This window comes from Quercus lobata, chromosome 11 (genome assembly GCF_001633185.2).
Source record: "Quercus lobata isolate SW786 chromosome 11, ValleyOak3.0 Primary Assembly, whole genome shotgun sequence".
In the NCBI taxonomy this organism is placed as follows: Eukaryota; Viridiplantae; Streptophyta; class Magnoliopsida; order Fagales; family Fagaceae; genus Quercus; species Quercus lobata.
This window is the reverse complement of record NC_044914.1, coordinates 50,859,470-51,003,648: the sequence shown is the minus strand read 5'-3', so window position 1 is coordinate 51,003,648 and position 144,179 is coordinate 50,859,470. Positions and strand designations below refer to the sequence as shown.

The following is a 144,179-nucleotide window of genomic DNA, read 5'->3' as shown; positions in this document are numbered from 1 at the left end:
TTTTTCAAGAGGAATTTGGGAAAGCAACACAATATTCGGTGCTTCAAGAAAATGGTATTGAATTTGTGCTACAATATTATAAAGATGAAACTAGTCAAAGGCACAAAGTATTATGGGATGGTAAGATGACATATTATAGTTGCAAGAATTTTGAATTTTGGAGTATACTTTGTCATCATGTACTTAGTGTATTCCTTCATAAAGATTATTACCAAATTCCATCCTTGTATTTACAACCATGTTGGTGTCGTGAAGCATCATTAAGTGAAAAGGAATTAATAGTGGTGGATGATGAAAATTTAGTGAACAGGGAAAATATGGTTGATGCTAATGTTAATGATATGATTGATGGAGATTACTTCATTAATTGTCCTCCACTCTCAAAGACAAAAGGTCGTCTGAAGCAAAAACGAATGAAAGGTGGAAGAGAATTAGGAAAGAAAAAGAAGTCTTGTGGCCTTTGCAAGCATGTTGGCCATAACATCTCAACATGTCCGGAAAAAGATAACTGTACTTCCTCAAATGGTGCCCAAAAAAGAAAAAAATGTACTTCAAGTGAAATTGGATTGAATCCAATATTTTCTTTGAAATGTTAGGCATAAACTCTTGAGCTTGTAAAAGAAAAAAATTATGACAATATTGTGTTTGTTAATTTTGATAATATTATGTCATTGGACTATTAATTTTGACAATATAATGCCTTTGTTAATTTTGATGCTTCTCTTTTTCTTTTTTCTTTTTTTTGGTTTTACATTTCCGTTTTGACAATATTATGCTAGTGAATATTCACATTATCATTTTTAATATTATGTAATTTAAAAAATGTACACCTAATGTAACTCTAAAAAATGTTATACTATCCAATAACTTATTACTGAATTCATATTTTGAAAATCCAACTGTTGTATTACATATTCTAAATGGTCTTAACATGCATGCCAATTTTCATGCCAATCAGATGTAATTTACCATTTGATCTATAAACTCATCTTTTATGCATTATTTTAAACCACTAAAACTTGAATTTAGATAATTGATTGATGACATGACTATTAATCTTTGGTCACTTTGAAATTTTGTAAGCATGAAAAATATACGAAAACAATGTAATCTAAAAGTAGATTTGACAAAATTCACATCGAATTAGGAAATATAGGGTTGGGTTCGAGTTACACCTGACGTAACTCTAAAAAATATTACACTACCCAATAACTTATTACTAAATTTATATTTTGAAAATCCAACCGTTAGATTACATGTTCTATATAGTCTTAACATGTATGCCAATTTTCATGCCAATCGGATGTAATTTACCATTTGATCTATAAATTCATCTTTTATGCATTATTTTAAACCACTAAAACTTGAATATAGACAATTAATTGATTACATAACTATTAATCTTTGATCACCTTGAAATTTTCTAAGCATGAAAAATATACGAAAATAGTGTAATCTAACGGTAAATTTGTCAAAATTCATATCGAATTAAGAAATATAGGGTTTGATTCGAGTTACACTTGACACAACTCTGAACAATATTACACTACCCAGTAACTTATTACTGAATTTATATTTTGAAAATCCAACCGTTGGATTACATGTTCCATATAGTTTTAAAATGCATGCCAATTTAAAATAATGCATAAAAGATTTGACAACTTAACTGTTGTGAAAATTTTGTGGTAATTTGTAGTATTGTAATACAATTTGTAATTTTTGTTTTGTAAAATTCCTTTCATGATAGACTAGTATCCCATCAAGCCACCTTTTACTTTAATTTATTTATTTTTACTTCTCCTTTTTTTTCTCAACCACACGTATCCCATTACCCTTACACTTATATGCTTCCCCTTTCTCATCTTTTAAAATTTTTATGTTCTCCCATATGAAACTCTTGGCTCAACTTTCTTGTCTTCTATTTTTTTTTTTTTTCACAACTTTCTTTTCTAACCCAGTTCGTCTCCTCCTTCATTTCCCCTCCATCAACCCAGTTCGTCTCCCTCAAAAAAAATTTATGTTCTCCCATATGTTCTTATGGGGTTTTTTTTTTTTTTTTTTGGATGTACTGATGTTGTTGTTTTTTTGTGAGATGGTTTTTTTTTTTTTTTTGGGATGTATTGATGTTACTTGTTTCTTGTGAGATGGTTTTGTTTTTTTGGATCTACTGATACTTTGTTGTTTCCTGAGGATTGTGATTTTAGTTTTTTTTTTAAATATTTTTTTATGTTGGTTGTTTCCTGTGAGAGGATTGTGATTTCAGTTTTTTCTTTTCTATAAGATGTTTGGTGTTGTTTTCCTGCAAAAGACACATGAGTTTTCAATTTTTTTTGTATGAGACGCTTTGACTAGGCTTGAGTTGATGAGAGATGTGAAAAAGGGTATTTTGGTCTCTTTGTTCATTTTTCTTTTTTCCTATAAAGCTGACCCACATCTGATAAAAAGACATGTGACTGCAAAAAAGCTGGGTATTAACGGGTAAAGTGCCCATAAACACAACCCTTTTACTATCTCATTTGTGAATAGTGTTATTTTGGTGAAAATTTCGAAAGTAAGTGCCATTAGGCCAACTTGGCCCTATGTACTCAACTATCTCCTCAATTAACATAAAACAAGAAATTTTAGAGGCCGAATTTTAGAATAGTCCACTATGGTTAGTTCACTCGAATAGACCATCGAACCCATTGAGACTTACCAAAGCCCAACATCTAACCCTTGGCCCATTCCCAACATTAAGACCGAATCCAAACCAAAACTTAAGAGACAAAAAGAAAGAGAGCCCATTCACTTTAATATCAACACTGCACTTTTTATTCAAAGCTCCAATAAGCCAAATCCTTCATTTAAAGGTAGGTACTATTTGAACAATATTTATTAAAAGATATAATTTTTGATAATTTTTTATATTAAATATGTTAAAAAAGTTAAAATTATTTTATTTAAAAAAATTAAAAACTAGATTATTTATTAAAAAAAGTTGAAGACAATAAATAAAAAGCTAAAATTTTTTCAACAATTCCCGAATGTAAATTAGCCATTCAATGTTCACCAAGTTAGCAGAAAATCATATATCATTCTTTTTTTTCTTTATTTAATCTCAACATTTCTCTTCTGTTTTATTTTTCAAAAACTATTTCATTTTAAAAAGCAATTGTGTCCAATGTGCAAGTTAGGCACCCCATTCCAATCAAAATTAAATTGACCAAGTGATTTATGAAGAAATCAACTATCTATTATTTTAAAAAACCCCTTAAAAATTAATAATACTTTTATTTTTATAATTTTTTAAAAAAGGTCCCTTGTGAACAAAGGCTACCCTTTCCTTGTCCCTCTTAAACTTCCATCTATCAATCTCCCATCACCCAAGAAAGCATATCCCATTTCTTTTCTTCAGCTTCTTATCTTTATTCTTCAACCAAAACCGAAAAAAACCAATATTATTATTAATCTTCCAACCCATTACTTAACCAAACAATTCAAGTTATCCTCAACTTTCTTTTCTAAACTTTAAACTAAACCCCTATTGACCAAATTGGTCTCCGGTCCTCAAATCAAACGGCGGTGATAAAATCAATCATCATCACCACCACCGTAAACACAAGGGTCATTCTCGTCATTTCACACCCCCACCCCCCGTGCCACCACACTATTTAAACCCAAACATTTCGGACAAACCTGAAAATTACCACTCTGCCCCTCCTCTCACACACAGAGAAGAAGAGCCAAAAAGCTTCGTCTCTCTCTTCGCATTTCTAAAAAACGCAGCGTTTAATCCTTCTTCTTCGATTCTCTCTCTGTGTTTCGAATTCTTCGAATTCCATTTAGGTAAAAAATCAATTTCTATTAATCTTTTTTAATTAAATTATATTTAATTTCTCATCTCGTTAAAGATCTTGAATCCAGCTCAATATTGTAGCTTAATTTTTTGAATTCTTGAATTTTTTTTTTCACGGTTTTATATTGTTAAATATTTGATTAATTTTATGATCGGTGAATTTTTTTTATTTTGAGCTGGGCTAGGGTTCTTGGAGCTGTAATTCAATTTGAAAATTTGTTATTTTCAATTTTTAATTTTTTTTTGGTTGATATTAATTGTTGCTGTATTGTATCTGATTCTGATTGATTGGCTTGGATGAGATTGTGAGTTTGTTATCATGTGATGAGTGAATTATAGTGTCTCTGTGTTTTTGGGTTTTATTGATTTCGACATTTAGCTCTGGTTTTGTTGTGAATTTGAATTTTTTGAGATTAGGGTTTGATTATTAGTTTTTTAAGGTGACTGGGTATATTTAATCAATGCATTGTTGTGATTATGGTAATTTTATTATTAAAAAAAAAAAAATGTAATAGCCCTTTGAATTGACAATCAAAGAAGGTTTATTATTGTTAATTTGAGTTATTGAGATTAGGGTTTGATATAGATAATCAATGCATAGGTGTGCTTATGGTTTTTAAAAATAAAATAAAATAAAAAACTTGTGTGATGGCCCTCTGAATTGAGAATCAAAGAAGGTTTATTGGCTTTGGCAATTAGCTCTAGTTTCTTTTTTCTTTTTTCTTTTTTTTGGTTAATTTGAATTGTGTGAGATTATGGTTTGATAATTAGCTTCAAGATGAATCAGGATAAATAATCAATGTGCATTAGTGTGCTTATGGTTAAAGAAGAAAATTTTGTGATAACCCTTCAAATTGACAATCAAAGAAGGTTTATTGGCTTTGACATTTAGCTCTAGTTTTGTTGTTAACTTGGAATGGGAGAGATTAGGGTTTGAAAATTAGCTTCAAGGTGACCAAGGATAAATAATCAATGTATTGTTGTGCTCATAGTTTTTTTTTTTTTTTTATAACTTTTGTTATAGCCCTCTTATTTGGCAATCAAATAAAGTTTATTGGCTTTAACATTGAGCTCTAGTTTTGTTGTTAATTTGAATTGTATGAGATTGGGGTTTGATAATTAGCTTTAAGTTGACTGAGGATAAATAATCAATGCATTGGTGTGCTTATGGTTCTTTTTTTTTTTATATAAAAAAAACACTTTGTGATAGCCATTTAAATTTACAATTAAATAAGGTTCACTGGCTTTGACATTTAACTCTAGTTTTTTTGTTAATTTGAATTGTGTGAGATTAGGGTTTGATAAATAGCTTTGAGGTGACCAAGGAAAGGATAAATAATTAATGCATTGTTGTGCTGTAATAATTATAATTAATAAGAAAGAAAGAAAAAGAAAATTGTTGTAGCCCTCTCAATTGGCAATCAAAGAAGGATTTTCTCCCCTCTATCCTCTTTGAAATTGCCTACTAAATAATCTGTAAAAACTATATTTGTGCTTAGAGTGTGGAGGTAAGAAATATTAATTGATATCTAGATAATTTCCCAAAATGCGGCAATCAATTTTTTCTGTAGAATGGCTCTGATTTAGGTGGGTGTTTTGTTTCTTAGGGACGAAGCAAAAAGAATTACAATACCTGAAAAATTATAGTCTCTTTATTTTCTCGATTTCTCCCAGAAAACTGTCATAGTTTTAATCTCTTTTAAGAAAGTCTGTAATATTCGAGTGAACTCTAGCTCAAACAACATCTCCTCCCTTATAAAAGTGAGGTGGAAGTTGAGGTTGTGAGTTCAAGATTTATTGGATGTGTGTGTACTTATCACAACAAAAATAATAATAATAATAATTGGATGTGTGTGTGTAACAACCATTAAAAAAAGAAAAAAAAAAAAAGGAAAAATGGAGACAGTAATATGTTGCATCTTGCATGCGGAGGAATTTTTAATTACATGATTTTGGGTTGAATGGCAAGATTGGGAATAGTAGTGTCTTATCTTGTTCTTGTATTTTTTTTTAGATGGCAAATGAACAGGATGACACTGTCCGTAAAGTTGATGAGCCTGCCACTAGTGCTCATGATAATAATAATTCTTCTAACCAAGGTGGTTCTATGCCAAGTGGGCTTGTTTGTGATCCAAATGTAGATAGTGAAAGCAATGAAGTTTGCACACCTAATGATGCTACCAGTTACAAGCATAACATTCCATATATTTATAGGCAAGATGTTGTGTTGAACAATAGCAAAAATAAAATTGGGATAGTAACTGAAGCTTCTGGGGATACGGATTCAGATAGCAGCATTACTGATGAAGAGGATGATGATGACGGGGATGACGACGATGATGGTGATGAAAATGAGGAAGAAGATGGTGATGGAAATAGTATTTCCAATGGCAATGGTGATTGGGACAGAGGTGGTGGAAAAAGTGGTCCTCTTCTAGCTGATCAGGTTCGAGTACTTTGGATTGATGAAACTGAGTCGACTGAAAATATTCATGATGTAAAAGTTGTTGACCGTGGATTCTTACATGGAGATTTTGTTGCTTCTGCTTCAGACCCAACTGGGCAAGTGGGTGTTGTGGTTGATGTTAATATCTCTGTTGATTTGTTAGCTCCTGATGGATCTACTATACAAGGTGTTTCATCCAAAGACTTGAAACGTGTGAGGGATTTCACTGTGGGTGACTATGTGGTCCTTGGTCCCTGGCTAGGTAGAATTGATGATGTTTTAGATAATGTGACTGTGTTGTTTGATGATGGTTCTGTGTGTAAAGTTTCGAAAGCTGAGCCACTCCGTCTAAAACCAATTTCCAAGAATATCCTTGAAGATGGGCATTTTCCATATTATCCAGGCCAACGTGTAAGGGCCAGTTCTTCATCAGTTTTCAAGAATTCTAGGTGGATATCTGGCTTGTGGAAAGCTACTCGGTTGGAAGGTACCGTTACAAAGGTTACAGTTGGATCAGTTTTTATTTATTGGATAGCATCCGCTGGCTATGGACCTGATTCTTCCACTGCCCCCGCTGAAGAGCAGAGTCCAAAGAACTTAAAACTGTTATCCTGTTTTGCTCATGCAAATTGGCAATTGGGTGACTGGTGTCTTTTTCCATCATTGGCACTTTCATCCTCCAATCCCTTAGACAAAGGTTTATCAAAATTAGAACTTCACGATTCTGCCAACGGAGAATTAGATTTCACTCAAATGGGAAGTGGTTGTGATTCAGAAGAGGTTTCATTGGAGGAATCAACTGGAAATACTGAATCCATGGATCTTGATCCAGTTGCTGCAGTGGATGGAAATGATAAAAATGGTGAAAGAAACGAGCCCGAGTCTAGCTCTTGCGGTAGTTCATTGTCAGTTTCGAAGGAGCCTGTCCATGAATCTTGGCCTCTTCATCGCAAGAAGATCCGTAAAGTTGTGGTTAGGAGGGACAAGAAGGCTCGAAAGAAAGAGGAAAGTTATGAAAGAGCCCTTTTGATTGTCAATTCTAGGACAAAAGTTGATGTGGCATGGCAGGATGGAACGACAGGTTGCAGACTGGATTCAACAAGGTTAATTCCTATTGATAGTCCTGGTGATCATGAATTTGTTGCCGAACAGTATGTGGTGGAGAAGGCCTCTGATGATGGTGATGATGTTGGTGAAGCCAGGCGTGTTGGGGTTGTGAAAAGTGTTAACGCGAAGGAGAGAACTGCCTGTGTGAGGTGGTTAAAGCCAGTTGCCCGAGCAGAAGATCCTCGAGAGTTTGACATGGAGGAAGTTGTAAGCGTCTATGAATTGGAAGGGCATCCAGATTATGATTACTGCTATGGGGATGTAGTTGTTCGATTGTCTCCCGTTTCTGTTCCTGCAGAAACAGCTTCTGGTGTGGACTCTGCTGAGGAACCAAAGCATCAAAATGGACCAAATGAGGTTAAACGGGATATGAAAAAGCGCTCAGGAAGTAAGAAAGTTGATGATGCATCTGGAAGTAAAGCTTCTAATAACTTCACAGATCTCTCTTGGGTTGGGAATATAACTGGTCTCAAGAATGGTGATATTGAAGTCACATGGGCAGATGGGATGGTTTCAACGGTAAATACTTTCCTAATAATATTCTGCACTTTTTATTACCTTTATGAACAGAAAACTTACATATTCTGTTTCCTTTAGTCTTGTAACTAAAACTGTTCTTCTGATATAAATTTATAATATATTTCCAACACATTTTACCTCTTTGGTGGAAAAGGATGAAAGCTGTTTTATTCCAAATTTCAATGATATTTCATGTAAATTAGAGGTAAAAAAAATTTGGTAGCTACATGAAGTGGCTAAATTTGAACAAATGGAGAATTAATGTCACCTAAACATCAAGAGAGTATCGGAGATAAGAAAGACACGATACTCTGCATGGTCTCCAGGGTTCCTCGTCATCAAAAAGAAAGTATCAAAGATAAGTGTAGAAACCTCATGGGAGGTGTCTGATGGTTACTCAAATGGTCTGTTTTGTTGCTCAATAGATGGAGAAGAAAATGCAACATGAAATCTCATAATGTGGGTCTGGGATAAAATTGTTGTGATATTTTAACTTTATTTTCTTTCTTTGTTTTATTTGTTTGACTCTAAAAGGCAGCTTAAGGGAGAATCATTTTGTAGTATCTTTTTCTTTTTTTGATAGAGTTTTAATGGTGGTTGATTTGATTATTTCTTCTTTCTTACTCTGTTAGGTTGGACCTCAAGCAATATATGTTGTTGGTCGAGATGATGATGATGAGTCAATGGCTGCTGGGAGTGAAGTTAGTGATGATGCTGCTAGTTGGGAAACGGTAAATGATGATGAGATGGACACCCTTGAGAATGCTCAAGAGGTTTGTTTGGTTTTTTTTTTCAATATTAGGATTTTTCTTTTCTCAATATTAGGATTGGGAAACAAATATATACTTTTTTTTATTTGGTGTTGGGAATGTCCGATGGCCAAATTGTCCTACCACATGTGCTTAATTTATATTCTATTCTTATGGCATGCTTGTAATTTGCTAGTACAAGACCTGTGATTTTCCCAATATTACATGTCTTTTTTTTTTTGAATAAGTGTATGATGCAAGTCAACTATGTTCAGGAAGATGGGCAGCATAATGCCACCGACATTGACATCAACTCTGACCTTGAAGAAAGTGGAGAGAATTCTGGCAAAAATTCAGCATTTTCAGTTCCCTTAGCTGCACTACGATATGTAACAAAACTGGCCACTGGAATTTTCTCACGGGGACAAAAGAATTTAGATCCAAGCTGTTTGGATTCCAAAGTTGAAAGTGAGCTTGAATCCGAGAAGACAATAAAGATTTCTGAGGTAAAAGATCCTAGTGATGAGTCTAGCTCTCAGAAATTAAATGTAATTGATCAATGTGGTATGGAAATTAAAGAAGAGGTCACCCCAGAGGCCCAAGAAGTGTTTGAAGCAGCAGAAGCTTTATGTGGCTTAAGTGCTGATTCTGCTGAAGAATCATATCCTCCAGCATGTTCTGATGATGATAATACTTGCAGTTTCAAACACTTTGATACAGCTAAAGATCCCTTGGACCATTATTTCCTTGGCGCATATGGACAGGTAAATGCCTTTTGTTTTTTTAAGTAATAAAATTTTATTGAAGAAAAAAAAGGGGCTAAGCAACACAACATATTGATATCTAAAATTACAAAGAATAAGCGATTCAAAAAAAAGAAAAAAAGTGGCAAAACTAAAACCCCCAAATTCCTTAGCCAGTCAAACAAAGATCTAAAACTCATGGGTTTCAATTGAAGCAATGAGGCTTCGATCCTGTCAAGTGTCCTAGAATTAAGATCCCTCCAAATGCACCACATCGAACAATGGGATAGCATTCCACACACCAAAATTTGATGACTCTTATAGCCTCCTCTCCAACAAGCTAAAAGATCCTTCACTGAGTTTGGCATTACACAAGAAACTCCAAATAAGGACCAGAGACCAAATCTTCTTATGTTTGTGGATGTATTATTAAAAATAGATAGGAAGGTTACATAAAAATATTGAGAGCAGAAACTAGGAAGCTGTAATCTTATTAGGAGGAATGAAAATTTTGAACTTAGAGAATGAATGTTTATCATAGAGAAGGAAAAAAATTGTGTGGTTATGCTTATTTTTATGTTTGTATTTTCATTTTTTTATTGTATTATTTTGCTTAATTTCTCAATGTTTACCCTTTGACATTTTAAAAAGCATTCAACAACAAAGTTTTTGTTTAAAGTGAATCACTGTATTCTTGCGATATGAATTAATTTAAGCATTTTTATTTTATAATCTGTAATATGTAACATATTATCTCCTAATGCCCCTTCATATTTTTTCAGTTATCACTCTCATGCACACAAGGATTACTTTTTTGTTTTAACATTTTTTCCAATGAATTTCACTTGCAGAATAACAATGGAAGGAGGTGGTTTAAGAAGGTTCAACAAGATTGGAGCATACTACAGAATAACCTCCCTGGTAAGAAATACTTTTGTATATCAAATCATATGCTTGATGAGAGATTTTGACAATCAGGTCCTATTTTAGCAACTTTAGGTTTTAAAGCATCAAAATTCTTAACAGGTACAATCTATGTACGAGTTTATGAAGATCGAATGGATCTCTTAAGGGCAGTTATAGTTGGGGCATATGGGACGCCTTACCAGGATGGCCTCTTCTTCTTTGATTTTCACCTTCCACCAGAGTACCCTGATGTTCCACCGGTAAGATATCCTGATGTTAATCTCTAAATTCTATCTTTGGTCTAGAAGCTTTGCGAACTGATTGTTTGAGCCAATCTCAAGACATTTTTGTTGACTTTAACACAAAATAGGGTTGAATCTATCTGTTTTCTGACTTAGTCTGTGATATGCAGTCAGCATACTATCATTCTGGTGGCTGGCGGATAAATCCAAATTTATATGAGGAAGGCAAGGTGTGCCTTAGCCTTTTAAATACATGGACTGGCAAAGGAAATGAAGTCTGGGATCCAAAGTCTTCTAGTATCTTACAAGTGCTAGTTTCACTCCAAGGGTTAGTGCTAAATTCTAAGCCATATTTTAATGAAGCTGGGTATGATAAGCAGATTGGGACAGCTGAAGGAGAGAAAAATTCATTGTCATACAATGAGAATACTTTCTTGCTGAACTGCAAGACAATGATGTATCTTTTGAGGAAGCCACCCAAGGTAGTACATCACATTTCAATATTCTGTTTTACTTTTCATCGGTTTGAATTGCCTTCTTTCTAGTTAATTATCACGGTTATATGCTATTTGCCCAAAATTTTGTCCAAAGTTTGATCTCCAACTTCCCTTCAAGCCACACTTCACACTTGCACCACTTAGCTTCATTTTTTTCTCCTTTTTGTTTTCTTGCTAACCAAGGTGGGGGTTTCATTTCACTTAGATTGGCTTTCCACCTTTGCACCAAATGGCAGTTTTAGTCTCAGTCTTGCTTACCTCAATGCACAGCAGTCTTTTATGCAAAGTATGCATTAGGAATGATATTCTGTGCATTCATGGTGGTGTTGATCAACATGGGAGTGTGATTGGCAAGCTCCCTTATTTGGGTCAGAATCCATTATTGAGTTTTGTGAACTCTACAATTATATTGCTGACAATCAGCTGTATATTCAATATGTAAACCTTACACATGATAAAGGGATTATATAAAGTTAGGTCACAAGGTATTATATAGTCAAATGGTTATGGGATCTTTAATTCCTTCTTATGAAAGATAGTTTTAAAATGAACATTTAGATGCTTCCCAAACTGTATCAGTAAAGAAGTACTTTATTTGATGACACTCGGCTTTGCAATCAGCTCACCAACTTAATGTCTTGTCTAGGACTTTGAAGAGCTTGTCAGAGACCATTTCAGGAAGCGTGGTTATTACATCCTTAAGGCCTGTGATGCATATATGAAAGGTTATTTAATAGGCTCCCTCACCGAGGATGCCTCTGTAAGCGATAAGAGCAGTGCCAATTCAACTTCAGTTGGTTTCAAGCTGATGTTGGCAAAGATAGGGCCAAGACTTTTCTTGGCACTCAGTGAAGTTGGAGTTGATTGTCATGAGTTTAGGCATCTGCAACAGTCTTAAGTGAATTTGGAGGGTCAACCTCCCAACAAATTTATAAAGCAAACAAGGTCAGTCATTTGATTCATTGCTGCTACTTCAGATTTCCAGATACCATCAATGTAAAGGACTTTCATGCTTTATGAATGTTTCATTTACATGACTCATCATCAGAAACCTTTTCTATCTTGTTTGAAAGCCTTGTCTATTTTTAGGAGCAAGGGATATTTGGAGCAAAATGGCTGGATCTCCTATTGCTTTAAAAAATGAAACTTTTCATCGGCTAACACAGTATACTGGGAATGATTGCATTCGTTTGGATTTGGCTCCTAACTTGTTGTGTGGACACTTATTTTTTTGGGAGAATTCTCCCAGATTGCGAAGGCAGTCGGACTTTCCATAAACCTTTTCATTTTTGGTCTTGTGTTGAAAATCAATGAATTGATTATAATTGAAGAAAGATTTATCCTAGGCCAATCTCCTTGTAAGTTAGTGGTATTGTCTGGTCCTTCTTTATAAGGATAACCATTATCCAAATCCCCCCACCCCCACCCCACCTCCCCAAAACCCCATGTGTTGTAACAATTGCAGCAAAAAAAAAAATCTTCTTTGCCAGAGCTTTTGTTTGTTTATGGGACTCAAAGAATGAAACTAATTGTTTTAACTTTTCAAGTATGTGGTAATCTTTCGTGCAACTTGAGTCACTAGATCACCTGTTCAATCCAACGGGTCATCAGTGAAAGCACATTCTTCAAGTATGAATTGCCATGAAACCATGGATTCCTCCCATTTCAAAGGTAAGCTGTAAGCTACCGTACCATCATACCAGAAGTATTTAGGAATTGTAGGATGGGAGATTGCATGTGTTTTGATCCTAAAAAACACAGCTTTCTGGTGTAAATGCACAAAATTATACACGGCCCTTTCTCTGGCTTTATAGGAGATTTCTTGGTTTTAAATATTGTTGACAACTTGACATATCACCATACTTTGGTCTTTGGTACGATAGTATGGTATCTTAAATATTGTCCCCCCAAAAAAATTGAGAAATCTCATATTTTGAGAGATACTAAGAAAAAATAACATAAAAATAATGTGTGATGGAAATATTTTGTACATATACAAATGGAGGGGGGGGGGGGGGTGGAATCCTGAAATGTATCGGGCGGAATACCAACATCAGAATCATTACAAAAAAAATACAGATGGATATCCAAGATATGATTGATATATTGATTTTGTCACCTCCTTTCGATAATGTTAGAATTTATTATTGCTTATGGGTGACATTAGAGAAGGTAGGTCGAGCATTTCTCCTTAACCTTTCATTCATGGCAAATGCTAGATTTACTTGAGGCCAGGGCCACATGTTTAAAAAAAACTTTCAAGTTTAAACAATTATCCAATTCATAATGTGCTCCCTAAAGTCTGAATTTAAGCAATTAACTCCGAATTCATCCAAAATTACAAATAGTTCCCAACCATTATTTATTTTTTATCAAACCAAAAATATTCAATGACATTGTATGAATTTCTAATTGTGAGCGTCTATGGCTTGTAAGTGCATTTTGAATGTTTTGGATGAGAGTTAGGGGGCAATTTGACTGAACTCATCTGTAATTTGACAAATACTCATAATGGTTAAGGGCTTTTTGCAATAGCAAGTAAAGTTAAGGGGATTAATTTCTCAATTTTAAAGATTATGTGGCATTATAAATCAGATAATTATCTATAATAATTTTTCTTAATTTATTATTTGTTTAAATCCTCGGTCCTCTGATATTGACACAATCGGAACTTTTTCAACAATGGGATCTATGGGACATGGGAGGAGAAATTTATTAGATACTTCAGGAGTATACTCATTCTCTCACATAGGAGTCACTCCTATGTGAGAGGAGAGAAGTATGCTCTCGAAGTACCCAATAATAACTCTATAGGAGGTTAGGTTTGGTTTGATTTTACACCAAATAATGCAATTTGATCTGACTGGCCTAGTTCAATTTAGTTTGTTGCTTTAAGGGGATTAATGCCTTTTGAAGTGCTCAATTTGTGAGATCAAGTCTGCCTGCATTAATGGTAATTGGGCTAACATTTATTGAGGATTTGAGGTTGTCAAACACAAAAACTTTTCCATGGGCTTTGCAAATGGTAATTGGGTTAACAAATGCAAAACATCTGCGAGTATTTGATATGCACAATGCACTATTTATAGGTTCATAGGCTTTGCAAAAAGCCCAAATCCAATTAGCAAAATTTCCCAATAAATGCAAGATAAAAAAAATAATAAAAAATAAATAAATAAATAAATAAATAAAAAACTCTCTTGGAGCATTTGCATCTAGTTTCTTAAATACAATTCTCTCTAATAGCCAATCCTGTAGCTAAAGTTCATGAAAGAATCTCACACCACACTAGGTTATTACCATTGTTCAAATTTTATAACTTGCTACAGTTATTATCTAAATATACAATTTTACAAATAGACTTTATCCATGCCTTCGTGCTTCATTTAATATTTTTTTGAACAAGTATTCTAGAAGGCCCGTGGATAATATAGCACATAGCTCTTTTATAAATATGTAAAATACACATTTTGAACCAAAAACACTCCACATCAGTCCGTTTAAAAATGTGTAAAGTCTTCTAAATTTTTCAACGAGCTACAGTATCCGTGTAAATTTACACGGGCACTGTAGCATGTGTATTTAATTTTTTAATAGTTTTTTCTCTCTCTTGTCTTTGCTCTCACTCTCACTTAGACGCACAGCACAGCTCTCTCTTTCTCTCATCTCATCAATTTTTCTTCCTCTAGCTTCCACTGATTGCCATCGCCGCCGATGAGAACAAGGTCAAGCAAGTCGAGTCGTCGAACGAGTCTGTCGCCTACAACATGAACGGAGTTCTCCGACGGGTCTGTCGCCTAGAATCTCGTGGGTTTTGATCCATTTTTGGTTGAGCTTGAAGCCGGCGGCTATCGCGAGGAGGTGGCGATGCTGTGAGGTGTTGATCTTGCTCAGGCTGGAGGCTTCGATCTCGCTCCGATCTGTTGGTTACCGGTTTTTTTTTTTTTTTCTTCTTCCTGGTTTTTTGGTCGATGGGTTTTGATCTTGATCGGCTTGGCTTTTCTGGTTCATTGGTGGGTTTTGATGATCTTACCGCCGATTGGGTGGGTGATGATTTGGCTTGATTGGGTTTTGGGTTGTGTGGGTGATTAATGGGTTTGGGATTGAGTGGGTTTGGGATTGAGTAGGTTTTCCTTGATGATGGTGGCTGGGTGTGGAGCGATCGTTGGTAGTGACGGACTGTGGGTCTGTGAGAGAGAGGGGCAACGAGGAAGGGAATAATAAAAAATTGTAAAAGAATGAATATTTTATTAAATAAATGTGTAAAATAGATAAACTGATGTGAGTGTTTTGTAAAAATTGGTGTGTAAAATAGAAAAAGTAGGTTTTTTCGTGTAAAATAAACGAGAATTTTGCATCTACTGATGTGGATGCTCTAAGAGTCCCAACAACAACCATAATGAAGCAAAAATGGTTCGTGCTCCAACACTAGAGCATTTAACTAAATATTTGAACTATTTGTTAGAAATGTGAATTCCAATTAACTTAATTAATAAAGTTTTTAATCATCAAATAAGAGATGTAGCATTTGAATCCTGCCTTCTTGGTGTCTTAATGTCTTAGCTTGATGATAAGAAAAATCATCATGGAGTGAACACTTAAATTGGAATCCTATCATCCTATCAAAATATAGATATATCTACTAGAAAGTAAAAACTGGTGTTTTGTTCCAAACATTTCTGGTGTCAGCCATTTAACAAAGGTACTGAGGTAGGTAACTTTTTTTTTTTTTGATAAGTAATAAGATATATCAATAAAAAAGGAACACCCTAGTGCACAAGGAGTGAACAAGGGAAAAGAAATCAAATACAAAAATTGCAAGAGTCTAGGAAATCAATAAAAGAAGGGAATGATTGATTTTGCAAAGCAAACAACCAATCCCTTAAAGTTATAAAAAAGAGAAGCTTGAGGTCCGAAATAGATCTCTCAATGTCTTCAAAACATCTACTATTCCTCTCCCTCCAAAGACACCACAATAAGCAATGAGGAATGATGGACCAAATATAACCATTTCAATGACGACTAAAGCTGCCTTGCCAACACCGTAACAACCCCAAAACAGTGTGCAGCATAACTCAAGTTACTCCAAAAAGACCCAAAACCATAGACCATAGATCCATAGCAAAAGGACAATGAATGAATAGATGGTCAACCGATTCACCATTTCTCTTACACATGTAGCACCAATCCAAAATCCACACCTTCCTTTTTCGTAAATTATCAATCGTCAAGTATTTCCCTAAGGTAGCAGTCCAAACAAAGAAAGCTACCTTAGAGGGAATCTTCTGCTTCCAAATACTTTTCCAAGGAAAACCATAGAAAGTTGAGCCAACTAAAATTCTATAATAATCACTAACCAAGAAACCCTTATTTTTGCTAAGAATCCAACACATTTTATCCTCACCTAGCCCCCTTATAGGAGAACCATATATGGTTTCCATGAAGTCTGACACAGCCTCTAGATCCCGAGCATGCACACCCCTAAAGAATCTCACATCCCAAAAGATGACACCATTGGTGGACATCATAAGCTCAACCACGCTGGCATCCTTATTCATGCAAAATCTGAACAAGTTTGAATATCTAACAGCAAGAGATATCTCTCCACACCACCGGTCTTGCCAAAACTTCACTCTAGACCTATCACCAATATCATACAGAATATGGCAAGAGAAAGAAGGCCATCCCTGACTGATATTTTTCTATAAACCAACACCATAAGGGCCAATCACAGATCTAGTACACCAGCAACAGCCCCCCCCAACACACACATCCATATTTCATCTCTATCACTTGTCTCCAAAGGGCATCTTCCTCAATCCCAAATCTCCAAGGCCACACACACACATCCATATTTCATCTCTATCACTTGTCTCCAAAGGGCATCTTCCTCAATCCCAAATCTCCAAAGCCACTTCCTAAGTAAAGTTTCATTGAAAAGTCTTATCTTCCTTATCCCTAAGCCACCCGAAGAAATAGGAGCACAACAATAGCCCATTTAACCAAATGAATTTTAGGATCATCTCCAAAACTGCCCCATAAGAAATTTCGCTGGAGCCTCTCAATTCGGTTAGCTACACTAGCAAGTATAGGAAATAAAGATAGAAAATAAGTGGGTAAATTAGATAGGGTGATTTTGATTAGGGTGACTCTACCTCCCTTGGATAAATATAAGCGTTTCCAACCTACCAATCTCCTCTCCATTTTCTCCAAAATTGGATTCCATATGGTCTTATCCTTGAATTTAACACCCAAAGGAAGACCTAGATATTTTATTGGGAGAGAGCCCTGCTTGCAACCAAGAACAACCAGGAAAGGTCAATATTATGGACTACCCCAACCAGAACCAATTCTGACTTGCCCAATTTAATTTCAACTAATTTATTCTTCCTCAGCGTTGTGTTTTGCCTACTTTCAATGTATATGTAGATCAATTTTACGATTACATGATACTATTAGCATCAAAGGTATCCCGATTTCCATTAAACAATTCAAGCTTACTTTATGCCAGAATGTCCAAAAATGCATTAATTCCTTTCCATTCCCAGTAAGCTAACATTGAGTTCTTTGAGTTTCAAAAAGGATGTAATAGATTCTCTCTTCCGGTTGCTAAGAGTTTCAAAAAGGATGCAATTGATTCTCTCTTCTTGTCATAGCAATGGGGCAAAACATGAGAGAAACAGACATGCTTGCTAATTGGACTTGACTTATTTTCATTTTTGCACAAAATGTATAGCTTTATAAAGCATCCAACTTTTTTCAAGCTATGGCAATACTTTTGCACAATAAATAAAATAGAATGATGAAATAAGTTCATTAAAACACACTACAAAAACAAACCACCAAAGCAAAGGTAGAATGGCATTCATAATGCTGGTGTCTAAGTTTATGAAATTTCTTTGACTTTTATTTTCATATTTCCATCTTGTCTTTAAGGATGACCAGGTTAACAACACAACAGGATGAAGCATACATCCTAAAAGTATCAAATATATCTAAAGTGATGAAGTTTTGGCTATACTAATGCATAAGATATTTATCGCAAATACAGAGAAATAACTCAGCAAATGTTAGGCTACTCTACCAGTTATCCAGAAAGACCAAAACAACATACTAAAAACAGCAAATGGTGAAAAAAATAAAAACCACCAAGTCTAAAATATCCCTATTCACTATCAAACCCAACAGCTGAAGAAAAAAAGCAACAAGGATATTGCACCAATAGCAATAATCCAATGTCTTGGAGTAATTATTTAAAATTTAAATCCTTTGTGCCATTAACATCAACATGCAAGTATTCAGTTTATCTTCTAATGCTTTCAACTTAAGCAATAGAAGATTTATCACTGGTATGATGGCATCAAATTTGATTTTGTTTTCTACGTAGACACTTGAACCAATTTGAAGTAGTCCATTCACTATAGTACTCTTTTTAATATGCCAGTACATACACCCATTAGATCTTCAACCCATGACCTCATCCTCCATGTTGTACTTACAGAGAAATGAAAGGTAATTTGAGCTAGAGATAATTGACACCTTTCTTTATAGCACCTATAGTTTCAAATGCTTGTTTCTTCTTTTTCAAAAGGTCACAAAGCTATCCTATTCTTCCCTTGTTTCAAGTGCACTCAATTTAAATACTTCCAAAAACTAAAGTCTCCAAATCTAAAAGAGATAAGTAAAACAGATTGATGTCATCTATAAATTATACACCTTGATAATCTTTTACGTTTTACCTCAACAACCAAACCAAATTTATTTCTGTATTACAAGGACCGACTTAAAAGTAAACATCCTACAAAATAGAAACCACAGTGTAGTTGGACATAAAAAACTACCAAGCTCATTAATTCTTTGAAGGATAAACAACTTTTTGATACTAAGCTTTTTGTTGGTTTGCTGAAAGTGGGTAAAAGTACAGTTATAAAGGAAAAAAACAAGGTTTCAAAAAGTTGCGCATAAGCAATGAAGCTAAATAGCTAATCCAAATGCATGCTTAAGTATTTACTAAAGAAACAGAAAATAACCAACATTTACTCAACTCTATCTCTATCAAGACTAAACCACTCTACATAATAGAAATTTGAGTACTCTGCAAGTTCTTTTTGTTTCTCAAGAAGTGAAAGTGAGGTCAACTAAGTCAAATGAAACAGCAATATTTGATATTACTCCAACTTGATTTCTTCCCATATTCGCAATGAAATTTGATTGATCCATATCTCTAATTCCAATTCCTACCCAATAGTCCCAACCCACAGAAAATTTCAATCAAATGCTTAAAAGTTAGAACCAATACCAAATTTAAAAACAAAACCAAAAACATCCATAGTAAAGTAAGCATCTTACAAACTCGAAACTACAGTGTAATTAACTCAGCAAACTACAAAGCTGCTTGATACTTTAATGGAGAAACAAGTAGTGAAATTCAACTCAATAATCAACTTTATTCTTTGCCGTATTCTCACCCTTTTATTTCCTCAGCAACAACACCCACATTTCTAATTCCAATCTCCACCCAATAGTCCCATCCCACATAAAATCCCAACCAAATCCTTAAAATTTGAAACCAATACCACATCTTGAAAAAAACCCATGTATAGTATTATCCATTTCTCATTTCTCTAATCAACATAGAAACATAAACAACAACAACAAAGAAATAAACTTTATTGAATATCATGACATGCCCACAAAAAAAAGTTCCTTTTTTTTTCTAAAATTTTTAAAAAGGACAAGAAAAAATTCATACACTGGTCTTGGTAATTTTCCTCCGAGCCAAGAACCTCGCAATCGGAGGGGTAAGAGCGATGGTGATCGGAACTCTAATAGGGAACAGAGCTTTGTTACAAAGCACAGCGAGTGCCAAAGCTCCACCGGTCGATGCAGCGAGCTCAGCCGTCCGATTCAGCTTCTTCTCTTCAACCACCACCGTCGGTTGATTCGGTGACCCATTTGTCTCTTCCATCACAAACCCATCTGGAGAAGAAGAGGAAGACGAAGAGGTTTGGGCTTGTGGGTTTGGTTCTGACGGTGGTTGTGGCGGCGATGGGTTTATGTGAAAGTTTTGGAGGAAGGACTCGACGTCGAGGTTGTTCTTGATGGCGATGTAGAGGCCGGAGACGGAGGCGGCGGAAACGGTGAAGTGGACACCTAGAGCTACCTTGCCGTACTTCTTTATGAGCTCACGGAACGCCATTGTTGTGGGTGAGAGTTGTCGCTAATGGAGGCTAGGGTTTTGGTTAGGGGTTTTGACCTTTTGGGCTTTACGACTTTACTGACTCTCTGAGCATTTTTTGATAAAACTTTTTTTTTTTTTTCTTGAAATAGTTTAGAGTTTAGAACAAAATAAAGGGTGGGTTTTATATTTTGGAGAAAAAGAAAATGGGGGGTTTTCTCCTTGTTTTTTAAAATATCTAGCATAATATTTTTGTTTTGAAATTATTAAGCAGTGTTATTGTTTTGAAACTCGACATTAGTAATTTGAAATTTTATACATATATTTTTGCCATTTAATTTTTTTCAAAAATTTAAGTAAAACTTGACATTATTAATGTCGAGTTTCACTTAAAAATATATATATAACTTGATTTTGAGAATATCGAGTTTTATACAGAACTCAATTTTGTTAAATCGAGTTTTAAAAACAGAAACATTCTGCTAGATATTTTAAAACATGGACATTGTGCTAGATATTTTAAAAATAATGACAAAAGCTCATTTTCCCCTTAGATTTTACTCGGGAAAGTTTTATATTATCTTAGTATTTATTTATTATTCAAGAAAAAAATTGATATATTATTATTATTATTATTTTGGTATTATTATTATTATTATATTATATGCACTCAAAAAAATCAAGAGACTTAAGTCAAGTTCAGTTTATTTTTTCGATTCAGAACTCTTAGTTAAATTAAGTTGGGTCATGTGAAAGTGCCAGTTAAGGTGCTGAGGCAAGAAGGCAAAAGGCATGAGCGCAATGGGCACCAGAGCTTTATAATGATTAATAAGTGGATTCAGGTCAACAAATTAGAAAAGATATGCGGTATATATTTCATGCGTAAAAAATAGTTATTAATGGTGCGTGCTTTCTTGTGTAGGTTTAATTATAATAATATTTGAATTGTAATGATATTAGGCTCTGGCTAACACAAAACAAAACATAGCCAATATGTGTTACCACCAACCAAAAAAGAAAGGAAATCATATTTTGGTGCCACTATAGAGAGGGATGGTATCAAACTTTGTTAAGTAAATTACAAAAAAGGGGGAAATGATTTCGGTTGAGATAGATGGGTTGGGGGAGGCGGTATCTTTTGTTCTTGCTACATAACAAAAATAGGAAAAAAAAAATTTGAGTTAATAGGGGGAGGAGGGAGAAGGTTTGGGATTATAGAAAGCAGAGAAACGAAATATACAATATATATATATATATTTATGGAAATAATGAAGTGAACTTCAAAACTCATTCCAAACAAAGAGAGTATCCGTATTATATCTTGCACTTGGATACCAAACAAAAAGCTACCTTGTGATTTAATTGTTGTAAAATTAGTACTATTTTTAAGATTTGATTACAATGGCTTTTGAGTAACATTTGCGGTGTATATTTGTATTAAAACAACATTTCCTGATTCTCAAAAAAAAAAAAAAAAAAAAAAAAAAAAAAAAAAACACCATTTCCTTTCCATTGTGTGCATGTGTGATTCATTTCTCAAAAAAAAAATCTGACTTTTTTTTTCATTAAAAAAAAGAGATTGGGTCAACTCAGAAGCTTATTTTTGGGCCTACATTCTGGGCCATCACTTACAACTAGTACTAGGAATGGACTTGAAGCTTGTTTCTTGGTGTTATAAATGGGCCATAAGCCATAGGTGACCTGTAATTGGGCCGAAGACTAACACAGAAGATCCTCTATTCACAGCCTTTGAAAACTATGAATGGGAACTTCGATGTTAGTCCCTTCTTGGGGTTCCCTGTTCACAATGTCAAAGTGAAAAGTCCTAATTCAACTCTAAATTTCGCCTGTCAGTTTTTGAATATTATGCCTTTTGCTCATTGTCCATAGAAGAATTATGATGGATCGATGACCAATGTTAAACTTTTCAATTAAAGGATGCACTAAAGTCTATATAACACCCAATTTTGTCTTATGATAAAAAGTAATCCTCATCATGAATGGGAAATTAAAAAACAAATCAAAAATCAATTTCTCTGTTGCCAGTATGGGTATACCATGTATCTTTCATGTGAAGTTTCTTCTATCATCATTATTGGGACAGTGTGTCCTTCCGTCAATTGTTGCGATGGGGCTAGCTGGGAGGAAAGTCCAATTTTCCATTGCCAAAAATGTAACATGAATCCCATCACTTGATTGGTGGGCCACCTCCTTTCATATGCCCTTCAGAGCTATGTTTATTTTTTACATGCTGATCAATTTGCTGCTTCTACTCTAGGAGACTTCTAGGCAAAATGGGCGGATTTATTAGCTTGTGTGATGATTTAGTATGGATAATGAGGCAAGGACTTTGCACCCAGCAAGTACTTCTTAGTGCTTCTAAAGTCTTAACCCTTTCTAAATTTAAGGTCTGAACTAGGAGAAAGTATATTTTGTACCCATTTAATATAGCAGGTCTTTTACAACATGCGAGTTCCACTAATGTGTAAGATCCACATGTTTTGAGAGGACTCATTGTATACAACATGTACAAGATATCTTTTCGCATAAACTAGGTGATATTCAAATCTCACTTGATGTCTTATATTAATTTATTTTACTTGTTAGTAGAATTAGTTTCATAAATAATGTTGGAAATACAAATTTTTTGCAATTTTTTAAAGTAACAGGTAGTGATCAGAAAAAATCATTTATGCACAAATTACCACCTATCATGTCAACAATTATATATATATATATATATATATAAAATATTGAAAATTGAGTTTTTGGTTTTATTGTTCAAATAATAAGTGTCCAAGAACTGGCCAGGCTCCACTGCACCAGCCTAGCTCCTTTACTTCCCTAATAATTAAGATGCAAAATTTGGGTCCACCTTGCGCATGCATAATGTTCTATTATCTAATTCTACATATATGATTTGTATCTAGTTGGATACACGTTACTATGATTATGAAATAAGCATCAAAACCTCAAGAAAATGGTCCAAAGCAAAAGAGCATTCATTACACCCATCATGACCGAATGTCTTTGTTGCATTCGTGCTTCATAGAGAACCCTCTAAAAAGTAAAAAACCATTCATTCTTCAACCATTCCATTATTACTTCCATACATTTTAAAGCTATGAAAGAAACCAAGTTCTTCAAATATTGTAGACTCTTAATAATCCTTATGATCAATTTTTTGTTTTTGAATGGCGCTAGATCTGAGGTTTATACGGTTGGTGATGAGGAAGAGTGGAATGCTGATGCAGACTTCGTCTCTTGGTCACAGAAATACAAATTTAGCGTTGGTGATGTTCTTCGTATGTACTTTTCCTTTAATATTATTATGCATGGTAATATCTGTTCTTTTCTCTCTTTTTTCTTGTCAAGGACTGTATAATTTATTCAATTGGATTTGTTGTTTAATTTGGTTGTTTCATGTTTGAATGAACAAATGTCCAATTGAGATTCACCAACCTATTACTAGAAATATTTCTTCTTTACCTAATATAACTCAATTTTACCTAATATATACACTATTAATGTAAGATTCAATATATAGACTCACATGTCACACACTCATACAATATAATCCAATTCATACTTCGGGATACTACAATCCCAATATGGTGAAATATATAAATATGACTCAACACACGTCCGCATAAATACACTTATATTCAATCATATTCTAATAGGGTATCACAAATTCTATACAACATACATGACCAACCAGTATAAATACATGATTTGTAAAATTGAATTTTTAACATATGGATGTTATGGTGCAGGTTTTACATATGTGAAGGGGCAACATAATACTTATGAAGTAACAGAAGACACATATAGATCATGTAATGTGAGCTCTGGAGTGTTAGCAAAATATGAGAGTGGAAATGATCAAATTAAACTCAAACAAGCAAAGAAGTATTGGTTCATTTGCAATGTCCCTGGACATTGCCTTGGGGGAATGAGGTTTAGCATAGATGTTAATGGCACGAGTGCAACAATAACTCCACCAATGGAATCATCTTCACCACTCAATTCTTGTAAAAGTTATGCCCCTATTAGGTGGAGCATGGGGATTAACCTAATGGCATTTGGAATCTTAGTAAGATTGTATTTTTGAGGGAAACCTTGTTACATGAGAATGTCTATTACTATTTTCCTCCATTTTTTCTCTTAGTTATTTCATTGTTTGTAATAGGTGGGCTTTTATTGGATCAAATATGGTTTTTTATTATTATTTTTTTTTAAATTAAGATTTCTTTCTTTGTTGGCTAAGGCACATGCATTTATTAATTATAGGGAAAGAGTTAAGTACATGTTGGGATTGCCATTTTAAGCTAAGTGATATGTGATTTGATTAAACATAAAAAAGGTTGGATGTCTTTTATAAAGAGCGCATACTAATTAGGTATGCCGAAACTTATAGTTCTTACTTCTCAATCATCTAATAGACTCCATGCTAATTAATTGATTCTAAGTGAGAAAGGGATGGAAGGTTTATAGGTGAAAGTCACAAGTCTACCTTAAAGAGAATACTATGACTTTCAAGCTAGTTTAGGTGCTTTAAAGCCAACATCATTTTCATTCCTTTAGCAACTTGTCTAAAAGATTCCATCGGACCATAACTAAAGGGGTTGGAAGTAGCCAAGTAGGACACAATTCTCATATCCAATGGGCCTTCCTTTATTAATTTAAACCAAGTCTAAATTGTTTAATTATATGGACCACACAACTTGGCAAATGTTGAAATGACACAGTGAAGTAGATTTATTAAGGTAAAACACAACGTTAAAGCATATATCTATTACAGAGCTTGTAGAAAAAAAAAAAAGTTGAAGTGCTTCTCATTTCTCATTTGAAACTCAGAAATATATGCTCAGTTATTAAGATGGTGTAGGTGGTGGTGGTAGGAACTAGCATGGTGGTTGTGCAGGTGGTGATGGTTATGATGATAATCTGTGCCGCCGCCATTCTCTGATGCTTTAGCCATCTCGGGCCACCCTCTTGATGGGTTTCTCGTCAGCTCAAGCAAGGAGTCCCTCACATGATCAGCTTGAACTATTTCACTGTCCCTTTTCTACGTACCATCCAGAAAATACATAAGAAACCCAATTACATTTTTTTGGCTAGTTTATGACCAATAGACAGTTAGATACAACCTTTTGCATAACTTATTAAGAAGATAAGTTATAATTAGAGCAACAATCACTTTCACAGTTTGACACCACTTTCATTATGCACCTTTTAAGGTTTTATGTTGTTGATAAATTAGAAGTAAAAGCCAAAGTGTTAGAAGCAACTTACTTGTACTTTGAAAACATTGGAAACAAGACCTCTGAAGCTAGTTACATTTGCATTTGTTACTTCCAGTCCCAGAGAATTCAATGCCTCCATCAATCTCACAAAACCCCCAGGCTTGTGCTCACAGAATACCTTCACAAAAAACTCATTCCCATCTATCTGAGCCACTTCCACTTGTACCTGTAATTTGTCCCAATTCTTTTCTCATGAAGAAATCAAAGAAAATAGTATCCAAAATTAAAAGAATAGAAGAACATAATTAATTAGTCTACCTCCATCTGTTGTGCCTTATCACTAATACTATCTGATTCCTGGTTTTGTTTCAAGGCATTGCCATTGCCTGATCCCCCTTCATGAATGCCATTTGAAGGTTTTTCATGTTCAGTTTTAGGCCCATGGATCATTCCATTTGTTGTTAGAACTTCGGGTTGAACATTTTGGTGGTTGCCATTATTAGGAACTGTGTTTCTACCTACTTCATCATCTGAATGTTCTTCAAGCTCATCTTGGAGTTCTTTTGCTTGCTTCTGCAACTCCTTTACAAATTCAATTGCATCCCCCAAGATAGAAGCCCTATCCAACTGAACAAGAAGTAGCATTAGACTTTTCAGTATCTTTAATGGGAAGTTTTCATAAGAGTGGGCATGAATAAAAACTTCAGTGTTGCAAAAACTACTACAATCTGTAATACATGAACCATACAAACTAACATGTCAACATTTGAACATAAAGGAAAAAAGTACATAAGGTTAACAAATTATGTGTAAGCAATCACATACAGGTAATTTAGATATTTATTTATTAGTTGTTGAAGTGACACTAATTATATTTATAACCTTTGTAGTAAAATTTGTATTAGATTTGGCATTTTTCATTCTTTGGAATGTTGTTGATATAATATCAATCACATTCATTATCACCATGTAAATTTGTAAGTTTCTTTTAGTAAAATTGAGAACTTTAGTATTTTTCAAAACTTCATGATATACTAGATTATGATTACCTTTGAAATCTTAGGAACCAAAGACCTGAGGGCATAGAGCCTATCATTCAGCTTCTTTCTTCTCCTCCTTTCAGCAACAAGGTTTTTTGATTGAGGTCCTTTTCCAGTCCTTCGCCTATACTTTGCATCATCCTCGTCATCAAACTGATCACTGCAATCCGATATTGAATCTGTTCGTCCTGTCTCAGGCTTGATCGAATCCTTGTCATTCCCTTGCTGCTCCTTGTTGGACAATGGCTCCATAAACTGCACATGCATGTTTGAAGAATTGTTCATCATGGACTGCTGTAATACATCAATCTCTTGGTGTCCATTCTCAGCAGAAGACTTAATTGGGTTCGTTGGTTTGTCAGAAATGAATGAGTTGTGAACAGCTCCTTCATAGTAGACATCACTCTTTGTTCTGTCTTCTGGTGTGTAATTAAATTGCTGGAGGAAGTTCATTGAAGAATCACATTGGCGAATTCTGTCAACAGAGATGTCATATTGTACACTAATATTTTCTAATGGTGTTGCTGGTGAAACTGATGGCTGGAAATGACTGTTTGGATCCTTTTGATATTGATCATCAACTAAAATATGCTTTGAATGGAATTCAGTTCTCATGGCATTTACATTACTGCTGAAGCTGTTGCTCATGTTGCTCGAATTGATGAGGTCCTCCTGCTGCTGCAGTGATATGTTGCATTGGGCTGTGATAAGATCAATGACATTCTGATCTTCAGCAACCTGTAATAGAAAAGAGTTATATACATATACTTTCTAAATATAATAGTCATCATGAAAAGATCATTTTCTTTATATAAATAAAGAAAAAGCTACACCATATTGCTCATGCCAAATGTGGGGATGACAAATATTAATTTTCTCTTTGTTATGTTCATATTGGAAGAAACATAAGGAAAGTATTAATTAATCATACTTGCTTTGAAGCAAAGAGCTCAATAACTCCTCCTGGCAATGGAATCAAAACCCTAGTACCAACAGTTTCCTGCAAAAATATGAGTATTAATAACTCATTTAGAACCTGGGTTTTCTTTAAGAAAAGGCAGGGGAGAAGAGGGTTGAAATTATTCAGTATACTCAGTATACTATACTTTCTTAAATAAAAGTGGACCCTACATATGGATCCTAATATGGGACCCAAATTTATGTAAGGTGAAAGTGTAGTACTCACTTCTATAGCACCAGCTGATTCTGTGTTATTTGAGAAATTTAACCAACTGGGTTGGTTTGATATCAAGGCCTGTGCATAAATTCTGTCCAAAGTTCACACTATCAGTCAGATTAAACATTCATACATAAAAGAAAAGAGGTTGAAATAAATAATTGACTACATATATACCCAGAGTCTAGGGGCATGGAAGAAGGCAGTTGAGCTAGAAGGTCACAAGCTTTGGTTCTTGGATGCTGAAACATGGTATCCCTGCATGGAAGGACTGTAGAAACAGGAAAAAGAAGTTCTTCTCCAGCATTTTGTGTGTTGTCAGTCCCAGCACAACAGCAATCCATCCACTCAATGAACCTGAAACAAATCGTAGCAGTCACTCACACACGCACACACTGACACACACATGCATACACATACTGACATACAGAATAGGTATAGTTTCTCTTTTACCTTTGGTCTTCACTCAATTTCCACAGAACACAATAGTCCCAACCTTTCAAACTGACAAGGGGTCTTAGCCTCTCCATTAGGTTTTGCATGATTATGTTCATATTTCCTGCAATCATCAAAAAAAGCTCAAGTGGGGAAAAATGGACTTGTAAAAATGTAATTTAGAATCCCCAGTATCTGTTACAGTATGTCAGCAAATAAAAAAGGTAACACAAAGTTTTATCATAAAGCTTTTTCTGGTGTTTGTTTGTGTGTGTGTTGCGTTTGCCTGTGTATGCAGAATACAATTGAATCAAACACTTTGAGAGAGACAGAAAGAGACCTGGCAGATAACAGTACTTCCTCTTACTTCCAAGACCTCTTTTGACTGAACAAAGTAAGGAAAACAAAAGAAAAATGGAACAAGCAACAAAAGAGAAGAAAAGACAAAAGCAAAGATCCATACAAACTTCAGTTGATAGCAATAGTTAACTGCAGCATCATCCAAGCTTAAACAACATTCACCTCATCCCAAAACACCCATCTCAGCAAATTGAAAAGCCAAAAAAAATCTTATCTTTTGAATGAAGAAGAAACAAGGTATACAACAATAAATACCCCCACATTCCACAAATGTTTCTTTTTTATCTTTGGAGCTGTTACATTGGTAGGTGAACTATAATCCATGCATGAGAGGAGAAAATATCTTTTGTGACAGGCATAAAAAATTACTCGAGTAACAAGCCAATGAGTAAATGCCACGTAATTCAAATTCTATTTTTTTTTTATATCATATTTAGTTATATTATTAGCTTATTACATGGATGAAATCTTTTTTATTATTATTTAATTTTGTTAAGAAAGAGAGAAGCAAATTAAAAGGAAAGAAGGGATTATAGAAAAAGATAAAATATATACGTGAGTTTGTAATGATGGGAGGAGCATTTTGCATGACCTAAGATTGCGTACAAAACCCTAACTACCTTTCTAAGTTTTTCATTCGTTTTGGTTTGGTATCTTCTTTCATGTTTCAACTACTCTACAAGTTTGAGCCAAATATGAAAGGTCTACATCAGCAATTCCACAACTTTAAGCCAAATATATGGAATATCAGGCTAGGTTGTCCCCCATTGTGATGAAAATTAAGTTAACATTTTTCAAAGTGTAAGAATATAAAGTGGTCACATTTCATTGTTATCTCCCACACTTAATTGTGGATGATATTTGTTTTACCCTCCTACTAGCTTTGGTGGCTTACCCTAATTTAGACAACTAGTGTATACTCTCAAATGTACTTGATAGGATCTTTTCGTGGCTCAAAGAAGTTACTATTGCGTATTACGTATCTGCTATGGATGTGTTGTGTTTGCCATGATATCACCTTATAAACTAGTGATATGTCTTGATCAAATCTTTATAATATATTAAAATGTGAAAAATTCAATCAATAATTCAATTTAGATTTAATTTTATGTCAAGTATTTTTTGTAATTGCATTCTAATTTGATCCCAAGTGTTTATAGATTTTAAATGCATTCATATTGTGTGCCAAGTGTCATTTCAATTATATTTTGCCAAGACTTTTAGAATAATTATTGAGTACTCTCAAAGTATCATAAATATGTACTCTCCTTCTCACATAACTGTAGATCACACTAATTAAATTTATAGTGGAACCCACAATACATGTGAGAAGGGGGAAGTATGCATTTATGGTACTCTCAAAGTATTCAATAATTTTTCAAACTTTTATAACACAACTAATTAGCACCTCTAGGTGTTTCCAAAGAAGATCTCCAAATTTCAAATCCTCCCACGTAGTCCCGACTATCAAATTATTAAAAAAGAATTACATTCTAATTTTATGTCAAGCTTCTTTACATTTAAATTCATGCATCTAGATTTAGAAAATATAAAAATGACTTAATCAGAAAATATTTCATATATATTATGTATGTAATTGTGATTATTATTAAATATTGCACCTATGCATATACAAGAAATTACAATAATTAATATATATATATATATATATGTGTGTGTGTGTGTATGCGCACAGGGATTATAAGCTAGTTTATCAAAAGTTAGAAACACCCATTGATTGATGCAGGGGAATAAAAAGTGACATTTTGATTACAAACATGAGCTATTAGAGTCCAATTAAGCCTAAACATGCTTCCATCAATTCTTGCTACTGATGGGTCTGACTGATTTCCTAATTAGCGTAAGCTAGCTCTCCCTTTCCGGAATTGCTTGTTATTTACTTTATCTTCCTTTCACATTTCACTTTTCCACTTATAAGTTATAACAAATTATATATACAAAATAGAATTATCATTTCAAATTATCATAGATAATAATCAAAGCATTATAATAATATTGCCATGAGATCTCTCTTGATTGAAAAATAATATATGATACAGCTTGAAATTCAATATACCCACAATTAAATATATCCATTTCATCATGTACAGCTACAGAATAATCCTTTTACAATCCAAATTAATTAGTTTTATCATACAATGAATCTCACTACTGTTACTCAATCCTAATTTACTCACCTATCCAAAATAATAATAATAATAATAATAATTTATTCAGTTGAACACTTCACATTAGACCAATTCTTTTTTTCTTTTCTTTTTTTGTAATCAAACAACAAAATAACAGTTAATACGATAAAAAATTTACTACAAATTAATTGACAAAATTTACTACAAATTAATTGACAAAATTTACCCAATTAGTAATCGTCCTTCACATTGGGTACATTTTCAAATCACTATATTATTTTTATTAGTAATTACACCTCTATCTAATGAATTTGAATCCATAATCTCACTTTGTATCTTGTTATCATATTATGACATGAATTGACTTAATTTTGTACAAACAATGATTCTAGCTCCTCAACTATGTGTTAAGAGTTCATTTTCATTCCATAAACTATATAGTTCAAATGTTATCCCTCTCTCACTTTGTTTTTAGGGATGACAATGGGGAGGAGCGGGGTCAGATCAAGGGTGCCATGTTCTAGTCTTTGTCTCCTTTTTAGGCGGTGTAGGAGTAGGGCAGATCATGTTAGGGACAATTCTAGAGGTATTTTTTATTACCTATAAGGTGGGTTCAACATTAATAAGGTAGAGATAAAATATAAAATGAAGAAGTAGTCATTAGGGTGATAAGAGAAAGAAAAGGCAAGTGTTTTTTAATGATGGTAATAAAAATGTACAAAAAAAAAATAATTAATATGTTATGTGTAATATATGTGTGTGTGTGAGAGAGAGAGATGAGTTCGAATTACACCTAGGGTACGTTTGGTAGACTGTAATAAGTACTGTAATGTAATAATTATTCATATGGTTTAATTATTAGTAGTTTGGATATGTTTTTATTACAGAAAATAGTCATTCTTTATGAATAAATATTCTTTAAATTGAGGAATAATTATTCATCTCTAAAAGGGTTGTAATAGCTATCCTTAGTAGGTGTATTAATTTCTAAAATTAATATAATTCCAAATAAACAAACTTCCCATATCTATATAACAGTTATTAAAATAAAAAATCACAAAAAAATAACTAATTTCTCTTTCAAATTTAAAAAATATTATTTTTTAGGAAGTATAATTATATGAGTAAGATATTTCCTAAAATATATCTTAAGTTTGATATAAAATGTTTTCATTCCATTGTCTTCACTCTTCAGGGTTTCATTATTGTGTTGTCACCAAACAAATGAATAGTAATAAGTATTATATTACAACATCTTGTGTTCTCTGTAATACCTATTTTTATTTCTATGTAATTACCATTATAGTCTACTAAACATGCCAGTGAAACTTGATAAGAGTTACACATTTTTTTAAAAAATAGATTTAGATCTAATAGTTACCATCGCGCACCTTTAATGTGATGGCCACTCCACAAGTATAAGTGCTTGTAGGGTGTGGTGGGTAAGTACCGGGGTTCAAGTTTCTAGGAGGGAGTTTCACACACATACACTTAGATTATGCTAGAGTAGAATTCTATCTTGTAAAAAAAAAAAAAAAAAAAATTTAGATCTAATAGTTTTAAAAGGCATTAAATGCTAACTACTTTATACTTTTTTCACCTAATTAATAACACTTTTATTTCTCTCTCCTTGTTTATTATTTATTTAAAACTTCATCTATATCATATACTATATAATAAAAGTTGAGTTTAGAAATCGTGATTGCACCAAGTGACTTCACCAAATTATAGAAATTTTCTTTGATTTTTAAATTTTAAGAAAAAATATATATAATTTTTCTTCTCTTATAATTTCTAAGTAGATATTGGACACTCAAGTAAACCCTGCAATATTGGACACATAGTGCTAAAAAGAAGGAAAGATTTTGATGAACACAAAAATTTAATAATTTAATAATATATCAATCTCTTCTTTGAATAGAAATAGACTTCTCTTAAGGGAAAAAAACAATTTGGATAGACACACAGCTACTTCAACTTTCTTTTAATATATATAAACTTTAAACTCTACCTTTGTATCTTCGCATCAACTCTTTCTCTCCACCATTAATTATCATTCTCTTAAAATTCCGAGATAAAAGATTTTATACATTCTCTGTTTTTTTATGTAAAAATTTTTATCGGAACACCATTACGATATGATATGCTTTAATTGATATCCAGAATTTTATCCAAATGGCAGAAAATTCATTAAATTTCTTTTTAAAAAAATTAATTTAGTTGGTTGGTGTCACACAACCACTATACTTAAGGGAGACCTAATCATTGTAAATTATCTTAATCGGTATCAAACTTTTTTTTTCTCCAAAAAACCGTATATATCCCCCCCCCCCCCCCCAAAAAAAAAAAAAAAATGTTGGCGAAGATACAAATTTGACATGTAGAAGAAAAGTTTGATACATATGATATAAAATTAAGTTTTTTTTTTCTTATAAAAATTTTAAATGTCCCATAAAAAAAAAAAAGTTTAAACAATAGAATTAGAGTCCCATATAAATGAATGATTTTTTTTTTTTTTTTGATACCACGTAATTAAATTAATGAGTTTGAATAGCATGCATAATGGTATGTAGCATATGGAGATATCTATCGAGTGTAATATTTAATTTTTTGTTGTTATCTCCAATTTTTTGCAAATTGGTTTCTTAAAAACTCTATATTAACATAGACTTCAAGAGGTTTTAGGGTATTTGATTTTTACTTGGTTTCCTTTTAGGTGGAGTGTATATATATACACACACGATTATTAGGTGGTTTTTTCATTCTCCAACTTATTGTATGGTTTTTTGGTTTAGTCTTCCATTCTTCTATCTACAACACCTACAAAGGTATGTATTTGTATACTATGATTTTTTTTTTTTTATTATAATCAAATTGAATAGTGTGGGGGCCTGTCAATCAACAGGCCCATTAAGGTCAGGATCGTTGGGCCTGTGGCCCATTCGAGGATGCATATCCGTCCGAGGAGGCCATGTCAGGTCACAAGGCAATTGCCGAAGGGGGGTGGTAGTCAATATCACGAAGGTAGAGTTCTGTATTCGTCCGAGGATGCCATACTCCTCGACAGTATGCGTCTGAGGACGATTAGGACGCGGTCTTGTTGCAATCGGACCTCAGAATTATGTCACCACTGAAGATAGGATAACAGACTAAGGGTAAAAGAGAAAAGACAAACAAATATCTATAACTACAGCTGCCTCCGCATTAATTACCTCTCAACCAACTCTCTGACCGCATTAATGTGGAGGTGATACCTGAACAGTAAGGAGGCAGCCTTACAGCTGCCCATAGGAAGTTTCAGGAGGTGCTAGATGGGACAGAAAGAAATCCTCCGAACCCAACCTACACGTGTGCGGTAAGGATGGAACACAAAGGGTGGTATATAAACTGAAAGAAGAACATGCAAAAATGGGGGGGATCGGAACAAAAAAGAGAGAAAAGAAAAGATAGACTAAAAAAGAAGAACGTAAAGAGAAAAAGAGGGAGATCAATTACCAAAACAAAAACGATTGTTGTGCCATCTCTGGAACTTCGAGACACGTGAAGGTGAATCTTTTCATTACGAGAAAGTTAACCTAGTTCTTAACACCCACGCTCTACAAATTATATTGTTTGGACCTATTTACGTGCGAACCCAGTATCGTTTTGGATCGTTACAAATCGAGTCCTTACAATTGGCGCCGTCTGTGGGAAGAGCTTGTGTTAGCTTAAAGGACTTCCGGTGCAACGTTTCTGATGGAGGAAGTGGGTCCACATCACCCCACGGGGGGACCGCATTAGGAGGATGTCAACCTGCACCAGGCAGAGTCAAGGGGCTCCCAACATGGTGATCCTCGAAGGAGTCCCGAACGGAGAGAAGGCCATGAGGGGAGTGTACGTACAACTCATACCACCAGGAGCCACTCTTGGGGGAAGAGTCTCGTCTCCCACGCGAAGCATGATGGGAATCTGCAACGTGAGATTGCAGATTTGAAGAGAGAGTTGCGCCATGCACGGCGGGAACGTTTCCCACCTTGCTCCAAACCATCATCTGAGGAGTCGGATAGAACTAGTTATAGGCGGAGATCGAGAACTCCGCCAAGCGAGACTTTCTCCTATGAAGAGGAGCACCGCCATCGATGTAAGCATAGAAGTCCAACTAGCAGGGGTTTGGGAAACAACGCCATGAACAAAGCCTTGAGTTAAATTTCCAAGTCACCCTTTACGAGAAACATAGACGATGCGATTCATCCTCGGCGATTCCATCAACCTACGTTCTCTCTGTATGATGGCCATTCAGATCCGGTGGAACATGTAAGCTATTACAGCCAGAAGATGGCTATTTACTCCAGGGACGAGGCTTTGATGTGCAAAGTTTTTCCATCGAGCTTGGGTCCGACGGTGATAAGGTGGTTCAACGGCTTAAGGGCCAATTCTGTTGGGTCTTTCAAAACACTGACTCGGGCTTTTGGTACTCGCTTTATTACATGCAGCAGGACTCCTCGGCATTTGGGATCTTTGTTGACTCTATCTATGCGAGAGGGTGAGACTCTCAAGAATTACTCAGATAGGTATTGGGAAATGTTTAACGAAATAGAGGGAAAGAACGATGTTGTGGCTATAACCACTTTCAAAGCTGGTTTCCCAGCTGATCATGATTTGAGGAAATCCCTGACGGGTAAACCTGTCACCAGTGTGCACCAACTGATAGACAGAATAGATAAATACAGAAGGGTAGAGGAAGATCAAATTCAGGGAAAAGGAAAAGTCAAGGTGATCCCTCAAGAGATGAGGGATTTCAGGTCGGACCGTTATAATAACAGCCGACCACGGAGGGATTTTGTTGGGCAGTCGGGTTCGGCGGACGCCCAGGTTGTTAATGCAATATTTCGGGAGCCCGTGCAGCAGGTTTTGGAGAAGATAAAGAACAAGCCATTCTTCAAATGGCCGAACAAGATGGCGGGAGAGCCTAGAAAACGCAACCCGAGTTTGTACTGCCATTATCATCAGGATCACGGGCACACGACGGATAACTGCAGGAATTTATGGGACCACTTGGAACAGTTGGTCCGTGAAGGGAAATTAAAGCAACTCTTTCATCACTCCAATGGAAGGGCGAGCCAAGCAGGTTCAGAGGTGTGTGGGGACGCTTCATCAAGGCTCCCCCTGGGTACGATTAACGTTATCTTTGCGGCCCCGGGAAGGACTGGATCTTGCCCCTCCAGAGTATTGTCGGTGTCCCGATCCCCGGCCGAGGATCATTCCCAAGCATTGAAGAGGGCCAAGGTGTGTGTCCCCCTGATTCTAGGCTTTTCGGATGAGGATATGGTTGGGACCATACAGCCCCATGAGGATGCTTTGGTGGTAACGTTGAGAATTGGCGAGTACAATGTCAGAAGGGTGATGGTTGATCAGGGTAGCACTGTGGATGTAATGTATCCAGACTTGTACAAGGGGCTAGGTTTGAAGCCAGAGGACTTAACAACCTACAACTCTCCTCTGGTAAGTTTTGAGGGAAGGATGGTCACTCCTAAAGGACTGATTAGGCTACCTGTGCAAGCAGGTACGGATGTGGTGGAGGTGGATTTTATCGTTGTGGATGTTTTTTCTCCATACACGGCTATTATGGGCAGACCTTGGCTTCACACCCTTAAAGCGGTCTCGTCTACTCTGCATCAGAAGGTGAAGTACCCATCCGGAGACCAAGTGTTGGAAATAGTAGGGAATCAGGCGGCTGCTCGGCAATGCCTAGTCGCGACTATACAGCATCGGCCAGAAGCAGAAATCTCAGGTACGACCGACAATGAGTTATAGCAATTAAAGTCCCCAGTACGAGGCTTGAACGTGCCAGCCAATGGGGTAAAGTGTCAAGATCTGGAGAAGGTAGTTGTTGCTGATGATCCAGAAAAATTCTTCCAGGTTGGGGCTAAATTGCCTTTGCAGGAGAAAGCGAGTTTGCTGGAATTCCTCCGAACCAATGTGGACGTTTTTGCATGGGACCCGTATGAAGCCCCAGGGGTGGACCCGAATTTCATTTGTCATCGACTCAACGTGAACCCCGCTGTTATGCCCAGGAGGCAACCTCCTCGGCGACCATCGAAGGAACATGCCGAGGCGGTTAAAAGCGAAGTTGCCAAGCTCAAACAGGCTGGGGCTATCAAGGAAGTTTTTTACCCTCAGTGGTTGGCCAATACGGTGGTAGTAAAAAAGAATACTGGAAAATGGCGAGTGTGCGTGGACTTCACGGATCTTAATAAGGCCTGCCCCAAAGATCCATTTCCTATGCCGAAGATCGACCAGTTGGTGGATGCGACCGTGGGTCACCCCAGGATGAGTTTCTTGGATGCCTTCCAAGGGTATCACCAAATACCGCTGGCCGCCGACGATCAGGAAAAGACTACTTTTGTGACCCCGATTGGGAACTACCATTACAAGGTGATGCCCTTCGGCTTGAAAAACGCTGGATCTACCTACCAACGCACGATGATGAAAATGTTTGAACCGCAACTAGGTAGAAGTATTGAAGTTTATATCGATGATATGGTTGTGAAAAGTAAAGTGGTGTCCGAACACGTGGAGGACCTCACGAGTATCTTCGGGATACTGAGAAAACATAAGTTGCGCTTGAATGCTTCAAAGTGCTCCTTTGGTGTAGGTTCCGGGAAGTTCTTGGGGTACATGGTGACCCATAGAGGAATTGAGGTGAACCCAGACCAGATTAGGGCCATTAATGATTTGCAAGTACCTCGGAATCCAAAAGAAGTGCAGAAACTGACTGGGATGACTGCTGCGCTGAATCGGTTCATCTCCAGGTCGGTTGAGAGGTGTCGTCCTTTTTTCCGCCTATTACATAAGTGGCAAGGATTTGAATGGACCGCGGAGTGTGCTGAAGCATTCCGGCAGTTGAAAGAATACCTGTCCAGGCCACCTATCATGTCTAGTCCTGAGGTGGATGAGGTGTTGTTTGCTTATTTGGCAGTAGCCCCTCATGCAGTTAGTTTCATCTTGATACGAGAAGACAATGGTGTCCAAAGGCCAGTTTATTATGTGAGTAAATCCCTCCATGAGGCCGAATCTGAGATATTTGTCATTAGAAAAGGCCATATTGGCGGTGGTCCACGCAACACGCAAACTTCCGCACTACTTTCAGGCCCATACCGTGGTTATCTTGACCCAACTGCCACTTAAGTCCATACTCCGAAGTGCTGACTACACCAGGAGAATTGTTAAGTGGGGCACGATTCTGGGTGCTTTCGATATTAAATACATGTCTCACACCTCTGTGAAAGGCCAAGTCCTTGCTGATCTGGTGGCTGAGTTCGCCGAATGCCCAGAAGAAGTTAATGTGAATCAAGGTCACATGGATGAAAAATCGGTTGGCCTAATATCCGCACACGGGGGGTCATTTTGGAAGGTGTACGTGGATGGGGCCGCAAACCAACGGGGAGCAGGATTGGGATTGGTGTTGATATCCCCCGAGGACGTCATCATCGAGAAGTCGTTAAGATTGGGGTTCTCGGCAACTAAAAACGAATCAGAATACGAAACTTTGATAATGGGAATGAGTATGGTCCAAAAAATGGGTGGAAAGGCAATGAAGTTATTCTCAGACTCGAGATTGGTAGTCGGCCAGGTGAGAGGAGAGCTGGAAGCCCGAGACCCAAGGATGCAAGGGTATTTGGACCGGGTTAAGCGTATGCAAACAAAGTTTGAGTCTTTCGACTTATTGCATATTCCTCGAGGTGAAAATACACACGCTGATTCCTTGGCGACCCTTGCCACCTCCTCAGTACGAAATTTTCCTCGGGTGATTATCGTTGAAGACTTGTGTACCCCCACCTCACCAGAAAAGGAGGTTTGCCAAATCAATCAAACTAGTTTGTCGCCAAACTGGATGGATCCCATATTAAAATTTCTTGAAAGTGACATATTGCCCGAAGATAAGGTGGAAGCTGAGAAAATACGAAGGAGAGCTCCTCGGTACTGGTTATCTGAGGATAAAAAGTTATACAAACGGTCCGTCTCTGGGCCATACCTGCTCTGTGTGCCTCCTGAGACAGCAGAGTCAATCCTGGAAGAATTGCATGAGGGCATTTGTGGAAGCCATACAGGAGGAAGGTCTCTATCATGTCGAGCCCTCACACAAGGATATTGGTGGCCAAATATGTGGAAAGAAGCGTAGGAGTACGTTAAGAAATGCGATCAATGTCAGAGATATGCTCCAAATATCCACCAACCGGGAGGAGTTCTTAACCCTCTCTCTAGCCCTTGGCCTTTTGCCCAATGGGGGCTGGATATTGTCGGCCATTTTCCTAAAGCCATAGGAAACAGGAAGTACCTGCTAGTCGGCACAGACTACTTCACTAAATGGGTTGAAGCTGAGCCCTTGGCGAACATCAGGGACGTAGATGTGAAGAAGTTTGTTTGGAGGAATATTGTTACGCGATTTGGAATTCCCCGCACTCTTGTCTTAGATAATGGACTCCAATTCGATAGCAATGCCTTTAGGGAATATTGTTCAGAACTGGGTATAAGAAACAGATATTCCACTCCGGCTTATCCACAAGGCAATGGGCAGGCTGAAGCCGTTAACAAAGTAATAGTTAATGGGTTTAAGAAGAGACTGGATGACGCGAAAGGAAAGTGGGTGGAAGAATTGCCACATGTGCTTTGGACGTATCGGACAACTCCCCGACATTCAACGGGGGAAACTCCCTTTTCCATGACCTATGGGGCTGAGGCCGTCATTCCCCTGGAAACTGGATTCCCAACGTTAAGGACCAGTGCATTCTCTTCGGATAGTAATGATGCGATGTTGGAGAAAAGTTTGGACCTGATTGAAGAACGAAGGGAGAGCGCGATGGTTCAACTAGCTTACTACCAACATAAACTCAAGCAGGGCTATGATAGCAATGTGAGGATGAGGCCGTTAGCCATAGGAGATCTGGTGCTGAGGAAAGTTCTGGGGGCCACTAAGAATCCAAATTGGAGAAAACTGGGACCTAATTGGGAAGGGCCATATCGGATCACTTCTGTAGCAGGAATAGGAGCCTATTATTTGGAAGACCTAGATGAAATAGCTGTAATTTATCCTTGGAATGTAAATAACCTCAAGAGGTATTATTATTAATAAAAGTATTTCAATTCAAATATTTCTTTTAATTTATGTCAACCATACACCCTGTGCTTGTATATTGAAATGTTAAATAGAAACTAAGTTATGTCAGGTCCTCGGACCACAAATTTGGTGGAAATTAACGTCCTATGATGTATATTGAAATGTTAAACAGAAACTAAGTTATGTCAGGTCCTCGGACCACAAACTTGGTGGAAATTAACGTCCTATGATGTATATTGAAATGTTAAACAGAAACTAAGTTATGTCAGGTTCTCGAACCACAAACTAAGGAGCTGATCAATGATTTAAATAAAAGACTGATCACGGCAGAGAATGACAAAGGTGAGGCGGAGTATGCCCGTGACGAAGCCAGGAGGGCCAAGTAGGAGGCCGAGTTTGCCAGAAACGAGGCTGAGGCTGCCAAGGAAACGGCCGAGGATGATGGTTATAACGCAGGGGTAGCTGAAACCCAAGCCATCCTTAAAGCCCAAATTCCCGAAGTATGCAGGCTTTACTGCTCCCAGGTTTGGGAAGAGGCTTTGAAGCGAGCTAGGGTGGATGCTTCGTCCAATTTGTGGAAAGCGGAGAACATCTTCTACCCTACAGCCATCCGTGAGGACACCTCCACCAGCTCCAAGGCTGTGAGCGACCAACATGAGGGAGGGGTCACTCAGTCGAATTCTGTATAGGTCGGCACCTCTCCTGGTGAGCCACTTAAAGGGGGAGAGCTTCAAGATGTGGTAGTAGCATCTTAGCGTACGGATCCCGAGGTACCCACAGAGGTTGCTGAGCCTGTGGTTGGCACTCAGATGCCTAATGCCGAAGAGCCAACCATACTTGCCCAGCCCCTACAAGCAATTCCCCTTGCTGTGGTCCCAAAGAGTACTAACACCGATCCTGCTCAGTCTACCCCAGAAGGGACTGTCCTCCAGGGCGTCGAAGCTGATCCCATTCCGCCTTCCTAGGATGTGGCCGATGCAAAATTAAAGAAGTAGAAACCCCGGCCAGGCTTCGTATTTGTTTTTAGTTTAGTGATTAACTATTTTTTTTTTTATTGACAAAACTTTGTAGTCTGTTGGTAATTTGAACCTGTTGAACGCGTCTATGAAATTCTTTTCTTCGTCTTTCCTTTTGGTTACTTGTTAGTTGCCCTTGTCAATACTTACTATTGTTTATGAGTTTTCACTAATTATCCTAACACGTATAAATAGCTGTGCATGCAATATATTTAGAATCACGCTTCAGAACGTTAGCTTACCCGCACCTGTAGAGCCTTGAACTCATGTCTAACCCTCATTCAATGGAGATATAGGCATCATCCGAGATGTCACGTGTAGTGTTAGGTCTTGCTTAGTATCCAGATTTCTTTGAAGTAGTTGGCTTCCCCATAGGTTTGAGTCCGAGGACTATGTAATACCTTGGTTCTTTCCAAAATTCAGTTTTTAAGTAGTTGGTCCAAAACTTGATTTCTAAGTAGTTGGTTTCCCCACAGGTTTGAGTCCGAGGACCATGCAATACCTTGGTTCTGTCCAAAACTTGATTTTTAAGTAGTCGGTTTCCCCATAGGTTTGAGTCCGAGGACCATGCAATACCTTAGTTCTGTCCAAAACTTGATATTTAAGTAATTGGTTTCCCCATAGGTTTGAGTCTGAGGACCATGCAATACCTTGGTTCTGTCCAAAACTTGATATTTAAGTATTTGGTTTCTCCATAGATTTGAGTTTGAGGACCATGCAATACCTTGGTTCTGTCCAAAACTTGATATTTAAGTAGTTGGTTTCCCCATAGGTTTGAGTCCGAGGACCATGCGATAAGTTGGGGGAATTAACCCCTCAATTATGGCGTGGGACCTTGGTTTAGGGGGATTAGCTCCTCGGCCAAGCCCCTAGAACTATCAGTGCTGCTGACGCTACGAAGTGCAGCCCCTAGCGAAGAAACGTAGCCCCTAGTGGAACTTTACGCTAGAACACTACAACCGGCTGTTGGAAATGACAAGGGGACTGTCTCGACCTACCGCCTATGCCAACACACAAGCCTTTCCCACAGACGGCGCCAATTGTAAGGACACGATTTGTAATGACCTGTAATAATGTTGGGTTCGCACGTAAAAAGGCCCAAACAATATCATTTATAGAGCGTGGGTTTGAAAGGCTAGGCCTTGGTCACAAGGCAATGGTTTTTCATGGTGTTCATACATATTTAAATCGTGTTCGCCCTAGGAGTTTTTCTCCTGGAGGCGGGCTGGGAGGCTCTAGTTTTTGGCCATTTTTCCCAGCCCTTTTCTTGGTGCATTAACCTTCACATTATATAGCCCTTCTTGGTTGATCTTAGCCCTTCACTTGTTGGTCAGGCAGGTGCCTACTTCTGTACCCGTCCCATCAGCTGTCCCTCCTTACTTTCTGTTAGTTGCGATGATCGAAATCACCCTGTCCAGGCGTCTTTTCTCATTAATGCGGAGGGGACGTATTTACCCTGAACCAGTTTTGCACCGTACCCCCACGTGGGTCTCATTCTACTCGCATCTCCTTCAGGGGGCTTTTTGGGGGCGGCCTTCATCGAGACGTTGCTCATTCCTTTGAAGTCCTGGAGTGCCGAGGACAGGGTCGTCCTCGGCTGTTTCCCTCGACACTTCGGCCTTTTCCCATTCGTCCTCGGCACACACCCTCCTCGGCATGGACCCCGAGCCCTAATAGAGCGTGGACCGGATCATAAGTTCCCTGGCCTCACAATTATTATAACATGTTGTACTTCTCAATTCTCATCATATCTCAATGCTAACGAAGTTATTTATTTCTCAATTCTCATCATATCTTAAAAGTTATTTTCAATTATCAATGCAAACTTATTGCCAAGGTTTTAACTTTTAGTTTTTTTTTATTAAAAAAAAATATTGAAGTTTTTGTGTATATATAAACCCTCTTTTTTCTTTTTTAGGGTGAAACTCACCCAAGTTTTGGTGTCTCCTCCCCATCTTTCAAAGACAAAAATTAAATTATTATGAGAGTTTCTCCATTTTCATTTTTTAAAGTTTAGTAATTCGGATTGTTCTTGACTATTGAATTAAGGTTACCACCTAAATATGCTTTCAATTATTATTTTTGGATTGTTTATAATTATTGAATTCAAGGTTTTTGCATTTATATATGCAATGGTGAGTACTTTAGCTTTAAAGCTTAATATACATTATGCAAACTCCCTGAATACTTTTTTTTCTCAGAAAAAAATAAAGAAAAGAAAAGAAAAAGAGTTATATAGTTATCTATCATCTTCCATTACTAGACTTATATTTGATTTTTTTTTATTATTATATAAAATCCTTTTTTTTTTAGAATGTATCATATAAAATCCTTTGTCATACACAATATGCATTCATTATATAACCCAACGTAAAAGATTACTTTATTTTTATTATTTAATTTTAATTAAATTAATAAAAAATCTCTTTAGTTTACACATTATTCTTGATTAAGCTATGCATCGTACGGGCATAATTCTAGTATACTATAAAACCGAACTCTCTTACTAATATTTGACTTTTGTTTGACTTTTTTAGAGCTTGCCACATAGGATTTGTAGCTCTCATATTTTTCCACATCAATCATGTTAAAATAAAAAATTTTAAAAAAACTATTTCCCCCAAAACAAAACCCAATACTTCTCCTTCCCAAAAAAACTCCTCTCTCGTCTTCTCATATCTCTCAAACGCACGCTAACTCATCTGAGCCTGCCCCCTCTCCAACCCTTTAACCAAACCTTACATCCTTACCCTAAAGCTACCTCTATTGCAGGACTTCCACTCTCTTTTCTATTAAACCCAAGGTGAGTTTTTTATTTCTCGATTTTTTTCATTGTTTTTAGTGGATTTGTGTCAAAATTGCTTTGTGAATTCTTTTTTCCCCCTTTTCTATTGATATCACACTCAAAAAATTGTATTATGCTACAATTACTTCATTCTTTGAGGTACCCTTGATTTTCCTCTCTCTTTTCTTTGAAAGAAGTTTTTTGTTTCCAATGCGGTGTTTTGGGTTTTGTTTTTGATTTTGCTATTCCTCTCACTCTGCTTTGCTTTGTTGTTTATTTATTTAGTTTCTTGTTTTTGCTTTTGTTTGATTTGCTTGGCATTGTTTTGTATAGGAAGGGACTTTTCATTATTTCTTTCATTGTATATTGTTCTTTATTATCTTAAGAATTCTATCTTTTTTTATTGTTTGATTGGAGGAACATGAAAGAGTTTGAATGTTAACGTTGATTATAATTTCTCTGTACTGATTCTGATGTTGGGTTTCTCCCCATTATAAATATTCATTGGTTAGAAAAGTACGTGAACGTGATCGGAAACGCTTTTGGCATATATCACTAAATTAGTTATATTTCTAAACAATGTTATACCACCTAATATTTTTTTAATTAAATGTGAATTTTGATAAATCCATTGTCAGATTACATTATCTTCATATGTTCTCCATGCTTGCAAAGTTTCAAGGTGATCAAAGATCAATAGTTATGTCATCAATCAATTTTTTAAATGCAAGTTTTTGTAGTTTAAAATAATGTATAAAAGATGAGCTTATGAATCAAATGGTAAATTACATCCAATTGGCATAAAAATTGGAATGCATGTTAAGAATATATAGAACATGTAATTCAATGGTGTGATTTTCAAAATATGAATCCAATAACAAGTTATTGGATGATATGACATTACTTAGAGTTACAGTAGTTACACCAGCTGTAACTTGCATCAGGAAACGCCATGAAGAGACAAGGACCACAGAGACAGTCACCTCTGCATTAATGAGATGTTCTCTACCTAATTTCTTCCACATTAAACGCTTACTAACTAGCCTAAATAGTAACGAGGCCCCAAAAGTCTTATTTCATGATGAAATGACAGCAAAGCAGAGGGGTGATGGGACAAGTATCCCCTAAATCTAGCTGGAAGCAAACCAGCTGAGGAGAGAAGGAAGGGAAAGGTGCCTATAAAAGGAGGGGAGGTGCAGCAGGAAAAGGGGTTCAGAAAAATTGAGAGAGAAGACTTAGAGAAGAACAAGAGAGAGAAAATTGTAATAGCAGAATAAGACTTAAAGTTTTTAGTCTTCAATCCTACCCTTGGTACCTCGGGAAATCAATGCCTTATTTCAATAATAGCCCATTTGTTCTTTATCATTCTTTCAATTAGTTGTTTAGATATCCAATTATGGAATTCTCGCCCTATTGTTTTTCACAAATTAATTGTGTTAGTCATATATATAATGAGAAACCATTACATATTTTAGAAATTCATAACTTAAAAAATGTGTAAGTTATAATTCTTACACCAAGTTTAATTTGAACTCATATATCTATATATATAATAATAAGTAAAACTGAGAGAAAATTCAATTAGATTTCAAATTAGAATTCAACTAGAGTATAATTTTGTGCCACGTGTCCCATCTAATTTAAGTTTTTAAATTTTTGTGGCAAGTGAGTTAATTCAATGTAAAAATTGGATTTCAATTAGAGTTTAATTTTGCGACATGTGTCCCATCTAATCTAAGTTTTTTAATTTTTGTACCAAATGAGTTAATTTGGTGTAAAAAGCGAGGAGTCCAATATAAGTAAACTATAAAAAACATAATTTTTGAATGATTTTATATTTATGAGCCTTTTTTTTTGTAGAACTAAAAACAATTCAAGTTTATAAGTCATATAAATATATATATATATATATATATATTAATAGGTAAAACTGAGATAAAATCCAATTAGATTTTAAACTGGAATTCAATTAGAGTATAATTTTGCTCCATATGTCCCATCTAATAAAAAAATTTAAAATTTTGAACCAAGTTAGTTAGTTTAGTGTAAAAATTGGATTTCAAATAGAGTTTAATTTTACAACATGTGTTCCATCCAATCGAAGTTTTTTTAAATTTTTGTGCTAAATGAGTTAATTTAGAGTAGAAAACGAGGAGTCTAATATAAATAAATCATAAAAAACATAATCATATATCTAACACTATATATAAAATTAGAGGAAGAGAAAGTTTGAATGATTTTATATTTATGAGTCTTTTTTTTTTTTTTTTTATATATAACTAAAAACAATTCAAATTTATAAGTCATCTATGTATATTAATAGGTAAAACTTAAAGAAAATCCAATTAGATTCTACAATTCAAGTCCAATTTTGTGCCGTTTGTCCTAAATTATTTATTTTTAGAGAGAGTTTTATTTTTTAATTTTGGAATCAAATGTGGGACCATATTATAAATATCCATTCAAGTGAGTTATTGTGTACGAAAAACAAAGAGTCTAGAATTAATGAACATAAAAATATTTAAAAAATGAACAATTTACATTTTCTACCTAATAACATTCTTACAAGACTTTTTAAAGAGTTAAAAAAAAAATATAAGAATAACTATCAATAATATTTAAATTATATATGTAAGATTATTATACTATACATTTTAATGTATATCTTTTAAGTATATTCATACATATGCATGAGGTTACAAGTTAGTATATATATATATATATATATATAGATATATATATATATAGGTAAAGTTTAGAGAAAACTCAATTAGATTCTACAATTGAAGTCCAATTTTGCACCATGTGTCCTAAATTATTTATTTTTAGAGAAAATTTTATTTCTTAATTTTGGAGTCTAATATGAGACCACATCATAAATATCCATCCAACTGAGTTATTGCGTACAAAAAACTAAAGAGTCTAGAATTAATGAATATATAAAAAAAAATAGACAATTTACATTTTCTATCTAATAATATTCTTACAAGATTTTTTATAGAGTTAAAAAAAAAATATATATATAAGAATGACTATCAATAATATTTAAATTATATATGTAAGAATTATAATTTATACTATGCATCTTAATGTATATATTTTAAGTATATTTATGTATATGCATGATTTTACAAGCTAGTCTATATATATAATAATAGGTGAATCTGATAGAAAATCAAATTAGAATTCCAAATTAGAATTCCAAATTAAAGTTCCAATTTTGCACCATGTGTCCTAAATTATTTATTTTTAAAGAGTTTTTTTTTTTTTTAAAATTCTAGAATCAAATGTGGGACCATGTCATAAATATTCATTTAAGTGAATTATTAAGTACAAAAACCAAAGAGTCTAGAATAAATGAATCATTAAAAAAAAAAAGTGTTTCATATTATTATTTTTTTTTAAATAGACAATTTACATTTTATACCTAATAATATCCTTACAAATTTTTTTAGAGAGTTAACAAAATATAAAAATGATTGTCAATAGTATTTAAATTATATATATATATATATATAAATTATATTATGCATCTTATTGTATATTTTTAAATGTATCTGTAAGGACACGATTTGTAACGATCCGTAATAATGTTGGGTTCGCACGTAAAGAGGCCCAAACAATATCATTTATAGAACGTGGGTTTGAAAGGCTAGGCCTTGGTCACAAGACAGTGGTTTTTCGTGGTGTTCATACATATTTAAATCGTGTTTGCCCTAGGAGTTTTTCTCCTGGAGGCGGGCTGGGAGGCTCTGGTTTTTGGCCATTTTTCCCAGCCCTTTTCTTGGTGCATTAACCTTCACATTCTATAGCCTTTCTTGGTTGATCTTAGCCCTCCACTTGTTGGTCAAGCAGGTGCCTACTTCTGTTCCCGTCCCATCAGCTGTCCCTCCTTACTTTCTGTTAGTTGCGATGATCGAAGTCACCCTGTCCAGGCGTCTTTTCTCATTAACATGGTCAGGACGCTGGCGGGTGCATTTAATGCGGAGGGGACGTATTTACCCTGAACCAGTTTTGCACCGTATCCCCACGTGGGTCCCATTTTACTCGCATCTCCTTTAGGGGGCTTTTTGGGGGCGGCCTTTATCGAGACGTTGCTCTTTCCCTTGAAGTCCTAGAGTGCCGAGGACAGGGTCGTCCTCTGCTGCTTCCCTCGACACTTCGGCCTTTCCCCATTCGTCCTCGGCACACACCCTCCTCGGCATGGGCCCCGAGCCCTAATAGAGCGTGGGCCGAATCATAAGTTCCCTGGCCCCACAGTATACATGCATATGCATGAGGTTGCAAGCTAGTATATACTAATAGAAAATTTATGTGAAGACCACAACATAATTAGAATTTAAAATTAGAATCAAATTTTGTGACATGTATCTAAATTTATGTGGAGATCACTCCATAATTATCCACTTAAGTTTGTGTCATATGTCCACTTAAGTTTTTTAATTTTTGTTCCAAGTAAGTTAATGAGTGCAAAATATACTAAGAATCTAATATTAATAAACTATAAAATTTAAATTAAAAAAAAAACCAATCACATATACCCAATAAAAATCACCACACATTCTATCTTATTAAGAATTAGAAGAAGAAAAAAAAATGATCATTAATAGTATTAAATTTAGGTATGAATTTTAATATGTGACTAATTATGTTTACTTTAAAAAAAATAATTTGACTAATAATTTAAATTTTTATGATAAAAATTATGTTTAATTTTAAATGTATCTATATGTATGCATGTGTCATATGCTATTTTTTTTTAATAATTTGAGTAATTATATATATTTTTATATTAAAAAAATTGTGTTTAATTATAAATGCATCTATGCGTTTGCATGGGTTACGTGCTAGTATATATTAATAACCAAAACTCAGAGAAAATCTAATTAGATTTTAATTGGATTATCAATTTTGAGCCATATGTCCTATTTAATTTTTAATTTTGTGCAAAGTAAATTATTGAATGTAAAAATCGAAGAGTCCAAATCTAATTAGATTTTAAATTGGATTTCAATTAGAGTCTAATTTTCTAGCACGTGTCCATATTTTTTTATGGCAAGTAAATTATTGGGTGAAAATAACCAAATTTTATAAATCCAATTAAATTCTAAATTATATATATATATATATATATATACAAAGTTAAGAGAAAGTCCACTTAAATTCTAAATTGGAGTCTAATTTTACGCCACATGTCTCATCTAATTTTTAAATTTGTATGTCAAGTGAATTAATTAGATGCAAAAATCAAAGAGTCTAAATTCAATTAGATTCTAAATTAAATTTTAATTGGGGTTCAATTTTGCACCATGTGTCCCATCTAGTTTTTTAATTTTTGAGACAATAAAATTATTGGATGTAGAAACCGAAAATTCTAGATCCAATTAGATTCTAAACCATATATAAATAAATAAATAAATAAATATATATATATATATATATATATATTTATATATATTGTAAGGACACAATTCTCTAGCGGCCTAATAAGGATGTTGGGCTCGCGCATGAAAGATCCCTCACAATATGATTTGTAGAAAGTGGGCTTGAAAAGCTAGTCGTTGGTCACGGGGCGGTGCCCGGTCCTGGTTTTAGAGGAATTCATGTAGAAAAAAGGGGGTTGGGCTTGAACATTTAAGCCCTAAGACGTCGCACCCTATGGGATGGGACTCCTCGGAGCTGATCCGAGGACCATTGAGGCCTTATCCCGGTTATCCAACGACGGACTTTCTTCAGTGAAGTCCGGTGTTCTTGAGAGGTTCTCCCCCATGTGATCTTTCTTTTTCGGAGGTCAGATCCCCTTCAGATTCACTTACTTTCTTATTTTATACTAACTTGCATTCGCTGTCCTTCGTCCACGTGTAGGGTCAATCTTTACAAAAACTGACATTTGTCCCATCAGTCCAATCCCGGAATTGTTGGGGATGGTTTGATAAAGTTACAAGGTACGGCTCTGTCAGGCGCTGGGTCTTATCTGGAAGGGTAGTAAGGATAACTTCTCCAAGATATTTTGGATCTCCTTACAAATTCGTCCCTATACCAGTTCTACCCCTTTATTCTGGTGGGGTTCTGGATCTGCCGAGGACTAAACTGTCCTCGGCTGCCTTCCAAAAACTGTTTTGTGCTCTGTATTGTAGAGCTTGGGCCACAGCTCTCCTCAGATTGGGCCTTCGGATTTCCCAGGAGCAATTGGGCTTGGCCCCTAAATTATTGGGCCCCACAATAGCCCCTCAAAACCCTTCTATCCGACTTCCGGGTTGGAAAGGAGGGTTTTGGCAAACCCGGGCCCTTAATATGGCCTGTTTAGTTCAACCCCGCATTTATGTGAGCGGTTTTCCACCTATCCAGGAAGTTAGCCGGTTTTCAAGGGATTCCGTTTAATCTGCTCGTGATCTACTCCTGCCGCTTGGCTGTCCCAGACGCGCCCTTAATGAATCCTCTTTACGAGGCTCATTTATGTCCGGCGGCTCATCTGATAAGGTGGGGAAATGGAGCGGACGCCTCTTTTTTCTTCAGATTCCTTTGGAAAACTTGAATGCATTTAATACCCTCCGTTTTGCCCTTCCTATAAGAAGGCAAGCAGGAGGCCATCACTTTCGTGCAGACTCCTCTCCTTCCCTCTAAGATCTGAAACCCGTAGCCTCCTTTAGCGCCTGCTTAGCCCGTTTGTTATACACCATATCAGTACACGCCTACCATAACGAACGATGAAGGAACCATGCCCCTCCTCAAAACACCATGTTCCGATAAAGCTTGAAATGGCTCGATCGGGGCAAGGATGGCACAGACTTAAGATCTGTCTCGCCTCTCTTTCAGCCAAAATCCGAAGCAGGGGCTCGTCATGTCGAATTCTCGGCGTGACTGAGTCGAGAACACCCAATATCAGCACCACTCGGCTCCTCACGAGCGTACCTAACATGGCACCAGTGTGTTAGGAGTCAAGGCTGAGGCAGGGGCGAAGTGCTTCTGCTTCTCCCTCTCTTTGCTCACTGGTGCCCTCCTCCGTCTTCCTCTTATAGTCTTCCCAGCACCAGTTCCGCCCTGGTGCTGTCCTTCTCCCTCTTTTACTCCTCTCTTTGTCTTTTCATTTCTCCCACTCTTCTTCTCCTCCTTCTCTTACTCATGTCCTCCATCTTCTTCATTCATCTCCTCAATCTTCTTCATTGATTTCTTCCTTACTATTTCCTTCTTCTTCGTTCTTTTTTTCTTTGAAGTGAGTTCTTCTCTTAGTATGAGCAACAATGAGGCAGAGATTGGAGAGACTTTGAAGACAAGTTTAAAAGGCGCTTGACCGTTTGCTTATCTGTACTGTGGATGTTAGTACTGCTTCGGCAGCCCCTCTTTTGTATAGGCTTGTTGAAGCCTCTTTTTGTACATTGTAATAATTTTTCATATTAATAAAAGTTGTTTCTATTTCACTTTGCATGTTCTGTCTCTTTGTTTTTATAAATTTGCAAGTGCTGCTCGGCTCAATAATACCGCATCTAAATCAATGACGACTAAGACCAAAATACTTAATAATAAAAAGATGTTGCCATAATTTTAATAGAAGTGCTTGGCACAATAAGGCAGACCAGTAAAAAGTAATACTTACCCCCTGCTAGCCGAGGAGAGAAACGAAGGCTTGATGCCGTGTGAGGGATAACCATTTGAAAAACATACCGCCCACTAAATGAACAGCCCTCTTAGGCCATTGAATACTGGGGCGTTCCACCACCTTCCTTGCAATTTGTTGTCCTTAACCTTTTATGGTGTTTAAGTCGTGGGTCAAGTGATCTGACATTTTTATCAAGTAGCCCACCCTATGAAATCCAAACCTTTTCTTATCCAAGCAGTTGATTTCCCCAGGCTTGAGTCCGAGGACCATACAAGGCCTTGGTTCTGTCCAAAACTTCGTAATAATAATAATTTTTGTACTTGGTTTCCCCATAGGCTTGAGTCCGAGGACCATGCAAGGCCTTGGTTCTGTCCAAAACTTGCAATAATAATAATTTTTGTACTTGGTTTCCCCATAGGCTTGAGTCCGAGGACCATGCAAGGCCTTGGTTCTGTCCAAAACTCGTAATAATAATAATTTTTGTACTTGGTTTCCCCATAGGCTTGAGTCCGAGGACCATGCAAAGCCTTGGTTCTGTCCAAAACTTTATGCTCTTTCCTCAGGTGTCTCATAATCTGCCGAGCAGGTAGTTGTCCTTGGCAAAGGTTATTCCTTGGTGTGGGCCATAGTCCGTGGGCTTCCATGCAGAACGGGCCTGAGCCGCGAATTTATTAGGCCCACAGATTTAGAGGCATTTCCGTAGTCTTTGGTCACGCGGTACTTTTTGGCGTCCCAGTATTCGAGGTGCGCCTTCACGAGGCTCCTTTAATCTCAGGGTTGCAGACGGCATTGGAAATCGAGCCGGAGACATTTTGTCTGTAGCGTTCCTTGGGATGCTGCGTGAATTAAATGCCATCACCTCATCTTTTAAATAAATAGGAGAGAAAGTTGCTTTACCTTCGCACGAATTCTTCAATCTCCTCTCTTAGTACATCATGTTTGAGGCGAGGATTGGGGCAAAGGAGCTCTCTCCGCCACAAAAGCGTCGTGTCTTCCTGAGACTCCAGATAGTGAGGTACGGGCCAAGGAGGCGTAGACTTAAGAGAATATTTCAGTTCGAGAGAGGGGAAAGGATGTTTCTCCCTCTTTTAGTCAAAATCCGAAGCAGGTTCTGGTCATGCCAGATTTTTGGTATGCCCGAAGAAGGAATTTCCGCCATCAGCGCCGTCTGCCTTGTAGCAGGCAAATTTCTGCGGGGGCTTCCCAACTTCCGGCTCCCTGCATCTTTTCTGTAGATGGTGTTAGCCTGAGGTCAGGTTCTTTGGCTGCCTGAGTTATGGGCATGTAGAAGCGTCGAGGAATAGTTTCCTTAGACGACATCTTGGAACAGTAGCCAACCTCTCCTCTGAGATATCTCCTCGGCATCATCTTTACTCTTTTGTACTTTTCTTTTGCTTACGCAGTTAATTCTAATGTAAGCTGGTTTCAGCTTTTATTGTACACTGTACTGTTCTTTTGTCTTAATAAAAGATGTGTTTATTTCTTTATACATACTTTTTTTTTTTTTTTTTTTTGGCAACAACCACTTTGGGTCTGAATATTAAGTCTAAGCCTGCCTTTAACAATATTCTGGACGGAAAGAACACTTTAATACAAACCCTTATTAGTTTAAACTCGCAAATATTATCAAGTATAACAATGGTAATCCTCAATAGATTGAATTCATGGAACTAACCGAGATAGCTGCTGAGCGCTGCGTGATGCACGCTAGACGAATATCCGAGAGAGCAGCCGAGCAGCGATGGACTTGGATCGTGCCCTTGGGGTAACATACTGTGCCGTATCGTATCAGCCCCTTTGGCACTGGGGATCTGAGGGTAGACCGGGGAACTCGTGCAATTAAAGGATTGACCCAACTGTTAACGAGAAGTTCTCTTCGGATGGATTTTGAGGTTTATATGCCATAGTAGTTTCTTTCTTTTTTTTTTATAGTTGGTTTCCCCATAGGCTTGAGTCCGTGGACCATGTAAGGCCTTGGTTCTGTCCAAAACTTGTGATCTTTTTTATGTACTTGGTTTCCCCATAGGCTTGAGTCCAAGGACCATGCAAGGCCTTGGTTCTGTCCAAAACTTGTGATCTTTTTTATGTACTTGGTTTCCCCATAGGCTTGAGTCCGAGGACCATGCAAGGCCTTGGTTCTGTCCAAAACTTGTGATCTTTTTTATGTACTTGGTTTCCCCATAGGCTTGAGTCCGAGGACCATGCAAGGCCTTGGTTCTGTCCAAAACTTGTGATCTTTTTTATGTACTTGGTTTCCCCATAGGCTTGAGTCAGAGGACCATGCAAGGCCTTGGTTCTGTCCAAAACTTGTGATCTTTTTATGTACTTGGTTTCCCCATAGGCTTGAGTCCGAGGACCATGCAAGGCCTTGGTTCTGTCCAAAACTTGTGATCTTTTTATGTACTTGGTTTCCCCATAGGCTTGAGTCCGAGGACCATGCAAGGCCTTAGTTCTGTCCAAAACTTGTGATCTTTTTTATGTACTTGGTTTCCCCATAGGCTTGAGTCCGAGGACCATGCAAGGCCTTGGTTCTGTCCAAAACTTGTGATCTCTTTACTTGTTTTATTTTTCAACCACCAGCCCCTACACCAAGGCGGGGACAGTTGGCCTGAGGCTGGAAGCCCCTAGAGACGCCCGCGCCCTTAGCACTGCGAGGCGTAGCCCCTAGCAGAAGCTTACGTCGGAGCAACAACTATATGTCGCCGGAGACGGAGGAGATCCCAGAAATTTCTGCTGGGCGCGTGAGTTGATTCCACCGCCACCTGCACCAGCGCGCAAGCTTTCCCACAGACGGCGCCAATTGTAAGGACACAATTCTCTGGCGGCCCAATAAGGATGTTGGGCTCGCGCATGAAAGATCCCTCACAATATGATTTGTAGAGAGTGGGCTTGAAAAGCTAGTCGCTGGTCACGGGGCGGTGCCCGGTCCTGGTTTTAGAGGAATTCATGTAGAAAAAAGGGGGTTGGGCTTGAACATTTAAGCCCTAAGACGTCGCACCCTATGGGATGGGACTCCTCGGAGCTGATCCGAGGACCATTGAGGCCTTATCCCGGTTATCCAACGACGGACTTTCTTCAGTGAAGTCCGGTGTTCTTGAGAGGTTCTCCCCCATGTGATCTTTCTTTTTCGGAGGTCAGATCCCCTTCAGATTCACTTACTTTCTTATTTTATACTAACTTGCATTCGCTGTCCTTCGTCCACGTGTAGGGTCAATCTTTACAAAAACTGACATTTGTCCCATCAGTCCAATCCCGGAATTGTTGGGGATGGTTTGATAAAGCTGCAAGGTACAGCTCTGTCAGGCGCTGGGTCTTATCTGGAAGGGTAGTAAGGATAACTTCTCCAAGATATTTTGGATCTCCTTACAAATTCGTCCCTATACCAATTCTACCCCTTTATTCCGGTGGGGTTCTGGATCTGCCGAGGACCAAACTGTCCTCGGCTGCCTTCCAAAAACTGTTTTGTGCTCTGTATTGTAGAGCTTGGGCCACAGCTCTCCTCGGATTGGGCCTTCGGATTTCCCAGGAGCAATTGGGCTTGGCCCCTAAATTATTGGGCCCCACATATATATATATATATATATATAAATATATATATATATATATATAAATATATATATATATAAATATATATATATATATATATATATATATTTTCATAGGTAAAGTTTAGAGAAAATCCAATTATTTTTTTGAGAAACAAACACACACACATAAGGGAGAGGGAAATGGATTCTAACACAAAGGCACACTACAACTCCACTCAAAAGCCATGGTGACTTTTAGGGGAGGGTGGGGCAAGTTATACTACACACAACACACTCTCTTAAGCAATGTGGGACAATTACCTATTCTTTTAGATTCTACAATTGAAGTCTAATTTTGCTCCATGTGTCTTAAATTATTTATTTTTAGAGAGAGTTTTATTTCTTAATTTTGGAGTCAAATGTGGGACTACATCATAAATATCCATTTAAGTGAGTTATTGCGTACAAAAACCAAAGAGCCTAAAATTAATGAACATAAAAAAAATGAACAATTTACATTTTCTACCTAATAATATTCTTACAAGACTTTTTAATATTAAAAAAAATGACTATCAATAATATTTAAATTATATATATATATATATATATATAAGAATTATACTATGCATCTTAATGTATATCTTTTAAGTATATTCATGCATATGCATGGGGTTACAAGTTAGTACATATTAATAGGCAAATCTCAGAGAAAATTCAATTAAAATCTAATTTTTTATGCCATAATGTGTCTAAATTTATGTAGGGACCACATCATAATTATCCACTTAAGTTTGTGCTATGTGTCCATTTAAGTTTTTTAATCTTTGTGCTAAGTGAGTTAATGAGTGCAAAATATTAAGAATCTAATATTAATGAACTATAAAATTATTTAAAAATAAAAATTAATCACATATACTCAATAAAAATCACCACAAATTCTATCTTTTCAAAATTTAGAAAAAAAAAATGGTAATTTAGTAGTTTTAAATTTGGATAAGAATTTATGTGTGTAACTAATTACATTTACTTTAAAAAAATAATTGACTAATTATTTATATTTTTATGATAGAAATTGTGTTTAATTTTAATTTTATTCATATGTATGCATATGTTACATACTATTTTTTTATTTTTATAAATTGACTAATTATTTATGTTTTTATAATAAAAATTATGTTTAATTTTAAATGCATCTATGCATTTGCATGGATTATATGCTAGTATATAATAATGGGTCATGTTAATGGATGCCCTTAAGGCAATTGTTAATAAAGCATAATAGAAAAGTTTTGACACTACTTTTATGGGAAATATAAAAAGCTGTCAACAACATTTATTGTTTTATCATTTTTCCAAAAAAATGTTTCTAAAAAAGTTCAATTAGAATTTCAAATTAGAGTCTAAATTTGTGTCATATGTCTAAATTTATGAGATGATCACACAATAATTATCCTTTCTAAATTAGATGTCTAGTTTTATGCCACCTATCCAATTTAACTTTTATTAATTTGTGCAAAAAACGAATAGACTTTTCCCATAGCCTAGAAAACCTCCAACCAATTACTATACGAAGAAATGAAAAAACCGTGTGCTTTGTTTTAAGGGCATGGTCCTAGCTAGAAGGGTCACAATATTCATAATTAAGTAATGTTATGCTTTTAATGGTGCGATTAACATTGAAGGAGGTAGTGAGATGGGTTTATAGTATAAGTTTGAAGTACAAAGGAGTGCTACTTCTAGTTGAGGTACATAAAGTCATAAAGTTTTGCACAATTTCATGGAAGTAGCATTATTTAATCTCTCAAGCTCACCAAGAAATGATAATTCACACTATGATATATGTTTTTTTTTTTAACGTTTCTAACATCAACAAATATAAGTTTTTTGATAGTGTAAATATATACCTACACAACCAATTCGGATTCACATACCTAAAAAAAGAAGCAAAAAAAAGAAAGAAAGAAAAAAAAAAAGGAGTTGAAGGATCCACCAGAGACAAGCCTTGTTGGAGAGTTCTCAATGCCTAAAAGTCGCATGAGAGAGAGAGAGAGAGAGTATTTATGTGTACCTATTGTGTTTGGTGTACAACTCTCTTAGAGAGAGCATTTATGTGTACCTTTTGTTTGGTGTACAACTCTCTTTATGTAGGGCTTACACGAGGTCTCTAATGTTGAGGGCATTGTAGTTCAATTGTCACCTCTTGATATTTCTAATGTGGGTTCAAATTTCTTCCTCGCCAACAGTAGAAAAGAGAAAGTGACCCTAATTAAATCCCCATTAGTAGTCTTTCGCTAATTTAGAATATCCTCTATCATGTCAATTTAACTTGGTGGGGATTCCATAAAATTCACTGTTTCCTTGTAAGTCAAAAGGTGATTAATCTTATCTATATCAATTTTAATTTTTCAAAAGTGAAAATATATAAAATAAATTACAATTATAGTCCCTAACCTTTAAGTTGTGCATCAAATGTTGATTTTTTTTTTTCCAAATGTAGTTGCATCTCATAATATTGTCAACCAACCAAAACGATGCATAATTATGTGGAGAAAGCCAAATTTATCAGCTTCCATTTTTCTTTTCGATGAAAATGGATTATACGTATAGTTTCTCAAAGTTAATTATTATCCTTAAATAGCCAAACAAATTTACAATTAATTTTTTTATTCGTATATAATGACACATAAATCTGCTGATGTCATTCATCATGGTTCTACTATATTAACTGCAGGAAATTTGAAAGATTTAAGAATTGAGATTGTCACAGAAGTATTCATTTATTCCTAAAAAATATAGATAAATTATAAACTCACTCAAGCATCTTACCTGGTTTTCAAAAGTTTAATAGTTTTACTAAATATTTTAATGATTACCATTGCATTCTTTTATAATGTTTAATCCTCAAAACCTTTTTAATAATTAATCTGTTAAATAAGCTACATATTAACCTATGAGCGCCTTTCTTTAGTCGTTCAAATCTATATGTTCAACCTCTTAACAATGGTATTATGGCGAGTTTAGATGGGTTGAAATTCTACACTAGCATATTTTAAATTATGTTTTTTGTTAACATGTGTTAAAAAGGTATAAGTTAAGGTGTATTTAATAATTGAGTTTTTATAAATTATTTGAAAAAAAAAAAATCAAATTACCCACAAATATTAAGAAAAACACACATAGCTACAATGAATTATAGATGCAATCCAATAAAAATTATTGACAAAAAAACTTTATAATGCTTATGTGTCAAAAAAATATTTGAATTGCTAAAATAATACTATATCAAATTTATTAATTTGTAAAAAGCACAATATTAACCAACTACATATGTGACCAGTAACATGGCTTGCGCATTCCATGTGATAAAATGAGAAAAGGAATATGGCTACAGAGGGAAATATGTATAATAATGAGAATCTTGACATAAACAATATCATGAAAATTGTCATGAAAATAAAATTGTTTAATAACCCAAGATTAACATTAATAGCATCATTATAATTGACCATTCCTATGCGTAAGCACGAGTTACATACTAGCTAGATTTAATCTCTATATATTAAGAGAATTCAGAAAGTTAGTTATGGTTTCGAAAAATGTCAACAATACCTATAATCTAATAAGATAATCCTTATTCCTAACAAAAAAAAGGGTTAAATTGTAATTTAACAAATTAAAAAAAAAATACTATATAAACTTTTTCTTAAAAACTAGTACACACTAAACCCTACAATTTACTCTTTTTCAAAATCTTAAATTTTATCTTTTTTAAAATCCTTTCACGTGTAACCTCACTAACAATAGAAAATTTTAAATTAAAAAATTACATAAAAAAAAAAAGAGCATCTTCACACATGCGAAGCACGCGTTACAATTGACAATTCCCATGCGTAAGCACGAGTTACATACTAGTTAAATTTAATAAGAATTAATGGTTTAAAAAGAGTGTAACTCTTGGTGTAATACACACACAAACACACATTCGGCGCAAGATTGGGTGGGGTGAGCAAACCTATTCCCGTCCCATCACTCCTTCAGGGCAAGGAAAACCGATATGGGGCGACGTGAGCAAAACCTATTCCTGTCCCATCACTCCTTTAGGGCAATGAAAACCAACATAAAGACAAAACGGAGTAGGACGGGAAAAACGGGGTAAGGAATTTTTGTCATCCCTATTTAACAATCAAGTGATTTTTATGAAATTACTTTTACAGATTAAGTGTTTCAACTTGTAACTCAACTTAAAATCTTTAGTGTTTTTAACAGAGATGTCTAAGGTTCAAATCTCTCTCCCTCAACTATTGAAGTATAAAAAAAAGTGCAATTAATATTAATTAATTCATTACAAAATAGTTTGATAAATATATGATTTCAGCAATTACTTCAATTGCAAATGGGGATTGGATATACCACTTTTCCTCTAATTTTTCAGTGTTAAGCATGTAACCCTTTCCCCCCTAGACCCTTAAGTACTTTGTGCATGGAAATGTACCAATTTAACTACAAGGCATTTGGCCCGTTACTTATAAGTTTATTAGACTAAACATTTAATCATTTCAAAGCAAAAACCAATATAATAATTTATAATTTATTAGGAAGATATTTTTTTGGTTGTTCAATTTTTAATTTGGTCCCTCGACTATTACTTGCATCAATTTAGTCAATGTCATCCTTTGGTTTTCTCTCCATTTAAATTTGAAACGTACGTGATTTGAAATAATTGACATTTCATAAACTAAACTGACGCAATTAAATAGCCGAAAACCAAATGGAAGCACGATCATTTTCACATAAAAATACCGGTAACGCTGCAGATGTACTCATTCATAACATGTGACGTAGATGATGATGAAAGCATGGTGTGTCCTCTACTTCGATTGGAGATCTAGTTGTGATAGACTTAGAGATCCCCAACAACCTCCACAAATTCTAGGCCCAACCCAAACAATGAGAAAGGAATACCTCAAAGTCTTGAGGAAATTTATTGCACAAAGTCTGGTCCCATTAACGCAAATTTTCTGCCATAAACTTCATCATCAACCGCAAAGCTGCCACTCTTAAAACCAAAGCTGGCTTCTTTAATTTTGTTTTCAAAGCTTTGGAAAATCAAACCGTTTGACAAATGCTGTCAGGTGTCAAGGACCAAAACTTCAAACCGCTTTTATTGCTTTCTGTTAGAATAGTCATAAACTCACACCTTAAAGTGGTCAATAAGAATTTTCTCAAAAAAATAAAAATAAAAGTGGTCAATAAGAAACAGCAACGTGAACAATTTCGAAGCTCACTTTATGTTTTTTTTTTTTCTTTTTCTTTTTGTTTGTAAGAAGCAAACAAAAATATAGCATAAAAAGAAATGGAAAAAATTTGACTTCTGCACGTGTATGTACAGGAAATTTCCCACAAACAAACAGGAGTTTAACAACAAAGCTTTGAACTCGAAAGGTTTGTCTTTCTTTGTTTCACACTATAAAGCTTTTGTTGGGTTTGGGTTTGGGCTTTTGATTTCATGTAGTACTCTTTCTTTTTTTATCTTTTCTGGGCTTTTGAGGTTCAGTTTTAGCTATAATTTGATGGGTACATAAACTCTCTCTCTCTCTCTCTCTCTCTCTCTCTCTCTTTTCTCTTTCTATGTTGTTAGGCTGAAGGTATGCTCTACAGTTTGTTTGCTTTACATGGTGATCTTTACCTAATTTTTTTGTCCTTTTGGCTTTTTGAGCTTGACTAATGCTGGGTGGATTTTACTCTGAAAAAAAGTTTGGTTCTTGATATGTGGGTGTGTATTATTTGTGTCTTCTGTTACTCTTGTATGGTTGGTCTGAAAAGGTGGGAAGAGAAATGAAAATTTATTTTTCCTGAAATATTTTGTTTTAAATCCTTTTTTGTGTTTTTCTTTTTACTATTAAATTAAGAACTCAACCTCAACCATGCCAAGTGGTTGAGTTATGTTTAGTCTAGATGAAAACTAGAGTTTGCCTACAAGTTCTCAGCAACAAAACAGATATTTAAGGGGGTGTTAATTTTTTTTATTTTTAATGATTGTTTTTATAATCAAACTGCTTAAATATCTGAAACAGTTTTTAATTCAATTGTGGGAGTTTTGCCGATTGGTTTTGGAGAGTCTTTTACGAAAATCAAGTACCTTGACTTGTGCTGGGGTGTGCTTGAGTTTGTTTGAAAATTTTATTTAATTGAGACTGAAAAATTGCCCCCTCATGTTTTTGTAATTAGTTACTGTTTCGTTTTGAATAATTGTATCAACCTATGTATAGTAATATATTTCAAAGTATAATTATATTGGCTTCTTAAGGTAAAATTTTGTTTCACAATCTAAAAGGAATTGAAATCGAAAGGGAAAATTGAATCCTTGGTTTCTTGTATCTGTTTTCAGTTGCAAATGGAAGAAAACAAGAAAGCTAAGTTAAGAGCTTACTGTTTCATTGAGCAGGAAAATTTATTGAATTTTAACATGTTATTTTCATTGGATTTTCAGGGGTACAGCCAGAGCTAAACAAAGAGATGGCTGAGCAAGTAAAAGTACTCCCGAATTGCGTTCATGCAGATAATCCCTTCCACGAATGTAGTCAATCTTGCCTCAAAAAGATTGCCGAAGGCCAGACACGCAAGGAGAAAAAGAAATCAAGTAATTGTTTATACTAAATATGCTTTGAGCTATGCAAATTTAGCAACTGTAATTTTGCACCTGCAGCTTTAGCAAGCTTTCCTGATGCTACACTTTGGGTTTTAATTGCCCTTGATAATTTATTAAATTTGAATTTGGCAGAGTAATTTTGTTTGTGAAGTACTTAACAAATTGAAATATATACAGTTGTCATTTTTTTATCTTTTGAGCAATTGCAATCATTTTATAATGTTAAATTCATGAATTGTGTTGTGATATGAGGTTAATATTAATATAAGTAAACTTAGTAAGGGAGTGTTCTAATTTTATAAGGGTTTCCTTGATAACTTTTTGAACATAGGTGGAAATTTTGGATTTGTTTTTCTTTTTCTTTTTTTTTTTTAAGATGATGGCAATGGAGTAATAAGAACACACCCAGCTTGCCCTAAGGCATCCAATCCTTACCATGAATGTGGTGAATTATGCCCCAAAAGAGTTGCCGGAGCTGAGGTGCGGAGGGATAAGAACGAATCAGGTTGTTCCCCTTTTCTTGTATGGTATTTTCTGATGAAACTCTACAGTAAATTAATAAGAACGAATTACAAAAGTCAATCAAATCTAATAAATTAGAACAGGGGAGAGAAAAGAAAGTACTTTTGCCTTTAATTAGAGAGAATGTTTGCTGGTTGGAGGATAAAAATTGCGTGGTCATTGGAAAATACAGTTGAGATGGGAATACACACGCACCACACACCCAAAATGCAAGTATCTCAACCTGTGGATAAAGGGAGAGATTGCTCTCTGAACTTGTCACAGAGCTCACTGGACTGCCACTCACCACCATTCAGCCATCAGCAGTTCTCTCTCTCTTTCCTCTCCCTCACTTTTTCTTCTTTGGTCTTGCTTTCTTTGCTCTCTTAGGTTCGTTAAATTACAGATGAAACACCATTTATTTTTCTAAAGTTTTCTTCTTCCTCTGGTATGTCTTGGATCTAAGAGAAACGCTAATAATTGCCTCTAAAGATCTTAAAAATTCAATTGAACTAGTATATCTAATTTAGTTGGCACCAAATTACCCCCCCTTTCAACTTTGATGTATTAGGAATTCAATGCTGTATGTTTGGAAGCATGATGAGGCATGATACTGAACTCTTTTGATATACCTAGTGATCAAGTCAATTAAACATTTCCTTCTTCACTTAAACTCTACTAAACTGTAGAATTGCAATTAGGAATCTGCCTTGCTATTGCCTATTTCATTATTCCATTGGCCTGAGAATGTATGTTATTAACTGATTCATTCATCCCATCTTGCACATGGCGCATCCACATCCACATGTGATGATGATGATAGGTTCCTAATTATATTTATTTTTAATTGCAGACTCCCTCATCCTTGATGTGTCCAAAAGTTTTGGCAGGAAAAAGAAGGAAGTTTCCCGGCCAAATTCCCCTCAGGTGCCTGACAATTTAATTCTTCGAAACACAGTCGACCCTTATAAATACGCTTCTAAGAAAAAGGTGGAAGCAGAAAATGGAAAGGATGTTCCTCATTCTCAGCGACATGCTAAAGCAACTCATGCCCAAGATCCTTCTTTCAACAAGGAGCAAGTCCAATCCATTCAGTCAGTGCCTGCATCTGGATATCTCTCAGTGGTGCAGACTCATCTCTCTTTCTCTCTCTCACATATATACATATATATGCACACACGTATACACTAATGTTTCTTATTTCTTGTAGCGCACGTATTATCAATTTTCAGTTCTTATAGCTATTTGTCTACTCTCTTGCATTGATAGCCGGACCTTTTCAAATTCAAAGACCCTTCAAAGGAAAATGGTACCCGCATTTCAAAAGAAACACCAAATGATGAAGATGATGATGAAAAGCTCCATGCTCCACCTCACAGTGTTCCTAATCCTATTATCAGTAACATGGGAGATGAAGATGATGATGAAAAGCTCCATGCTCCATCTTACAGTGTTCCTAATCCTATTATCAGTAACGTGGGAGAATGTGGTGCTGCTTCAGCTACCGGTCCTGCTTCTCTGTCCGTAAGCTTTAGTTTCTCTGGTATTGCTGATGCTTTAGAAGGCAGCGACGATGAAGAGGCCCACTCTGTAATTTCTGATTCTTGCGTGTCTGTTGGAAAGTATCATGTAAAAGAAAGCCTTGCTTCCATTCTGCAGTCTATCTTTGACAAGTATGGAGACATAGCAGCAAGTTGTCACTTAGAATCAAATGCCATACGCTCTTATTATCTAGAGTGTGTGTGCACTGTGGTTAAGGAGTTACAATCCATTTCAGTTATGCAGCTGACAAAGTCCAAAGTGAAAGAACTATCAGCTATTCTTAAGGATGTAGAAACTTCTCAAATTGATATCAGTTGGCTGCAAGGCATAATCAATGATATTACAGTAGATGTTGAGCTCATTAATCATCATCGATCCATTGAGGTGGCAAAGGCCGACTGTGATCATGATATAAAATCAACAAGAGAAGAACTAGAATCGCTACTGGAACAAGTAGCTGATACCAGAGCTCGATTGAGTGAGCTTGAGCTCAAATCTTCACAATTAAATGAGACTATGTTGTCTATCAAGTCCAAGACTGAAAATTTTCAGGGCAGATCCTTGTTAAGTGAATTGTAGCAGTCTATAGTCATTTTATTTTCTCATGGTGTACAAGTGAAGCAATAGAACACCAAAAAATAGGTGATTATATTTTAGCTTGTTGAACAAGCAATGTGAAATAATAGGATTTGAGGCTGTACTTTATTTGCTCAATAAGATTTAGTCTCATAATGCAGTCCATCCTTATTTATTTTTCAACAATCCATCTTTATTTATTTTTAAGATTCAAGTTACACCTGTTAAAACTTCATAAGAGTCACACTTCTTTTGAACCATTGATTTATATTAAGATTTAAGGGTGAAAAAAACATTCAATAGAGTGTCATAATTGTTCCTTAAAAATTAATAATTAACTCTTCTTATTAAAAATAGAAAAATAAAAAAATAGCGTTAACTTTCTACTCTCCATCATCATCTTTCATCCTCTATCCCCCTTTCACATGGTCTCATGTTCTATGTACTTTCTCCCTCAACAATGGAAATTAGGGGCGAGTTCAAGAACAAATGAATTTTTTTTCTTTTTTTTAATTGTGGGAGTGTTTGATTGCTTTGCTCATTTGCTGCCAACAGTGAAGCTGTTCTTTCATGGGGCCCTGGCTTCCATGTTGCACTACCAATGACGGAGTGGGACAAATTTTTTTGCTAATCAGTATATTATATATGTTCTTCCCTTCCTCCTCCCCTTTCTTATTGATACAAGACTCTTGTTCGGTTTCAGTTCTTATAAAATATTTAATATAACATATCTCGACCTTGAATCACAAATCTGAAATTTGATTTTAATTAGATAAAAGCTCTCAAAGGTAGCATATATAGTCTAGCTTTATCGTTGGCATGATGATTGATTTACTAAATAAAACAAATCCATTGAACTTTGGGGTTAGCCTGACAACTGTGTGTTTCTTGTTGTACAACTAGCGATTTGCCCTTAGATCTTAGTTGGATATACAATTTAACAATTTTATAATTAGAAGTTGCTTTCTTTCATGTGGTAATGCCTTCCATGGCCAGTGCTTTCCATCTGTCATTGGTGGTGCCACAGTTTCACTAGAGGCCGCGGGTGTAAAATTTTTTCAAGTTACATCAATATAAACTTGAACTCATCTCTCTCTGAAAACAAATTCATTAATTAGAGAGAGAGAGAAAATAGAAAAAATAATATAATATTCTCTAAAATTAATTTAGTTAACTAGTGTGGCAAACAATAAATGTTTAATGATAACATAAATAGTTGACATTTTTTAACCGTTAGAATCTTATAGAAATCTATTGTCTAAAAAGGGTGGAACTCTTGGCAAATTACACAAAATGAAACTTGAACTCATCTCTTATTTTTCTCTCTATTATATTATTTGAGTAATGTTCGGAACACACTCAACTATTAGCATGGGTTAGATCTACCATTAATACCATTTTTATTATGCACCAATCACAACGGATGCTTCCATGAAAATATTATGCCCCCCTTATTTATTTATGGTACTTTCTTCCTTTCTCACTTGGACAGTTTGAGAGCATTGTTATCTATTTATTTATTTATAGGTATTTTGTACATTGGAGGATTTTTCAGGGCCTTTATGAGTAAGAGTTCCTTCTAAAATGCTACTCTTTTACCACTCAAGGGTCGTTGTTAAGTAGTTATAGGGTTCTTGGTATGTGATAAGTGTTATGTTCGAATATTTTAAGGATAATGGCGTGACACTACCATTGCCTGAAATCACTAATGTCTTGGGTGGGGTTGAAGTTATAGTTTATAACATACATCTTAATTCACTTAGAGAAACATATGCACCTATTTACGCTCCTCAAGTATTGGGTTTTTAGTGGATAACTCTATGATAATGTCTAGGTAAGATCGTCACAATGAATTAGGTCTCTCAAACTTTTACTTTAATAATAATAATCCTACCCTTTTAATCCATTGTGGAGTAAATTATATTGAATTAGCAGAAACTTTGATTCTTAAAGGATGATTGATATATTTCATCAAAAAAAAAAAAAAGGATGATTGATATATATGTTTGAAAATATGTATAAAAATATATGTTGGTAAAAAAGTGTATAAAAATATATATAATATTATTTAAAAACTAAAAATGTATGGATGAGTGGATGTATCAAACACCCTGAACAAAAAACTAAAAAAAGAGTTTTTATTTAAAACTTTCCTCTTTGAATTACAAGACTTTGACTAATAGAAAGCATTTGACTAATAGAAAGCCTTGTTTGGGCTCCGACGCGTGACACAAATACTAGACTCAAATTACACCACACGGCAAGGCTTTTGACAATCCCAACAGGACACGCACAACTTTATGACACTACTGACACTAGCACACTTATTTTGACTTTGATTTACTTCACACTCTACAACGGTCCGAGCTTTATGGCACACGCTTCACTTCACATGGCTTCACCTCACTTCACAGTTCACACTCACTGACACTTCACCTTATTTCACACGTCTCTCACACACCTCATTCCATCTATTTATACTGGATGTATGTTGGTAAAGAAACCGACTTGAAGCTTCTAGCTTCTTCTTTTTTATTGGCATTAAATTAATGCATTTCTCTACCTTTTAGACATCTTGTAAATTAGTGGCTGAAATTAACTTATGCAAAGGAAACTTTGTATTTGTTTGGAGGTAAAATAAAATAGATGAAAAATTTTGGAAAGAAAATGAGAATGAAATTTTTTTTAGAGTGTATTTGATTAGGTGGGAAGGAAGGAAAATAAATGGTGGAACCCAAGTGTTTTTTCTTCAAATTCATCAAAAAGTTTTCTCTCCAAAATAGAGAGAAAATTGAGCGAAAAAAACTCATGAAATGAGCTTCCAAAAATATCATTGAAATTCACCTCCAAGTCTCTGATGTGTTAGTTTATTTATTTATTTTTTTTTGCTTGCTTGCTTTTGTTTGGACATATTGGCTTCTTTTCTTCTTCTTTTCTTTTCTTTGATTTTTCTTCTGGACGTGTAGCTTTCTTTTTCTTTTTCTTTTTTTGGTGCTCATATGTTTATTTTCTTATTAATTTTGGTTGGGTTTTGTTTTTGTTCTTTTTTTTAGAAAACAGTTTTGGGTTAATTTCTTATATTTTTATTTTTATTTTTATTTTTTCCCTAAAGTGTCCATCTATACACAATTTTTTAAAAATATAATGTGTTACTTTTTGTTTTATTTAATAGGGATATGATGATAAATTTATACAAACTTTATTTTCAATCAAGCAAAAAAGTTTTCCATCTCTCCACTTTTTCCCCTCTCAACCAAACACAAATGAGAGAAACTAAAATCTTTTCTATTCTCTCACTTTTCCATCCTCCCATCCAAACGGACCCTTGGAGAATTCCAGAGAGAAAGATTGCATGAGAAAGTCTAAAAATTTCTAGAGAAAGAGAGAGAGGCGGTGCTTGATGTTTAACAAAACTCCCAATGTCATATTGTCACAATTTGAAATGCCTTCAACAAGTCACTGTTAGCAATTGTTTGGCTACTTGGTAATATTCAAGAATCTTGAATATTCAAAGATCTTGCGAGTAATGCCAAATTATTATCAAGTAAAAAAATCCTTTTTACTCACTTACCATTATTACAAAATAATTACTACTTCATCAAAATTTTGAACCACAAGATAATAAGTTAGAGAGAAACATAAGAAATCCAGTGGTTATTCTTCATAATTGCTATCTGTAGAACCTAACAGCTTGGTTGTATCTTGAGGAAAAATTTGCGATAACCTTTTAACAACAAAAATGTGGGGGCAAATATTGTCTAAGGATAATAATTTTGTGCCTCCAAGTTATCTATTTTTGTTTATCTTCTGTATTGTCCTTGTTCTTTCTTTATTATTTCCAACAATATGCTGATTACTTCTGCATCTATAGGGATCACATTTTGTGCATAGGCTAACCATCAGTTAACAGCTTATCAACTAACGAGTTACTTATTAAGTAGTTAATCATGCACTTCTTCATTCTCCTTTGCAAAATAGTTTTAGGCATGGGCCAAATTTCATCATCCTTTTCCACCAGAGGCAGAGTAGATAGGGGAACAACATGACTGCCTAGCTTAGGTTTTAAGGAAGATACCGGATGAGTTTTGGAGTGAAATGGCAAGAACAGCTTATAAGCCACTTCTCCTTCCAGTTGCTAGTGATTTTTGCTTATAGGGCACTAATCTAAGGAACACCCAATCACCAGCAACACACTCTATGCTGCTATAATATTATGCTTAAGATATTCTGAGTGGCCGCCAATTTAATAAGTTGGTGTACAATCATGGTTTTATTGATTACATTACCTAGTGAATTTTTTTTTATCTCATTCATAAATATTCTCATATCATTATAGCTTGTTGAGTGAAGTGCTAATTTGGATACTTCAACAGGTGCAAAATCAATTCGAAGAACTGAGCTTGTAAAGTGAAGATTATTTTCTTGGTTTTGTGGCCATATAAGGTAAATTTCCAAATAGCTTGATACTTCTTAGGATCTGAAGCCATGAATGCTTCTTAAATCATGACTATTTTGGGCTCTAATATCTTCTTGTACTTGTTTTGCCTTTGACATTATGGAGTTTGGTCAGTGCATGATTTTTTCCTCAATTGATTACTAAACTTGTTATTACTTAAGACTCCCAAGTTATTATAATATACTGAGCCAGTCAACTTGGTCAAAAACATGTTCTATACTTGTGTTCTTGTCTAGCAAGGACCTTTATTGGTGACTTTTGAAATGCTTGATCATTTCAGAGAACCACAATGCATATAGTAAATGTTTGTTATTGAGTGCATTCTACTGTAATTTCTAATTCATGCATCTGTTGGAAAGTATCATGTAAAAGAAAGCCTTGGTTGCATTATCTTTGACAAGTATGGAGACATCACGGACCCAGAAGGGGCCCGGGCCCCCTAGCCCAAAATTTTTTTTGAGAAGAAGGCCCAATTTGTTTTTATTAAGTATATTTTAAATTTTTTAGGATTGGGTCCTCTCTTCCAAAACTTTAGCGCCCTCCATAACAGCCCAACCCAAAAAATTTAAAACCCAATTAACCCACCCCACGGTTACAACCTAAACCAAATTGGAGAGAGAGAGTTCACACGCGCCTTTGACACCGGCCGCTGTTGCCTCCAGCCTCCATCACGTATTTTTTCTCTCCTTCAACTTTAAAACCTAACATTTATTTGATATGATTTTTCTCTCTCCACTCCATATGTTTTATAATGTTTGTGATTTGTGAATCTATAATACGTTTGTTTGGGACAGTGGATAAGTGATAGAGATAAAGAGACAAAAACAAATACATAATATAATAAAAATGTCACACAAATTTAACAAAATAAAATTGGAGACTTGCCCACTTTGCTAACTCATAATACTATAACTAATATTTTTAGATTAGATAAATTTAGAATCGAATACTAGAGAAAGTGAGAGAGGCGGTGCTTGATGTTTAACAAGCTCATATTGTCACAATTTGAAATGCCTTCAACAAGTCACTGTTAGCAATTGTTTGGCTACTTGGTAATTGCATATATATATATATATATATATGTGTGTGTGTGTGTGTGTATGTATGTATGTATGTATGTATGTGTTCAATTCAACTTCATAATAGTCAAGAATCTTGCGAGTAATGCCAAATTATTAACAAGTACAAAAATCCTTTTTACTCACTTACCATTAATTATTACAAAATAATTTCTACTCCATCAAAATTTTGAACCTAGGAAGTTAGAGAAACACAAAAAATCTTATGATTATTCTCTACAATTACTATCTATAGAACCCAACAACTTGGTTGTATCTTAAAGACAAATTTACGATAACCCTTTAGCAACAAGAGTGTTGGGACAAATATTGTCTAAAAATTCTATTTTGTTTGTCTTTTGTTCTTCTTTTATTGCTGTGTATTATTCCCAACAGTACGCTGATTACTTCTGCATTTGCTGGGATCACATTTTGTGCATAGGCTAACCATCAGTTAACAGCTTATCAACTAACGAGTTACTTATTAATTAGTTAATCATGCACTTCTTCAATCTCCTTTGTAAAATAGTTTTAGGCTTGGGCCAAATTTCATCATCCTTTTCCACCAGAGGCAGAGTAGGTAGTGGAACAACATGACTACCTAGCTTAGGTTTTAAGGAAGATACCGGATGAGTTTTGGAGTGAAATGGCAAGAACAGCTTATAAGCCACTTCTCCTTCTAGTTGCTAGTGATTTTTGCTTATAGGGCACTAATCTAAGGAACACCCAATCACCAGCAACACACTCTCTATGCTGCTATAATATTATGATTGAGATTAGCCTCCCTGGTTTTCAAGTGAGCATCTACAACCGCAAGCTTTGAAGTTTGAATTGAAAGGAACATATTGTGTCAACTTAGGTGGAGGATACCCATATTAAGCTTCAAAGGGACTGGTCTTAGTTGAAGCGTGGAAGTTGGTGTTGTACCAAAACTCTGTAAAAGGCAGCCATGTTCATTGTTCACCATTGCTAGGAATGTTCACCACCATAGCATCTTGGATAATGCACCACTCCCTTGTTAATTATTTCAGTTTGCCCATCTGTTTGTGGATGATAGGCAGTAGACATTGCAAGAACAGTACCTGCAGCTTGAACAACTCCAGTGAAGGTAGAATCCCTTGTCACTCACTATGTATCTTCGTAATTCATGCAATTTGAAGACATTTTGCATGGATAATAGAGGACACTTTGTGACTGTTGTCTCCAGCCATGAGGGCTGTGATAGTGCCCTTGAGACTTTCGTCTCTTCTGTAATCATCTTTCAGTTCATTAATCCATGTACCTTAGGGAAATGATATAAGGAACAGCGCTGTTGCTTCTTGAGTCGCTTCTTCTTCTTTTGAGTAATAGGTCTCTTTGCAGTGGAATTGTTGGTTCTAAGTAGACATGGCAAAACGGGCGGGTCGGGTCGGGTTCGGATCGCGGGTCAAACGGGTCGCGGGTCATTTTAAGCGGGTTGAAATCGGGTTCTGGTCAATCGGGTTGCGAGTCGGGTTGGGTTGGGTCGGGTTGACCCGTATTTTTCACTTGAAATTTTTTATTTTTTATTTTTTTTTATAAAGAAAACAATATGTATTTGCCATTTGGATAGTTATACAACATATTACTTGATGTAAAATGCATTATTTTGAATTCACTACTTATATCAAGAATAAACTCAGTTAAACTTATTAATATTTATTCAATAATTTTAAAATTATACAAATCCTAACATTGCTATCTAAAACAAAACAACACAAAGATAAGTAAAACAAATATACAAGTTTTATTTTTACACAATATCAACATTCCAAAAAAAAAAAATTACAAATGATTTATTGGATAACTCATTTGATAAAGAATAAAAACATATATGAAAGTTACAATTTTAAAAATTAATTTTATAATCTATTATCAATTGTGGTTGACACTCTATTTCAATTTGAGATATACATTAAAGTTTGATTGCTTACTTATTTATACCTAGTCTCTTTTATGAAGATCATATCATTGTTAAGCAGCACACACTCTAGGAAATATCATAATTTATTTTGAAAAGCTGTTTATTTTGAACATAAATTGTTAAAAAATAGATCTAAGCATTCATAATTTATGCTAATTTGATATTTTGGCTTTACTATTTTCACACTTGTGAATGTGTCTCATACATATCTACAATTTTAAATCTGTTTTTAACTTTACTATAACCAGATTATCTTAGCATGTACTTTGCTATTTGATATCTAAAAATCTTTACTCATTACAGAATGCTCAACCATTTATTTTTCAATTAATTTGCATGCAGTTATGTAAATGTATCAATTGTTTCCTTAAAACTCATAATAAACAATTAAACTAATATTGTCTTAATTTCACTATTTTCTTTATCCAAAAAAAAAAGTTTTAAAAAAATGGTTCAGGTTCGGGTCGGGTCGCGGGTCGGGTCGGGTTGATCCGCACAAAACACGGGTCGGGTCACGGGTCAACCCGTTTTTGCTTCGGGTCAAAAAAATCGGGTTCGGGTCGGGTATTTTTCGGGTCGGGTCAAAAAATTCTAATCCGTTTTGCCATGTCTAGTTCTAAGCTATGAATGTGCTATACAGGTTAAACTTTCTTTGTTATTATTTCAAGATAATGATTCTGCCCAAATAATTGTCGTTTTGAGAATTGTCTTTATGTGAGAATTTTGACATGTAATCAGGGTCAATTAGAGATACTCATTAAAGTCTAGTGTAATAAGGTTTTTTTTTTTTTTTTTTTTTTTAAGTAAAACTTTTTTAGAAAAAAGATGGAAAGACATAAAGTGTGTGTACTAGCCCTGCTAAAAGAATACAACTCAAAAGGGTAGAGGATCAACAAAATCAACAAGACATGAAGGGGCCCGGGCCCCCTAGCCCAAAATTTTTTTTGAGAAGAAGGCCCAATTTGTTTTTATTAAGTATAGTTTAAATTTTTTAGGATTGGGCCCTCTCTTCCAAAACTTTAGCCCCCTCCATAACAGCCCAACCCAAAAAAATTTAAAACCCAATTAACCCACCCCACGGTTACAACCTAAACCAAATTGGAGAGAGAGAGAGAGAGAGAGAGAGAGAGAGAGTTCACAAACACCTTTGACACCGGCCACTGCTGCCTCCAGCCTCCATCACGTATTTTTTCTCTCCTTTAACTTTAAAACCTAACATTTATTTGATATGATTTTTCTCTCTCCACTCCATATGTTTTATAATGTTTGTGATTTGTGAATTTATAATACATTTGTTTGGGGCAGTGGATAAGTGACAGAGATAAAGAGACAAAAACAAATACATAATATAATAAAAATGTCACACAAATTTAACAAAATAAAATTGGAGACTTGCCCACATTGCTAACTCATAATACTATAACTAATATTTTTAAATTAGATAAATTTATAATCGAATACTAGAGAAAGTGAGAGAGGCGGTGCTTGATGTTTAACAAGCTCATATTGTCACAATTTGAAATGCCTTCAACAAGTCACTGTTAGCAATTGTTTGGCTACTTGGTAATTGCATACACACACACACACACACACACATATATATATATGTATGTATGTATGTGTTCAATTCAACTTCATAATAGTCAAGAATCTTGCAAGTAATGCCAAATTATTAACAAGTACAAAAATCCTTTTTACTCACTTACCATTATTACAAAATAATTTCTACTCCATCAAAATTTTGAACCTAGGAAGTTAGAGAAACACAAAAAATCCTGTGGTTATTCTCTACAATTGTTATCTATAGAACCCAACAACTTGGTTGTATCTTAGGGACAAATTTACGATAACCCTTTAGCAACAAGAGTGTGGGGACAAATATTGTCTAAAAATTCTATTTTGTTTGTCTTTTGTTCTTCTTTTATTGCTGTGTATTATTCCCAACAATACGCTGATTACTTCTGCATTTGCTGGGATCACATTTTGTGCATAGGCTAACAATCAGTTAACAGCTTATCAACTAACCATCACTAATCTAAGGAACACCCATTCACCAGCAACACACTCTCTATGCTGCTATAATATTATGATTGAGATTAGCCTCCCTGGTTTTCAAGTGAGCATCTACAACCTCAAGCTTTGAAGTTTGAATTGAAAGGAACATATTTTGTCAACTTAGGTCTCTTTGCAGTGGAATTGTAGGTTCTAAGCTATGAATGTGCTATACAGGTTAAACTTTCTTTGTTATTATTTCAAGATAATGATTCTGCCCAAATAATTGTCGTTTTGAGAATTGTCTTTATGTGAGAATTTAGACATGTAATCAGGGTCAATTAGAGATACTCATCAAAGTCTAGAGTAATAAGGTTTTTTTTTTTTTTAAGTAAAACTTTATTAGAAAAAAGATGGAAAGACAAAGTGTGTGTACTAGCCCTGCTAAAAGAATACAACTCAAAAGGGTAGAGGATCAACAAAATCAACAAAAGACATGGAGGGGATGCCACCTAGAGCCTGCATCCAATCGAACAAAGTCTGCAAAATTTGATTACATAGGCAGAAATTTCTACTCAATCAAAAATCTGTCTATTCCTCTCATACCATAGATTCTATGATGCTTAAACTGGCCCTTTTGATTTAACAATCTGCCATTCAAAGGATCTGCAAGGCCTTGTTGACTATTATCTAGTGGATTAGGAGCCTCCAAGCACAAGTGTCATGAGTACCTATTCTTGAGGCAACAGATATCCTTAGCCCCTTTTGATGCTAAAAAATAAGCTTGCCATCAGGTAGAGCATTGAGTGAGGTCTATGACATGTAAGCTGTGATTTATAGTTAGAACAATTGTAGTCGTAGTCGTTTCAAATCATTGAAAGGATATTTCTATGCCCATTAGTTTTTAACCTGAATAGCTCTAGTTAATTGTTCATTAAGATCTTAGGTGCAATTTAAATCCGGTGAATTTCCTGTTTTGCATGGCCACCAATTTAATAAGTTGGTGTACAATCATAGTTTTATTGATTACAATTCCCAGTGATTTTTTTTTGTTTTGTTTTTGAGAATCATGTCCAGTGAAATTTAAACAGTATATATGTGAATTTTTTTTATCTCATTCATAAATATTCTCTTATCATCATAGCTTCTTGTGTGAAGCGCTAATTTGGATACTGCAACAGGTACAAAATCAATTCGAAGAACTGTGCTTGTAAAGTGAAGGTTATTTTCTTGGTTTTGTCCCCCTATAAGGTAAATTTCCAAAAAACTTGAAACTAATTCGGACCTTTATTGGTGACTTCTGAAATGCTTGATCATTTCAGAGAACCACAAAGAACCTCCAAGAAATAATTTACTGAAAATGAAATCTAATAAATAGTAAGCAATTATACAAAATACCATTTAAATTAAAAGACAAATATTAGTGAATGTCATTATTCTTAGCTGTTTGTGTTTCATCTAGAGTTTCATATCTAAGTTACTATAATACTACTTGTAGCAACTGAAGCTCACAATATAAATATACCATATGAGGCCAAAACTTATATTATCTTCGAACTACCCATAGCCTTACAAAGTCCCTAACAATTTTTTTTTTTTTTTTTTTTTTGTATTGAATTTGATTTCAGAGGACTTATTCAAAATTATTTGAATCAAACCTCACAAATTAAAAAGAAAAAATCAATAACATTTCAACATTGTAGCTGATTAATATACAAATGAACTACCAATTTAACATGATAAAAAACTATTAGTAATTTAGAAAGCAAAAATTAAGAAAATTAAAGTTGTTACCCATTTAACCTAAAACTTTTCATATTCTAAAGTTGTCAAACACCTATTAACAAATAACTATTGATATAAAATATTCAGTAATTCCTTCAATACCGCAAGTTGTTCACACCAGGGACGAACCCAGGTGGGGGCCTAAGGGGACCCGGGCCCCCCCCGGGTCCAAAACTTTTTTTTTTTAATAGTTATTATATATTTTTTATTTTTTTAGTTGGGATTCTTTTAATTTTCTCAGTAAGCCTAGCTAGCCTCACTCAAATAGCAACTATCTAACCCAAAAACTTAACAAAAACATTCACAATGGTAATTGTATTTTAAATTTAAAAAAAAAAAAAAAAACTATTTTACCACCAAAGATTTAAAAAACCATGTATTATTGGAGAAGTTAAAGCTAAATTTTTTGCAACTACAGTAAACTGTAATAAATACAAATTGACTGTAGCAAGTTGTTTAAAATAAAATAAAATATTTTATTAAGATTATATTTCTTCCTTCAATTAAAAAACTAAAATTCTCTCTCTTCCTTCATTATTTTAATGAGTTGTGTATATTATTTTAAGTGAAGTGATAAAAAAAAAAAAAAGAATATTTGACATCGGGTATTGTAAAGTGAGGTGGTAAAATATATAAAGTAGTTTTTTGAGGTGCTAAAAGCTAAAATTTTTAGTACCATCACTGTGATTGCTCTAAGTTCAACCAAAAGAAAAAGAAAATTAGCCAGCCTAGTATTAAAAAAAAAAATTGTTTTTGTTTTTGTTTTTGTCTTTGTTGGTAAATGATTGCATCTTAATGTATTTAGAAACAATGAATTTGTGTATTTATAATTTTTTAGTATTATATGGATGTCTATTTGGAGTTTTTTTTTTTTTTTTTTTTTTTTTTTTTTTTTTTTTTTTTTTTTTTTTTTTATGCTCCGGCCCCCGCTAGCTTAAAATCCTAGGTCTGTCCCTGGTTCACACTATAAAAAATTTGAGAGAATAACACAGCAAACATCTTAAACTCTTTCTTGTTTGGATCCTACAAAACAAGAGAGAGAGAGAGAGAGAGAGAGAGAGAGAGAGAGAGAGAGCAATGGATACAGGACATGCCATTAAAGAGACAACCAATTACAATAATGTTGGAGGCAAAGTAAAAGATTAAAAAAAAAAATTGAAGAAGCAAGCAGTTTGGCTAGCATACCAACTAGTTAATTTATATCAAAAGACATAAAAATCTTACCATCAAATAGAATCCATCTTAAAAGTAAATAAATACATGTGGTACAATTAGATAAATAAAAGGTTTGTCAAGATGATCAGGTTTGGCAATGAAGAAGACGCAACAACTATTGAAAAGAGTAATCTCTATCTTAAACTTGTGATAATGATGAAAATGCAACAACTACTAATTATGCAGATCTAGCATAATCTTATTTTGATTCAACAACAACAAAAATGACAATAATTACCATAAAAAAATTATATAAAAAAACAGCCTTTTTATGATATAGCCAAGAGTACAATCACATACAATCAAAGCTAATAGAAGGAATTTTAAATCGATTCCAATGATAAAAGAGGGATTCACTTAAATGAGGAGAGCAAGAAAAAAGGACAAGTATATGTTCTAAGTATAGTATTGAATTTTAAACTCTATAATTCAATTTGCTAACTACTAAAATACCTTAGCAAATTGAATTTCTACAACACTGATTACACCATTCAAATGAATTTCTGCAAGCACGGATACTACTAAAACTCTATCATTCAATTTTCCAACTACTAAAACTCTATCACATGGATAACACAATATAAACCAATAATGTTATTGCTGTCTCAAACATTTAAAAAAAAAAAAAAAATTAAACTTAGAAACAAACAATCATATATCAATACAAATACCCACAACACAAAAGAGGTAGTAACAAAATTAAAAAAGAAAAAAAAAACAGCAATAAAAAAGAACAATACTATTAATCTAATCCTTACATTGAACTATTATGCAGGGCAATCACAAGAATAGAGGTTAAGAGCAATTGGGATTTAGAGATACCTGAATTGAATCATCTAGCTTTTTAGTATTAATATAGTGTAAGGAGAGGAAGAGATGGAGTTAGAAAGCCAAAGTTTGGCGTTAGGAAGCAGAAGGGTTGCCATTTGAGATTGTAACCATGGAACACAAAGGGTTTTTGTTTGAAATTGTAACTGTGGAACACAAAAGGTTGCCGTCTAAAATTATAACCGTAGAACACAAAGGGTTCACCAGTTAGAGAGGCCCTCTTCAATACATTAAGAAAAGATGTTCACAAGGGCCAAAAAGACTCGGTCATAGGAACTTAGACCACTTACACATTGGTAAATGAAAACCACCTCGACCGGATCAGAGTAAACAACAATTTTGAATCAAGCCGCCCCTTGCCTTGAAAGAATTCACACACGATCACTAGCTTCCCCAAAAAAATGAGATTTTTAGTATTGTTGTTTAAGTGTTGTGGAAATACGTGTTGTAGTATTTAAACATTGAAAACGGTTGTTTAAACACCCCTACCAAACACCCCATAGTAATCCTAAATTATAATATACTAACTCTCTGAGCATGTGCGTGCTTAAAGGCTTTTCTATATTTTGGGGAAAAAGTTAATAATTTGCATCAATTATAATTTGAAATTACCACATTTTCTAATCACAAAAAACCTAGAGTTGTGATGAGTATTTTGCGTTTGCAGGTGAATACATAAAATAACCAAAATAAGTTAATGTGATCTTTTGGGTAATAGTAAAAAAAGTTAATGAGAAGAGGTTAAAGAGGCTAAATGCAAGATTAGAGCACCATATGGCAAGACCTCATGCTGTCCCACATGAAATTTCTACTTTTATATATATACTAGTCGCTAACCTGTGCAGTACAGGGGAAAATTCTTAGAAATGCAAGACCTCAATGGTTTTCCTATTGTTGCCTTAACTTTGAAAGTTTCTGACAAAAATAATTGATGTCTTCTCAAAATCGTGAAAACTAAAACTTGATTGAAAAATATGGAGAACAATTAGTGTTGTGCTAATTTTTGTTGTTGAAGATGAGGGATGATTGTATCTAGAATATGCATTGGTATATATAACATTGTAAAACTTAAATAAATAATCAATATATGAGTGAGAGAGAGATAAGGTTGTGAAAAACTGAAATTTTGGAAGAGAAAATACTATAACGGTAGATAAATGAAGAGACACTTAATGCTTGATGTCTTCTCAAAATGGTGAAATCTAAAACTTGATTGAAAAATATGGAAAACAATTAGTATTTTGCTAAATTTTTTGTCGTAGATGATGGGTGATTGTATCTAAAATGTGCATTGGTATATATATCATTGTAAAACTTAAATAAATAATCAATGTATGAGTGAGACACATTTGAAATGGTAGATAAACGAAGAGACACATTTGAAATGTTAATTTTATCTACTAAAAAAATAATGAATTATTTAATTTTAACAATTACTTGAAATTAGAAAGATGAAAACAAAAAGTTGAAATCAATTAGGGTAGCTAAATAGTCAAATATTTGTATCTAATGAATAATAATGTTTGTCCATGATCTGTATATAATTATTTTATATATATATTAAAAAAAAATCATAAAGAGAAAAATGATTTAAAGAGAGAGAGAAAAAAAAAAGAAAAAAAAAAAAGAGTATACTAATCAAAAATAGTTCGTTGACATAATGCTTATATTTAGTTTTTTTTTGGAAATAGGTCAGGGGTTTTATGGAAGTTGAAGTGAAAATTGTGGAATCGTTAGAAGACTAATAGAAAAATAATGGAAAAAAAATTATTTGGTTTATTAATGAAAAGAAAATAATGATATAGATGCTAATGTGGCTCAACAGGAGCATAACAACAATAAATGATACGTTTCAATAGCACAATTGTTGTAGAGACTTAATGACTAATAATTAAAAAGGAATAGGTATAATATAAGTCTAATACCTTAATTATGGACCGGTTATTATCTAATACCATAATTATATCACTCAAAGAAATAAAAATAAGTGTAATTTCCCCTGAAATTGCTCCTAACAAAATGTCATTTTGGTATGGATTCCATGGTGCAGGAAATGTTCAATAATGTGCTCCAATCAAAATGTGTAATTACTTTTAGGGTGTGATACATTAAGGTTTGTTGCCATTTCAAATTCCCATCGTAACCCCTAAAACCTCCAATTACACATTCCATTCTTCACTTAAATGTAATTTAATTTATTATTTGGTTCTTCACCTATAGAGTTGAAACCACATCCGTCTGGAATTGGAAAAGACTCAAGTATCATCTTTGCATCACAATATTTGCTTAAATTTTTATATGATTATCCCTTGAATTTTAGAGTCATTCGGATTGTTTACAATATTTGAATGGAATAATCTCTATCTCCAATTGTATTGTATCATTACTCTCACTCAAATTGTTGGATGAATTAATGAAATACCTGATTCATGCTCTACACCACCAAAACCCATTAAATTAAATAGGCTTAGACTTTAACTGAGATTAAGCAAGGTAATATCCAGACAGAATATGAGTTTTGGGGCTTCAAGGAAGGTAAGCTGTAATTTTTTTCTCTTTGTTTAACGTTTTAATTAGATAATATTACTATATTATTACAATTTATATTTTTAATTTAATGGGGTCTTCAGTCTTCTGTTTGTCTGCAAGAAGTATTGCACTAATTCTCTTTATTTTGGTAGAATTTTATAAACAATGCAAAAAAGATAAAGATGCAAAATAAATTCAAAAGCAACAAATTGCCAGCCACATTCTCCAATATATGCATGTCCAACCACAATGTCAATTTAAGCAAATAAGAAAGCAGAGAAGATATAGCAGGTCCTTTTTTCTTTTCATTATGAATAAATATAAAATTGTATTGTCCCATAGTGTCTGAAATTAACTTGCTTTATTCATTTTAAACTGAAAAGTGACTACAATTTAGAAGAGAAGATCTCAACAATGTTTGAAATACAACTGCTGGCATAAGAACATTTCTGTTTCTACTTTTTTTTAATAAACATTTATGTTTCTAATTATTTTGCAATAAATACAACATATATTGTGTTACAGTAGCCTTTCTTTTGAGAAAAAGTTACATAATCATGTTTATGTAGATAATATACCAAACAATTCAGCTATAATTTCCTATAATTTCCAGCAACCAACAAAAACAAAGGCTTCATCTTAGTAATAAACAAATTTTTACATTAAATCTATTTTTTGTTAATTATTTAGACATCGTGTGTCAATCTGAAACTCTACATTAATTATAATACAGGAAAATATTATGAACCATGCAACTTTGGGCTTTGGCCAACCATCATGCAAATGCCAATATTGTGGTGCATTATTGTGGTATGAAGAACGTGTATGAAAAGCAATGCATCATAGAAATCCACATATTCAAGAAGATAATGTGTTATTTGAGCTAAATGTAAGTCACATCAGTTTCTATTCTAAGTGGTATAAAACCATGACCACTTACTACCTGCTGCCTATAGTCAATGTTTTCAAATAGGCATGAACTGCTCAAGTATGCGATCTAACCAAAATTTAAATTTTAGCATGTATAAGTTTTGACATCTGTCTATTTATTTCAGCCTAAGATAGTAAGATATGAATTTTAAATGGTTTACATACAAATATAATTTTAAAGTAAAGTGAAATTTTATTTGTTTTTAAACAGTTTTGTCAAAAAAAAAGTGTTTTTTGTAAAAGTAAAAAATATTATTTTTGTTAAACTATACCGTGCATCACACGGGTCAAGTATTTAAAATTAAAAAAAAAAAAACCATCACCCTTAATCAAAGTTATTAGAAAGAACAAAAATCCATTGTGTGTGAGAGAGAGATAGTACTCATAGTTTTTTTGTTGGAAAAATATGGATTGAATGTGAAAAGTGATATTGAATTTATTTAAAATAAAATAGGGAGAAGAAGAATCAAAATATAAGAAAGAGAAAATGATGGAGTAATGGCAAAATAGAGAGTAGTGGGGAGATATAAAGGCAAAGAATGAGGTAAAAGACTGGAAGATATGTAATACCAAATGTGGACTAATAGGGAGAGTAAGAGTTTTTTTTTTTTTTAATAGGAAGAATAAAAGTGAGTAAAGAAGATGCAAAAAATAAGTGGATGATATGGCAGCTAATGTGACTTAATAAGAACGTAGCAACAATAAATATTATACTTCAGTTTTTAAATATATATAGATGTATATCAAATAGTATAGATGCAGCTACACCACCTAGCCTATGGTGGCCTTATACAAACATGAGTTCAAATTGGATTTAAAATAGGGAAATAATTGTTTCACACATACCATTTTACACAATTTTACATAGTCCAAAAAACAACTGAAAATATAGAATGGGCAAATGTAATATACTTTTTTACCCTTTTTTTTTCTAGCATTCTGATCAAACACACCTAATTTTTTGGTCATCCCAGTCAAAACGTCAATTTTTCTAACCCAATTTTCTGCCGTGTATTTCTATCTCAAAAAATTCATAATGTATGTGAGAGACTATTGCTGAAAAAATCTAAGTTGATGACAGATGGTGAATATTAAAATTTAAACTAATAAAAAGTAGAAAAAAAAATTTTTGAGGGAATAAAATGTAAAATTTTAATCATTTCTATTATTTTAAAATTTTAATACATAAATGAATGTAAACGAAGAAGGTGGTGTCCAATACAGAACTTTACTTCAAATGAGAGTTATACAATTGTGATATTAAGATAAACTATCAAAACATATTAACACTTGCACTCGGATACCCCAGATATGATAAATTTGTGTTTATTCAAATATCAAGTTTTATGAAATTACTACGCTGATGCACCAGCATCAAGCAACAATTTCATTCTAGCCATATAAGGCAAGTTTATTAATGTATATTAACCAGTTATTATTTACAGAATTGCTCATCTTTGAGATGAGTCACATTATGCTTCCAAAGTCTCAACTCTTGTGTACAACATATATAGTACTCTACAAGAAATTGAATGTTATTGCTTGTCAGTTGCCAAAAGACAATACAGCTTACTTTGATATCCTAAAATGACTAATTTGGACGCTTTCTGTGAGTTATAAATTTGCCCCAGCTGTGTGCCCTATATTTAGCAGGGTTTTGCTCACTTGTCAGCTCCTCCAAGGGCTCAACCATGGTGTAGGATGATGCGTGTCAGAAAAATGCAATGAAGAACCTTTCCCTCTCTGAGTTCACCACCATCCTATGCTCCACACTCTCATACTCGTCATTGGTCCAAACCTGCATACTTTTCCTTCTCTGAGTGAAACTGGTCAACAATAAAAGCCCCCAAATACATACCAATTCCAATATAGGGATAGTATTAATTTAATTGGACTACAGGACTAGTACTTTTATCAATATGTTTTGTATATAAGCATACATAGAAACATAGACACAAAACGATTATACATATACTCTGCTTTAGACATTGTAGACAGTGTAGACGACATACTTCTGTCAAATCCTATTATATAATATCTTTCAATTTTCCAATGAAGAACTTTGCCTGTAAATAGTTCCTTTGGTTTTTAAGTAAATCATGCACCTAGTAATTGTTATGTGACAGCAAGCATGTTGTACTTAGAAAACTTAATTTGATTAATGGAAAATTGTACCTGAGTAGTGTCACCAATGTTGATGATATAAGCATCTGGGGTGGATTTGACTCGAACCCACTTTCCATCTGTTTTCCGCTTCACTTCCAATCCTCCAACATCATCTTCGTTAAGGATGGTCAAGACACCACTATCCTGGTGTCTACCGAGACCAAGAGCTAAATGAGGGGAAGGGCAAGGGTTATAATGATTGAGTCGGATGTAGCTGGTTTGATCTTTGAAGAAGCCATGGAACCTATCTGCTGGCAAGCCTAGGCTCAGAGCAACAAGTTCCATCAACTTGTAAGCTAGCTTTACCATCTCTTGAGTATATTCTTGGCATACCTCCCTGGTTAGTGGTCAAGGGAATCCATCAGTTCACATAGATTGAATCCCTAATTTGTCCTCAAACCAGACTTCAAATTTGTTTTTCACTCTAAAGGAAGAAACAATTTTTTTGCATAGACTTCTCCTATTTGTTAGTAGTATTTATTGCATGACTTGAAACAATAATCCATACTCAATCAGCACTCATATGGAAGAAAGAGATTAGTTTTAGAGCGAAGCCAAATTTGATATAGTACCTTGTCAAATGATCTAGTATACATCTTAAAATACAGATTATTATTATTATAATTATAATTTTAAATCTCTCTCCTTTAACTGTCTATTTAAGTCATTTTCCATCTGTTGCTAAAGGGTCATTTAGATGAAAGCTTTCTTTGCATGTCCTACTTAGTGCTTACTATTGGTCATTTCTAGGATTGAGAATTTGTTTCCAATTATTTTGAAAGTCTTTATGCTTTGTAAGCAAGAATCAGACCAGCATTTCCTTTCAAAAGGAAGGAAAATATTGTAGGAATGCTACAGCATAAAGAATCTCCTGAAAGAGTTCCATTGACTTCTCATATTGTTGTTGCATACCCCAAGTCAAAAAACATGAAAGACTGAAAGAACTTTTTGTGCACATCTTTCAAATTCTAAAATGGCCTTTTAGCTTATCATGGGTATAATGTGTTTTTAAATTTTTGTAACCAAAACCTGCTTCACTCTGTTGGTGGAATGATGCTCTAAGGCTTCAGCACCAAGAAATTTTTTTAGTGAACTTTGGTGACTGTAACACTGGTTTAAGACCCTGAACAGACTTCATTTATGTAAATGATTTTTGGTCATGTTATGTGATTAACAGGGGCAAGGATGAGAGTGCTGGGAACAAAAATCAAGGTTTCACTCATGTCTTGGAATCCACCTTTGAGAGTATGGAGGGTGTTGCAGAGTATATTGCTCATCCTGCTCATGTTGATACGCAAAGGTGCTCCTGCCTCATGTGGAGAAGTGCCTGGTGATTGACTACAAAGCCACAACGGTTCATTTTGGATTGGAAGTGTGATAGAAGTCATCTTAAATCCTGTCACCATATCTGAATTAAAATGCAAAACTGATGGTGATGAATTTATTTGAATTTATGTATTTTTCAATGGATATTGTAACTGTTACTCATGCTGAGGTAAATGTCTTTGTTTATTATAATTGCATATCAGAAGAGTCGAAGACTATTTGCTTCTCTATAACTCTTATTGCTTTTTTTTTTCTTTTTTTTAAGTAATATGAACCTATTGGGTTTTTTAGTAATTAGGATAAGGTAATCTACAATGTCATAAAAACAACTGCATGGTCATCAATCCTTATCAAATGCACCACTTGTTTCCTATTTTTCTTGGCTAGAAATCTGAAGTTGTCATTAAGAGATCTTGTCACTTAGTGGCAGTGCTAATTTTGTCTTGGGAAAGGATATTCACGCTCTTCCTTCATCCTCCAAGACCATAAATAGGAAATGGCAGCAGACTAATAGTGAATTTCTTTTCCCTTGATTTGCATTAGGCAATGTGTGTTAAGGGGGTTATACTAAACCGTGACATAAATGGAAATCTAAACAGCAGAGAGCAAATGTTGAACTGGAAGAAATTTATTTTTTATTTTTTATTTTTTATTTATTTTTATTTTTTTATGGTTTGTGAAGGGGGATGTTGAAGAAATAGAGCTTTTTATAAGCTTAATGGCACTGAGCATCTGATGCGGATTGGTTAAGGAACAATAAAATATTTTATGCAGATTGATTAAGGAAGAATAAAATATTTTAATATTTTATGTTTTTCCTTAACCAATCAGCATCTTAACTTTCTAACATCACATTGGTTCTTGAGCGCATACAATTTGTTCTTTTAAAAAAAATTGTGTTAGAAAGTAATTTCTTTTAAAGATTGGTAAATCATATAAGTGGAGTGGAGGTGGCAGGTTTCAACTCACTTTTCTCTTTTTTTTTTGAAGAAACAACTCACTTTCATCTTTTAAGCATGGTTTTAAAAACCGGTATGGTCTAAGAACCATTTTTGCTCCTGGTTCCCAATTTTATGGGTTTCTATCGGACCGGATTGATGCCCGTTCCCTATTGAACCGATTCAACTGCCTGTTTCGGTCTGGTTTTTTAAAACTACTCACCAATCCAGTCCAATAAAAACTCCTAAAACTAGTCAATACCGGAACCAAGAGCAAAAACAATTCTTTGAATGTACTAGTTTTTAAAACCATGATTATTAATTTTCCTTATTTTCTTTGTATAATAGTAAATCATCAAGAGTCTAGTTATTGAGCCTTTTATTTTATAAGTCTTAAATGAAAGCAAAGATAATTTCAAGAATCTAAATACAAAGCTTTCAGTTTCTGAGAAAAAAAAAAAAAAAAAAAAATACAAGGCTTTTGTATTTTATAAGCCATATCCAAATAACCAAACCAAAGGAGAAATCTAGCAAGATATGGCCACTAAGTTCAAAATATGGAAGCTATATTTTTATTCCCCCAACTTGCATCAAAAGCATACGATACAATATGTGAATGTAAACATATAGAACCCCTTTGCACTGAAAGAAAACCATGACAGCTTCTACAGTTCTGCATCATGGAACCTTAAGCCATGGCCCTTGTTATTACATAATAAGTGCATGTATCAAATTTACAACTGAGCCCCTTGGCTCAGGTTGTGCCTCACAGGTTTGAATCCCTAGGGGTGCTTGTCCCCTCACTGTAGCAACAAAAAGTGTATATATCAAACTTATAGTCTTTAACCACTCAGATTTTTGAACAAACACAAACATTTTTTCCCTTAACTAGAGCTGGAAATTGGGTGAGTCAAACGTGCTACACTTCGATACATGGAAGATCATGCATAACAATTGGAGAGTAGCTGTTATTTTCTATGCTGCAGTGGTCTCTGAATGAAATCAGAGAGTTCTTTGTGATCCGTTCAATACAAACAAACTACATGCTGGTTTCATTTAGGTCAAGCCCCCATGGTGTATATACATGATGATAATAGTAGTTACACTATCTATAAATCATAAGTAATTGACAGATATGCTTTTCTCATTTCAGTAGTGCAAAGTATAGAATTGTGCTTCCCAAATATATGCATACCCACTATAGCAAAAAAATTTGAGTAAAACATTTGTTGATAAGGAGACACTGAAACTTCGAAGACAAGTAGGAAATTGGTTCAACAATATTTTAAAAATCTGCTATCTCAAGAAAAATCTCTTGCAGGAAACTTGAATCACAAAATTCCATCCATGTATGGAGAGTTTCCTAAATTTCCTCACCATAATTCAAGTACAATGACGTACTTATAGATGGATTCACCAAAATACACCAATGCCTAAAATTATGAATGACTAAGAAAGATACAAGCAACCTATGAAATACTCATGATCGACCTTACAGCAATAACATAGATTTGCCATAGCCAACCAAAAAAGAAACCTTGATTGCAAGTTCAGTTTATCATGAAATTGCTAAAACCAGGGGTAAGCAATTGTTGTTGGTGACACTTCCAGTAGGAAAAGATCAGCAGCATGAATCATTTTGTAATCTTAATTACCCCGTCACTCGTACATGGATTCCAAACTAACTCCAAAAGTTCCAACCTTATCTTAGTGCTATACTTTCTCTCTTTGGTAATCTGCAGTTCTTGTAAACCAGGGCTAGGCAATTGTTATTGGTGACGCTCTCAGTAGGAAAAAGATCAGCAGCATGATCACTTTGTGAACTTAATTACCCCTTGTCACTAGTGCATGGATTTCAAACTAACTTCAGAAGTTCCAACCTTATCTTAGTGACATAATTTCTCTCTTGGGTAATATGCACTTCTTGTAAAGCAAACAATTGCAAGACCATTGATAGCTAATGAGAATTCCAGCAGGCCAGTAATGCAGAACTCAGCCATTGGTTGCATCATCTGCTCCAACATGTGACCTATATATGTCTAATGCATCCTGGACAATAAAGCAGTCATGGGAAAACTTGCATAACATATTATGCCAAAGCAATCATCTTAAAAAAAAAAAAAAAAAAAAAAAAAAAAGTGGACATGGTTATTTAATCAGCACCTACAATTACCTTTTTTGGCCACTCTAATGCACAAAAGCTCAAGCCTGCTCGTATTTTTGATGCAGAAAATGCATAGTTTTAAAAGACGATATTGGTGGCTTTTATCATGTAACCTACAAAATGTGACTCACCTGGCTTAGTTAAGACAAAACTCCACATTATAATCTATGCTCCTCACCAGTATGTCAAATGAAATCATTTGATTAACTCCATATGCAAGTCGTCTGACCAATAGAATATCCTTTGGATGGAAAAGAATTAGGATTTACTCTAATCTATTTGTTAACCAATTGAGACTGATTTCATAATTTGAAAGGAAAGATAATGTTATGTCACTTACTTCTAATTAAACCTGCAGATGCACTTTCTCTTGGTATCTGAAAACTGCTTCTAGACAGTACTGTTGGAAGAAAGCTTTTATGTTTACTTGCACAGAAATTTTTTTTCCTATAGGAAATTTCCACATATTTCTAAGATGAACAAGTATTGACGTAAGAGTTCAGGTAGAAACAAAAGAACTTTGTTCAGTAGAATTGTGCAAGGGTCTCACCTTCACCTTAAAAGCAGATTCTTGCATGGGCGTACAAAGAATAAGTTGTTAAACGGAATATATCTTCTGTGGACTTGTGCTCAAATCCATTATCATCAAGACAACAAGCTCCCCTACCAAGAAATGTGAACATAATTGGAAAATATATTTAGAAAAGAAACCATGCATGAAAGGTCTTTTTTTTTTTTTTTTTTTTTTTTGGTAACATGAAAAAGGTCTAATTAGTATCTGGGCATGGTTGATAAATTAATTTTTGGTTCCCAAATTTTAGAAAAATGATAATTTTTTTTTTCTCTCCATTTAATAGATATTGTTATATAGGATTCACTCGAAAGATTTTTGACAACCCATGAATTTCTATGCTTGATTCATATGATATTTCATAGATTTCATATAGTTAAATTGTCCATGGCTAGATTATAACTTTATGGTATGCCAAGTATATCCAAGAAAGTAAAGATACTTAAAAGACGAGTATTGCATGCTTACAGAGTAGAAGCACCGAAGAAACAAACCTTTATCAAGGAAGTCCTAAAGGCCATCTGATTGAGAAGATCACATGTTTTTTTTGCCCTGTACCAACAGTGAGTCAGTCTAATATGAATAATAAAATTGACAATCACTTAATTCTTTTTTAGTAAGTTGTACCAATCACTCAGGCACTATGAACTGATTGCTTTGACACTAAGTTAAGCACATACACATCTGGACTTTAGAAGAAGAGAAACTAACAAACATTAGGACTCACAACACTGTTGTAATTGACAAGTTTGTCCCTTTCTCATGATAGTTCTTTTAAGTAAGTAATTTTCAAATTGATGCTTTCAAGTACTGTTATGTATATAGGAAAAAGAATTAGAATAGGAAAAGCATTAAAAAAAAATTCACCACAAACTTTTTTAACCAGTAAACCAACTACACTAAGATAAATATTTGCAATCTTTTGAAATGAACATAAAGCTTATGTTTCACAGGGTTGTTGAGAAGTCTAAGAATCAGTTACCCTGAAATTAAGCTCTAATTGAGGCTAGGTAGTAATCTTGTTGCTGACACCAAGCTGAAGAGTTCATCTCCAACCTATCAAAACTAAGTTTGAGAATTAAATTAAAAAAGGAAAAGAGAGGAAAATAATACTAGTTCTACAATCTTGCATTCACATTTCCAAAATTAAAAAAAAAAATATATATATATATATATATATGTAGCCTGCAGCAAATTCCCATTACCCACAAGGTTAAAAGAGACATGCTAGTATACTCATATTTTCCAAATTCAAGATCCTGCATACAGAATCCAATAACTGATCACTAAATCTAAAACAAAAAGGAAGAATGAAGAGAGCCACACTGGTAGTTGATAAATTCAAAGTGAATTTAGAAAACAGATACATGAATGTAAGAAACAGTGGAGTTAAATCCCTCTGACTAACTGACACTAGATCTCAAGTTTTTTTTTTCTTCTTTACCTTATTTTTTCTGTTCTTTTTTTCAGTAAATTCAAAATATTGGTATTGTGAAGCATATACCAAAGTGAATGATAAAGTGAGATTTATTACATTTTAAATGAGATGTAGAATAAAACTAGGGATTGAACTTAGGATCTCGTGTTCTGAGACCATGATAAATTACTAATTCTCCTAAAAGCTTAAGCTATTAGGAAATGGTGAATTTAATCACATAGCCGTAATTCTAACAGTAAAAAACAATTCTTTCCTTCCCCAAAAACAATAATGAGATAAAAAGTAAATAATTGATTATAGTTATATTGTAAGAGATTAGCATAATTACTAATTCTATGATTCATATAGTTACAGAGCGAAGCACGTTACAGAGTAGAAAGCATAAAACTGAGAATCATGGCCAATCTGTTTTGCTTAAAAAATAATTATAGTGAGTTAATAATTTATACCTGATTAGCTTTGCAATATTTCAATATGAACAAAAGACTGATGTGCACATGATAAAGACATCCTTGAAAAGGAATAGCTCATACTATTAATGTCAGGCTGTGATCTTTATCCATGCCAAACTAATAGATATAAGATTCACCGCACTTACTTTTATTTGTGTCTACATAATCACAGTACATATTTGCTATGGAGAATCACCAACTCTTGTCTATTTTTATATGCCAAGTTTTTCAATATTCTGCACACAGAATCAAACGGTGAATAAATTGCTTCTACTTTTAATTGAGGGAAACAGATTTTAATTGAGGGAAACAATAATAAGTTCAATACTTGATTAATATAGAGGATTGAATTTTAAAGGAAAAAGGACCTATAGAAACATTCTGGACCACATCATCCTTCTGCAATACATTTAAATCTCTGTATTTGCGCTATCTTGGACCATTTCCCACCAATTTCTGCCTGGCATCATTCCAATAAGTGAGGAACAGAACAAATAACAAAGTTTCTAATATTATGTTTATGTCAGTTTAGTGTATAGAGAAGAACTCTGCATTTGATGAGAGAATCCATTAGAGTAAACAAACAAATGAGGATTAACGCATCTTTCCTCTTGGGTGTGTGAATCATATCTAGTATTTAAATTTTATGTGAGGGAAAAAAATAATAAACACTAAACAAGATAATCACCTAAGCTGTTAACTTGTTGCACCTATCCATTATCCATAAGGTTCCAGATATGCTCAGATATTTACACCTCATTTTTTTTATAAACTTCCAATTTATTCCACATCTAAGATTGAATAAAGTGAGAAGTCATCACAACACACAAACAAAGAAGGAATTAACATCATTAGCATTTGAGCTTCTAAGAAGGATTAGGATTGGTAATTAATGTGTGTGAAAACACTGAAGAAGAACCCAATCATCCCCTCCCAACTCTTGGAAGTGAGCAATGTTATATTGACCCTATCTGTTCCCTATTGCTGACTTCGTAATACTACTGCTTAGATTCTTTGATTTGGAAGGAAATCGATTAACTCAGCCACCATAGTGTTGAATGTCACAAATCAGAGAAATCAAAAATGAATAACAATTGATAAAGATGAGTCTAACCAAGTACCTTAGCTACATTAGCTTCCCAAATCCTGAAAGTATCCAACCAATGCATCCCATCACCATATTTCCACATAATATAAATATTTTTAATTCTTCTGCTTGGCCAGAAAACTCTGTTAACAGAACACAGCATGTACTTTAGCGTAATTAAAATAACAATAATAATAATAACCCATCAAAGTAGAGCTCAGGAACAAAATTCAACAATTTGGTTGCTGACAAATTAAAAATTTATGATTTTTAAACCTCAAAAAACCAAAAGCTTCACTAAACCAAACCCAATTCAATTATATACCATGGTTGAATATATTGGAAATCCAAAAAAAAACTTTTTAAAAAAATTAAAAAAAAAAAAAAAAAAAAAAAAACTAAAATTTTATTAGTTTGGAAATCAACAAAACCTAAAAACTAGGATTCCAAAAATTTTATTTTCTTTCCTTAGATTGCACCAGAGGATTGAGATTAGAGAATGTACCTTAGAAAAACTAATGTATTCGCATGTATGGTTGATATTGGGGATGTGAGCAATCTTGGACCAATCCTCACCAATTCCTTTTTCATACCTTTTTTCTAAGCGAGGACAATTTGCAATTTTTAGCCTTTGTAAAGACCTAAGACATTGCAATTCATCAGGAAGTGATATCAAATTAGGGCATCCAACAATTCAAAGTGTTTCAAGTGATGTGAGCTTGCTAATCCACTCTGGCAAAATCATGAAATTGGGATAGTCTATAATATAGAGGTCTTGCAGGTTGGTAAGATGTTGAAGACTTGCAGGGAGAGACTCCAATTTCGGAAGTTCTTGGAAAGCCAAAGAACGGAGGGAAGGGAGATATCGCACAGCTTCAGAGAGAGATGTTAGTCCAAGGCAACGCCAGATGTTTAATTTCTTGAGAGACATTAGATTTGACGGCCACTCATCTAGCAAAGGTACTTCATCCTCATCAAAAGCCAGAGTCATAATCTTTAATTTAGAAAGAGGGGGTGAGGGGGGCTGCAACGAAGCCATTGCTATTGTCTCTTGCAAAGGCATGAAGCTAACATTATTCAGATATAAATTTTCTTCAAGATATGGAAATAGAGGCATGGAAGTCAGATTAGGACAATGCTCAATGTCTAAATAAGAAAGACGAAGAAATGAAGGCAATGAGTGGTGATGATGATCTTGCATTGATGCACTCCTCCACCATCCCTTTAGCTTAAGGCAACTTTCAATTGTGAGTGACTTCAACAACAGGAAGAATGGTGCTGACGACACTATGGATGAAGCAAGTACCTCCTCGCTTATCTCACCATCTGATATGTACTCCAAATCCTTCATAAGATAAAGCTGTAGAGATTGTAGAGAGCGGAGTTGAGATAACCGTGGCAAATGTTGGCATCTTGATCTATTTAATTCTATTTCAACCAGATTGGCGAGTCAAGAAAGCCAACTAGAAAACCTCACTCATTTGTAATATTAATAATGACAATGAGAAGTCATTAGATGGCCTCCAACCACATCAAAATCTCAAATATTTGTCGGTGCGAGGGTACGGGGGAGTGAGGTTTTCTAGTTGGCTTTCTTTGCTCCCCAATTTGGTTGAAATAAGAATATCAAATGGTAAAATATGCCAACATTTGCCAAGGTTATCTCAACTCCCCTCTCTACAATCTCTACAGCTTTATCTTATGAAGGATTTGGAGTACATATCAGATGGTGATATAAGTGAGGAGGTACCTGCTTCATCCACAATGTCGTCAACACCATTCTTCCCATTGTTGAAGTCACTCTCAATCCTATATTGCCCTAAGCTGAAGGGATGGTGGAGGAGTGCATCAATGCAAGATCATCATCACCACTCATTGCCTTCATTTCCTTGTCTTTCTTATTTAGAAATTGAGCATTGTCCTAATCTGACTTCCATGCCTCTATTTCCATATCTTGGAGAAAATTTATATCTGAATAATGTTAGCTTCATGCCTTTGCAAGAGACAATGGCAATGGCTTCGTTACTGCCCCCCTCATCCCCTCTTTCTAAATTAAAGATTATGACTCTGGCTTTTAGAGAAGATGAAGTACCTCTACTAGATGACTGGCTGTCAAATCTAATATCTCCCAAGAAATTAAAGATCTGGAGTTGCCCTGGACTAATATCTCTCTCTGATGCTGTGCGATATCTCACCTCCCTCCGTTCTTTGGCTTTCCAAGAACTTCCGAAACTGGAGTCTCTCCCTGCAAGTCTTCAACATCTTACCAACCTGCAAGACCTCTACATTATAGACTGTCCCAATTTCATGATTTTGCCATAGTGGATTAGCAAGCTCACATCACTTGAAACACTTCGAATTGTTGGATGCCCTAATTTGACATCACTTCCTGATGAATTGCAATGTATTAGGTCTTGAATCCGGCACACTTGAATCCACATAATTCTTGGCGTGGGATACCCTTGTCGTTAGAGCATCCACAACAGTGTAACCGCCACCGCTACCGCCGCCGCCGACTTTTCTACTGCCACCGCCATCAATGTGACTCCATAAAATTAGGAAAAAAAAAAAGTAAACTTCCCTGCACACAGAAAATTCCCAAACATTTAGAACATGATTATGCATAAATACTTAATTTGACATATAGCTTAATCTCACTGATAAATAAAACACCAAATTCATTTTTGAGAATCTCAAAACCAAACTAACAATTTCCCATTAAAATGACCACAAGAAATGTGTGCTCTATTTCTAGTTTTGTGCAACAGAACATATCCAACAAAATCCACCCAAATCAGATGTGAAACATAAAGAGCCCAACAAAATCCATATCACAAACCATCTTAATATCTCTACTCAGTACTCACACTCACACTTACCAAACCATAATCATCATCAATCTACCAAAATCAGATATGGAACATTAAGAATCCTAAAAAAACTACCGTATTCATCCATTTCTACCAACTCAAAATACTTATCAAAAAAAAAAAAAATTCTACCAACTCAAAACAGCTAATACAAAGCAAAATGAAATCTCATAACATAAAATCACCAAGCCAATAATCCAGAACAACAATCAAAAATCATATATCAAAAATCAAAAACAGAGACATCCACATGAAGTGGATCCAAATCAAAAACCCAAAGTGGATCGGCGGAAGAGGATGTTATACCCAAATCAAAAACCCAAAGCATCACATGAAGAAGACAGAGACAACTGACCTGAAGTGGATCGGCGGAAGAGAAGTGCGTCTGAGGCAGATCGGTGGCGTGGGTCTGAACTTGACGATGGCGGCGACGTCGAGAGAGTGAGCTTGAGAGGCTTGAGATGAGAGATGACAGTGAACGAGAGAGAGAGAATGAGACCGGATTTGATAAAATGAAAAAAAAAAAAGAAGCAAGTTGTACCGTACCGGAGTGAGCTTGACGATGGCGGCGACGTTGAGATGGAGCTTCAGAGGAATGAAAGTGAATGAATAACCGGATTTGATAAAATGAATAAAAAATAGAAACAATGAGGTCCGGCTGATTTTTTTTTTTTTTTTTTTTTTTGCTCGCTTGAAGTACAGTGCACATCTATTTATAGATGTGCACTGTAACAATTCATCTAAAATATAGATATACACTGTAACAATTTATCTAAAATATTTTGCTATTGCTCCTGGAGCATCAGTTTAGAGATATTGGAGTTAAAATATAGCATTATAATATTATATCTTAACCGTTGCAAATGCTCTTATAAGCTTTAATGGTACCGAGCATCTAATGCAGATTGATTAAAGAACAATAAAATATTTTATGCAGTTTAGTTAAAGAAGTATAAAATATTTTTATATTTTATATTTTTCCTTAAACAATCTACGTCAACATCTTAACTTTCTTACATCAAATTGGTTCTTGAGTGCATATAATTAGTTCTTTTAAAAAAAAAAATTTGTGTTAGAAAGTAATTTCTTTTAAAGATTGGTAAATTATATAAGTGGGAGTGGAGGTGGCAATTTTCAACTCATTTTTATCTTCTTCTTTTCTTTTTTTCTTTTTCTTTTTTGAGAAACAATTCACTTTTATCTTCTAAACATGGTTATAAAAAACGGTATGGTTTAAGAACCATTTTTGCTCCTGTTTCCCAGTTTTATGGGCTTTTATCGAACCGAATTGATGTCGATTCCCTATTGAACCGATTCAACTGCTTATTTCAGTCTGGTTTTTTAAAACTATGCACCAATCCAGTCAGATAAAAACTCCTAAAACTGGTCAATAACGAAACCGAGAGCAAAAAAATTTCTTTGAATGTACCGGTTTTCAAAACCATGATTATTAGTTTTCCTCATTTTCTTTGTATAATAGTAAATCATCAAGAATCTAGTTATTGAGCCTTTTATTTTATAAGTCTTAGATGAAAGCAAAGATAATTTCAAGAATCTAAATACAAGGCTTTCGGTTTCTCAAAATAAAAAAAAAAAAAATACAAGGCTTTTGTATTTTATAAGCCATATCCAAATAACCAAACCAAAGGAGAAATCTAGCAAATTATAGCCACTAAGTTCAAAATATGGAAGCTATACTTGCATCAAAAGCATACGATACAATGTGTGAATGTAAAGCTTTAGAACCCCTTTGCACTGAAAGAAAACCATGACAGCTTCAAGAGTTCTGCATCATGGAACCTTAAGCCATGGCCCTTGTTATTACATAATAAGTGCATGTATCAAATTTACAACTGAGCCCCTTGGCTCGGGTTATGCCTCACAGGTTTGAATCCTTAGGGGTGCTTGTCCCCTCACTGTAGCAACAAAAAGTGTATATATCAAACTTATAGTCTTTAACCACTCAGATTTCTTTCTTTTTGAACAAACGCAAACATTTTTTTCCCTTAACTAGAGCTGGAAATTGGGTGAGTCAGATGTGCTACACTTCGATACATGGAAGATCATGCATAATAATTGGAGAGTAGCTGTTATTTTCTATGCTGCAGTGGTCTCTGAATGAGATCAAAGAGTTCTTTGTGATCCATTCAATACAAACAAACTACATGCTGGTTTCATTTAGGTCAAGCCCCCGTGGTGTATATATACATGATGATAATAGTAGTTACACTATCTATAAATCATAAGTAATTGATAGATTTGCTTTTCTCATTTCAATATTGCAAAGTATAGAATTGTGTTTCCCAAATATATGCATACCCACTATAGCAAAAAAATTTGAGTAAAACATTTGTTGATAAGGAGACACTGAAACTTCTGAGACAAGTAGGAAATTGGTTCAATAATATTTTAAAAATCTGGTATCTCAAGAAAAATCTCTTGCAGGAAACTTGAATCACAAAATTCCATCCATGTATGGAGAGTTTCCTAAATTTCCTCACCATAATTCAAGTATAAAGACTTACTTATAGATGGATTCACCAAAATACACCGATGTCTAAAATTATGAATTACTAAGAAAGATACAAGCAACCTATGAAATATTCATGATCTACCTTACAGCAATAACATAGATTTGCCATAGCCAACCAAAAAAAAAAACCAAGATTGCAAGTTCAGTTTATCATGAAATGGCTAAAACCAGGGGTAAGCAATTGTTGTTGGTGACAGGAAAAGATCAGCAGCATGAATCATATTATAATCTTAATTACCCCGTCACCCGCACATGGATTCCAAACTAACTTCAGAAGTTCCAACCTTATCTTAGTGCTATACTTTCTCTCCTTGGTAATCCGCAGTTCTTCAAAACCAGGGCTAGGCAATTGTTATTGGTGACGCTCTCAGTAGGAAAAAGATCAGCAGTATGATCACTTTGTGATCTTAGTTACCCCTTGTCACTAGTGCATGGATTTCAAACTAACTTCAGAAGTTCCAACCATATCTTAGTGACATATTTCTCTCTTTGGTAAGATGCACTTCTTGTAAAGCAAACAATTGCAAGACCATTGATAGCTAATGAGACTTCCTGCAGGCCAGTAATGCAGAACTCAGCAATTGGTTGCATTATTTGCTCCAACATGTGACCTATATATGTCTAATGTATCCTGGACAATAAAGCAGTCATGGGAAAAGTTGCATAACATATTATGCCAAAGCGGTCATCTTTAAAATAAATTAAAAAATAAAATAAATTAAATTAAAAAAAAAAAAAACCAAAAGTAGACATGGTTATTTAATCAGCATCTACAATTACCTTTTTTTGCCACTCTACTACACAAAAGCACAAGCCTACTCGTATTGTTGATGCAGAAAATGCATAGTTTTAAAAGACGATATTGGTGGCCCTTATCATGTAACCTACAAAATGTGAGTCACCTGGCTTAGTTAAGACAAAACTCCACATTATAATCTATGCTCCTCACCAGTACGACAAATGAAATCATTTGATTAACTCTATATGCAAGTTGTCTGATCAATAGAATATCCTTTGGATGGAAAAGAATTAGGATTTACTCTAATCTATTTGTTAACCAATTGAGACTGATTTCATAATTTGAAAGGAAATATATAGTTATGTCACTTACTTCTAATAAACCCGAAGATGCATTCTCTCTTGGTATCTGAAAACTGCTTCTAGACAGTACTGTTGGAAGAAAGCTTTTATGTTTGCTTGCACAGAAATTTTTTTTCTCATATAGGAAATTTCCACATATTTCTAAGATGAACAAGTATCAACATAAGAGTTCAGGTAGAAACAAAAGAACTTTGTTCAGTAGAACTGTGAAAGGGTCTCACCTTGACCTTAAAAGCAGATTCTTGCATGGGTGTTCAAAGAATAAGTTGTTAAACGGAATATATCTTCTGTGGACTTGTGCTCAAATCCATTATCATCAAGACAACAAGCTCCACTACCAGAAAATGTGAACATAATTGGAAAATATATTTAGAAAAGAAACCATGAATGAAATTTCTTTTTCTTTTTTTTTTTTTGGTAACATGAAAAAGGTCTAATTAGTATCTGGGCATTGTTGATAAATCTCTCTGTGGTTCCCAAATTTTAGAAAAATGATAATTTTTTTTTCTCTCCATTCAATATAAATTGTTATATAGGATTCACTTTGAAAGATTTTTGACAACCCATGAATTTCTATGCTTGATTCATATGATATTTCATAGATTTCATATAGTTAAATTGTCCATGGCTAGATTATAACTTTATGGTATGTCAAGTATATCCAAGAATGTATGGATACTTAAAAGACGAGTATTGCATGCTTACAGAGTAGAAGCACTGAAGAAACAAACCTTTATCAAGGAAGTCCTAAAAGCCATCTGATTGAGAAGATCACATTTTTTTTGCCCTGTACCAACAGCAAGTCAGTCTGATATGAATAATAAAATTGACAATCACTTAATTCTTTTTTAGTAAGTTGTACCAATCACTCAGGCACTATGAACTGATTGCTTTGACACTAAGTTAAGCACATACACATCTGGACTTTAGAAGAAGAGAAACTAACAAACATTAGGACTCAACACTGTTGTAATTGACAAGTTTGTCCCAGGTAAAATATTTCTCATGATAGTTCTTTTAAGTAAGTAATTTTCAAACTGATGCTTTTAAGTACTGTTATGTATATAGGAAAAAGAATTAGAATAGGAAAAGCATTAAAAAAAAATTCACCACAAACTTTTTTAACCAGTAAAACAACTACACTAAGATAAATATTTGCAATCTTTTGAAATGAACATAAAGCTTATATTTCACAGGGGCGGTTGAGAAGCCCAAGAATCAGTCACCCTAAAATTAAGCTCTAATTGAGGCTAGGTAGTAATCTTGTTGCTGACACCAAGCTGTAGTGTTCATCTCCAACCTTCAAAAATAAGTTTGAGAATTAAATTAAAAAAGGAAAAGAGAGGAAAATAATACTAGTTCTACAATCTTGCATTCACATTTCCAAAATTTATAAAATAAAATTTTAAAAAAAAAAAAATTATGTAGCCTGCAGCAAATTCCCATTACCCGCAAGGTTAAAAGAGACATGCTAGTATGCTCATATTTTCGAAATTCAAGCTCTTGCATACGGAATCCAATAACTGATCACTAAATCTAAAACAAAAGGAAGAATGAAGAGAGCCAGACTGGTATTTGATAAATTCAAAGTGAATTTAGAAAACAGATACATGAATGTAAGAAACAGTGGAGTTAAATCCCTCTGACCAACTGACACCAGCCAGGCCGACCCAAGATTATTTGAGGCCTAAGGCGAGAATTTTATAGGGGCCTTGTTACATCTAAATATTACTTAAATAATATTTATTTATTTATATTTAATTTCAAATCCATTATTAATTCTTACTTATTAATATGACTAATTCACCCAAAGTGAGCTAATGATAATTACTATATAGGTTTTACAAATTTGCATATCACCAATAAAAGAAAAGTTATTCAAACATTCATTTTATTATATTATTTAAGTAATACCGATTATATTCCTGTCACATCATTTTGTAAATTTTTTTTCCTAAAATTTGTATTATTAGCTTTAGCATTTTTCATACACATTTTTTTTTTTTGGGTGGAGAAAATGCTAAACTTATTACAAATTTTACTACAAAAAGTTTACAAACTGATGTGACAATGAGGTGACACTTCAACAAAATAATAAATGAGTATTGAATTACTTCATTGGTGAAGTATCAATTTGTAGGACCTATGCAATAAAACTTGTAATATACTAGTATAACTCTAATATTTTAGGCTTTCTTAAGATTGGGATAAAATATACACCCAACTCACGCTTTTTCTTTAATTAATTAAAAAAAAAAAAAAAATCTTACCGCCCAATATTTGGGGGCCTTTTAATGTCGGGGGCCTTAGGCCATGGCCTAAGGCCGGCCCTGGACAACCAATCTCAAGTTTTTTTTTCTTCTTTACCTTATTTTTTCTTTTCTTTTTTTCAATAAATTCAAAATATTGGTATTGTGAAGCATATGCCAAAGTGAATGATAAAATGAAACTTTTTACATTTTAAATGAGATGTAAAATAAAGTTAGGGATTGAACTCTGGATCCGTGCTCTGAGACCATGATAGCTTACTAATTCTCCCAAAAGCTTAAGCTATTAGGAAATGGTGAATTTAATCACTTAGCCATAATTCTAACAGTGAAAAACAATTCTTTCCTTCCCCAAAAACAATAATGAGATAAAAAGAAAATAAAAGATTATAGTTATATTGTAAGAGAATAGCATAATTACTAATTCTATGATTCATATGGTTACAGAGCGAACCACGTTACAGAGTAGAAAGCACCAAACTGAGAATCATGGCCAATCTGTTTTGCTTAAAAAATAATTATAGTGAGTTAATAATTTATATCTGATTAGCTTTGCAATATTTCAATATGAACAAAAGATTGATGCACACATGATGAAGACATCCTTGAAAAGGAACAGCTCATACTATTAATGTCAGGCTGTGATCTTTATCCATGCCAAACTAATAGATATAAGATTCACCGCACTTACTTTTATTTGTGGCTACATAATCACAGTACGTATTTGCTATGGAGAATCACCAACTCTTGTCTGTTTTTATATGCCAAGTTTTTCAATATTCTGCACACAGAATCAAATGGTGAAAAATTGCTTCTACTTTTAATTGAGGTAAATAGATTTTAATTGAGGGAAACAAGAATAAGTTCAATACTTGATTAATATAGAGGATTGAATTTTAAAGGAAAAAGGACCTATAGAAACATTCTGGACTACATCATCCTTATGCAATACTTTTAAATCTCTGTACTAGTGCTGTCTTGGACCATTTCCCACCAATTTCTGCTTGGCATCATTCCAATAAGTGAGGAACAGAACAAATAACAAAGTTTCTAATGTTATGTTTATGTCAGTTTAGTGTATAGAGAAATACTCTGCATTTGATGAGAGAATTCATTAGAGTAAAGAAACAAATGAGGATTAATGCATCTTTCCTCTTGGGTGTGTGAATCATATCTAGTATTTAAATTTTGTGTGGGAAAAAAAATAATAAACACTAAACAAGATAATCACCTAAGCTGTTAACTTGTTGCACTTGTCCATTATCCATAAGGTTCCGGATATGCTCAGATATTTATACCTCATTTTTTTATAAGCTTCCAATTTGTTCCACATCCAGGATTGAATAAAGTGAGAAGTCATCACAACACACAAACAAAGAAGGAATTAACATCATTAGCATTTGAGCTTCTAAGAAGGATTAGGATTGGTAATTAATGTGTGTGAAAACACTGAAGAAGAACCTAGTCATCCCCTCCCAACTCTGGGAAGTGAGAAATGTTATATTGACCCTATCTATTCCCTACTGCTGACTTCGTAATACTACTGCTTAGATTCTTTGATTTGGAAGGAAATCGATTAACTCAACCACCACAGTGTTGAATGTCACAAATCAAAGAAATCAGAAATGAATAACAATTGATAAAGATGAGTCAACCAAGTACCTTAGCTACATTAGCTTCCCAAATCCTGAAAGTATCCAAGCAATGCATCCCATCACCATATTTCCATAGAATATATATATTTTTAATTCTTCTGCTCGGCCAGAAAACTCTGTTAACAAAACACAACATGTACTTTAACGTAATTAAAATAATAATAATAATAATAACCCATCAAAGTAGAGTTCAGGAAAAAAATTCAACAGTTTGGTTGCTGACAAATTAAAAATTTATGATTTTTAAACCTCAAAAAACCCAAAGCTTCACCAAACCGAACCCAATTCAATTATATACCATGGTTGAATATATTGGAAATCCAATTAAAAAAATAACAATAAAAATAAAAATTTTAAAAATTCAAAAAAAAAAAAAAAAAAAACCAAACTAAAATTTTATTAGTTTGGAAATCAACAAAACCTAAAAAATAGGATTCCAAAAATTTTATTTTCTTTCCTTTGATTGCACTAGAGGATTGAGATTAGAGAATGTACCGAAAAACTAATGTACATTGTATGGTTAATATTTGGGATGTGAGCAATCTTGGACCAATCCTCACCAATTCCTTTTTCACACCTTTTTGCTAAGAGAGGACAATCTGGAATTTTTAGCCTTTGTAAAGACCTAAGACATTACCATTCATCAGGAAGTGATGCTAAATTAGGGCATCCATCAATGTCAAGTGTTTCAAGTGATGTGAGCTTGCTAATCCACTCCGGCAAAATCATCAAATTGGGACAGTCTATAATGTAGAGGTCTTGCAGGTTGGTAAGATGTTGAAGACTTGCAGAGAGAGACTCCAGTTTCGAAAGTTCTTGGAAAGCCAAAGAACGGAGGGAGGTGAGATATCGCACAGCTTCAGAGAGAGATGTTAGTCCAGGGCAACGCCAGAATTGTAATTTCTTGAGAGACATTAGATTTTACGGCCAGTCATCTAGCAGAGGTACTTCATCCTCTCTAAAAGCCAGAGTCATAATCTTTAATTTAGAAAGAGGGGATGAGGGGGGCAGCAACGAAGCCATTGCCATTGTCTCTTGCAAAGGCATGAAGCTAACATTATTCAAATATAAATCTTCTTCAAGATATGGAAATAGAGGCATGGAAGTCAGATTAGGACAATGCTCAATTTCTAAATAAGAAAGACAAGGAAATGAAGGCAATGAGTGGTGATGATGATCTTGCATTGATGCACTCCTCCCCCATCCCTTCAGCTTAGGGCAATTTCGGATTGAGAGTAACTTCAACAATGGGAAGAATGGTGTTGACGACACTGTGGATGAAGTAGGTACCTCCTCGCTTATATCACCATCTGATATGTACTCCAAATCGTCCATAACATTAAGCCATAGAGATTGTAAAAAGGGGAGTTGAGATAACCGTGGCAAATGTTGGCATCTTTTACCATCTAATATTATTATTTCAACCAGATTGGGGAGCAAAGAAAGCCAACTAGAAAACCTCACTCCCCCGTACCCTTCCACCAACAAATATTTGAGATTTTGATATGGTTGGAGGCTATCTAATGACTTCTCATCGTCATTATTAATATTACCTTCTTGATCCCATCTTAACATCATCTCTTCAAGATGCTGTTTTCCACTTATATTTGCAGCCTTGCATATGGAGTTAGCACCTTCTAGTCGCTCCAAATGTGTGATCTTTAGTGTTCCTCTGATGTTGTTTAGCTGGTTTAATTCGCCTAGGCCACCAACGTGCTTGGAGATGGAAGAAGAGTCCTTGCTCACAATGAATAATGGTAATGTTTGAAGACAAGTCAGTTGCCCTAATCCACGAGGCATATTACTCAAAGATTCACATTCATTGTCATCAAGGTGCTTGAGATTGACTAATTCTTTAATGTCTTTAGGTAATTCTTCAAGCCTACTGCAGTAAAAGACTTTCAATGTTTGCAAATTCCATAGTCTAGTAATAGATTCAGGGAGAGTGACAATACAATGGCTTCTAGAAAGATCAAGGTATTTGAGATGTATTAAGTTCCCTATAGAATTTGGTACCCTTGTGATCGTCATTCCACCTAATGCACGCAAGCTTCTGAAATTCAAAGTAATTGTATTCAACATTGGCTCATCTAACCAATACTTATTTGATCTTAGAAGAAGCGTACGCATCTTTTTTGCTTTAACCAATAAGCTTAAAGTCTCATTACAAGAGAAGGCGATAAAAAATGGACAACATATATGACGAATTTTTTCATCAACATTTTTGCTGTCCATATCAACGAGCTTGCAGTCTACCATTGCAACCGATTCTGCAAGATCATGAATTAGATCATGCATTTTGTATTTTAAATTTCCAAACATGTCCCCTACTTCTTCAAAGAAGGATCTCCAAAGCAGATCCTTGAAGTACTCATTAGCAACCTCCTCTAATGGTTGTTTTGTGTTTGAGAATTGGATAAACCCGTGCACTATCCATAGTTGCACCACCATTTCCTTTTCTATTTCATAATCTTTTGGAAACACAGAGCAATAAGCAAAGCAACTCTTTAAATGTGAGAGCAAATGATCATAACTCAACTTTAGGATTGGAAATATGTCATCCCCGGGTTGAAGTATATTTGTAAGCACATTATCCTTGACACGTGACTATTTAGACTCAGTTTTCTCTAAGCATAATACACTTCCAATGGACTTTATGGCAAGGGGTACCCCCTGACATCTGACTAAAATTTCCTTTCCAATTTCTTTTAGTCTAGGATTGTTGGTCTCTTATCCTTTTCTAAATGCTATTTGTTCAAATAAAGACCAAGATTCGTCTTCAGAGAGACCTTTAAGGGTGTATATTGAAACTGGACTTGTAATCTCAGCAACCAATTGGACACGTGTTGTTATTACAATCTTACTTCCCTTTGCACCACCCATTAAAAGATGCTTCAATTCATCCCATTTGTTATGACTTTCATTCCACACATCATCCAACACAAGTAAGTTTTTTTTTTTTTTTATCAATATTTTCACGAAGAAGCTTTTGCAGTTGATCTATATGAAGGTCTTCTGGCTTCTTACCAGTAGCAGAAGCAATTATTTTTTCAACAATAATTTTCAACTCAAACGAATCAGAGACACACACCCACATTTTTAGCTCAAAATGTTTATTGACGTTCTCGTCATTGTATACAAATTGAGCAAGTGTGGTCTTTCCTAACCCACCAATTCCCACTATGGGAACAACTGAAAGATTCTCTTCATTATTAGGCTCCAATAATAGTTTTATGATGGCCTCTTTATCACCTTCTCTCCCAATAACTTTTTCATTAGGTACAAATGAGTGAGTCTCTTCCCTCTGCATATTCAAGCTATATTTCTCTGGCGGGCTTACTTTCAAGTTGAAGTCTCTGTTTTCTTTTGCTACGGCATCTAGCTTCTTCCTCATCGCCTTTATTTTACCACTCATCTCAATACGAAAAGCAACTTGATTTGAACTTGAAAAAAAAGTGCGAACCTCTTTTTTGATTTTATTCCCACTCTTTGCTCTTCGCCGCGAAGCTTCAGTGAAGACTTCACCCAGCAAGTCATCAGCATCATAAACAACATCCTTGAGCTTTTCGAGCCAGTCCCTGACTTGATGGTTGTGGTTTTGCTGCTCTGCTGCATCCTGAAGTACAGCTTGGATTCTGGAAACAGCGCTCTTGATGCTTTGAAGCCCATCTTTAAGGCCCCAAAGCGATCCAATCTCCTGGAAAATCTGAGATCCCAAATTCTCAATCATTTTCTGTGCAACTCCAAAGAGGATTGCTTTGGCCATTTCTTCTTAGTTGGCAAAAAGGAACACTGAAAGTAAGAGAGCGAGGAAGGCTATAGGGTGGGTGAGAAATGCTCCAATGTTGATGAAGTAAGGATAAGAGGATACTGAAAGAACACACCAGAATACCTTGTGGCCCAAAGTGGTTCCATTTTTTTTAATTTTTTTTTTTTTTAATGATCAAAAAGGGTCTTACTTGATAAGTGACCCGGCCCACTTAAACCGCATAACTCTTAGCGTAGGATACTCTTGGATGCGTGAGGGCTATCCATGTTGTGGTTTAGTATTTTTACGAAGCGCACAATTTGAACCAAATAACTCCTAGACTTGTAAATATGACCCAATCCAAAACTCCTGTCAATGCACCACACTCCATAGTACCTCTTGTCATCGAAGCTAAAGCCTAGGTAATTGATTAACTGTTAAGTAATAATAAAATCAGGAAAATGAATGCATGCCAAGAGTCACAGTGGAACAAGTAGATGAATAAAAGGAAATAGGTTTAATCATTGTAGGCATTCGTTAGCGGGATCCTATTTGTTATTGATTTTTTTAAAATATATATTAAAAAAAAAAAAAAAAAGAAGCAACAATTAGAGTCTTATTAATGGGTGACATAATATAATATCGTAATAACGTGAAGATGTTTGTGTTAGATTGAAGTAATATAAAATAAACAGGAGACAATAATATTTGAGAGTATATTACAGTTGTTATATGAAATAGAAAATAGTTGAAGTAATACATTCATCATCATAAAAGTTTATAATGGCACAAACATTTCCATCACAATTGTTCACTTAAAGTAACAATTACAAGGTAAAAGAACACCAATAATAAAGGAATATTAGTAAATAACTAAATATAGCAAATGATGTAGAATTTTTATTTTAAATACTGATAAAAGAATTTTCATCCCAACATATTATAAATGTTTATCATGTGGTGTAATTAGTTTATTCTTTTCTTACTCATAGCTTTGGTTTGTTCTATGAATTGTGTTTAGTGGTCTGGAGACACATGCCATGCTAGTGAGGAATATATCATCATTTTATGTTTTTACATCTTCAACACTTGAAGTTTGCTTTATTCCTATTTCTTGATGTTTCATAATTTTTTTTCCCGGAATTGCATCATCAATGTTGATTAATAACGAACACACACTAGAAAATTCTTGATTGGATCATGCAATATATGGACTTGAGGATGTGCTGTGGCTTAGGTTTTATGGAGGTGCTTGTATCATCCCTATGAAGTTGGCTTTCTTGGATGTTAGAGAATCAAATTGAAACAATTTCATAAATTTGACTTTTTAATTGACAAAACTATTTTTTTTTTTCCTTTATCTAAAACATGGTATAATACTGCTTATTATAACCTCTTCATTTAAAAAATAAAAAATAAAAAATAAAAAATAAAAATAAAAATAAAAAACTATAACCTTTTCTAAATGCTACAAAAAGGGATTTTCTTTTTTAGAATAAAAAAGGAGTTTTGTGCACTGAATATTGATTTTATTTATTAAAAAAAAAATTAAACATGGTTTAAACTCTTGTCATTTTTATATAATTTTTACCCTATGGTCAGAAATAGTGTTAAAAAATCTTGGGCCATCTGGAGCCGAATGCCCATGAACCTCTTGGACTTCATTAGTCTCTCGGGCCCAATACTCAAATAAGGACTTGCTACTAAGGACTTGGACCAAATCCATTTGAAAATGATCTGACTTTCGTAACACTACAGCGTAAAACATCCCCAGCTATCAAAATCTACTCCACAAATAAAAATATACTCCATCTTTGTTTATACTATTATTTAATGGGCTTCTCCTGTTTGGATTTCATATTTTTTTATACCTAAGATACTCTCATCATACTCACTTACAAGTTTTCAACTACCGGGAATAGATATATAAATTAAAACTCCTACATTTTAAAACCACAAACTCATGTATGTTTTGCAGTTTCTGTCTCACTTTCTCTCTCTCATTCTTCTTCAAATTGAAGACATTTAGTTTAGCTCTATATCCTCCTTTCTTTTTCTTCAGATTAAAGACATTTACTGTCAGAGTTTCAACAAATTTTCAGGTTCTATCTTTTGCAAATTCCTCTTTGTTTTCTTTTCTTTTGTTTATGATAGACTTTCTTTAAGTTCTACTTTTTTTTTTTCCTTATATGTATCACATTAACTCTTTTTTTTTTTTTTTCCTTCTTCTTTATTTTAAAATGTAATTTTGAAATAAATGGTTCCTTTATATACTCTACCATTGTACTTCTTAATGAATTGTCATTTCATGTTGTAGGTATTGTGATCCAAAGACAGGACTGTCTTATGCTACAAAAGAAGCATTCAAAATTATTCGTAAACAGTTAAACAGTATGACTTTCCTTACCTCTTTTAATAGCCTTTGTTTACATTTTATTTAAAAAAATTGAATTGAAATAAAAATAGTTACATATAAATGATCAATTACTATTTCCTTCTCCTTCCTCACTTCACTTCTTTTTTTTTTCCCTTCTTCATATTTTCTTTTTCTTTTTAAGAAAGTTTTTTTTTTTTTTTTTTTTTTTACCATCATTGTATATGTTTTTGGCATTAAATTTTTTTATTTTTTTATTTAGGTATGTAGCAACCTTGAGTTCTACATTTTTTTTTTTTGGTTAATGTATCACTTTAACTATCCTTTTTTTTTTCCTTTTTTTTTAAAAATGTAATTTTGAAATGTTGGTTGTGACTGAATGTATATGTTTTTGGCGTTAAATTTTTTTATTTAGGTATGTAGCAACCTTGAGTTCTACTTTTTTTTTTTTTAAATGTATCACATTAACTCTCTTTTTTTTCTTTTTTTTCTTTTTTCTTTTTAAATTAATTTTGAAATGTTGGTGGTGATTGAATAATTTTAAACGTGAGTAAGGAAAGTGAAGTTTGAAAAAATAAAAAAAATAAATCTTGATAAAAGAAAAAAAGGAAAAAAGAAAAAAGAAAAGAGAGAGAGAGAGAGAGAGAGAGAACGTGAGGTGAGTTTGCTTTGTTAACTAACAGAAAGTTGTCCTATTTTGTAGGGAGTTAGATATGTATCTTTATTCTGAACAATTTTAATAGGATTTTCAGGAAAAATTATCTCATCAAAATTTCAATCAAACACAAACTCTAACAAACTTAAGCTATTATCTTTAACAACATGTATGCTAATGTTGGTTTGTTAATTATTATTATTTTTTTAAATACTTGGTTTAACCCTAATTCTTTTATCTCTCTCAGGTTCACGTATACACAAACTTTTTGGATTGCATTGAGGAGTCATTGGAATGGAATATTAGATAAGTTCGGGTGAGAGACTTTACAAGAATTATTATATGTACTAGCCTCTGAGCACGCGTGAGCGCGTGTTCAGAGACTCTTCTATTTTTTTTGTAAGAGTTAATTTAGAGCATTTATTATAATTTGGGATTATTACATTTTCCAATCACAAAAAAAAACCTAAGGATGTGATGAGTGTCATGTGTGGAGAAATAATTTTCCAATCACAAAAATTTTTCATCACAAAAAAATCTAGGGGTGTGATGGGAAAATTATTTCTTCATACATGACACTCATCGCACCCCTAGGTTTTTTTTGTGATTGGAAAATGTAATAATCTCAAATTATAATAAATACTCTAAATTAACCCTTACCCAAAAAATAGAAAAGCCTCTGAGTACGAGCGTAAGCGCGTGCTCAAAGGCTAGTCTATTTTATTAAATACTAATTTTATGTCTTTTATTAATTCAGTTACCTAAAATAAATATTAAATACTAATTTGCGCGTGCTCAAAGGCTAGTCTATTTTATTAAATACTAATTTTATGTCTTTTATTAATTCAGTTACCTAAAATAAATATTAAATACTAATTTGCGCGTGCTCAAAGGCTAGTCTATTTTATTAAATACTAATTTTATGTCTTTTATTAATTCAGTTACCTAAAATAAATATTAAATACTAATTTTATGTCTTTTATTAATTCAGTTACCTAAAATAAATAAATAAATAAATAAACCATCATATTCCTACTGCCCCACCACCACTTTCGCCGGAAGCCACTATTGTCACGGCCAACCATTGACACCAAGCCTAACATCTCTGACGAAACTCACCACTCTTCTACTTTCGTTCCTCCCAAACCCATGAAGAAGATGGCAACTAGAGCAAAACAAGTTTTCCAGCGAAAAATATGTCCCTAATATGGTGGCAACCCATGGTGTTGTTTGGTTGCACCGATTTGGGTCAAGGTTATCGCAGATGGTTGCAATGAATGGTTCGTGGAGATTACATGATGATCTTTGCAAGTGAGTTATAGAGATCATGGTTGGACCGTTTTGAACCAAGGGACTGGTTTGGATCGTTTTAGGCCAAGGAAGAAGCAAATGGATTCAAAATAGATCGGAAATAAAAGAATTACTTCGGCACATTACTATCTTTATGTGTAATCCTTTAGAAGAGATTAAACTTATCTCTTATCACTTGGCTTCCGGCAAAGGGAATATGATAGGTTTTTATTTTTATTTAATTTAGGTAATTGAAATAATAGAAGACATAAATTTAGTATTTAATAAAATGGATAAACATCTGACATGTTTTTATTTATGAAGTATAGAGTGGAACCAAAAGAATAGGACAGAAGATTTGAACTCACCATTGCACCATGCATTAACACCCAAGGCAGCATCTTGGATTTGTTTCAGCAATTGGGTTTTGGCACAATTGAGATTTAAAGCAAATTACAATTTTGAAGTCATGTTACATATGATCAAACAAATACAATCCTATTCCCATCTCATCCAACCACACCGTTATTTTTAGCTCATTTTTTGAAATTCAAAAACAAACTTTGGCTATGCTACTAAATGGTAAAATGTAATTAGTAGACAGTACATGACTACAAAATCAAATATTTGAATATGTAATCATCTAATAAAGTATCTCTCTAAAAAATTCAATTGCATTGAAAGTCGAATTACAAAATTTGGCACCCATGTATAGAGACTCACCTATTTTTCCTTATCATTAATTCAAGTACTAAGATGTGCCTTGTTTCACCAAAATTCTTCATCATCTACGGTATTAGTAGCTACAAAGAACATGTAATTGCAAAAGTCAACAAATATAAGAAAGTAGAATTGTATGTTCAATTCATTATAAAAACTAGAATGTAACCCATGCTTATGTATGAGAATTTGTCAATTGTGGTGGTGCTATGGGTTATTTTATATTTTATTTTTGTCAAAATATGTAAAATTCCTTAAGTCATAGGATTAGCTAAAAATCATGATAAAATCCTATTAGTAAGATATAACAAAATTTGTCAATTTTGGTGATGCTATGTGTTATTTTATATTTTACTTTTGTCAAAATATGTAAAATTTCTTAAGTCATAGGATTAGCTAAAAATCATGATAAAATTTTATTAGTAAGATATAACAACACTTATTTATTATTTTTGTTTGTGTTAATTCTTCAATTTTTTTTTTTTTTTTTTTTGTAAGAATTTTGGCAGTGCCTAAACTTCTTTGCATTTTTTTAAGAAGTCTTTTAGTTATAAGATAATGAAATTCCTTCTAGAGAAATACATTATTTTAAAAAGTATTTTAGTAGTATGACAATAATTTTACAAAATTGGCTATGCCACCTGCTAAACGTATACCAAATTAGCTACGTCACTTTATATAATCTATATAAACCATATGGTTGTCACCAATTCTAGCCAAACAAAGATACGTATATAGGGTTTTTTTTTTTTTTTTTTGGAGAAAGAAGACATCTATTATCTATACTACTATTTAAGGGGCTTCCCCTGTTTGGATTCCATATTTTTTATACCTAAGATACCCTCATCATATCCACTTACAAGTTTTCAACTACCGGTGATAGATATATAAATTAAAACTCCTACATTTTAAAACCACAAACTCACGTATGCTTTGCAGTTTCTGTCTCACTTTCTCTCTCTCATTCTTCTTCAAATTGAAGACATTTAGTTTAGCTCTATATCCTCCTTTCTTTTTCTTCAGATTAAAGACATTTACTGTCAGAGCTTCAACAAATTTTCAGGTTCTATCTTTTGCAAGTTCCTCTTTGTTTTCTTTTCTTTTGTTTATGATAGACTTTCTTTAAGTTCTACTTTTTTTTTTCCTTATATGTATCACATTAACTCTTTTTTTTTTTTTTTCTTCTTCTTTATTTTAAAATGTAATTTTGAAATAAATGGTTCCTTCATATACTCTACCATTGTACTTCTTAATGAATTGTCATTTCATGTTGTAGGTATTGTGATCCAAAGACAAGACTGTCTTATGCTACAAAAGAAGCATTCAAAATTATTCGTAAGCAGTTAAACAGTATGACTTCCCTTACCTCTTTTAATAGCCTTTGTTTACATTTTATTTAAAAATTTTGAATTGAAATAAAAATAGTTACATATAAATGATCAATTACTATTTCCTTCTCCTTCCTTACTTCACTTCTTTTTTTTTCCCTTCTTCATATTTTTTTTTTTCTTTTTAAGAAAGTTTTTTTTTTTTTTTACCATCATTGTATATGTTTTTGGCATTAAATTTTTTATTTTTTTTTATTTTTTTATTTAGGTATGTAGCAACCTTCAGTTTTACATTTTTTTTTGGTTAATGTATCACTTTAACTATCCTTTTTTTTTTTTAAAATGTAATTTTGAAATGTTGGTTGTGATTGAATGTATATGTTTTTGGCGTTAAATTTTTTTATTTAGGTATGTAGCAACCTTGAGTTCTACTTTTTTTTTGGTGGACGCCAATAATCCATCCAAAACCACAATGACTGAATCTGAGACTTTGAATTAGTCCAAAATCCTGGTTTTTGACGAAACATCATTATATCATAAATTTTAAAAAATTACAAGGTGTTGGGCGGCTGACTCGGATATCCTCCTCACGTACGTTACCATACAGAATAATTGTAAGAGCTCTTACAATTAAGTAGTCAGCAATCAGCAGTCAAGTGGGAGAGCTCTTACAATTAAGCAGTCAGCAATCAGCAGTCAAGTGGGAGAATAAGTTAATAATAATCCAAACCATATGATGATGCCATACAATTTTATCCTTATCACCATATATAATGTCTAAATCTGGGGAAAGTACTAAATGGATCGACTCAATTCTTGGATTGTCTCATCCGTGGGATTCACAGAGGGAATCCACTATTCACATGAGACAATATGGTGGACTAATCTAGACCTAGCCAACCTTATAATCCTTTCAAAATAATTAAAATTTAAATCCAATAGGGGAATATTAATGATTTTTTACAACTTAACTAAAAAAAAAAAAGAAAAATGGATATTTTAATAAATTTAGAATAAACTAGTCGTTAACCCGTGCGATGCACGGAAAAGTTATTTATATAATAAAATCTAATAAATTTAGAAATAGAAAATTGGGTCAATAATATGCATATTATAGACATTTTGCTAGTTAGCATTAAAAAAAATATAGATCTGTCATAATTAAATAAAATACAATGGGAAGAAATATTTAACTTCTATATTTTTCTATAGTTTAGATTTAGAAGTGTTGTCTAACATAGAATGTTATTGGGTTATAAGAGAGATTTTTATAAAATGTTAATACCATATATATATATATATATATATATATATGCTTATATTGTCAACATCTCACTGCAGGTGCATAGTTATTGAAACTTACAAAATAATTTACATTTCTTAAATTAATAAAGAAAAATTCCCAAAAGTTATATATATATATATATATATATATACACACACTCAAAACTAATATAAACTACGAAGATATAAACAAATCTTACTTAGTCATAGTAATAACAATATAAAAAATTCAAAACATGGAACATTATCAAAATTATAACACCTAATTTCATTATCTTTTACATTGAATCCAAACAAATAATTAATTGAAATTAATCCAAACAAATAACTAATCAACCAAAAATCATAGCTTTAATTGAGAAAACAAAAAATCACATGAACCCAAATAAAAATTCTCAATAAAGCAAAAACATATAAGGTAAAGAATTAAGATCAACCTAACAAATAATTAATCAACCAAAAATCATAGCTTTAATTAAGAAAACAAAAAATCACATGAACCCAAATAAAAATTCTCAATAAAGCAAAAACATATAAGGCAAAGAATTAAGATCAACCTAACAAATAATTAATTGAAATTAATCCAAACAAATAATTAATCAACCAAAAATCATAGCTTTAATTAAGAAAACAAAAAATCACATGAACCCAAATAAAAATTCTCAATAAAGCAAAATCATATAAGGTAAAGAATTAAGATCAACCTACTGAGACGCAAATACCAAAAACCCCAAGACTTAAAGCTTCCACATTTTACAGAATCCCCAAATTCTACTTCAAAACCAAACAAAACACTTCAAATTCAAAAAATTCATATATAATATACCAAATAAAAATTTACCACTCCTTGGTTGTAGCTTCGATTTTTCTCCAAAAAATAGAGATGCTTCATCTGCCATATATAATATAAAATAATTATTAGAAATTTCAACCCAAAAACCAAACCCACAAAAACACTATCAAAATATAGAGATTAATCCAAATACTCAAAAGAAAATCAATTCTAAACATAACAAAAGAATAAGATAGAATGAAAATCTCAGGCACATATGAAAGCAAATAAAAAAGAAAGAACCTATGTTTCTTTTTTTTTACGCTTACCAATTTTAGTGTGTGTCTAATTCTCTAAGCAGTGGCCAAAAAGCAAATTTTTATTTCTTTATTTTTTTTAAAGAGATAAACTATTTAATGATAAGAATGAATTAGAGTTCTAATAGTATACTATTCATTTTTAGTTTTTTAAAAATCTAAAAATTTAATAAAATTTCTACAATTTGGTGAAGCCATGTGGCATAACCATGGCGTTTAAACCCAACTTTTATTATATATAATATGATATGATATAGATAAAATAAAAAAAAATTACACTTTACAACCCTAAACTAAATCTGAAATTACACTTTGCAAACAAAACTTTCAGAATGTATGATTTGCACCCTAAAATATAACCTTGGTTACACTTTGCACCCTGCACGTCAATTATGCCATTATTTTTGGACAACTTCATCATGTGAAAAAACTCAATTGCCAATCATGTCAATTCTTTAAAAACAAATGAGAAATTGCACCTCACCACCTTAAACTATACCTTCAATTACACTTTGTTCCATAAACTTTGATTTTCGATCCAAGATAACGATAGAACTGATAGCAAGGTACAAAGTGTAACATGAGTTATATTTTAGGGTGTTAATTGTGCGTTCTGAAAGTTTAGGGTGCAAAGTATAATTTGGGGTATAGTTTAGGGTAATAAAGTGTTATTACCCCGAATAAGTTTTTTTTTTTTATAAATTGTTATGTAAAATTGAAAAAATAGGTTTTTGTGCTAAAATAAATTGAAAATTTTGCATGAGCTGATATGAATGTTAACCTAGATTTTTTTCATTGACTCCTCAAGTGTATCTAGGTAAAGGCAAAATGTTTTTTGTTTTTACTTTATTGATTTTCCCAAGAACTTAAGTTACGGAGACATGAATTAAACTTAAAATCTCTTGTTATAATACCATGATAAATTACTAATTCTTTCAAGATTTTAAATTATTAAGAAATGATGAATTTAATTATTTAATCATAATAATTCTAACATTTAACTTAAGATTTCCTACTCTAATACCATAATAATTTACTAAAAACAATATCTTTTGATAAATACTATGCAAATAATCTATCAAAAACTGCAATGTACCTAAACGAACTCCAAATTCCGAAGAGCAACCGAGTAATATTCATTCAAATCATTCTCAATGGTTTTCCTATACAGTAGTCAAAATAATAAAATTTTGTTATTGTATATCTTCAAAATAAAGAACATGGAAAGTCCTCCAAATAAATACTTTATTCAATTTTTGAAAAGTAGGCATGACTGATTTGAAGAGTGGAAGAAATTATAAAAAATAAATAAATAAATAAAATAAAAAAATAAAAACCTAATGAAAAAAGAATAAAGAAAGTTGTTCAAAGTTGACTCACCATAACTTGTTCACAAACACCAATTCCTTCATGGAAACAAGAGATCTCAATTTGACTCCTACATCACGTTTGGAAAACTACAACCTCAATAACAAAAAAATTAAAATTAAAAAAAAAATTTAAAAAAAAAAAAGTTCTACACAATGCATATGGTTTTGGTAGTTTTGAGCATGTATTGATTGGCATATAGGAACATTATAGTTGTAATGTAAATCCTTTTGGAAAGCTTCTAGAATGTACAAACTGCATGCATAAATGTTCCTACTTAATATTCAGTGGATTAAATAAAGAGTCTACCAATTTTACACCTGGTTGTCTATAATTTTTTTATCTTAATTTTTTTAATTTACACTACTGTGTAACCATTATCCAACTTCTTGAAATGGTATAAAATAACCAAAAAAAAAAAAAAAGGATATAATCAATGTTCATAACGTATATACAACCAATGTTTTGAGTGAGAATGAAAATAAAAATAATAATCTCTAACTTTTTTGTATATATTGTGTCAAAATAATATATACTACTGTTAAGTGATAGATATAAAAAGCTGATATAATTAACAGTAATATATTAAATAAAAGAAGAAAATTTACATTGATGTTCAAAGAAGATAGATACATGGTATCAGCCTAGCTACCATGTTATGGTTGGTAGAAGTAGAACTGTGATCCTCATGACTAATTTTCAAACCAATTACTATATTGCTATTACTTTTCCTCGTTGCCATGCATGTAGAAATTTTCAAAGGTCCTATCTTGCGTCCTATCCATTGCTTTCTTGGCAGTTGCCTAGTGACATCTTATTAATTACAAAGGTCCCACCTATTCAAAGCTTCAAAGGGAGCATGCAGCCTTGCAAATCATTATTTATAGCCTCATCGATCTCCCTACACGCCAGAACCAAAAGTGCATACAACATCGATCACCCTCACGTAGTTGTTAATTGTCATAGCTTTTGTAGCAATTAATAGTGCACTTTTTTCGCAATGGCACAAGACCAGCCCAACCAATCCGAGCATATCCTACCTGTTAATTCTCTAAGGTCTGATGCTGATGCTGATTCAAAAAATGCTCGAGCTCGAGGGGACAGCCTAAGTGAGCATAAAATAGATACTCTTTTAGTTGTGGCTACTTTGATTGCTTCCGTGACCTTCCAAGCAGGAGTCAACCCTCCTGGTGGGGTTTGGCAAGAAAACCCACCCCAAGATCCTGCTCCTTCTCCCCTTGCTGCTGGTGCTGCTATCGATACCTATGGGAAGTATATGGAAACACATAAACCTGGAAAGTCCATTTTGGCTGATAATGGGTTATCCTATATCGTTTATATAGCCTGCAACACTGCAGCGTTTTCTGCTTCGAGTTGCATGATTGGATCTCTGGTCGAAGCATCAGGAAAATTTAAAGTATTGGTGCGGGTTGCCCTATTTTTTATGGGAGCCACCTACAGTGCTTCGGTCATTGCTGTGCGGCCAAATCATGAACCTATTAAGACCTTATTTTACTTCGCATTTTTCTTCGCACTTCTTGTACCGTTTTTAGTTTTGTTTGCAAGAGATTTTTGGAAGGAAATTAAGGCAGCATGGGATAAACGTTGATGACACCATTGCTTGCCTCTCTGTCACCCTCATCCGCTCTCTCTTCTCAGCTGTAAATGAATGGAGTTTGAACTCACTCCATTCAAAAAAAAAATTTGTTTGTTTGACGTTTATTTATTTGGCAAATAAGCTAGGGGTTTATCCCTGGGGCTTGGTTAGAAAAGTGAGTTTGGGCTTGATTGCAATGTTATATTATTTTGGTTGGGCTGGAATTTGAGCTCAAAGCTTTGTTATAACTTATAATAAGGCCATCTATATCCCTAGGCTTCGTTAAAACTTGAAAGTGAGTTTGGGCTTGATTGCAATTTTTATTATTTTGGTACTGTTACTAGTGCTTCCCTTCCCCTCTTTGGGCTTGATTGCCCTTTATAATGTTTTATTTGTAATATTATTTTATTATTTTAAGAATATTATTAGTGAAATATTGACATGGCAAAATCTAAACACTTAATTATAAAAGAGTGATTAAAATTTAAAGAAATCTATTGGTTGAGTATTCTAGAAAATCTAAAAGATCTAAATCTTACGTTATAAGATCGTTTTTTTCTCCATATGCTCTGACTGTCTTAAATGATAGCATTATTTCAAAATCCGACCATACAGAAGAAGTCCTACATCTCATTCTTTTTGGAGCACTTGAAACAATATCACCATACTCATCATTTTCTTCATTCATTGAATCCATATCTAAAATGTAAAAGAAAACAAAACCAACAACAATAAATAAATAATTAAAAAAAAAAAAAAAACTCAGCATTTTGAACCATTCTAAAACCTAACCACTCAAATAATGTGGCATAAAGAATTATAGGTTAAACAATGTTGTTTGTGCTGTGTTACAACTTACAAGTTCTTAATCTTACAAATAAATAATTGTAGGTTAAACAGAAAATGCCAAACAACATGTCAATTAAACTTTAAAGACAAACCACCTATCAGTTAAATTTGCAAAGAGCAGTTTATATATCTTATCAAACTCTTTAACACAAGTAGACTTTTGATATAAAGTACACAATTGAGTATCTTTGAAATAAAAACAACATGAAATGAGTCCACACGATTTGGCCTCTAATTGGCAGTGATATTATATATCATATTTAATGAAAACCCTTGACCCAATTGAGATTAGCATAAAGTCAGAGACAAATTGTGTAAAATGAATGATGGGTGTCCCCTGCATGTGATGCCTTTACGAAAATTTCCTTCCTTTCAGACTAGGACCAATTTAACTTTCCAAATCTTTGACAATCTATGTTTCTTTAGGGCCCTAGGCACAACAAAGTAGTAGGACTTGTGCTATATAGATTATAGACAACCAATCTCATACAATAAATTTCCAGATAAAAAGGTTGATTGAAATCAATGTTGAGAAAGATAAGTAACTTTGCAAAAATGGGCAAACCTAAAGAGTTGGAGAAAGTTTTAAGAATGAGAGTCTCAAGAAAAAAAGTGCCAGCAAGAAGGTTGTACTTGCTTCATTAATATGTGGAGTTTCATGACTTAAAACTCTCAATAAAAATCCATGCCACCATGAAAGATTATACTATTTTCTAATGGCAAGTATATACTTTGATGAAAGATTGCAATGCTCTTGGATGAGAATTTGCTAATTGGTTCAATACCAATACATTGGCCACTGATCACAAATTACAGAAAAGCTCAAACTTTCATGTAAAAATCACATATTTATGAACCAAAGTTTTCAGTAACTTGGGCGGAAAAAATCCTCTATTATTTCTATTCAATGCTCCATTTGGTTGCTATGTAAACGTAAGGAAGATAGAAACTAACCTAGAAAAAAAAAAATAATAATAATAATAAAAATTCACCTTCCATTTTATTGTTAAAGTTTCAAATTTTCATTTTTCCTTTCTTTTCTCTTACTTTCTCAGAGACCAAACAATGCAAAGTGGTGAATAGAAAGAAAGAAAAAAGGCTGAAATTTGAAAATTACCAGGTGGGCTTTCTGAGGAGACAAAGATCTGAGAAAAATGACGAAAATTTGAGGAATCTCTTAAACTTTGAAGCTGCTGAAGCTGTTGGGTTTCCAACTAAAACGTGATTGGAGGCCGAGAAAATGAGGGAAAATGAAATCTCTTATGAAACACTGAAATGTCTGAGAGCTAGGTTTTTTTTTTTTTTTTTTTTTTTTTTTTTTCATGGGAAGGGCTAGGTTGAATTTGGATGTATTATTTTTGGGTTTAATGGGTTTCAATAGATTTTTAGTTAAAACCCAATAATCACTGGGTTTAATTGGTTGAAGCCCATTTAACCCAACTAATAATTGGGTGGATTTGGGTTCAATTAGAGTGAGTGGGTTTAGAGAGGCAAATGGGTTTGGATTTAATTTGTCACCCCCTAGGAAACTAGTACTCAAAGTTATGTACATCTTTCTCCCCCAAAAAAAAAAAGGGCTCTCTCTCTCTCTATTTTTTTATTGGTGATTCTTTAATCCACTCTTTAAGTTGGGAACAAGTTAATGAAACACAAAATAACATGAACTAACGATGTCAACTTTAGAATAGCATTAAAGCTGATTAGGATATACATCAAATCACACCAATGACACTGCCTAAAATTAATGCCATAAACCTTGGTTGAGAGTAAATGGAATATCCTGATCTTTAAAAAATATTTATGTGCAGTTTCTAGAGGCACAATGCCCTACCAAATGAGAACTTACTAACCCACTTGATAAAATCATGCTAGTCAGCTCCAAAATCCAATTTAGTCATAAAACTCCTTCAATAAAAGGTTTCAATTGAATAGGAACCTTTTTTTTTAATCAAGTAAAAGTCAATTCCTTCAACTACTTTTTTGTGATTTCACTTCATATTTCCTCTTCATAAATCTCAACATCAAGAATTCAAGCTTTAGAGACAAGGTCAAGGATCGCAACCTTGCCTAGATCATATGAGCATGAGAAGAGCATATTTTCAATCCTTTAGCCAATAAACTATAGCATGAGCCCGCTCATTTAAGGGTTGAGAGACTCAAGATCTATGTTCACGTGTGTAACTTACCAATAAATTAAATATTTTCAATCTATTTACACTCTAGAATGTTAGAGCACAAATAGTAACATTACTCCTAAACAACAATCTACCCTAGTCACAAAATGCCTCAACCCTATGCCCCTCTTTGATCACCTACCATGCTCTCGTTTTACATGAGTTTTGGCTGCTCTTTGGGACAAGACGGAAATGAGTCATTTGTAATCCTAACTCCATCTCATCTTGTTGTAATCCCTATTATGAACCCTTCGTAAAGGATGGTATTTTAGTTGTGTTGCCTGATTGGAATGGTAACTTATCAAGGGGTGGGCAAAACAAATCCCAAGATGCAACCCAAAAGTTGCTTAGGCTAAAGCATTCTTCTAGGCACTTCATCTTGCCATGGCACCTACAAATGGTCCTCTAAAGCCTAAGAGGATTCAAAGCTATGTGTTGATACTTTAGTGTACAATAGAGCATTCAAAATGGAAAATGTCATCCTATCCTATTTTACTTTTCCAAAAAACTACTTTATCAATTATACCATACCATTTTACAATATACCCAACATCTCAACTTTTATTTTCCTATTCTACTCATTAAAACAATATATATTACCCACTAAAATGATATAATATATTCCAATACAACGCTCTCTCTTTCTTCTCCCCCATCTTTCTTCCACTTTATCAATTAAAATATATTCTAATTTTTACTAAAGTGCTACAGTGTCATCCTATATTTAGGATGACACTGTAACACAATTGCAAAAAAATTTACAATTGTAAGATTTTACAAGTCTAGCTGTTGGGCTCTTTTTGAGCCTTTATGTTAATTTTCCCTATATATACCATTTACAATTGCCAATGAGAATGCTTTAGCCCCTTTTGATGCTAAAAAATAAGCTTGCCATCAGGTAGAGGCGTAGAGCATTGCCATTGAGTGAGGTCTATGACATGTAAGCTGTGATTTTATAGTTGAGGAATTGTAGTCGTAGTCGTTTCAAATCATTGAGAGGATATTTCTATGCCCATTATTTTTTAACCTGAATAGCTTAAGTTAATTGTTCATTAAGATCTTAGGTGCAATTTAAATCCGGTGAATTTCCTGTTGGGCTGTGCTATTTTAATAAGATGGTGTACAATCATGGTTTTATTGATTACAATGCCCAGTGAAATCTAAACAGTAGATATGTGAATTTTTTTTTTTTATCTCATTCATAAATATTCTTTTATCATTTTAGCTTGTTGTGTGAAGTGCTAATTTGGATACTGCAACAGGTACAAAATCAATCCGAAGAACTGTGCTTGTAAAGTGAATATTATTTTCTTGGTTTTGTGGCCCTATAAGGTAAATTTCCAAATAGCTTGATACTAGAAAGGACCTTTATTGGTGACTTTTGAAATGCTTGATCATTTCAAAGAACCACAATGCATATAGTAAATGTTTGTTCTTGAGTGCATTCTAATTCATGCATCTGTTGGAAAGTATCATTTAAAAGAAAGCCTTGGTTCCATTATATTTGACAAGTGTGGAGACCCTTTTTTTTTTTTTTTTTTTTTTTTTTTTTTTTGAGAAGAAGGCCCAATTTTTTTTATTAAGTATATTTTAATTTTTTTAGGATTGGGCCCTCTCTTCCAAAACTTTAGCCCCCTCCATAAAAGCCCAACCCAAAAAAATTAAAAGCCCAATTTTCCCACACCATGGTTACAAAGAGAGAGAGAGAGAGAGTTCACACACGCCTTCGACACCAACCTCCATCACGTATTTTTTCTCTCCTTCAACTTTAAAACCTAACATTTATTTTGATTTGATTTTTCTCTGTCCACTCTGTATGCTTTATTATGTTTGTAATTTGTGCATCTGTAATATGTGTGTTTGGCACAGTGGATAAGTAACATAGATAAAGAGACAAAAACAAATACATAATATAATAAAAATGTCACACAAATTTAACAAAATAAAATTGGAGACTTGCCCACATTGCTAACTCATAATACTATAATAACTAATATTTTTAAATTAGATAAATTTATAATCAAATACTAGTAAATCTATAAATTGATAAATATTAAATTTATAATTAATGCATCATGCATATTACACAGATTTTAGTTCTTTGCTTATTTAAAGTTTTTTGACTTTTTTTTTCTTTGCTTATCTTCGGGCTGCCATGGGCTTTTGTTATCTAGTGTGTGTGTGCACTGTGCATCACCGCATTGTCGGCTGACAGAATTGAAAAACCACGGGCCTTACAAATAGGGTGACCCAGAGCCTCTTCGGTTGTCTCTCTGGGCTTGATGGCTAACCCGGCCCACAGTTCCCATTCATCTTCTTATCCTCAAAAACTCATCTCTCTCTCTGCGTTTGCTCTTTCCAGATTAGCTTTGGTAAACCAAAACGACGTAGTTTTAGGCTCTCACCATAAAACCCTAAGATTTCAATCTCTCTCTAGCTTTCTTCACCAAATCGTATAGCTTCGAAGCCTCAGCTCTCTTTTCGCAGCGAATCAGATTCCGATTCTTCGTTTCAACCAGTCCAATTTCAAACCGGTAATTGAAATTTTTTTATATAGTGTTGAATTTGAGTTGTAGCAATTAATTGTGTGAAAAATTCGATTTTTTTTTAGTTGGGTTTTGTTTTTAGGGACTTGATTCTCTGGAAAAATCTGATTTTGCTTGTAGAAGTAGAGACAATTCGTGTGATATATGATCTGTTTGGTTGCTGAGAAATCGTAGGGCGTAGGAAAAGATAGGAATTACGAGCTTGAAGTTTAGGGTTTTGATTGATTGGCACCAATTTTTTTTACTTTTTGACACTCCACTGTGATGAATTCAACAATATGGTGTATTGGTGTGCTTGTGGGAATGGTTGAGATTTTTCTCTCTCATATATTATTGTTTTTGTTTTTTTCGTTTTTGTTTTGGGTTTCTGACCTAATCTTTGTAAATTGAAAGCTTCTTGCAAATTTTTATGGAAATTCAATGCTTTTTGTTTTGTATTTTGTATTAGATTCTTCATTTAGATTTTTTTTAATCTTTGGCTAAAAACTTTTAGCTCATGCCCAAACCGACTGCACCCAGCTCCCACAATTGTTGTTTAAATACATATTGGTATTGGGTCAGTTTCAGCATAAACTGAGGGCTCGGTTCGGTGTGAAATTCTTCCCCTAACCAGGTCATACCAAGCTCACCGCTATATATGGCCTAAAGTGCTTTAGTTGTTGTAAACTTTGGAATAACCATGTTGTAATTTATGTTGCCTGTAATTATTCTTGGAAAAGGATAAAACTATTCTTATCTTATTGGTCAATTCACCCAAGTATTAGAATTCAATTAGGGAACCTAATGTACTGCACCTAAGGTTATGTGTCTAAGTTTTACCCTGTGTTTTTTGATGTCATCAACATTTAAAAAAACGTTTGCCCCTGGGCATGAGCATAAACTGCTTAGCCCATCAAGGGCAAATGCCCCTGGATTACCTGGAAATTGGTTTTAGCAGGTGGGTCAGTTTCCCATAGATTTTATTGGTTAGAGGCGAGTCCAAAGGTCCTCTTCTTTAGTAAGGTTCCCTGCATTATCCAAAAGAAATAAATTTAAACAAATGTTGACTATCACCAATTCGGCACCTACTATCTATTTAAATTATTGATGACATGGCTATTGTGGCGGGAGTGGAATTCCTGTACTTTTGAGTTTTTAGGGTGTGGAATTTTACAAAAAAAATAGGGTTTTTTTCTTTTCTTAGATTACTTTGTGAATGTTCATTTGTCTTGGCTTTAAGCCTCTAACTCTAAGTGACAGTGGTACTATCACTGTCTCACTGAGTTCGCTAATTCAATATGATTTTATTGTTATTCTTTGGATACAATACTTTGTATGTTTGCTAGGTAGTTCATTCGGAATAAGATTAGTTATTTATCAGAGAATATCATAGCAAAATTCAATGCACTCATTTTGAAATTGATGTATAGGATTTTAGAAACTCCATGGTGGACTTGCCCAAAGAACTCTAGGGATCTTAATCAGTATGTATGTATGTATGTATAGTGATTGGAAGTTTGGAACTCCCTTTGCAATTCCAGGATGAATTAGAAGAAACAAAACTAAGTACTAGAACCTTGCTTTGTTTTCAAATTTCAATATAAAAATGTGAAAATAGGGGGCTTTGGGTTTTATTTGCTTAATTGCTTTAGGAAATATTTTTTTTATGTAGTGGGTTTGATTATTGGAATGAGAAATAAAGGTTTAATTATTGGGTTGTATTATTCAGGTAACTGAAGTGATATATAGTAAGAGGTGAACATAGGGTGAAAAAATGACTGATGAAAGAGGAGTACACCCAGATTGCAGAAATGCATCAAATCCTTACCATGAATGCAGCGAATATTGTTTCCAGATCATCGCTGAAGCTAAGGCTCGGATGGAGCAAAGGGGACCAGGTTGTCTGTCTTCTCTTTATGTCTGTTGCCTTTTGCATCAATTGAAGTAACTGCGTTTGGTATTAGCTTAAATATTGGGGCATCCTCTTATCTTGTTTGTATTCTAGTTAAAACCTCTTATCATATTTGTATCTAGGTTTATGGAATTCCCCTAAACAAACCTCAGCTTCGTTAAGAGTTTTAACTTTTAAGGGCTGCCTTTGTTTATTATTATTGTTTAGATTTTGAAGTTTGCCATAGGGTTCAACAGTTACTTGGAATTCACTGTCTAAGATTTTTTTTTTAAAATTAGACATTTACTTCTCTATGATCTTTAAGGGCTGCACTTGATGCTGTAACACTTGTACATGGAAGTTGTTTTCATCATGATCTGGTCCTTATGGGAGCTATGCTTTGGGTCATTGGAAGTATTTGAATTCTTATCTTTATGCAAAGCTGATTAGGGACTTACATTTGGTATCTATTTTGTTGGTATGCCTATGTTTTTATTTTATTTTTATCTAGAGCTCTGCCTGCTTAGCCTAAAACGTTCTCTTATTCTTTCAAATATGCACAGTAGGTTACTTTATGATAAATGGTTTTGTACATGTCATGGAAAATTCTACACTTTTACTTTTCACCATAATGTTCTGTTACACTATTATGTTTCCTTTAATTCCATTTTCCATACTTACCACTTTATTTACTTCTGTCAGCACTAGTGCAAGCTGGTGGTAGGATTAGTCAGTCCAGTTCTGGTGCTCAAGAGCAGGATGAAGATTTACATGATGACAGACAAGATTCTGATGATCATGCTGATGGTGATAGAGAATATCCTGTTGTGGAGAGTGTAGATGTCACAAATCTCACTGGGAGAAAGAAGAAATTGTGGGAGTTGAGAAATATGATGGTGAGTGTATCTTTAACTTAAGTAAACAAGCGTCATGTTCTGAAATTCATTGATTTGCAAAAAATTAATTCTATCCTGTCAAATTTAGTAATAATCTATAAAACTAATTGGCTTATGGCCATATGATTGCAGATGAAGGCCAAAGGTGACAATCAAAAAGAAATAGCTGCTGAAAAGAAAAGAATGGAAGCTCCCACTGAGTCAAGGGGCATTTCTAAACAAAAATGGCTTGACGATAGGAAGAAAAAAATTGGCAAACTTTTAGATGCAAATGGTTTGGATATGACAAAGGCTTATATGCTAGATACACAAGAGTCAGCAGAGGGAAAATATAAGAAATGGGAGAAGGATCCTGCTCCATATGGTTGGGATGGTATGTTTACGTATGTTCTTAATAATTTATTTCATTATCATCATGTTGATTACGCTTTTAAATTATGCCATGTTCATACTGACATGCACAAATTTCATTTTCCTTTATTGATCTCATGCATGTCTGTATCTTGGAACATATAACAAGCTGTGAACATAAATAATAAATGTGTGTTATGATCAAGTTTCATCTGCTCACCATTTGTGCTTTATACTTAAAATGGGCTTTAGCAATATTACATGTATGAGAATACTTCACTAGTGAAGTAGAGACAATGGATGCACCATGTCTAGGCCATAGATTTAGGAAATAATTCCAGTTCTGCTGCTCATATGCTTGGGGCTTTAAGCAAATTGAAAATTCATTGGAAATATATTTCTACAACTGTATGATATCAGATGAGGACATGAATGTTTAGACAGCTTTTATTTTGTTGTAGTATAATGATTTCAAAATCATCCATCTTAATCTACATTTTTCTTCTCTACAATACCTAAATTAAGTTTTACTAACATTTATCTTCTTTAACAGTTTTCAATCAGAAAACTTTGTATGATGCGTACAAAAAGCGGACAAAGAATGTTGAGGTTGACTTAGAAGAATATAACAGAATGAAAGAAGCCGATCCTGAGTTCTACCGTGATGCTTCAAGTCTCCAGTATGGGAAGGTACAGTACCATTGAAGAAATGCATGCTTCCTGTGGTGTATCTGGTTTATATCAGGGGCCTTAACTTATGAGATTTCTTTTTTCTCCACAGGCACCAAAGACCTCAGAGGAAAAGATTGATAGGATGGTGAAGGAACTCAAAGATCGGGACGAGAAGCGCAAGTCATTTAGCAGGAGGAGGAAATTCCATGAAGAGAAGGATATTGACTCAATCAATGACCGTAATGAGCATTTCAACAAGAAGATTGAACGAGCCTTTGGTAGATACACGCTGGAGATCAAGAACAATCTTGAGAGAGGAACTGCGTTGCCCGACTAAGTTGATTGCCTAGATTAATGAACTATGTTTTGATGATGTTGTCTAATTGTACAACCCATCTATCAAATGGAGTTAATGCCCTTGACTGAAATGTGGAAAATTTGATTCTCCAAAATTTACCAATGTAGGTTGGATGGTAATGACCATTATCATTCTTCCGCTAGCCTGTTGCCAGAGCATGATATAATGATATGCATTAGTGTGGAAGTAAAGTGATTGTGCAAAATTTTCAAATGAATTTTTAAATTTTTATGTAAGTTACTTGTTGATGAGGAAACAGCTACAGATCTAGTTAAATTTTTAAGTTTTATCCTTTGTTGTTGCAAGTTGTAACATCCTCCCTGAGAAGGTAACTTATTTATATGTATCATATATCTCATACTATGTGAGCTTCTCAATTGTATAGGGTCCTCATGTGAGAAAGATGTCATATTTGCCGGACATTTGCTGGATACATGAGATACTTATTAAGCCCTACATAATGCCAAATTTGCAAATTTAAACACAAGGCTCGTCATTGACCTAGTCCAATGCACCTATTTCTATGTGGAAAATTGATGGTATAGTAATAACAAATATCAAATTTTGGTCAATTTAGAAGAAAGATTAACGTCCAATCCTGAATTAACCAAAGGGTTGATCCCTAAAATGTTGTTATTCAAGCAGGAACCTTTAGAATGGTTTCAGAATCCAGGCAAAAGAGGGGCAGCGATTTGCCAATGTGACAGGAAAATAGATCATTTTAGAAGCATCTACTTCAATATACAAATTATTTCAAAAGCTATCATAGACTCATAGTCATATTGCCTAATGCCTATGCCTTTATTGCTAAGACATAGTTCTTAATAGTTAATAAAAGGGAAGGAGCTAGGAATTGCGGTATTTTTTTAATTAATTTGAATTGAATTCTCATATAATAAATTAATAATACAGTCAATTATTTGAAAACTGATGAATTTGAGTGTTGGGATCTCTCTGAGCCAACACTATAATAAAAGTGTAAATTGTGAGTTTCTTTACAAGTTGACAATGTAGTTATTTTTTGAAGGGATCCATGTTTTTTTGTTCTTTTTTAATAGGTCGCAATTAGCAGCAGCAATTATACTCTTGGACACTTATCCTTGGGCCACTCACTCAAAGATCTAGAGGCAGCCATATATTATAACCTTACCTTATTGCAATGCAGTCATGTTTGTCTCAAAGGCTGGCCATGATATTCGTCCATCACATAATTACTTAAGTTCCCTTGCCTGAAAAGTGGCCTGAAAAGTGGTAATGCTTAAGACATTCACTAATTGTAGGTTTCAATTAGCTTAACTAATAAGATTTCTTGTCATCGAATAAGAAATTTGAAGTTCGAATCCCACTTACATAAAAAAAATTAATTAATGTTTTTGTCTGATGATAAAAAAACAATCATCATAAAGCAAATATCATAGATTAAAACTCTATCATATCTATAATAATAAAAAAAAAAAATAAAAAAAAAAAAGAAAAAGAAAAAAAGAGATGTTTGTTCACTAATTATGTTGGCAAATGACATGGAAGGCAGTTGCATATTTGCATATAATTTTGTTGGCGGGCTTTTTCTTTGTTTCTTGCCCCCAACAAGAAGTGATATGTGTCACCTTTATCCAAGTGTGCTTATTTAAAAAAATTGCAACTCTTTTTATCTTTTTCTTGGCTTGGTCCAAGAAAGATGGAGCAAGAGAAGGGTCTGTGTGTCAAACCAAAATACCAAATGTAAAGCAAACATGTCTCAGAGGGTTCTCATACCAACAAAAACCTATAATGTCTGATTGGTCATTTGCTTCTTTTTGACTTGATTACCAACAAATTAAAGCATAACTGTAACTACCAATCAAGTTATTTAAGCATAATCAAATGGGCTCGATTTTTCCAAAAGTGTCCTAATTGCATGCCTTTATACACATGGCAAAAGTTATTGATAGTACTAAAATGCATCTTGTGGCTGATAGACTGGTACTGATAATTTATTTTGGCTTAGTTTAATGTAGTCAAAGACCAGTTTTTAACTTTTAAACCGTTTAAAAAGTATTGAAAAGTAAATCACATAAAAATCATTTCAATTATAACTTCAGCCATTTATTTTTACACAATGGTTATTCATATTATATTGGCTTAAACATTGGACCTTTAGAACTGTGACTTGGCCATTTAAACTCCTCAAATGGATCCATATGTACTTAATCCATGTTTGGTAACTATGAAAGTATATCACCATTAATTCACCAAGAAAATCAAAGACACAACTTTGAAGAACTTAATTGGCAAACTAAACCATTATTGTGTAGGCAAGTAAACGTGGATGTCCTATCAGCACAATATGGTCTGTCTGGCTTTGCATTAAATTTGATGAAATTTTGGATTGCTTTTGTCCGCTTATGAGATTTCCACTCATGTGGGACAATTAAAAGAGAATTGAAATGTTTCTTTTGTATGTTCTACCAGGATTTGTTTACAATCTTGTAGTCTAATTAACACTTTCTCACATGTAAAGTGTTTGAAGGCTTAGAAGAAAAAGAGTTTGAACTTTCAGATTAGCAGAATATCGCAACTAAAAAAATATGGATCATTCCATGCGGCCATTTTTTTTTTTTTTTTGAATCTCAAATATTTTGAAAACACTAAAGAGGCTACGCAGCAAATTGTTAGTGGAACAACAACTTTGGTTTTTACCCACTTATTTAGATAACCATAAAAAAATTCATTTGTATCTTACAAAAAAAAAAAAATGTAGTACTTTAAAAAACACAAACTTTTTCTTAATTCCTTTATTTTTTTTAGAGGAAAATAATTTGAGGTTCAAAATATTATTCAATATTTCAACTAGGAACAATAATAACACAAAACAATTATAGTGTAAAAAAATGTATGATGTACTATATATATATTTGGAAAAAGAAAAGGATGTTCAAAGTTGTTTGGCTTGGAGTGGGTAGCATGTACTAGAAGCATGGGGATGCTCTCTATCTCATATTCTCATGCTTTTTGGTGGAAAAGAACCAAAGAAGACAAAACCCTCTGCTAATGCTATTGTGGTTGAATCTTAGGTTCCATGAAAATTAAATCCTGTGAGTGTGGGAAAGGTCAAGCGTGCCCAAATTCAGAAACTCAACCCTATCCAAAGGGTTATTCCACGTGGCAATCACAATCAGAGCACTTCTGTCTGGGCTGTGCATTATGATACGCTTTTCTTTCTTTCTTTTTTTTTTTTTTTTTTAGCAATGTTACTTGTATGCACGCACGTTTTTGGTTTTAAAAACTGAAACGATCAATAAATTAGAAAAAATCTTGGTTCTTATAATTTTTATTTATTCTTAATCAGTTTTGATAGGTTTTATTTTATTTTAATTTTAATTATATTAATTTAAGGTTTTTTATTGGACTAAATTAGGGTGGAACCGGCCAATTCGGTCCGATTCAATTATTAAAACTATGCATTTTTTATAAAGATGCTTAAATGATAAATTATGCTTGAAGTAATATGATTTTTTTAATAATGCATCAATTACAATATGTGACCAATAATTATTGTTTTTTTTTTTTAAAGCATATTGTATGTCTAGATTTATAGATTATTTTTCTTTGTTTTATCCTTTTATTTTGTTTTGTTCTTCTCATTTGGTCGTCACCCGAGCATCATGACATGATCATGTTTTCCACTTCAATATTTGCATGGACAAGGATTGTGCTTGTGCACATGGGAATTTGGGCTAAAGCTACTTCTGCGGATATGCTTATTATTTTAACAAAAATCTTTGATCCATTTAACTTGTTTAAAAAATATTAATTATGATCAATATGTTTTAAAACAAAGACCACATCTTATAAACTAATTGATGATTTTTTTAAAATTATGTAAAAATTAACTTCATGTAATTTTTTTTGTTATATATGAGAAAATAAATTAAATTATGTTACAAATATATTTTATATATATAATAAAGTATTTTTTTGATTAATTTTTTTTAATATATTTAACTTTTTGACTCCATTTGCTTACATTGCTCATACTCTATTATTCTTGATGATTGTGGGTCCCATCTCTTTCATAGAACCACAATACCTCATGCTAGCTTTACCCAGAGAGTAAATGCAGATCTACTTGCTAATTGCTAAGAAAGGTATTATGTTAGATCAAGTTTTTGTTACTTTGGATAGTTCTGGCTTGTACTTTGACCGAATCATTTCTTAATCATCATCCTAGCTCCTTTATTTACCAAGAAAAAGAAAAAAGAAAAGCCTAGTTGAAATTCTAATACTGTGAACAGTAATCTGTGTAAAGTTATAATAGGTCTAGGTTTCAAAATAAAGCATGATTAAGTTTATTAATATATAATATTAACATGCTAAGAGTCTGTTTGAAATCCACTTATTTTGCTGAAACTAAAATTTTTTTACTGAAAGTCTGAAAGTACTGTAGATAAAGGTAAAAGTTAACTGAAATAATACAGTGAGACCCATGAATAGTATCAAAAAGTGCAGTGGAGCCTATGAATAGTAGCAAAAATAAGCTGAATAGTAAAATAAGTTGACTATTTAATCTAGAGCCAAACGCACACTAAGAATAATTATATATATATATATATATATTTTTTTTTTCTAGGCTTAATAGCTTTAAGACAAATTTTCTAAAGCACTATTAATTATGATGTATAAGAATTATTTTTTATATGAAGGTTGCGTTTGAGATTAGAGTTTAAAGTCAACTTATTTTACTATTTAGCTTATTTTTACTACTATTCATGGATTCTACTGCATTTTTTAAGACTATTCATGAGTCCAACTATACTATTTTAACTAGTTTTTACCTTTATCTACAGTACTTTCAGCAAAATATTTTCAATTTCAACTAAATAAGCTATCCTCAAACAGACCCAAAATGAAATGAAGTTGAATCCTTAAAAATTGATTAATTGTAATAATTATAAAAAAAAAATGAAACACTAATTTTGATAGGATTATCTGTAATTTTAGACTTCTTATTATTATTATATGTGCATGATGGCATGCTAGCAAGGAATGGTGGAAAAGGGAAGTGGATTTTCTAAAATCACCCTGCCCAAGAAATGAAAAATCACAAAAGCCTAATTTCGAGGGGTTTGACCAATTTGCTAAAAAAAGAAGGTATTCTCTATTTTGCTTTTTACCTCATCTTGTACAGAGCACTCATAACAATGGTGCTATAATGATATATTGCTATATTTTATCTCCTCAAACACTAAAATCATGCTCCAGCAATGGAGCTAAATCTTTTTTTTTTAGCTCTATTGCTACAGTGCACATCTATAGATAGATGTGCACTGTTCATGAGAGCTAAACAAAAAAAAAAAATTATTTTATTCTGCCTGGTGGATTAAAATAATAAAAAGTGATTCTCTCTCTCTTAGTCACTCCGTGCCTCTCTCAGTCACTCTCACCTCTCTGTCTCAACGCCTCCGACCCACGCCTCCACCGGCCTCAATGTCACCAACCCAAGCCGACTCAAGCCCCAAGCCGTCGATCCACGTCTCCGCCCAGTCCTCCATCTCAATGCTCACCCAACGCCGATCAGACCCATCTACCTTAGACCCACTTCTCTTCCACCGATCAGACCCACGACTCCGCCCAGTCCCCCATCTCAACGCTCACCCAATGCCGATCAGACCATTGCTTTGGTTTTCCGCCGATCAGACCCATTCGCCTCAGACCCACTTCTCTTTCGCCGATCAGACCCACGCCAACACTGTCCTCCTCACCGAAGCCCAACTTTGTGATTGGTGATTTTTTATTTTGTTTGTGATTGATGATTTTGTTTGGTCTGGGTTGAGGAAAAAGATTGGAGATTTCAGTTGGTTTTTTTTTTTTTTTCCTACTGTGGACTGCTGCTGGTGGTGGTGGCTGTGGTTGTGGCTGTGGTTGATGGTAGAGGTGGTTGTGGTTGGTGCTATGGATTTTTTTGGATAGTGGGATATATTATTTTATTGTAAGGGATATATTAGTTTATTGTAGGGGATATATTATTTTATTGTGATATTTATGTTATTTTATTGTGTTGAAAGCTAAAATAGATTCACTGCTGCAACATATGTGTAGGTAAAATAGATAAAGTAACTTTTGATAAAGCAAAAAAGCTAAATTTTTAACTCCACTGCTGTGGATTGCTCTAAGCCCAAATAGATCTCTTTTTTGCTGTTTCACTTTAGAAGAATCAACAAAGCTAGCTTTCTTTTTCCACTGGTTTCATTGTTGCCAAGTCAAGAAAGCTTTGTGTTTGAACTTTGAATGAAAGAAAAAGAAAAAATGTGCTGACAATAGAGATCAAGACTTTTCTAACACTTTAGTTAATTATTAAGGGTAACGGAATTAGATTTGCAAGCAGTTTAGATCACTTACAAACAGTGGGTGTATAAATAAATAAGGGAAATGTTAACAAGCACCGTGCGGATCTTGTTAAGATTTCCCTTAATGGGTTGTGTTAATAAAAAGGACAAAAAATTATTAAAAAGGTTGCCAAAAAGGATATAAAAAAATTGCTAAAAATTATCAAAAATAATAAAAAGCTGCAAAAAGTAAAATAGATGCTACAAAAAGTTATTGTTAACGGTCACCGTAAGGTGACCATTAACACAACTCAATAAATAAAATGAAAGTGTAAAATGACTCCCGTACCGTCAATGTATAATTGATTGTGTAAAGTCATATGTTTGCTACATTAATTGTATAAATTTACAATGATATTGTTTATTTTACATTTAGTATTTTATTCTTTCTTTATGTATCCCAAGAATGAATTAATAAAGTAGATGATGTTGTTGTGTGTGAAGAACGAGAGAATAATTTTTTTTTTTTTTTAAAGAAAAGTTGGTATTTTAATAAAATATAGTGTAAAATAGATAATTTAATATGAGATATTTTGAAAAGTGAGTAATTAAAAAAAAAAAAAAATGGATTCTTATACTAAAATAGGAAGAAAAAAAAATAGAGAGAAGTATGCAAATGCTCCACTCTCTTTTGAAATCAAGTGTAGTCCGTATATGCTTCTCTTTTTTATTTGCTTTCCTCGAAAATGTGATGAGTGACTGCCTGACTGGTAATGCTTGCCGACAATAAAAGAGCATGATTAGGTATAAACTATATTTGGCATTTATAGCATGCGTCCTTTGATATTCAACATAAAACTCATACTACTTTTGAAGAAGAGTTTTATTATATATAAAAACAAAGGCTATAGGTAGACTTTTCAAAATTTATAAAAGAGGGGCTAAAATGAATTTTACATCCTCAAAGTTTGATGTTACTTGCACATTGCCCGTCCACCGTAAAGACTTGCAAATACATCCTCAAATATCATAATGAATTAATAATATTCATGTGAACCCTTCTACCATTAACCCCCAAATATGATGTAATTTTTATTTTTACGAGAAAAAGATAGAAAAACAATTATAAAAGAGAAAATATATACTGAAAAATAATGAAAATAAATATATGAAAATACACACAAAAAGAACTATATAACAAATTCACAAATTGGTCCTTTTTTTTTTTTTGAAAAAGTTTCAACTTATAGCATCCACTTCTAATGATAATTCTTTATTATCAAACCAAGATACTGATCAATTTTTGGTGTAGGTAAGAATTGAACCACAGATCTTTTATTCAACCATTAGAGATTTTATCGGTTGAGCTAACTGAAACTTACAAATCGGTCTTGATTGAAATAAATCCACCACAAATCGGTTTCAATAAACTGAATCATATTGAAAACATTCACAACAACCATTAATATGTCCATAAAGACTTGCAAAGACATCCTTCAAATAAGCATGAAATATTTTTCCTCCTAACGTACCATGTTATGGTATTGGTTCATAAGACCATTCAAATGTAGTTTCAGTTGTATAACTTCTTTAAATCATATAACTTTAGTTAAATGATTTAATGTCTCATATAATTAAATACACGTAAATGGTGTTATAAATTATGAATCATCATGTAATGAGTTGAAAGAAAAAATTTTAATTGGGTTTGAAAGAAGACTTTGTTCTTTAATAATTAATGAGAATTCTAGAAACTTTGGATATTAGTAGGTGGGGGTGGAACAAAAAGATAAAACTTACAACCTTTGTATATACCCCATTTATAGCATTACTCAATGATCTAAGGAGAATAAACCTGAATATAGCTCCGGATATTCTATGGCCCACTAGTATCTATTTGTTGGTGGTGGTGGTAGTGATAAAGATAGAAAAACAGAGCAACATTTGTAGTCCAAGAAGGAAAACGGTTAACACGTGTTGGATTCACACGCGTGCAAACTACTTAATTAAATTGTGTCGTTTCAGTATGGGTGAGAGTTAGTTATGGCACGTGTGTTTCTGGTATGACATGAGTACGTTCAAGCCCAAGCAATTCAAGCTCCAGCAGTGGCGGGAAAATCTGTTACAGTTAGTTAGAATTGTTAGAAGGTTCTAGAAGGTTCTAGAACCTATTTGTTCATGTAATTCCTTTATATAGAGATGTGATGTATTATATTTTCATTCATTGAGTAAAGAACAATTCAGTTTCTCCTCTCTGAGTTTCTCAATTCTCTCTCTGTTTTTCTCTTTGTTTTCTCTCATTTTCTTTCTCTTTCTCGTAACTTTTCTTTCTCTGATTTTGTGCTTGAGTCAAAGATCTGTGTGATCATCTTTGTGAAACTCATCTGTTTCTTCATGGTATCAGAGCCACAGATGGCTTCTACTGAACAGATGGCCTCTCCTGCAATGTCGTCCTCATCTTCAACAATGGCGTCCATGGCGTCTTCTTCTACTACTTCAATCAATTTGATCAATCAACCTCTTCTGTTGCTGTCAAACATGATGACAGTGAAGCTTGACAGTTCCAACTATATAGTTTGGAAACATCAAATCTCGATGGTACTTGAAACTTACTCCTTATTTGAGTTACTTGATGATACTCAACCAATTCCAGAGAAATTTCTCAAGGATCTTTCAGGATCTGTTACTATAATCATCAATCCAGATTATTCAATCTAGAAATCAAAGGAGAAAGCACTTCTTACCTTTATTAGTTCAACTTTGACACCTTCAATCCTTGTTCTCACTGTGGGATGCCACTCAGCAATGGAAGTTTGGAAGGTTCTTGAAAATCGTTTTTCCTCAGTCTTAAGATCGCACATTATGAATCTAAAAGGAGAACTCCACAATATTAGGAAAGGCTGTGATTCTGTTGATGTGTATCTTCAGAAGATCAAAGTTGTGAGGGATAAGTTGATGGCAGTTGGAGTGATTCTTGATGATGAAGAATTGCTTCACATAGCCATCAAAGGCCTTCCTAAAGAATACAATGCATTCAAATCTGCAATACGTACAAGGAGTACACAAGTGAGCTTTGATGAACTCACTACTCTGCTTGGTGCAGAAGAAGAATCTTTGAATGATTCTAATGATATTAAAGAAACTTTTGCAATGGCAGTGAATGCCACACCTAGATCTGGTGGTGGTGGTTATAATCAGTACAATAATAGAGGTAGAGGAAGGAATAGTAACAGAGGAAGAGGTAATGGTGGTGGTAGAGGATCTAATGTCTTTCCACAACAGTATTCACCATACACTTCCAATCAGAATCATTCCAATCAGTTCTCTTCATCGTCACAGTTTCAAGGTTCCAAGAATGAGAGACCATCCTGTCAGATATGTGGGAAGAGTGGTCATACAGCTATTGACTGTTACCATCGAATGGATTATGCTTACCAAGGAAAGCACCCTCCCACCAAATTGGCTGCTATGGCAACAGCTTCAAATGCTGCAATCACTCAAGAGCAACCATGGCTAGCTGATAGTGCTGCAACGAATCATGTCACATCCAGCCTCAATGCACTATCTTTTCCAAAACCTTACACTGGACAGGACCATCTAACTGTTGGTAATGGCCAAAACCTTCCTATCACTCACATAGGTAAAGTTCAATTTCCTACTCAAAACTCATCTTTACATCTTAACAATGTCCTTAGGGTGCCTTCAATTGCTTCAAATCTAGCTTCTGTTCACAAACTCTGCCATGATAATAATTGTTGGTGCTATTTTGATGAGAACCTTTTATCTGTTCAGGCCTTGGCCACGGGGAAAGTGCTTTACCAGGGCAGGAGTGAACAGGGTGTATACCCTATCTACCCTAGTAAAGCTACTACTCTGTCTTTACCTTCTAGAGTCTGCAATCATGTTGCTTCCACATCTTCACCTTGGGAATTATGGCACAACAGGCTTGGTCATCCACATGCTCAAGTCCTGCAAACACTTCTTCCTATACTTAAGATTTCTTCAAATAAGTGTAATAGTATATCTTGTACACATTGTCTCAGTGGTAAAATTCATAAACTTCCCTTTTCTACTTCCATTTTACTACACATTCACCACTGGAATTAGTTCACTTTGATGTATGAGGCCCTGCTCCTATTTCCTCTATTAATAAACTCAGGTATTATGTGTTGTTTGTAGATCATTATACTTGTTTTACTTGGATTTATTTTCTTCAGCATAAATCTGAGGTCTTTCCTATGTTTGTTAAGTTCAAATCCATGGCTAAAACACAGTTTTCATCTAAACTTAAAATTTTGAGATCAAATAGGGGTGGTGAGTTTGTTTCTAAAGAGTTTGAGTCTTACTTATCTGACTGTGGCATTCTTCATCAACTCTCCTGTCCATATACTCCACAGCAAAATGGGCTGGTAGAACGAAATTACAGACATATCATAGAAACCACAATTACCTTACTATCTAAAGCCTCTCTTCCTTTCCAATATTGGTCTTATGCTGCTCAAATTGCTATTTTTCTCATAAACTTGCTTCCTACTGCCACTCTTCACTCTTACTCACCATATTACCTATTGTATCACTCTCAACCTGATCTCAATCAGCTCAGAATTTTTGGGTGTGCCTATTATCCTCTTCTCAGACCTTACACCTCACACAAGCTTGAACCCAAAACCAAGGAATGTATATTCCTAGGATATTCTTCTGTTTCAAATGGTTATCTATGCTTTGATCCTATTACAAACTCTATGTACACCTCTAGACATGTTGTGTTTAATAAGTCAAAATTTCCTTTTCCTACACTCACTTCTTCTCCACAATCACCTGTTACTCCTACATCTCACTCCATTTGGTTTTACAATCTATTTTACTTACACTCTCTCCATCAACCTTCCATTTAAGGGCCAGCTCCACAATCTGTCACTACTACCACACCACCTGACACTTCATCACTTGATCAATTCCTTCACACAGTTACTTCACATTCTTCTCCTTCACCAAGTTGTAATGATTCTTCCTTAAATCCTACTGCTGCTCCTTCCACTACTCCTATTAGTCCTTCCTTGTCACCTCCTTTAGCTCCCTCTTTTCCTCCACTACCTGCTTCTACCCCAAATTCTTCTTCCTCTAGTGACCCTTCAACCTTGCCAATTGTTCTTGTTAATCTTCATCCCATGCAAACTAGGTCCAAGTGTGGTATATCCAAACCTAAACTCTGTTATAAAGCTACCCTTGACTATAATTTCACTGAACCACCCACCTACAAAATAGCTTCCTCTTATCCAAATTGGTGCAAGGCAATGGATGTTGAATTTGATGCATTGCAGAAACAGCAAACCTGGGTGCTTGTTCCTCATTCTCCTCATTTTAATCTAGTAGGGTGCAAGTGGGTCTATAAATTGAAGCTTCACAGTGATGGATCAATTGCCAGATATAAAGCAAGGTTGGTAGCCAAGGGGTTTCATCAGCAACCAGGAATAGACTTCACAGAGACTTTCAGTCCAGTTATTAAACCTGCTACAGTCAGGTTGGTCTTGGGAATTGCACTCAGTCTTAACTGGTCTATTAGGCAATTGGATGTCTCCAATGCCTTTCTTCATGGCTATCTTAAGGAGGAAGTTTATATGCAACAGCCACAGGGTTATGTTAATCCCTCTAAACCTCATTATGTCTGCAAATTACTAAAGTCCCTTTATGGGTTAAAGCAGGCTCCAAGGGCATGGTTTGAGAGATTCACCTCCCAATTGCTTCATCTTGGTTTTGTGGCTTCTTTGGCAGATTCATCTCTATTTGTTTATCATTCAGGCTCTACTATTCTCTACCTACTGTTGTATGTTGATGATATTATCATCACTGGTAATACTTCTACACAGATTGCCTATCTCATCTCAGCTCTCAGTGCTACTTTTGATCTCAAAGATCTTGGCTCTCTCAATTATTTTCTGGGTATTCAAATCACACCCACAAAGTATGGCCTTACCTTATCACAGACTAAGTATGCCTCTGAGGTTCTTCATCGTTTCAATATGCATAATTCCAAGCCTACAAAAACACCATATTGTCCTGCCACAAGACTTACTCCAGATTCTGGTCTACGTCTATCTGATCCTTCTACTTATAGAAGCATGGTTGGGGCTCTTCAATACCTCACATTTACTAGGCCAGACTTAGCCTTTAGTGTTCATCAATTGTGCCAATTTATGCAATTTCCTACAACCACTCATCTGGAGGCTGCCAAGAGAGTTCTCAGATATGTGAGGGGTACTCTTTCTCATGGCATTCATTTTTCTCGAGGTCCTCTTACTTTAACTGCATTCACAGACACTGATTGGGCAGGTGATCCTTTTGATAGGAAGTCTACCACTGGGTTTATGGTGTTTTTAGGCTCCAATCCTATTTCTTGGTCATCTAAGAAACAGACCACTGTTTCCAGATCTTCCACAGAGGCCGAGTATCGTGCACTTGCCACCACTGCTACTGAGCTCTCCTGGCTTAGACAATTGTTTCGTGATCTTCTTCTTTTCCTTCATCATGTTCCAGTTTTATGGTGTGACAACGTGTCTGCCATTGCTCTTGCTTTGAATCCAATTTTTCATGCTCGTACAAAGCATGTTGAGGTAGATTATCATTTCATAAGGGAACGTGTTCTTCGCAAGGATTTGGCTATTTCCTTTGTTTCTGGCAAGGATAATCTTGCAAATATATTTACTAAGCCTTTGCCTGGACCTTCGTTTCTTTTATTTCGTGACAAACTCATGCCTCATTCCTCCCCCATTCATTTGAGGGGGGATGATAAAGATAGAAAAACAAAGCAACATTTACAGTCCAAGAAGGAAGACGGTTAACACGTGTTGGATTCACACATGTGCAAACTACTTAATTAAACTGTGTCGTTTCAGTATGGGTGAGAGTTAGTTATGGCACGTGTGTTTCTGGTATGACATGAGTACGTTCAAGCCCAAGCAATTCAAGCTCCAGCAGTGGCGGGAAAATCTGTTACAGTTAGTTAAAATTGTTAGAAGGTTCTAGAACCTATTTATTCATGTAATTCCTTTATATAGAGATGTGATGTATTATATTTTCATTCATTGAGTAAAGAACAATTCAGTTTCTCCTCTCTGAGTTTCTCAATTCTCTCTCTGTTTTTCTCTTCGTTTTCTCTCATTTTCTTTCTCTTTCTCGTAACTTTTCTTTCTCTGATTTTGTGCTTGAGTCAAAGATCTGTGTGATCATCTTTGTGAAACTCATCTGTTTCTTCAGGTAGTACTACGTAGAACTTCATAATAGACACGTTAGAGTAGTTACGAGAAAACCACTAATATGGATTGATGCTTTGTATTTGTTTAAACCTTTTGGCAATTGAAATAGAGCTTGATGCTAAAGTTGTGCCTGGTTGGGTTTCTGAAGAATTTAATAATTAATAGTAACTTACATCTATTAAAAAGATATTGAATGGAGTTGTAGTCATTGGCTACAAATAAGTTTGTAGTTAAACTTTTTTTTTTTATGGAGAAACAGTTTTTAGTTAAACTTGGTCCTTCTATTTAAGTTAATTTTCAGTGTGTGTTTGACAAAAATTATTTTTGCCAACTTATTTTACTATTCAACTTATTTTTTCTACTATTTATGTACCCTACTGCACTTTTTGGTACTATTCATGGATCTCACTGTACTATTTTAGCTAACTTTTACTTTTATTTACAGTACTTTCAACAAAAAATTTTCAGTTTCAGCAAAATAAGCATATTCCAAACAGACCATCAATATTGCTTGACATTTGTTCTCTTAAGCTTAAAAATAAGAATAAGTTTAAGGTATGGTTTTTTTAAACCTTTTATTTTTCCTAAGTACACTTTTATTGTTACACAATAAAAACTTTAATTCCCTAAAAAAAACACATTAAATAAAAATAAGTCAATGAAAATAAATTATTCTAAACACTCTTAAACATTACTTTCTTGTTTCTAAAAAAAAAAAACTAATTTCTTTTGCATAATTTAGAAACATAAATTTAAACTTGATAAAATAATTTAAGGAAAAAAAAAAAAGAAAAGCTCACCTTTACTTTGAAAGTGATACCAATTGTATGGAATCCAGAAAGATTATAAGAATCTAAAAAGTGGTCAATAGAAATGAGGAGTAATTGATATGGTTTCCTTAAATACCAAATGTCTCCTATTTTTGGAACACATTGATGATCCAGGGGACTTTCCATCATCAGATTGTTGCCATTCCGAGATGTATTGCCCTCCCCAGGCAACATCATCATCAGTCACAATTTAAAGGTTTTCTTTTTTTTTTTTTGGGCGAGTTTTAATGTTTTAGCAAAAACCTTTAGATTTACAAAATTAAGTAAACTCAAAACACGTTTTTGAGAGTTTCTAAACCTGGAAAGCATATTAAATCCCACCGTAAGACTGTTTGTTTGATGGAAAATTTGCATTTCGATATAGTTTCGAGACTACACGTCTTGCTTCAATTTCAAGATAGTTTGATGATGAGTTCAAACAAAATTAAATGATCAATCATGAACTTTTAATACTAGTCTCAGCTCATTTACATCCCGTCTGATTTCTTAGCCAATTACACGCCTCTTACATACTAAGATACTAAAATACACCCAAAATAAGAGTCCCACTTACATTTCCTCGTAACAATTTGCACATCAATTTCTCTTTAGGGTTTTTAAAGGTTAGGGGTTCTTATCAAATTTAATTTTAAACAAAAACAATATGCAATGGGATTTATATTTATTCGACAAGTATTTGAGCTGTTTTTGGTTTAATTCAATTCCATTCCAATTTGCCCATTAGAACAAAATATAATGGTCGACGTGTCGTTAAACATGAATTGTAGCTCTTGCCCAAACGACAACTCGTGTTCTGATGAACAAGAAGTCTAGCTGTCGTTTTAGCAAATATGTGTTATTCTCTGAGTTGAATATTGCTAAACGAGATGTCGTCAGCTCAAGAGGGTTGAAGTTGTTAGATATTTTTTTGTTAGTGTCTCTGTTATATTCAGGTTCTAACATTTCTCTTTAAAAAAATTCCTACAAAATCAGTGTGTGCAATAGTGAATTCTTTCTCCCATTCTTTAACGTACTCAAACTTTCCTCTGTTTTCATCTCTCTTCTTTCGCTGCATAAACTTCTCAACACTTAAGCAATAGTGACTAGACTAATAATTTTAATACAATTATTATTCGTGCATAACAAAAAGCATATTGAGCAATATGATATAAAGTTCTAAACAGAATATATATAACTATATAAGAAGACCCAACTTTTAAAATATAGTATATAATGTACGTACATTAATCAAAGCCCATTTTATCATACACTAGCAACAAACTTTGTTAAATGATTCAAAGAAATTGACTTCAATTAGTTGATAAATTTTTAATAAAGTTTAATATAATATAGAATATGAATGACTATGTCTGCATGCATGCATTATTGTTTTGCGACCGACTATGTTGTCAGTTATGGCATAATTGCATGAAATGATGGTTAAGTTTGCCTCATAAATTAAAGGGGGGAAAAAGAAAGTTTATTGTGGGTTTGTGGGTTTGATTTTCTTTGATTACAAGATACAACTGAAAGGATGATGTAGGGATTATTGGTCTCTAAATGCAGAGTCTAATCATCAACACCTGTCCCTTTTCCCAAGAGGACAGTCCTGCCAAGTCGTGGTCCCTGACTCCCTTGCCACCGGCCTGCATTTTGCCTCTGTGTTCATCTACTCCTTCTATTGGTCCTATCATCTTGCACATTGCACAACAATATTGATGATGGTCTAGCTGGGAAGTCTCTAATATTCAAAAAAGTAAGAATGATGTGTGCTTCAATTTTTATTTTGCTTATTGAATGCTGCGCCTGAATTGAAAGTTTGTTTATGTTAACTTAAATATATATATATAGCAGTTTATTTTCACTTACTTTATGTATAACTTATTAAATCAAAGAGGAAGAAGAAGGCAATCTCATGCTAAAATCCCATTTCAACAATAGAAATTCATGAGAAAAGAAAGTATGTTAGAGATATATTAGTCCAATAGTATAGGCCTAATTTCAGTCTTATTTTGTGTGTAAGTCAAGTCTCTTGTAATATAAGTCTATTAAGTAAAGTTAGTGTGTGGCTAGTTTATGATTTAGCCAAACATATATGCCAATGTTGGGTTCATTGTAATACAGGATTTATACTTCACTTTTATAATAAAGATATAACCTTAAGGGAATTTTTTTTTAGTGGACTTAAGCCATCAAGCTAAACCATGTACCTTTCATGTTTTTCTATTACTCTATTTGATGCAAAAATCAATCTCTAATAAAGTATATATACCTTAATCTATGAATATTTTTAATTTTTATGTAATAGATTTCACTTACCAAAGGTAAAGGAAATCAAATGTTAAACTTGATCTGGAAGAAAAAACAATTATTATATTTAGGTAATCGTCTTAACTTAAACCTTGCATTGTTGGTCAAGGGACATAATTCAGATGCCTTTGGATTCCAACCCTATAATGAATAATGAGTCCTCACAACGTGATACTCAAATAGGCAACAACGCCAATCGTTAGTGGCTCTCTTGAACCTGGCAAAGTGGCAATATACTAGTCCAAAAATGTGCAATTAATCATGTCCCTGTGGGACCTGGGTTCTACATTATCCAAAATTATCTTTGTTATTAGAGGTGATGTGTCTATATTCTATATCACATTGGTTTCTAGTCTATAGAAGCATATGAATTTGAATATTCACTGCTCCCTTTCTACAAACATTGCTTCTGCTTATAAATATATTGTTTTGTTCCTTCTGCTTTTCTCTCTCTTTCATTTTTTTTTTCTCCCTTTCATACTGCTTGCATGTATGTAGACTAAGACTGTTCAGTGTTTTGTCTTTTTCATTTTTCCCAAGATTTAGCATGTTTTCTTGTTTTCAAACATAGATAATAGATTTACCACGCTCCTAGCTTAATTATGGAAATTATTCTAGGTTTAGGGAAAAGCCAAAAAGGGTTATTCGAACCTTAAATGTTTTTATTAGAAATAGAAAAAAAAAATCATTTGAATTAGTTGATAATTATCTTTATAATTTTTAGTATCACATAACAGGTCCTAAAGGAGTAATACTAGAAACACAATTTTTCTATAATTGATTAAGAGATGATAAATTGTAATTGATATAGCATTATTAATTTTCAAATAAATACATTATTTTTATTATGAATCAATCACTACTCATGAAAATTTTTGTATCCTTAGAGACTTGTTCAAAAACATTAATAGAGAGAGAGAGATAGAGACAGAGACAGAGACAGAGAGAGTTTCCTGATTGAGAAATATGAAGTTTCTGACTAGGCTTAGGGACCCTTGATTGTTTCCCATGTTGTTGATTTTGTCCCACTTTTAGATGCTATCATATGTTCCACCATCATAAGGTGTCCACCTCCCTTTTCATCTCAGCCAATCTTCTCTACTAATC

General features: G+C 33.9%; 9 protein-coding genes, 3 long non-coding RNA genes and 1 pseudogene across 19 annotated transcripts; 6 read left to right on the top strand and 7 right to left on the bottom strand.

Moving 5' to 3' along the window:
- Window positions 1-3,665: 3,665 nt before the first annotated feature.
- Window positions 3,666-12,251, top strand: LOC115967794 (probable ubiquitin-conjugating enzyme E2 23). 3 transcript variants are annotated; one of them, XM_031086940.1, is made up of 9 exons: window positions 3,667-3,825; window positions 5,850-7,907; window positions 8,540-8,680; window positions 8,932-9,420; window positions 10,251-10,320; window positions 10,426-10,565; window positions 10,718-11,029; window positions 11,691-11,989; window positions 12,134-12,251. In XM_031086940.1, exons 2-8 carry the CDS (start codon window positions 5,850-5,852, stop codon window positions 11,940-11,942), a joined length of 3,462 nt encoding a protein of 1,153 aa, XP_030942800.1. In that variant the 5' UTR covers window positions 3,667-3,825; the 3' UTR covers window positions 11,943-11,989; window positions 12,134-12,251. The 3 variants fall into 3 exon arrangements, with proteins under 3 accessions (XP_030942801.1, XP_030942800.1, XP_030942799.1); XM_031086941.1 differs by having other exon boundaries at window positions 3,666-3,825; window positions 8,540-8,638; window positions 11,691-12,251; XM_031086939.1 differs by having other exon boundaries at window positions 11,691-12,251.
- A 7,323-nt stretch (window positions 12,252-19,574) lies between these two features.
- LOC115968858 lies at window positions 19,575-20,355 on the bottom strand. The gene has a single exon (XM_031088379.1). The coding sequence runs from the start codon at window positions 20,241-20,243 to the stop codon at window positions 19,791-19,793; it is 453 nt and encodes a 150-aa protein (XP_030944239.1). The 5' UTR covers window positions 20,244-20,355; the 3' UTR covers window positions 19,575-19,790.
- Window positions 20,356-23,183: 2,828 nt separating this feature from the next.
- LOC115969183 lies at window positions 23,184-24,450 on the top strand (annotated as a pseudogene).
- A 443-nt stretch (window positions 24,451-24,893) lies between these two features.
- Window positions 24,894-28,788, bottom strand: LOC115967606 (transcription factor ABORTED MICROSPORES). Of its 3 annotated transcripts, XM_031086739.1 has the most exons (10): window positions 28,646-28,788; window positions 28,464-28,508; window positions 28,142-28,247; window positions 27,866-28,045; window positions 27,698-27,779; window positions 27,443-27,511; window positions 26,521-27,249; window positions 25,790-26,098; window positions 25,521-25,697; window positions 24,895-25,293 (listed from the first exon to the last, which is right to left on the bottom strand). In XM_031086739.1, exons 3-10 carry the CDS (start codon window positions 28,240-28,242, stop codon window positions 25,093-25,095), a joined length of 1,848 nt encoding a protein of 615 aa, XP_030942599.1. In that variant the 5' UTR covers window positions 28,243-28,247; window positions 28,464-28,508; window positions 28,646-28,788; the 3' UTR covers window positions 24,895-25,092. The 3 variants fall into 3 exon arrangements, with proteins under 3 accessions (XP_030942601.1, XP_030942599.1, XP_030942598.1); XM_031086741.1 differs by lacking the exon at window positions 28,464-28,508 and having other exon boundaries at window positions 24,894-25,293; window positions 28,587-28,788; XM_031086738.1 differs by having other exon boundaries at window positions 28,464-28,788.
- A 6,159-nt stretch (window positions 28,789-34,947) lies between these two features.
- LOC115967088 lies at window positions 34,948-37,800 on the top strand. The gene is made up of 4 exons (XM_031086172.1): window positions 34,948-35,520; window positions 35,623-36,403; window positions 36,518-36,614; window positions 37,536-37,800. Exons 1-4 carry the CDS (start codon window positions 34,948-34,950, stop codon window positions 37,798-37,800), a joined length of 1,716 nt encoding a protein of 571 aa, XP_030942032.1.
- A 21,938-nt stretch (window positions 37,801-59,738) lies between these two features.
- On the top strand, window positions 59,739-64,096 carry LOC115968385. The gene is made up of 6 exons (XM_031087773.1): window positions 59,739-59,787; window positions 60,045-60,097; window positions 61,146-61,295; window positions 61,681-61,809; window positions 62,659-62,930; window positions 63,075-64,096. Exons 3-6 carry the CDS (start codon window positions 61,172-61,174, stop codon window positions 63,924-63,926), a joined length of 1,377 nt encoding a protein of 458 aa, XP_030943633.1. The 5' UTR covers window positions 59,739-59,787; window positions 60,045-60,097; window positions 61,146-61,171; the 3' UTR covers window positions 63,927-64,096.
- Window positions 64,097-67,903: 3,807 nt separating this feature from the next.
- Window positions 67,904-74,603, top strand: LOC115969636. Its single transcript, XR_004087020.1, has 3 exons — window positions 67,904-68,173; window positions 68,297-68,366; window positions 74,553-74,603. It is a non-coding gene; the product is annotated as an uncharacterized LOC115969636 (long non-coding RNA).
- A 7,597-nt stretch (window positions 74,604-82,200) lies between these two features.
- LOC115967657 (gibberellin 20 oxidase 3-like) lies at window positions 82,201-83,157 on the bottom strand. The gene is made up of 2 exons (XM_031086796.1): window positions 82,834-83,157; window positions 82,201-82,456 (listed from the first exon to the last, which is right to left on the bottom strand). Exons 1-2 carry the CDS (start codon window positions 83,131-83,133, stop codon window positions 82,370-82,372), a joined length of 387 nt encoding a protein of 128 aa, XP_030942656.1. The 5' UTR covers window positions 83,134-83,157; the 3' UTR covers window positions 82,201-82,369.
- Window positions 83,158-86,117: 2,960 nt separating this feature from the next.
- Window positions 86,118-101,348, bottom strand: LOC115967887. 3 transcript variants are annotated; one of them, XR_004086581.1, is made up of 8 exons: window positions 101,234-101,348; window positions 100,803-100,885; window positions 90,082-90,173; window positions 89,860-89,949; window positions 88,806-88,888; window positions 88,318-88,375; window positions 87,262-87,915; window positions 86,118-87,137 (listed from the first exon to the last, which is right to left on the bottom strand). It is a non-coding gene; the product is annotated as an uncharacterized LOC115967887 (long non-coding RNA). The 3 variants fall into 3 exon arrangements; XR_004086580.1 differs by lacking the exon at window positions 101,234-101,348 and having other exon boundaries at window positions 100,803-101,215; XR_004086582.1 differs by lacking the exons at window positions 89,860-89,949; window positions 90,082-90,173; window positions 100,803-100,885; window positions 101,234-101,348 and adding exons at window positions 100,263-100,352; window positions 100,484-100,558 and having other exon boundaries at window positions 88,806-88,879.
- On the bottom strand, window positions 96,068-98,810 carry LOC115967888. 2 transcript variants are annotated; one of them, XR_004086583.1, is made up of 4 exons: window positions 98,754-98,810; window positions 98,036-98,604; window positions 96,984-97,638; window positions 96,068-96,834 (listed from the first exon to the last, which is right to left on the bottom strand). It is a non-coding gene; the product is annotated as an uncharacterized LOC115967888 (long non-coding RNA). The 2 variants fall into 2 exon arrangements; XR_004086584.1 differs by having other exon boundaries at window positions 96,068-96,755.
- Window positions 101,349-102,147: 799 nt separating the features above from the next.
- Window positions 102,148-103,677, bottom strand: LOC115967087 (putative disease resistance protein RGA4). Its single transcript, XM_031086171.1, has one exon. The coding sequence runs from the start codon at window positions 103,675-103,677 to the stop codon at window positions 102,148-102,150; it is 1,530 nt and encodes a 509-aa protein (XP_030942031.1).
- Window positions 103,275-105,116, bottom strand: LOC115967676 (putative disease resistance protein RGA3). The gene has a single exon (XM_031086816.1). The coding sequence runs from the start codon at window positions 104,990-104,992 to the stop codon at window positions 104,159-104,161; it is 834 nt and encodes a 277-aa protein (XP_030942676.1). The 5' UTR covers window positions 104,993-105,116; the 3' UTR covers window positions 103,275-104,158.
- A 16,786-nt stretch (window positions 105,117-121,902) lies between these two features.
- On the top strand, window positions 121,903-126,779 carry LOC115969322 (pre-mRNA-splicing factor syf2). Its single transcript, XM_031088947.1, has 6 exons — window positions 121,903-122,236; window positions 123,957-124,125; window positions 124,821-125,014; window positions 125,147-125,387; window positions 125,919-126,055; window positions 126,147-126,779. Exons 2-6 carry the CDS (start codon window positions 124,002-124,004, stop codon window positions 126,372-126,374), a joined length of 924 nt encoding a protein of 307 aa, XP_030944807.1. The 5' UTR covers window positions 121,903-122,236; window positions 123,957-124,001; the 3' UTR covers window positions 126,375-126,779.
- Window positions 126,780-144,179: the final 17,400 nt, after the last annotated feature.

What these genes read in the sequence shown, in the direction of transcription:
- LOC115967794 (XM_031086940.1), top strand. Translation starts at nt 5,850, where the DNA reads ATGGCAAATGAACAGGATGACACTGTCCGTAAAGTTGATGAGCCTGCC. An exon ending in AGTACCCTGATGTTCCACCG is followed by an intron (nt 10,566 to 10,717) that starts GTAAGATATCCT and finishes TGTGATATGCAG; the next exon opens with TCAGCATACTATCATTCTGG. An exon ending in TTTTGAGGAAGCCACCCAAG is followed by an intron (nt 11,030 to 11,690) that starts GTAGTACATCAC and finishes TGTCTTGTCTAG; the next exon opens with GACTTTGAAGAGCTTGTCAG.
- LOC115968858 (XM_031088379.1), bottom strand. Translation starts at nt 20,243, where the DNA reads ATGGCGTTCCGTGAGCTCATAAAGAAGTACGGCAAGGTAGCTCTAGGT.
- LOC115967606 (XM_031086738.1), bottom strand. Translation starts at nt 28,584, where the DNA reads ATGGATCTTTGCTTTTGTCTTTTCTTCTCTTTTGTTGCTTGTTCCATT. An exon ending in GAAGTACTGTTATCTGCCAG is followed by an intron (nt 28,248 to 28,463) that starts GTCTCTTTCTGT and finishes TGATGATTGCAG; the next exon opens with GAAATATGAACATAATCATG. An exon ending in AAATTGAGTGAAGACCAAAG is followed by an intron (nt 28,046 to 28,141) that starts GTAAAAGAGAAA and finishes GATTTGTTTCAG; the next exon opens with GTTCATTGAGTGGATGGATT.
- LOC115967088 (XM_031086172.1), top strand. Translation starts at nt 34,948, where the DNA reads ATGGCTATTTACTCCAGGGACGAGGCTTTGATGTGCAAAGTTTTTCCA. An exon ending in TTCGGGAGCCCGTGCAGCAG is followed by an intron (nt 35,521 to 35,622) that starts GTTTTGGAGAAG and finishes CATTATCATCAG; the next exon opens with GATCACGGGCACACGACGGA. An exon ending in GACGTTTTTGCATGGGACCC is followed by an intron (nt 36,615 to 37,535) that starts GTATGAAGCCCC and finishes ATACCTGTCCAG; the next exon opens with GCCACCTATCATGTCTAGTC.
- LOC115968385 (XM_031087773.1), top strand. Translation starts at nt 61,172, where the DNA reads ATGGCTGAGCAAGTAAAAGTACTCCCGAATTGCGTTCATGCAGATAAT. An exon ending in CAAGGAGAAAAAGAAATCAA is followed by an intron (nt 61,296 to 61,680) that starts GTAATTGTTTAT and finishes TTTTTTTTTAAG; the next exon opens with ATGATGGCAATGGAGTAATA. An exon ending in GAGGGATAAGAACGAATCAG is followed by an intron (nt 61,810 to 62,658) that starts GTTGTTCCCCTT and finishes TTTTAATTGCAG; the next exon opens with ACTCCCTCATCCTTGATGTG.
- LOC115967657 (XM_031086796.1), bottom strand. Translation starts at nt 83,133, where the DNA reads ATGGTAAAGCTAGCTTACAAGTTGATGGAACTTGTTGCTCTGAGCCTA. An exon ending in ACATTGGTGACACTACTCAG is followed by an intron (nt 82,457 to 82,833) that starts GTACAATTTTCC and finishes AAAAGTATGCAG; the next exon opens with GTTTGGACCAATGACGAGTA.
- LOC115967087 (XM_031086171.1), bottom strand. Translation starts at nt 103,677, where the DNA reads ATGGTGGTGCAACTATGGATAGTGCACGGGTTTATCCAATTCTCAAAC.
- LOC115967676 (XM_031086816.1), bottom strand. Translation starts at nt 104,992, where the DNA reads ATGGCCAAAGCAATCCTCTTTGGAGTTGCACAGAAAATGATTGAGAAT.
- LOC115969322 (XM_031088947.1), top strand. Translation starts at nt 124,002, where the DNA reads ATGACTGATGAAAGAGGAGTACACCCAGATTGCAGAAATGCATCAAAT. An exon ending in GATGGAGCAAAGGGGACCAG is followed by an intron (nt 124,126 to 124,820) that starts GTTGTCTGTCTT and finishes TACTTCTGTCAG; the next exon opens with CACTAGTGCAAGCTGGTGGT. An exon ending in GGGAGTTGAGAAATATGATG is followed by an intron (nt 125,015 to 125,146) that starts GTGAGTGTATCT and finishes ATATGATTGCAG; the next exon opens with ATGAAGGCCAAAGGTGACAA.